At 39.8% G+C, this 144,179-nt stretch overlaps 4 protein-coding genes across 5 annotated transcripts in view; 3 read left to right on the plus strand and 1 right to left on the minus strand.

Moving 5' to 3' along the window:
* Positions 1 to 1,869, plus strand: part of CHGB (chromogranin B) — a 16,727-nt gene extending 14,858 nt beyond the window's left edge. Inside the window, exons 4-5 of the mRNA XM_052651264.1 lie at positions 1 to 896; positions 1,786 to 1,869. The exon at positions 1 to 896 is cut by the window's left edge and continues 771 nt beyond it. Coding sequence (XP_052507224.1) covers positions 1 to 896; positions 1,786 to 1,869 — 980 coding nt within the window. The remainder of the gene's footprint in view (positions 897 to 1,785) is intronic.
* Positions 1,870 to 31,178: 29,309 nt separating this feature from the next.
* TRMT6 (tRNA methyltransferase 6 non-catalytic subunit) lies at positions 31,179 to 42,053 on the minus strand. Its single transcript, XM_052651043.1, has 11 exons — positions 41,814 to 42,053; positions 38,966 to 39,093; positions 36,992 to 37,101; positions 36,348 to 36,439; positions 36,137 to 36,220; positions 35,746 to 35,870; positions 34,619 to 34,977; positions 34,151 to 34,236; positions 33,393 to 33,495; positions 33,213 to 33,299; positions 31,179 to 31,896 (listed from the first exon to the last, which is right to left on the minus strand). Exons 1-11 carry the CDS (start codon positions 41,939 to 41,941, stop codon positions 31,705 to 31,707), a joined length of 1,494 nt encoding a protein of 497 aa, XP_052507003.1. The 5' UTR covers positions 41,942 to 42,053; the 3' UTR covers positions 31,179 to 31,704.
* Positions 42,054 to 45,081: 3,028 nt separating this feature from the next.
* Positions 45,082 to 99,896, plus strand: MCM8 (minichromosome maintenance 8 homologous recombination repair factor). The gene is made up of 18 exons (XM_052651060.1): positions 45,082 to 45,226; positions 45,499 to 45,582; positions 46,993 to 47,075; positions 47,477 to 47,626; positions 48,910 to 49,013; positions 49,778 to 49,976; positions 55,357 to 55,442; positions 60,866 to 61,017; positions 61,272 to 61,467; positions 65,090 to 65,120; positions 65,648 to 65,788; positions 68,481 to 68,622; positions 75,272 to 75,467; positions 77,187 to 77,406; positions 77,742 to 77,951; positions 83,888 to 83,964; positions 98,879 to 99,068; positions 99,804 to 99,896. The coding sequence occupies exons 1-18, from the start codon at positions 45,082 to 45,084 to the stop codon at positions 99,894 to 99,896; spliced, it is 2,499 nt and encodes an 832-aa protein (XP_052507020.1).
* Positions 99,897 to 130,256: 30,360 nt separating this feature from the next.
* Positions 130,257 to 144,179, plus strand: part of CRLS1 (cardiolipin synthase 1) — a 22,587-nt gene continuing 8,664 nt past the window's right edge. For both annotated transcript variants that reach the window (XM_052650946.1, XM_052650947.1), the window contains exons 1-3: positions 130,257 to 130,718; positions 133,307 to 133,444; positions 137,897 to 138,026. In XM_052650946.1, the coding sequence (XP_052506906.1) occupies positions 130,413 to 130,718; positions 133,307 to 133,444; positions 137,897 to 138,026 (574 nt within the window). In that variant the 5' untranslated portion in view covers positions 130,257 to 130,412. The remainder of the gene's footprint in view (positions 130,719 to 133,306; positions 133,445 to 137,896; positions 138,027 to 144,179) is intronic.

The following is a 144,179-nucleotide window of genomic DNA, read 5'->3' on the forward strand; positions in this document are numbered from 1 at the left end:
GACACTCAGCTGCCCAGGCTCCTGGAGACTTGCAGGAGGCACGATTCGGGGGCAGAGGCCGTGGAGAGCACCAGGCTCTAAGGCTTCCCAGCGAGGAGAGCCTAGAGCAGGAAAACAAGAGACATGGCCTCAGCCCGGATCTAAACATGGCGCAGGGATACAGCGAGGAAAGCGAGGAAGAGAGGGGTCCGGCCCGCGGACCCAGCTACAGAGCCCGGGGAGGGGAGGCGGCGGGCTTCTCCACGCTAGGCCAAACAGAAGAGAAACGGTTCTTGGGTGAAACGCACCACCGTGTTCAGGAAAGCCAGAGGGACAAGGCGAGGCGCCGCCTATCAGGCGAGCTGAGAAATTACCTCGACTATGGTGAGGAAAAGGGTGAGGAAGCAGCCAGAGGGAAGTGGCAGCCGCAGGGAGACCTGCGAGACGCTGACGAGAACAGGGAAGAGGCTAGGCTTCGAGGCAAACAGTATGCTCCCCGTCACATCATTGAAAAGAGATTAGGGGAGCTACTCAATCCATTCTACGACACTCCCCAGTGGAAGAGCAGCCGTTTTGAGAGAAAAGGCCACATGGATGACAGTTTTCTTGAGGGTGAAGAGGAAAATGGGCTGACCTTGAATGAGAGAAATTTCCTCCCAGAATACAACTATGACTGGTGGGAGAAAAAGCCCTTTGAAGAGGATGTAAACTGGGGGTATGAGAAGAGAAACCTGGACCCCACACTGGATCTAAAAAGGCAGTATGACCGAGTGGCCGAACTGGACCAACTCCTTCACTACAGGAAGAAGTCAGCTGAGTTCCCAGACTTCTATGACTCCGAGGAGCAGATGAGCCCACAACACACAGCAGAAAATGAAGAGGAGAGGGCTGGCCAAGGAGTTCTGACGGAGGAAGAGGTATAGTGTGGGGCTTCTGTTTAAAACTAACTTCAGATAGTTAATGTTAGTATGTTATGTACAAGATTATCTAATGTTACGGGGAAAATGATGGGAATTAATCACCATGAGACTGTAGACCTAGTAAGGGAATGGAGACAACATCTAGGTTTGACTTCTACCTGGCATCTAGCCTTTGTCCACATCCCTGTCACCTTCCTCCCACTGCAGTGCTTCTCAACCTCAGCTACACATTGTCATCACCTGGAGAGCTTGAAAAGTTACTGACATTCTGGGACCCACCCCCAGAGATTCTGTCTGGTCCTGGGTGCTGCCTGGGCATCAGGATGTTTTAAAGCTCCCAGGTGGTTTCAATATTCAGCCAAGGTTGAAAACCACTGGCCTAGTGTATTCTTGATCATTTGACTTTTCATCACCATTTCCCAGGGTAGGAAAGAACAGACGATACAGAAATTAGTTACTTTGTTCTCTCTTTATTATCTCCTAGCCTACGTCAGACATCTACCTCTGGGAGAAGTAACATTCCTGGAGCATTACCTTCCTTAACAGTGTTTTGTGTTTTTTTTTTCTGCCACTATTGATTATGTATGTTGGTGCTTCTCAAAGTTGAATGTGTATCAGAATCATATGGTGTTTCTAGCCTTAGAGTGTCAGGTTTGGTAGGTAGGCCCCAGGTAGGGCCCAAGAACCTGTATTTCTGATAAGTTCCCTAGTGGTGCTGATGCTGCTGGTCAAGGAACTGCATTTTGAAAACCACTGATATAGAGTATCTTCTATAGCCTCTAACATATCAAAAACTCCCTTTTCTGTTCATACTCCCTCAAACTACAAAAAAGTAGGTTGTTTTTTGATCTGGGACCTCATGCCTCCACTTTTCTGTATTTTCTAGGAAAAAGAACTTGAAAACTTGGCTGCGATGGATTTGGAACTACAGAAAATAGCTGAGAAGTTCAGTGGTAACCGAAGGGGCTAATGGTCATTAGAGTAAAGGGCAGATTTTAAGAGACCCTTCACATGATCTGTTATCCACCACTTCACAGTATGACCCCATTTATTTACCCAAAGGCAGAAAGTAGAATTTACTCATCCAGTGTTTGACACAATTGGAAATGTCTTTGATTTTTGCCAGAATGCTATTGAAAATATGAATAGCATGACTTGTAGTATACTCTTTATCAAAAAGTAGATATATTAACATGCTTGTGACAATGACTGTGCTACTGTCCTTGAAAAAATGTCTTAGTTTGAAGTAATAAAAGATTCACCTGAGGCCAAAAGTGTCATGTTCTCAGCTTCCTTTGGGCTAATAGAAAGGAGTCTGACTTTCAGATCCATTCTTCAAAGTAAATTCTAAAATACAGCACTAAGATTTGTTGGTTTGGTGGTCTTTGGATGCAGAATAGAAAAAAAAAAAAGAAAAGAGCAAACATCTGTAATAAAAGCATCCTGTGGAGGATATAAAGAGAAAGAGATCAGGAAAAGGCATCTATTCCCCTGGGCTGGAGAAAGGATAAAGAGGCTTAAAGAACCTGTTCCAAAAATGATTATAAGACATTAATTTTAAAATCCTATTACCTGGAGAGCTCTGGGAATAGCCAGCCCAGAGTCATTTTTCAGGGCTGAGGAGAAAGTTTGGATAGTGGGAAGAACTCCCGACTGGGAATCATATCTGGGATAGGCCAGACAGATCCTTGGAACTTCAGGGCCTGTTTGATTTCTGACTCTTTAGCTGTGTGACTTTGGGGAAGTTACTTTCCCTCTCTGGAGCTCAGGTACATCAGTCAAACAAGGATATCTGTTCATTGGCTTGTTATGAGGATGACTGAGTTTATGCAAAATACTCAGTGTAGTGCCTGGTGTAGGCAATGGTGTAGGAAACACTGGCTGCTAGCATTTCTATGGCTGCAGCTTCTCCCAGCAAGACTGACAGACAAGATCTCTTCTTCCTTTTACTTGTCATCTCATTCCTCACATATGGTGGCTTCTGCTTGGTTTATTACTACTGTTTGGCGGTTTAGGGAAAGAGTTGTTTTCTGGGCATCAATCATGACTTTTGTTCATCTGGAAGGCCTGGTTCTCTTCCTCTTGACTAAGTCAAGAATGGCCTGTGATTCAGCCAGATTATTCTGAGGTTAACTCTCAGTGACACTTTTGTCATGCAGAGAGCAAGCCAATCTTTGTGAGGAAACTGACAGCAAATTGTTCTAAATCTGGGCACACACTTGTCAAAGGCTGCTTATTATCTCTTTAGGGTCCTTTTTTCTCACCATGGGATCATGATAGGCTTCTTGCAGAGGCAAGTGAGAGTGCTAGGTGGCTGCTGAAGGCAGTCGCCATGAGGCAAGGAGTAGATATATAAATGTACCAGTTTCCTAGGGCTGCCATAACAAAGCATCACAAACTGGGTAGTTTAAAACAACAGAAATTTCTTCTCTTTTAGCCAGAAGTTCAAAATTAAGGGCCTGGCAGGGCCACACTCCTCCCAATCATTAGAAGAACATCTTTCCTTGCCTATTCCAGCTTCTGGTGATTTCATGCATTTTGTGACTTGTGGCAGCATCACTTCAATCTCTGCCCCCATCTTAACATAACCATCATCTTTCTATGAATCTCTCCTGTTCACACAATGTTCTTTTTATAAGGATGTGAGTCATACTGGATTAAGAGCCCATCCTACTCCACTATGACCTCATCTTAACTGATTATATCTGCATCAATCCTATTTCCAAATAAAGTCACATTTGGAGGAACTAGGGCTTGGAACATCAGCATATCTTTTTCCGGGGGCAAAATCTAACCCATTTAAATGATTTAACAAGTGAGCCGCATGTTCTCCCAGAACTCCCCGGGGGATTGAGCCCCAGGTGCCACAGGTAACCTCACTAATGCACCCATTATAGGCTGTGTTTACTCTCTGTCCTTCTCCTACTAGTGACCCTACTGGTGTTTCCTGGGGTCACCTCCTAGATAAACTGATTGTCCTCAACTTTTTAGTTCAGGGATTGCTCCTGGGAAACCCTAACATAAGAAAACTCAAAGGCAAGCTTATTTTATGGCAAATAATGTAACCATAGTTGTAATACATTGCAGTTATAACCACCTGTCTCAATGCATCTTGATAGAAGATACTAGGAAATGCTTAACATATTGCAATATATAAAATGCAATATGTCTCTCCCTTTCTTCAGTGCAGTCCAATAAAAAAATAAAATAACTTCCTAAATAAAGAGAACTCATGGGCCCAAAATGAATAGGTGTTTACTTACTGGATGAGAGAAACACTGCAGTGCATCAAATTCCAGCCTGGCAAGTCTCTCGCACACATGCAGTGGGCACTGCTCATGAGGGGAAGCTGCTGGTAAATGGAGCACAGCACTGCATGATGCCTCAGGCTTGGAGATGGTTCACACAGCTTCCTTCTGGATCACTGCCTGGTGAGGTCCTGTGCACAGCCTTTCATTTTAGTTTGCAGACACTTCAGGGCAGGGGAATGTGCAGGCATGAATGCCCTATCAAGGATGCAAGAGATATCCAGAGAGTCCCACCTGAGCTGTGGTGCCCAGCAGAGGGCAATTAGGACCTCTGTGGGGCCACTATTTCTTCAAGAAGAAGTCCAGGGCCACCCAGGTCATGTTTTCACCTCCTTTAATCAAAATAATATATGTTGATGGTAAATCATCAAGTAGTCCTAAAAGGCTTATAGTGAGTGTTACGAGTTGATCGTGTGCCTCAGAATGCTATGTGTGTTTAATGACTCAGTCATGTCTGACTCTTTGCAATGTCATAGGCTGTATGTATGTAGCCTGCCAGGCTCCTCTGTCCATAGAATTCTCCAGGCAAGAGTACTAGAGTGGGTAGCTATTCCCTTCTGTGGGGATCTTCCCTACCCAGGGATCAAACCTGGGTCTCCCACATTGCAGGCAGATTTTTTACCATCTGAGCCACCAGAGAAGCCCAAAATGCTATGTTGAAGACCTAACCCTTGGCACCTGTGAATGTGACCTTATTTGGAAATAAGAGTTTCTACAGATGCAATCTAGTTATACTGGGGTCATAGGGGCCCCATATCCAATATGAAGAGGGAAATTTAAATACAGACACAGAGGAGAATGAATGCCATATGAAAACAGACATAGAGGGAAGATGGCCATGTGAAGACAGTGGCAGAGACTGTAGTTATGCTGACACCAGCCATGAAACGCCTGGGGTTACCAGAAGAGGCAAGTAAAGATTATCACCTAGAAGTCTCAGGAGGAGAGTGGCCCTGCTGACATCTTCCTTTGGAATTTCTGGCCTCTAGAATTGTGAGAGTCTGCATTTCTGTTTTAAGACACCCAGGTGTGGTACTTTGTTAGGGTACCATAGGTACCTGATACAATGAGAAACAGATGGCCTCTGCCCCTCCTCCCAAATCCTTCTGCAGATGCAGCCACCTGTAGTTACTTTAGTTTTTTTTTTCTTAGTTGAGTATTCTAATTGTCACAGTTTCTAATATTTTATCAAGTGATGGGTCAGGAGGGGAGAAAGGATCCTCTCATTACAAAATGAAAATATACAATGTACTATATTATTATAACATATAATTGTGAGATCTCAGGTGCTAAATAACTAACTAAATACAATAATTACTATTTTTCGCTCAGGAATTAGTCACTTGGACACATAACAGGCCTCACTGAGAAAGTGAAGACCAAAAGGAAGCAGGATGAGCCACGTGGACATCTGAGAAAAGACATATCAGGCAGAGGGAACAGCAGGTACAAAGGCCCTGAGACAGGAATATGTTTAGAACACTTGGAGAACAAGGAGGCAGCTTGGGGACAGCCATGGAGGATGAGCGTAGAGAGGTGGCAGGGTCCAGATCATGGAGGGTTTTGTAGGTCCTGGTAAGGACATTTGCTTTAGCTATTGGAGAGTTCTCCAGAAGACTGACATGGTTTGGTATACACTGTGATAGTTTACAGCAGGGTGGTGGCACTGGGGATGGGGAAAAGTAGTCAAACTCAGGATCTATTTTGGAGGCAGATAACAGGGAGGGCCGATGGCTTTGGTGTGGCAGGATGGAAAAAGAGGAGTCAAGGATGATTCCAAGGTTTCAGGCCTTAGCAATTGGGCTTAGAATGGAGGCGGGGGAGGCTGCAGGAGGGACTGGTTTGGAAGGGAGGTGTGTGGAACTCAGGTTGGGATTTGTTAAGTTTGAGATTGGACGAGACACCAAGTAGGACGTGTTGAGTTGGGTTTATGGGCCTGGGCCTCAAGGAAAAGGTCTGTTAAAGATACAGTGTGGGAGTCACCATCACAGAGATGGTATATAAAGCCTCCAAAGTGAGTGAGATCACCAAGTATTATAAAAATGAGCCAAAGATGCCCTCTGTATATCATCCCCAGAGTTGTTTATTTCTTCAGTATAGGTTGAGAACTGTTAGCTCAAAAACTTGTCAGTGGCAGACTCAAATTTTACACATCCGTTCATTTTATCACCACGGAATCTGACTTTGAAGGTCAGCAGGATTTAATTACAGAACTTCCACAGAACTGGGGAAAATGAGACTCTCAGAGGGCACAAACAAAACATTGTGCACACCAGGACCCAGGGGAAAGCAGCAGTGACCCAACAAGAGACTGAGCCAGAGTTGCCTGTGTGTGCTTGGGAGTCTTGGTGGAGGTGTGAGTCAACAGAGGCCTGCCGCAGGGTCAGAGACACTGACTACAACAGTCTGGGGAGGCCCAGCATGCTGGTATAAGTCCTTTTGAAGGAGGTCGCCATTACTGCCATTACCCCTACCATAGTTTTGCCTCAGGCCAAACTCAGGGAGGAAGCATTATCCCATCCATCAGCAGAATATTGGATTAAAGACTTACTGAGCATGGCCTTGACAACCAGAACAAGACCCAGTTTTCCCCACAGCCAGTCCCTCCAGGAAGTTTCCACTAGCCTCTTATCCTCATCCATCAGAGGGCAGACAGAATGAAAACCACAATCACAGAAAACTAACCAAGCTGATCACATGGATCACAGCTTTGTATAACTCAATGAAACTATGAGCCATGGCACGTAGGGCCACCCGAGACAGACAGGTCATGGTAGAGAGTTCTGACAAAACATGGTCCACTAGAGAAGGGAATGGAAAATCACTTCACTCTTGCCTTGAGAACCCCCTGAATAATATGAAAAGGCAAAAAGATATGAAACTGAAAGATGAACCCCCAGGTCAGTAGGTGTCCAATATGCTACTGGAGAAGAGCGGAGAAACAGTTCCAGATGGAATGAAGAGGGGGAGCCAAAGTGGAAACAACACCCAGTTGTGGATGTATCTGGTGGTGAATGTAAAGTCCAGTGCTGTAAAGAACGATATTGCATAGGAACCTGGAATGTTAGGCCCACGAATCAAGGTAAATTGGACACAGTCAAACAGGAGATAGCAAGAGTGAACATTGATATTTTAGGAATCAGTGAACTAAAATGGACAGGAATGGGCGAATTTAGTTCAGATGACCATTATATCTACTACTGTGGGCAAGAATCCATTAGAAGAAATGGAGTAGCCCTCACAGTCAATAAAAGAGTCTAAATGCTGTACTTGGGTGCAATTTAAAAAATGAAAGAATGATCTCTGTTTGTTTCCAAGGCAAACCATTCAATATCACAGTAATCCAAGTCTATGCCCCAACCACTAATGTTGAAGAAGCTGAAGTTGAATGGTTCTATGAAGACTTACAAGACCTTCTAGAACTAACACCAAAAAAAAAAAAAAAAGTCCTTTTAATCACAGGGGACTACAATGCAAAAGTAGGAAGTCAAGAGATACTTGGAGTAACAGGCAAATTTGGCCTTGGAGTACAAAATGAAGCCAGGCAAAGGTCAACAGAGTTTTGCCAAGAGAACACACTGGTCATAGCCAAGAGAACACACTGGTCATAGCCAAGAGAACACACTGGTCATAGCATACACACTCTTCCAACAACACAAGAGACGACTCTACTTGTGGGCATTACCAGATGGTCAATATGGAAATCAGACTGATTATATTTTTGTAGCCAAAGATGAGGAAACTCTATACACTCTGCAAAAATGAGACTGGGAGCTGACTGTGGCTCAGATCATGAACTCCTTATTGCAAGATCCAGACTTAAACTGAAGAAAGGAGGGAAAATTACTAGGCTATTTAGGTAAGACCTAAATCAAATCCCTTATGATAATACAGTGGAAGTGACAAGTAGATTCAAGGGATTAGAACTGATAGACAGAATGCTTGAAGAACTATGGATGGAGGTTTGTAACATTGTACAGGAGGCAGTGATCAAAACCATCACCATGTCTGAGGAGGCCTTACAAATAGCTGAGAAAAAAAGAGATGCAAAAGGCAAAGAAGAAAAAGAAAGATATACCCATCTGAATGCAGAGTTCCAAAGAATAGCAAGTAGAGATAAGAAAGCCCAAGCGAACAATGCAAAGAAATAGAGGAAAACAATAGAATGGGAAAGACTAGAGATCTCTTAAAGAAAATTAGAGATACCTAGAGTATATGTCATGCAAAGATAGGCACAATAAAGAACAGAAACGGTTTGGACCTAACAGAAGCAGAAGATATTAAGAAGAACCGGGAAGAATACACAGAAGAATTGTACAAAAAAGGTCTTAATGACTCAGATCATCATGATTCTGTGAGACACTCTGGGGCCAGACATCCTGGAATGTGAAGTCAACTGGGCCTTAGGAAGCATCACTAAGAATAAAGCTAGTGGTGGTGACTGAATTCTAGCTGAGCTATTTCAAATCCTAAAAGATGACACTGTTAAAGTGCTGCACTCAATATGACATCAAATTTGGAAAACTCAGCAGTGGCCACAGGACTGGAAAATGTCAGTTTTCATTCCAATGCCAAAGAAAGACAGTGCCAAAGAATGATCAAACTACTGCACAATTGCACTCATTTCACATGCTAGCAAAGTAATGCTCAAAATCTCTCAAGATAAGGTTCAATAGTATGTGAAATGAAAACTTCCAGAGTTACAAGCTGGATTTAGAAAAGACAGAGGAACCAGAGATCAAATTGCCAGCATCCATTGGACCATATAAAAAGCTAGAGAATTTCATAAAAACACATACTTCTGTTTCATTGACTAAAGTCTTTGACTGTGTAGATTACAAAAAACTGGAAATTCTTTAAGAGATGAGAATACCAGACCACCTCATCTGCCTCCTGAGAAACCTGTATGCAGGTCAAGAAGCAACAGTTAAAACTAGACATGGAAAAACAGACTGATTCCAAATTGGGAAAGGAGTATGTCAAGGCTGTATGTTGTCACCCTGCTTATTTAACTTATATGCAGAGTGTATCATGGGAAATGCTAGGTTCGATGAAGCCCAAGCTGTAATCCAAGTTGAGGTGAGGAATATCAATAACTGCAGATATGCCAATGACACCACCCTTATGGCACAAATCGAAGAGGAATTAGAGCGTCTTGGGAAAACCGCTAGACCATTCAGGTATGACCTAAATCAAATCCCTTATGATTATACAGTGGAAGTGAGAAATAGATTTAAGGGTCTAGATCTGATAGATAGAGTGCCTGATGAACTATGGAATGAGGTTTGTGACATTGTACAGGAGACAGGGATCAAGACCATCCCCATGGAAAAGAAATGCAAAAAAGCAAAATGGCTGTCTGGGAGGCCTTACAAATAGCTATAAAAAGAAGAGAGGCGAAAAGCAAATGAGGAAAGGAAAGATATAAGCATCTAAATGCAGAGTTCCAAAGAATAGCAAGAAGAGATAAGAAAGCCTTCTTCAGCGATCAGTGCAAAGAAATAGAGGAAAACAACAGAATGGGAAAGACTAGAGATCTCTTCAAGAAAATTAGAGATACCAAGGGAACATTTCATGCAATGATGGGCTCGATAAAGGACAGAAATGGTCTGGACCTAACAGAAGTAGAAAATATTAAGAAGAGGTGGCAAGAATACACGGAAGAACTGTACAAAAAAGATCTTCATGACCAAGATAATCATGAAGGTGTGATCACTAATCTAGAGCCAGACATCTTGGAATGTGAAGTCAAGTGGGCCTTAGAAAGCATCACTACGAACAAAGTTAGTGGAGGTGATGGAATTCCAATTGAGCTGTTTCAAATCCTGAAAGATGATGGTGTGAAAGTGCTGCACTCAATATGCCAGCAAATTTGGAAAACTCAGCAGTGGCCACAGGACTGGAAAAGGTCAGTTTTCATTCCAATTCCAAAGAAAGGCAATGCCAAAGAATGCTCAAACTACCACACAATTGCACTCATCTCACATGCTAGTAAAGTAATGCTCAAAATTCTCCAAGCCAGGCTTCAGCAATACGTGAACCATGAACTCCCTGATGTTCAAGCTGGTTTTAGAAAAGGCAGAGGAACCAGAGATCAAACTGCCAACATCTGCTGGATCATCAAAAAAGCAAGAGAGTTCCAGAAAAACATCAATTTCTGCTTTATTGACTATGCCAAAGCCTTTGACTGTGTGGATCACAATAAACTGTGGAAAATTCTGAAAGAGATGGGAATACCAGACCACGTAACCTGCCTCTTGAGAAATCTGTATGCAGGCCAGGAAGCAACAGTTAGAACTGGACATGGAACAACAGACTGGTTCCAAATAGGAAAAGGAGTACGTCAAGGCTGTATATTGTCACTCTGCTTATTTAACTTCTATGCAGAGTACATCATGAGAAATGCTGGACTGCAAGAAACACAAGCTGGAATCAAGATTGCCGGGAGAAATATCAATAACCTCAGATATGCAGATGACACCACCCTTATGGCAGAAAGTGAAGAGGAGCTAAAAAGCCTCTTGATGAAAGTGAAAGAGGAGAGCGAAAAAGTTAGCTTAAAGCTCAACATTCAGAAAACGAAGATCATGGCATCCGGTCCCATTGCTTCATGGGAAATAGATGGGGAAACAGGGGAAACAGTGTCAGAGTTTATTTTTTCGGGCTCCAAGATCACTGCAGATGGTGACAGCAGCCATGAAATTAAAAGACGCTTACTCTTTGGAAGAAAAGCTATGACCAACCTAGATAGTATATTCAAAAGCAGAGACATTATTTTGCCTACTAACGTCCGTCTAGTCAAGGCTATGGTTTTTCCTGTGGTCATGTATGGATGTGAGAGTTGGACTGTGAAGAAGGCTGAGCGCCAAAGAATTGATGCTTTTGAACTGTGGTGTTGGAGAAGACTCTTGAGAGTCCCTTGGACTGCAAGGAGATCCAACCAGTCCTTTCTGAAGGAGATCAGCCCTGGGATTTCTTTGGATGGAATGATGCTGAAGCTGAAACTCCAGTACTCTGGCCACCTCATGTGAAGAGTTGACTCATTGGAAAAGACTCTGATGCTGGGAGGGATTGGGGGCAGGAGGAGAAGGGGACCACCGAGGATGAGATGGCTGGATGGCATCACGGACTCGATGGACTTGAGTCTGAGTGAACTCCAGGAGATGGTGATGGACAGGAAGGCCTGGCGTGCTGCCATTCATGGGGTCGCAAAGAGTCAGACATGACTGAGCTACTGAACTGAACTGTTGAAAATGAAAGGAGTGAAAAAGTTTGGTTAATACTCAACATTCAAAAAATAAAGATCTTTGGCATTGGTCCCATCTTTTCATGGCAAACAGATGGGGAAACAATGGAAACAGTGACAGACTTTATATGCTTGGGCTCCAAAATCACTGCAGACGATGACTGCAGCCATGAAATTGTTCCTTGGAAGAAAAGCAGTGACAAAACTAGACAGCATTTTAAAAAGCAGAGACATTACTTTGCCTACAGTCTGCATAGTCAAAGCTATGGGTTTTCCAGTAGTTGTGTATGAATTTCAGAGCTGGACAATAAAAAAGGCTGAGCACCATAGAACTGATGCATTCAAACTGTGGTGCTGGAGAATACTCTTGAGTGTCCCTTGGACTACAAGAAGATTAAATCAGTCAATCCTAAAGGAAATCAACCTTAAATATTCATTGGAAGGACTGATGCTGAAGTCCAATACTTTGGCCACATGATGTCTAGGGCCGACTCATTGGAGAAGACCCTGATGCTGGGAAAGATTGAATGCAGGAGGAGCACGGGATGACAGAGCATGAGATGGGTGGATGGCATCACCAACTCAGTGGATATGAGCTTGAGCAAGCTCCGGAAGTTGTGATGGTCAGGGAAGCCTGGCATGCTGCAGTCCATGGGGTTGCAAAGAGTTGGACATGACTGAGTGACTGAACATCAAAGTTCATTTTAAACATAGCCCACGGAAGTACATTTTTGCACATTCAGGGCCCATCTGCTTCACATACCTCCATCAAACTATACCCAGCATCTGCTGGCAATTGATAAGATAGAACCATGTGACTACAAGACAGATCTCAGTCCTTACAAACTATGAGACTCCTGTCCCTTGGAGCTCTCTGAACCAGGGACTTCCTACTACGCTGCTGAATGGCATTATCTAGACACCAGAGGCACCACTCTGATTCCCCTCTCCCTGGAATTTTCCTTGGCCCTCCTCCCCTCCAGTAGCAACCCCCTTGGTGTAGCTTCTGGAGAGATTCCTGCTGTGAGGGACACCTCTCCCTCCCTGCCTTTGCAAACCCATCAGAGTATCATTATCATCCAGTAAGTGTGTGCTCCTGCCACCTCATGGTTCTTTTTCTTACATCCAATCCCTTGAACTTTCTACAACCAAGGAGCAAGTGTAGACAAAAAAGGGAAAAGGTGCAGTTCTTTGCCTTGGGGCACATTAATGTTCTCCTAAACATTCATCACAGAGATGAAGAAAAACCAGCAACAGAGATGGAGGAAGAAAGGCTAAAAAGGAAGCAGGGAACCAGGAGAGGAAAACTGTCACAGTTCAGTTCAGTTCAGTTGCTCAGTCATGTCCGACTCTTTGTGACCCCATGAATCGCACCACGCCAGGCCTCCCTGTCCATCACCAACTCCCAAAGTTCACTCAAACTCCCGTCCATCGAGTCAGTGATGCCATCCAGCCATCTCATCCTCTGTTGTCCCCTTCTCCTCCTGCCCACAATCCCTCCCAGCATCAGAGTCTTTTCCAATGAGTCAACTCTTCACATGAGGTGGCCAGAGTACTGGAGTTTCAGCTTTAGCGTCATTCCTTCCAAAGAAATTCCAGGGCTGATCTGCTTCAGAATGGACTGGTTGGATCTCCTTGCAGTCCAAGGGACTCTCAAGAGTCTTCTCCAACACCACAGTTCAAAAGCATCAATTCTTTGGCGCTCAGCCTTCTTCACAGTCCAACTCTCACATCCATACATGACTACTGGAAAAACCATAGCCTTGACTAGACGGACGTTAGTAGGCAAAATAATGTCTCTGCTTTTGAATATACTATCTAGGTTGGTCATAGCTTTTCTTCCAAGGAGTAAGCGTCTTTTAATTTCATGGCTGCAATCACCATCTGTGGTGATTTTGTCACAGAGGGGAGGTCAAATGCTGCCAATAGGTTTAGAGGACTGAGAAAAAGCTTGGGATTTCACTTTATACCTCCTCCCGCCCCCATACATTCACTTACTGCTTTAAAGTTTTAAACTATTTCAATAGTTACAGGAATTACTTTTTACTCAGAAAGAAAAATATTTACATTTTAAATACAAAAGAAAAATTTAAATTATTCTTGGTTTATTTCTAAAACCCAACCACTTACATGCTCATGATTTTTTTTTTTACCAACCCATTCTATCTATTCAACGTGTACATCTTGTGTGCTTACTAAGCATTTATTTGCACTTGGATTTTGTGTCAGGCTTACTTTGATGTAAGAGCTTCTTTTAAAAAGTTATCTGAATTTGTCCAATAAAAAGTCTAATATATTTTAGAAAACCAGTGCTACAACAGTTTCCAGATCTGCCTCCAAAGCTGAATTTGGCTGTCAGTAGTCTTTTGAAAGTTCCATTCCTTCACTGAATTCATTTAGCAACAATTCCTTGGTTAAATTATATGAGGTTATTAGGAAAAAAGTCAATCACTTTTCAACATTCTGGAAAGATTATGCTTCATCTTCTCAGTTGCACTGTCAGGACTAAGTTTTATGGCATCAATATCCCTCTGGCAATACTAATATGAAACTGAGACAGCTTTGTAAAAAGATTCAAAAAGTCTTTTGCCTCTGGGATTTCCCTGGCTGTCCAGTGGTTAAGCCTCTGGGCTTCCAAGGCAGGGGGGTGCAGGTTCAATCCCTGGTCAGGGAACTAAGATCCCACATGGCGTATGGCATGGCCAAACAAAAGTCTACTTTCAACTTAATGTTAGATAAACCTTCTTTCTCTAAGAACTGGATTCTGCCATTTCCAGTTTCACTATCAAGTACTGAAGCATCCAGGGACTTCCTGGTAGTCCAGTGGTCAAGTCTTCACCTTCCAATGCAGGGGGTGCAGGTTTGATCCCTGGTTGGGGAGATAGGATCCCACATGTTTCACAGCCAAAAATCCAAGATATGAAACAAGCAAAATCCTCATCCCCAGAGGCAGAGAGGCAAACATGTGACGGCCAGAACCAGAAGGCAAGGGGCTGCTATAATCTTGGCCCCAGAGACCACATCTTCCATCAGACTGTAAGCAGACTCCTAGTTGCTAACCATGTCTTCCTGGGATCCTGGATGGTTGACATCTGCCAGCAGTGTCACAGCCTGAGATCAGCTCCCCAGAAGAGACACACAGCATGCCTGGGACTGTGCTGTCGTGGCATACCCGGGAAAGTGAGTGGCTGTGACTGGGCAGGTGAATAAGATGCACGGCCCACCTGGGACAGTGAGCTCGCCAAGCACCTGGTGGCCTGAGTGGTTGGACCTGGGAAGGATGCAAAATGCACAGCCCATCTGGGTCTGTGCTCTTGTGGAGCACCCGAGAAACTGAGCGGCTTAGATGTGGGAGGTGCACAAAATACAGAGCTCACCTGGGACAGTGCCCTTGCAGATCACCCTAGAACCTAAGTAGTGTGGACCTGGGAAGTATGCGCTACCTTTGGCTGTGGCAAACCCAGTATGGTTCATTCACTGCGAGCACTCCCCAATATGTCAGCAATATTTCTTTGCACAGCATTACTGAACAAGTGAACCTGAGTAAGTGGCCACCTTGGCCCCCTCGTGTCAGGGTGGAAATTAGACACTGAAGAGACTTGCAAACAGAGGAAGCCAAAATAAACAAAGAAGGGGGAACCACCTGGGGAAGTGACGCAACAGGTTAAAACCCTGCAGTAAATGCTGAGACTGTGCATTTGAGGGGCAACTATAGAACTTGGGAACAATTACAAGCCAGAACAAGGGACTATCTGACACTGAACTGACCCCACACTGTCCACAACAGCTCCAGAGAAATTCTCAGATATATTTTTACTATTATCAGTTTTAAAAAAAAATTTAGTTCTTTATTATTCCTTTAACTTTCATTTTTCTAGCCTACTATTACCTTTCCAAAAAAACCCTCCTATTTTTAAAAACAAATTCCATATATTTCTTTCTAATTTTTGTGGGTTTTTTTATATTGTATTTTTGAGTCTAACCTCTCTTCTAGGTTTTTAATCTTTGCTTTTTGATATTTGTTATCAATTTTATATGTCTAAGAATCTAATCTTCAGTGTCCATTTTCACTTAGGGATTTGGTTTTCAGCTTTATTGCTCTCTCCCCTTTTGACTCTCTCTTTTCTCCCCCAGGTTATCTCTATCTCCTTCCTCCCTCTTCTCTTCCCTGCATAATACTGTGAATTTCTCTGGGTGTTCCAGGCTGTGGAGAGCACTTAGAGATTTGATTACTGGATAGATTGCTCTCTCTCCTTTTGACACCCCTTTACTTCTCCTGGTCACATCTATCTTCCTCCTCCATCTTCTCTTCTCTATATAATTCTGTGAATCTCTCTGAATATTTCTGGCTGTGGAGAATTGCTTCACAAATAACCTAGGGGCCTTATCTTCTATGCTGTATGGATGGAGAAGTCTTGAGGCTACTGTAAAAGAAAGACCAAATGCCAGAGGCAGGAGGCTTAACTCCAAAACTTTAGAACATCAGAGAACTCCTGACTACAGGGAACATTAATAGACAAGAGTTCACCCAAAAGTCTCCACATCTACACTGAAACTAAGCTCCATCCAAGAGCCAACAAGATCCAGTGCAAGACACAACACACTAATTCTCCAACAAAACAGGAACACAACTCTGAACATTAAAAGACGGGCTGCCCAAAGTCATGCCAAACCCATAAACATCCCAAAACTCACCACTGGACACTTCATTGCACTCCAGAGAGGAGAGATCCAGCTCCACCCACTAGAACACAGACATAAGCTCCCCCAATGAGGAAACCTTGACAAGCCACTAGTACAATCCCACTCACAGGGAGCAGACTCAACAATTAAGAGGAACCATGATCTGCCAGCCTGCAGAAAGGGCACCCCATACACAGCAATTTAAACAAAATGAAAAGGCAGAGAAATATTCAGCAGGTGAAGGAACATGATAAATGCCCACCAAGTCAAACAAAAGAGGAGGAGATAGGAAGTCTACCTGAAAAAGAATTCAGAATAATGATAGTAAAGATGACCCCCAAATCTTAAAAACAAATGGAATTACAGATAAATAGAATAGAGAGAAGGATTGAGAAGATGCAAGAAATGTTTAACAAGGACCTAGAAGAAATAAAGAAGAATCAATCAATAATGAGTAACGCAACAACTGAGATCCAAAGCACTCTGGAGGGAACCAACAGTAGAATAACAGGCAATAGAGAGGATAAGTGAGGTAGAAGATATAATGGTAGAAATAAATGAAGCAGAGAGGAAAAAAGAAAAAAAGAATAAAAGAAATGAGGACAACCTCAGAGATATCTGGGACAATGTCAAATGCCCCAACATTTGAATCACAGGTGTCCCAGAAGAAGACATAAAGAAAGGGCAGGAGAAAATATTTGAGGAGATAATAATTGAAAACTTTCCTAATATGGGGAAGGAAATAGCCACACAAGTCCAAGAAAGCCAGAGAGTCCCAAACAGGATAAACCCAACACAAAACACTCCAAGACACATATTAACAAACTAACAAAGATCAAACACAAAGAACACATATTAAAAGGGAAAAGCAACAAATAATACACAAGGGGAATCCCCATAAGATAACATCTGATCTTTCAATAGCAACTCTTCAGGCCAGAAGGGAATGGCAGGACATAAAGTTGAAGAAAGAGAAAAACCTACAACAAATATTACTCTACCCAGCAAGGATCACATTCAGAAATGAAGGAGAAATCAAAAGCTTTACAGACAAGTAAAAGCTGAGAGAATTCAGCACCACCAAACCAGCTTTTCAACAAATGCTAAAGGATCTTCTCTAGACAGGAAACACAGTAAAGGTTTATAAAAATGAACCCAGACCCCATGGACTGTATCCTGCCAGGCTCCTCTGTCCATGGAATTCTCAAGGCAAGAATACTGGAGTGGGTTGTATAATTGACATATAACATTATATTAGTTTCAGGTGTACAACATAATGATGTGATATTTGTGTATACTGAAAAATGATCACTACAATAAGTCTAGTTAACATCTGTCACTATATATACTTACTAAATTTTTTTATTGTTATTTGTCCAATTTTTAATTGAATTATTTGCTTCTTTACTATTGAATTGTATGATTCTTTATATATTTTGGATATTAACTTTTTGTTAAATGCATAGTTTGCATATATTTTTATCTGTCTCTGTAGGTTAGCTTTTCAACATATTGTTTTTTTGCGCCCCCCCCCCCCCCCCATTAGTTCATTTTAGTTTTTGTTACTTTGCTTTTGGTTTCATTTACAACCTATTTAATTTTATGGACCATTCTAAGAAGTCAGCAAAATAATGGACATGAATGTGAAACTGAAAAAGTAGTTTATACAACTGAAAAGTAGTCTACTGAAGTGCCACATGATTTCTCACTTTTCCTATTCAGTCAGTAAGTATAAAGTGGTCTGCAGAGAACAGAGAATTTTGTATGAAAAAAAATTCCCTTAAATCTGTTCAAGCTGTTATTAAAATTGTAATAAAAAGTTAACAGTATTAAAATAAAGGCAAGACTAAAACACCTTAAAAAAATAAATAAGATAAAATAAAATAAAAATGAACCCAAAGCAACAAAGTAAATGGTAACAGGATCATACTTATCAATAATTACCTTAAATGTAAAGGGGTTAAATGCTCCAACCAAAAGACAAAGACTGACCAAATGCATACAAAAGTAAGACCCCTGTGTATGCTGTCTACAAGAGACCCACTTCAAACCGAGGGACACATACAGACTGAAAGTGAAGGGCTTGAAAAAGATATTTCATGCAAATAGCGACCAAAAGAAAGCAGTGGTAGCATTACTCATATCAGATAAAATAGACTTTGAAATAAAGATCATGATAAGTGACAAAGGACACTACATAATGATCAAAGAATCAATCCAAGAACAAGATATAGCCATTATAAATATATACGCACCCAACATAGGAGCACCTCAGTACATAAGGCAAATGTTAACAAGTATGAAATGGGAAATTAACAGTAACACAATAATAGTGGGGGACTTTAACACCCCACTCACACCTATGGATAGATCAACCAAATAGAAAATTAGCAAGGAAACACAAGCTTTTAATGATACAATGGACCAGTTAGACCTAATTGATATCTAGAGGGCATTTCACCCCAATACAATGGAATTCACCCTTTTTTCAAGTGCACATGGTACATTCTTCAGGATAGATCACATTCTGGGCCATAAATCTAGCCTTGGTAAATTTTTAAAAATTGAAATTATTTCAAGCATCTTTTCTGATTACAATGAGGTAAGATTAGATGTCAACTACAGGAAAAAAAACTATTAAAAATACAAACATATGGAGGCTAAATAACACACGTCTGAATAACCAACAGATCATGGAAGAAATCAGAAAGGAAATCAAAACATGCATAGAAACAAATGAAAATGAAAACATGATAACCCCAAACCTATGGGATTCAGTAAAAGCAGTGCTAACAGGGAGATTCATAGCAATACAGGCTGACCTCAAGAATCAAGAGAAACATGAAATAAATAACCTAACTTTACACCTAAAGCAACTAGAAAAAGAAAAGAAGAATCCCAAAGTTAGTAGAAGGAATGAAATCATAAAAATCAGAGCAGATATAAATGAAAAAGAAATGAAGCAGACTATAGCAAAAATCAACAAAACTAAAAACTGGTTATTTGAGAAGATAAATAAAATAGACAAACCATTAGCCAGACTCATCAAGAAAAAAAGGGAGAAGAAGCAAATCAATAAAATTAGAAATGAAAATGGAGAAATCACAACAGACAACACAGAAATACAAAAGATCATGAGACTTCTGTGAGCAATTATATGCCAATAAAATGGACAATCTGGAAGAAATGGACAAATTCTTAGAAAACTATAACCTTCCAAAACTGAACCAAGAAGAAACAGAAAATCTTAACAGACCCATCATGAGTGTGGAAATTGAAGCTATAATCAAGAATCTTCCAAAAATCAAAAGCCCAGAAGCAGATAGCTTTATAGGTGAATTCTACCAAAAATTCAGAGAAGAGCTAACACCTATCCTACTCAAACTCTTCCAGAAAATTGCAGAGGAAGGTAAACTCCCAAGCTCATTCTGTGAGGCCACCATCACCCTAATACCAAAACCAGACAAAGATGCCACAAAAAAAGAAAACTACAACCCAATATCACTGATGAACATAGATGCAAAAATCCTTAACAAAATCCTAGCAAACAGAATCCAACAACATATTAAAAAGATCATGCACCATGACCAAGAGGGCTTTATCCCAGGGATGCAAGGATTCTTCAATATTTGCAAATCAATCAATGTGATACACCATATTAACAAATTGAAAGATAAAAATCATATGACTGTCTCAATAGATGCAGAGAAAGCCTTTGACAAAATTCAACACCCATTTACAATAAAAAACTCTCCAGAAAGCAAGCATAGAAAAACATACCTCAACATAATAAAAGTCATATATGACAAACCCCCAGCAAACATTACCCTCAATGGCAAAAAATTGAAAGTATTTCCTCTGAAATCAGGAACAAGACAAGGGTGCCCACTCTCATCACTACTATTCAACATAGTTCTGGAAGTCCTAACCACAGTAATCAGAGAAGAAAAAGAAATAAAAGGAATCCAGATAGGAAAAGAAGTAAAACTCTCACTGTTTGCAGATGATGTGGCCCTCTACATAGAAAATCCTACAGACACCTCCAGAAAATTACTAAGGCTAATCGACGGATATAGTAAAGTTTCAGGATATAAAATTAATACACAGAAATTCCTTTCATTCCTATATACAAATAATGAGAAAATAGAGAAATTAAGTAATTAATTCCATTCACCATTGCAATGAAAAGAATAAAATACTTAGGAATAGATTTACCTAAAGAAACAAAAGACCTGTATATAGAAAACTATAAAACACTGATGAAAGAAATCAATGAGGACACAAATAGATGGAGAAATATACCATGTTCATGGGTTGGAAAAATCAATTTAGTGAAAATGAGTATACTACCCAAAGTAATCTATAGATTCAGTGTAATTCCTATCAAGCTACCAATGGTATTTTTCACAGACCTGGAACAAATAATTTCACAATTTGTATGGAAATACAAAAAATCTCAAAATAGAGTTATCTTGAGAAAGAAGAATGGAACTGGAGGAATCAACCTTCTTTACTTCAGACTATACTACAAAGCTGCAGTCATCAAGACAATATGGTTCTGGCACAAAGACAGAAATACAGATCAATGGAACAAGATGGAAAGCCCAGAGATAAATCAGGCACCTATAGGCACCTTAGCTTTGACAAAGGAGGCAAAAATATACAATGGAGAAAAGACAATCTCTTTAATAAGTGGTGCTGGGAAAACTGGTCAACCACTTGTAAAAGAATGAAACTAGAACACTTTCTAACATCATACACAAAAATAAACTCAAAATGGATTAAAGATCTAAATGTAAGATCAAAACCCATAAAACTCTTTAGAGGAAAACATAGGCAGAACACTCTCTGACATAAATCACAGCAAGATCCTCTATGACCCACCTCCCAGAGTAATGGAAATAAAAACAAAAAAAACCCCGAATGATACCTAATTAAACTTCAAAGCTTTTGCCCAACAAAGGAAACTATAAGCAAGGTGAAAAGGCATCCTTCAGAATGGGAGAAAATAATAGCAAATGAAGCAACTGACAATCTCCAGAACATACAAGCAGCTCATGCAGTTCAATAGCAGAAAAATAAAGGAACCAATCAAAAAATGGGCAAAGAACTAAACAAGAAGTTTCTTCAAAGAAGACATGCAGATGGCTAACACATGAAAAGATGCTCAACACCACTCATTATCAGAGAAATGCAAATCAAAACCAAAATGTACTATCTCATGCCGGTCAGAATGGCTGCCATTAAAAAGTCTGTAAACAATAGATCCTGGAGAGGATGTGCAGTAAAAAGAAACCTCTTATACTGTTGGTGTGAATGCAAACTGGTATAGCCACTATGGAGAACAGTGTGGATATCCCTTAGAAAACTGGAAATAGAACTGCTTTATGACTCAGCAATCCCATTGCTGGGCATACACACTGAGGAAACCAGAACTGAAAGAGACACATGTACCCCAATGTTCACTGCAGCACTGTTTACAATAGCTAGGACATGGAAGCAACCTAGATGTTCATTGACAGATGAATCAATAAGGAAATTGTGGTACATATACACAATGGAATATTACTCAGCTATAAAAAACAATGCATTTGAGTCAGGCCTTTTATTTTTAAAAAATTAATTTATTTTAATTGGAGCGTAATTACTTTACAATATTGCAGTGGTTTTTGCCATATATTGACAAGAATCAGCCATGGGTATACATGAGTCAGTTCTAATGAGGTGGATGAAACTGGAGCCTATTATACAGAGTGAATTAAGTCAGAAAGAGAAACACCAATACAGTGTATTAACACATAGACGACCCTATATGCAAGACAGCAAAAGAGACACAGATGTAAATAACAGACTTTTGGACTATGTGGGAGAAGGTAAGGGTGGGACAATATGAGAGAATAGCATTGAAACATGTATTTACCATATGTAAAATAGATGACCAGTGCAAGTTTGATGCATGAAGCAGGGCACTCAAAGCTGTGGTGGTCTGGGACAACTCAGAGGGAGGGAGTGGGGAGGGAGGTGAAAGTGGTGTTCAGGATGGAGGACACAAGTACCCCTGTGACTGATTCATGTCAATGTATGGCAAAAACATCACAATATTGTAAAGTAATTAGCCTCCAATTAAGATAAATTAATTTTTAAAAAGCACTGAAGCATCCAATGGAATCTTATTTTTGCATCTACATTAGTTGAGTCATACCCTCTTCTCCAAACCAGATTAATGCTGTATCTCCATATTCTTGGAATCTTTGCAGTTCCCCAGTTGTTGGGGCAAAGCTATCACCTCTTGACTGCCCCATCAGACCATGTCTGGGGCCCTAGCACCACTTCTTTGCTTGCTCCAAACCAGTTCCCACCACACTCTGAAATGCTGTTCTCCTGTTGTATTAATCACTTCACTTAAATCTGTGGTCTCCACACTCTTCCTGAAAAGGACAGATGGCACATATTTTAGGCTTCAAGGACCATATGGTCTCTGTCACAACTATTCAACTTGGTCATAGCATGGAAGCAGCCATGGACAGATAATACTTGGGCAAATTAGCCTAGTTGTGTTCTAATAAAACTTCATTTATGGGTGCCACAATTTGAATTTCATGTAATTTTCACGTATCACAAAATTATTCCTTTTTTGCTCCCCCCAACTTTAAAAAACTTTTTTAGCAAAAAAAAAAAAAAAAAAAAAAAAAAAATTGGCATGCACCAGACTGGGTGCGATTTGTTAGTTTAAAGCAATCATATACTTTCTTATCTCCTTTCTGCCTTAGTCTGTCACTCACAGGTGATGAAAAAGAACTAAGGACACATTACTTATACTTATTTCTTTGGGGAAAGCACTCCCAGAAGGTAAAAGACTCTCACTTCCACCCTCTGGATTAATTTCTCTACTTTTCTAAGTGTGCTGCTTTAGAGTAATAACACAAAGCAGACCAAACAAAGAACACATTGAGCCCACCCACATTTTGAAACAGTTTCTTTAGTGCCTTGTTAACTTTCTGGCAGTTTGAAAATGAAATGTCCCAATCACTAGCCCAGAGGCAACATTCTATTTCAAGTAAAAAACATCAGATGCAATCGGATCCCTTCTATAGAGTCCAAAATCAGGAACAGTAGAACAAGGTGAGGCTTGGTAATCAGACTTTTAGGACATGCTTCAGTACTTTATGGACTTCCCTGGTGGCTCAGAGGTTAAAGCGTCTGCCTGCAATGTGGGAGACCTGGGTTGGGAAGATCCCCTGGAGAAGGAAATGGCAACCCACTCCAGTATTCTTGCCTGGAGAATCCCATGGATGGAGGAGCTTGGTGGGCTACAGTCCACGGGGTCGCAAAGAGTCGGACACGACTGAGTGACTTCACTTCACTTTCAGTACTTGAAAGTGAAACTGGAAATGGCACATGAAAAAGACAAACTATCAAAAATACAAAATGTAGGAGTGTAAAAATGTATAGACTTTTTGTAGTTGAATATGTTTCTGAAGAAAATGAAATTAGTATCTCAAAGAGGTATTTGCACTCCCATGTTCATTGCAGCATTATTTGCAATAGACAAGATAACGGAAACAACCTAAATGTCTGCCAACAGATGAATGGGTAGATGTGGTATGTATATACAGTGGTATATCATTCAGCAATGAGGAGAGAAATCCTGCTATTTGTGACAACATGGATAGATCTCGAGGGCATTATGCTAACTGAAATAAGCTGAAGGTGAATACTGTGTCACTTTTATGTGGAATCTAAAAATATAAAACTCATAGAAACAAAGTAAAATGGTGGTTTCTGGGGACCTTGGTGATGCAGTGGTTAAGACTTCACCTTCCAATGCAGACGGTGTGGGTTCAAACTCTGGTGGAGGAGCTAAGATCCTATGCCTAGTGGACAAAAAAAAAAAAAAAAAAGAACCAAAAAAACAAAACCCAGAACATAAAAACAACAGAAGCAATAATGTAACAAATTCAATAAACTTCCCTTAAAAACAGGTGGTTTCCAGGAGCTGGTGGGTGCAGGAGATACTGGTCAAAAGGTACAAACTTTTAATTCTAAGATGAATATATTCTGGGGAATTAATGTAGAGCATGGTGATGCTTACTCCTTGGAAGAAAAGTTATGACCAACCTAGACAGCATATTTAAAAGCAGAGACGTTACTTTGCCAACAAAGTTCTGTCTAGTCAAGGTTTTTCCAGTGGTCATGTATGCATGTGAGAGTTGGACTGTGAAGAAAGCTGAGCGCTGGAGAATTGATGCTTTTGAACTGTGGTGTTGGAGAAGACTCTTGAGAGTCCCTTGGACTGCAAGGAGATCCAACCAGTCCATTCTGAAGGAGATCAACCCTGGAATTTCTTTGGAATGATGCTAAAGCTGAAACTCCAGTACTTTGGCCACCTCATGCGAAGAGTTGACTCATTGGAAAAGACTCTGATGCTGGGAGGGATTGGGGGCAGGAGGAAGAGGGGACGACAGAGGATGAGATGGCTGGATGGCATCACTGACTTGATGGATGTGAGTCTGAGTGAACTCTGGGAGTTGGTGATGGACAGGGAGGCCTGGCATGCTGAGATTCATGGGTCGCAAAGAGTCGGACATGACTGAGCGACTGAACTGAACTGAACTGATGGTGACTGTCAAGATCACTGGGAGAAATAGCAACAACCTCAGATACGAAGACCATACCACTCTAATGGCAAAAAGTGAAGAAGAATTAAACAGCCTCTTGATGAGGGTGAAAGAAGCGAGTGAAAAAGCTGGCTTAAAACTCAAGATTCAGAAAACTAAGATCATGGCATCTGGTCCCATCACTTCATAGCAAATAGAAGGAGAAAAAGTGGAAGCAGTGACAGATTTTATTTTCTTGGGGTCCAAAATCACTTTACACAGTGGCTGCAGTCATAAAATTAAGACACTTGCTCCTTGGAAGGAAGGCTTTGATAAATCTAGATAGCATATTAGAAAGCAAAGACATCACTTTGCTGACAAAGATATGTATAGTCAAAGCTATGGTTTTTCCAGTAGTCATGTACAAATGTGAGAGGTGGACCATAAGGAAGACTAAATAATTGATGCTTTAGAATTGTGCTGCTGGAGAAGATTCTTGAGAGTCCCTTGGACTGCAAGATCAAATCAGTCAATCCTAAAGGAAATCAACCCTGAATATTCATTGGAAAGACTGATGCTGAAGCTGAAGCTCCAATGCTTTGGCCACCTGATGCGAACAGCCGACTCGCTGGAAAAGACCCTGATGCTGGAAAAGAATGAGGGCAAAAGGAACAGAGGGCAGCAGAGGATAAGATGGTTAGACAGTATGCACTGACTCAACAGATGTGGATGCAAACTCTGGGAGATAGTGGGGGACAGGGAAGCCTGGCATGCTGCAGTACATGGATGGGGTTGAAAAAAGTTGGACATGACTTAGCGACTGGACAACAACAAAATGGTGATTATAGTTAATCATAATTATATACCTAAAAGTTGTTGAGAGTAAAATTTTTAACCCATTACAAAGAATTTTTACTGTCTGCTTATAAAAAAAGTTTAGACTTAGACATAGATCTTTATCATCTGGCTTGCTCTGTGCCTCTATTTATACACAGTAACTTTATTTCAATAACAAATTACAGCAGACTGTTGGGAGACATTTTAAATAGCAGTTAAACTCAACAGCATGTTGTGCCAACAATGTACATAACCCAGTGACATAAGGAGCAATATAAATGTGACCAAGCTGACATACACATGCAGGCAGTGACTACCATCATGACAGCCATCTGGCTGACAGCACAGGTAAGAGACCAAGTCTGAGAAAACATCCTAAATGATAAGGAGACAGATTCCAGGACCCATTTCAGCAGATCCCCATACATGCCCATCATGACATACATACAACCATGGCTTGCCCAATGGTAATGATTGTGCCAAATTTCTGAGCTCCACTGAACAAGGTTCTGTCTTGTGTACTCCAATGTCAACGATTTTGGTTCCAGCTAACAACTACATGATCAAACAGATGTAACAACTGGGGAGATACCCAATTCCACAGAGTTCCTCTTTGGATGCAAGAATAACTCTCATACAGTAGAAAGGATCTACAGAATCTGATGACATGATTCCAAAGAGTGGTATCTGACAACATACTAAGAATATGAAGAGAGTTATAGCAATCCTTCGAACCTTCTCTCTAAACTGGATTTTCCTTTCAGGTTTCTGAATTTCTGGTAGAACCACACAGAAAAGTTTGATAACTTCTAAAAATTTAATGTCCAAGGTGGCAGCTGGGGCCCAGCGGCCTCAGAGCATGCTCCTGAGGTACTTTGGCCAGACCTGTACAGGCTCTTTCAGAGAAAAATTTTAATGTTCTTCCCCCACCCCCCAAAAATGGTAATTATGTCACAGGTAGAAGTGTTAGTTAATGCTATGGTGATAATAATACTGCAATATATGTGTATTAAATCAATACACTAACACCTTAAGCTTACAAAATATCATGTCAGTTATAACTCACTAAAGCTGAAAAAAATTGCTTCATACAATTTTCAGTTCAGTTCAGTTCAGTCGCTCAGTCGTGTCCAACACTTTGTGACCCCATGAATTGCAGCACGCCAGGCCTCCCTGTCCATCACCATCTCCCAAAGTTCACTCAAACTCATGTCCATTGAGTCGGTGATGCCATCCAGCCATCTCATCCTCTGTTCTCCCCTCTTCCTCCTGCCCCCAATCCCTCCCAGCATCAGAGTCTTTTCCAATGAGTCAACTCTTCGCATGAGGTGGCCAAAGTACTGGAGTTTCAGCTTTAGCATCATTCCTTCCAAAGAACATCCAGGGCTGATCTCCTTTAGAATGGACTGGTTGGAGCTCCTTGCAGTCCAAGGGACTCTCAAGAGTCTTCTCCAACACCACAGTTCAAAAGCATCAATTCTTCGGCGCTCAGCCTTCTTCACAGTCCAACTCTCACATGCATACATGACTACTGGAAAAACCATAGCCTTGACTAGACGGACCTTTGTTGGCAAAGCAATGTCTCTGCTTTTCAACATGCTATCTAGGTTGGTCATAACTTTTCTTTCAAGGAGTAAGCATCTTTTAATTTCATGGCTGCAGTCATCATCTGCAGTGATTTTGGAGCCCCAAAAAATAAAGTCTGACACTGTTTCCACATCTATTTCCCATGAAGTGATGGGACCAGATGCCATGATCTTCGTTTTCTGAATGTTGAGCTTTAACCCAATTTTTTCACTCTCCTCTTTCACTTTCATCAAGAGGCTTTTTAGCTCCTCTTCACTTTCTGCCATAAGGGTGGTATCATCTGCATATCTGAGGTTATTGATACTTCACCCGACAATCTTGATTCCAGCTTCTGCTTCTTCCATTCCAGTGTTTCTCATGATGCACACTGCACAGAAGTTAAATAAGCAGGGTAACAATATACAGCCTTGACGTACTCTGTTTCCTATTTGGAACCAGTCTGTTGTTCCATGTCCAGTTCTAACTGTTGCTTTCTGGCCTGCATACAGATTTCTCAAGAGGCAGGTCAGGTGGTCTGGTATTCCCATCTTTTTCAGAATTTTCCACAGTTTATTGTGATCCACACAGTCAAAGGCTTTGGCATAGTCAATAAAGCAGAAGTTGATGTTTTTCTGGAACTCTCGTTTTTTTGATGACCCAGCAGATGTTGGCAGTTTGATCTCTGGTTCCTCTGCCTTTTCTAAAACCAGCTTGAACATCTGGAAGTTCACGGTTCACATATTGTTGAAGCCTGGCTTGAAGAACTTTGAGCATTATTTTACTAGCATATGAGATGAGTGCAATTGTGTAATAGTTTGAGCATTCTTTTGTATTGCCTTTCTTTGGGATTGGAATGAAACTGATCTTTTCTAGTCCTGTGGCCACTGCTGAGTTTTCCAAATTTGCTGGCATATTGAGTGCAGCACTTTCATACCATCATCTTTCAGGATTTGAAAGAACTCAATTGGAATTCCATCACCTCCACTAGCTTTGTTCGTAGGGATGCTTTCTAAGGCCCACTTGACCCCACATTCCAGGATGTCTGGCTCTAGGTGAGTGATCACACCTTCGTGATTATCTTGGTTGTGAAGATCTTTTTTGTACAGTTCTCCTGTGTATTCTTGCCACCTCTTCTTAATATCTTCTGCTTCTGTTAGATCAATACCATTTCTGTCCTTTATCGAGCCCATCTTTGCATGAAATGTTCCCTTGGTGTCTCTAATTTTCTTGAAGAGATCTCTAGTCTTCCCCATTCTGTTGTTTTCCTCTATTTCTTTGTACTGATCACTGAGGAAGGCTTTCTCTCTCCTCGGTTTTCTTTGGAACTCTGCATTCAGATGCTTATATCTTTCCTTTTCTCCTTTGCTTTTTGCTTCTCTTCTTTTCATAGCTATTTGTAAGGCTTCCCCAGACAGCCATTTTGCTGTTTTGCATTTTTTTTCCATGGGGATGGTCTTGATCCCTGTCTCCTGTACAATGTCACGAACCTCATTCCATAGTTCATCAGGCACTCTATCTATCAGATCTAGTCCCTTAAATCTATTTCTCATTTCCACTGTATAATCATAAGGGATTTGATTTAGGTCATACCTGAATGGTCTAGTGGTTTTTCCTACTTTCTTCAATTTGAGCCTGAATTTGGCGATAAGGAGTTCATGATCTGAGCCACAGTCAGCTCCCGGTCTTGCTTTTGCTGACTGTATAGAGCTTCTCCATCTTCGTCTGATAAGAATATAATCAATCTGATTTCGGTGTTCACCATCTGGTGATGTCCATGTGTAGAGTCTTCTCTTGTGTTGTTGGAAGAGGGTGTTTGCTATGACCAGTGCATTCTCTTGGCAAAACTCTATTAGCCTTTGCCCTGCTTCATTCTGCATTCCAAGGTCAAATTTGCCCATTACTCCAGGTGTTTCTTGACTTCCTACTTTTGCATTCCAGTCCCCTATAATGAAAGGACATCTTTTTTGGGTGTTAGTTCTAAAAGGTCTTGTCTTTACAGAACTGTTCAATTTCAGCTTCTTTGGCATTACTGGTTGGGGCACAGACTTGGATTACTGTGATACTGTCGGAATGAACAGAGATCACTCTGTTGTTTTTGAGATTGCATCCAAGTATTGCATTTTGGACTCTTTTGTTGACCATGATGGCTACTCCATTTCTTCTAAGGGATTCCTGCCCACAGTAGTAGATATAATGGTCATCTGAGTTAAATTCACCCATTCCAGTCCATTTTAGTTCACTGATTCCTAGAATGTCAACATTCACTCTTGCCATCTCCTGTTTGACCACTTCCAATTTGCCTTGATTCATGGACCTAACATTCCAGGTTCCTACGCAATACTACTCTTTACAGCATCGGACCTTGCTTCTGTCACCAGTCACATCCACAACTGGGATGTGTTTTTACAATACAGTTTTAGTATACCTTTAAGCTAAAAAAAAAGAAAAAAATCTAATTAACACATTATATTTCCAAGTACCCTAATCAAATGGAGTATGATGGACATTATTAATGATTGTCTTTACTTTTTGATGGCCACTCATTAAAGTGCTATTTCACATAACTCTCCTGGTGACTGGATGTCCAGTAGCCATAGAATTACCCACTTATCTGCTCCAAAGGTGATGTCCATTTTACAAACAAGACACATATTTGGGTGTCCACACATAAATGCTTCTCAAGTAGTTGGTTATGGTCCAGCAGCACCAGTGTCACCTGGAAACTTAGAAATGTGAATTTTCTGCCCCATTCCAAACTTACTTAGAAATTTAGTGGAGCTCAGCAATCTGTGTTTTAATAAGCCCACGAGGGGATTCTGGTGCACACTATATCTTCGAACCACTGAATTAAATCATTAGTACTCAAAGATTAAGTAAATTACATGAATGAGAAAAAGTAATAGGTAAAAGTTAACTTTTAACCTGGTGCGTGAAGTTCACAAGTCAACTCCAGGGTAGCTATATGGGGACACAGGGCCTTGGCAGTGCAGACCCCTAGACTGAATGAAATGGGACTTGAAAACTGGTTGAGTTTCAAATAGGATATGGTTCTAACAGCAGTGACCAGTGGAGACCAGCCAGTATTGAATCTGTCTGTGCATATATTGTGTTCTCTTTAACCAGACTTGACAGGATGCATGCCAGTGACAACTGTTTTCATGGACATGTTCAGTGAGATGCCAATCCAGGCATGTTTTCTTACATAGACCATGTGTCACAATCGGCTGAAAGCAAATGAAGGCGGCATCACTAACTGCATCATTAATATAAGTCAGACAGATCATAGTACAAAATGCTTTTATTCCTTAAAAGCAATTGTTTTAAGAAAGAGGAATCAGAACTGTACTTGTTGGTAATCACAACTGGCCATTTTTAGAATAGTACATTAGGAAAGAGCAATCTTTTTTTCTTTTGAGATGCTCCTTGCTGGATGATTCACATCTATTCTATAATGACATTAACAGCATACATGATGAACATGTTTAATGAGCAAGACTCAGATTATCAATGGACAAGAGCCTTGACTTCCTCTAAACATTTTTTCTTGGCTGCAGCAGATGACCAAAATAATTTGATTACATTTTTTTTCAGAGCTTAGAAAGGCTAACCCCAGTCATGCCAGAGCTCAACAAACCAGCATTAATAATCACCAAAAAAGGCACTTTAAAATACATTTGACAAGGAGTGACACTAATGCAATGAGGACTGGTCTAAGCCCTGCACTAAACTTTGCTATAGTTCATATATACAGTGCATTCTCTCTGTCTCCATGTGCATGTGGGTGTACATAAATATATATATGTGCATATACCAACATTCACATATATATAACTATCTATCTCCATAAGTCTCTGGGGAGAGAAAAAAACCATTTGCTTCCTTTAATAGTACATAAAAATTCTAGTCACTTTATTTTGAACAAAAGAATGAGAGGTTTGGCAAATTAATGCAAAGAAGTACCCTACTACACCTACTCACAAAAACAGCAATAAAATAAATACTCAAGAGTTTTTCCAGGTCATCAACTATTAAAATAGTAAAATATTTTTTAAAAGTTTATTCCATTGAAAGGAAAAGGATGGACATTTTTGGTACTGTAAATCTCACACACATTCATATTGCTTAGGTTGAAGAGAACATAATGAAGAGAGGAAATTTCTTGCACAAACTCCTTCTTTATAGTACCCAAGTTTCACTGATGGTGTGTTATTCCACTTAGCTTAACCTATAAACAAAATTTTGTATAAATATATTTCTTTTATCTCTAAATTCTCAAGAAATTTGCACAGAGTACTGAAAGTACTTAAAGGATTTTTGTGAAATAAACAGAATTGGCCATATACCAGACCACTGCTTACCCCAGGTTTAGGTATTTTGGCTCAAGGTTTTGACAGTCCAAACCTAGCTATGTCAGAGGTGGACAAAAGGCTTACTTGTCCTTCCTGGGAACAGGTGTATAAACACGTTCTTATTCTTAGGATATGAAAACACAATTAGTAATGGCATTTAAGGTTTACTTACTAACTGTATAATGTCTGAGAACAAAAATCAAAGCAATTTTTAAAAGGTTAAGAGTCAGATTCTGGGCATTTCCGTTTTTTAGCTGCTGGCTCTTCAGTCTTGTGAGATTCTAAAGTGCTGGTGCTAGATTTGAGACTGGGGTCTGCTTTAAGGTTGTCCATGGCAACAGTGAAGCCTGAGAGAAGGTACCCTCCACCTCCGCTCATCAGTAGTTTGGGATGACTTCGATCTGGCAAAACCTAATCAAGACAGAAAGACATTCATGTTTCTCTAAGCAGATAAGGCCATGCTAACAATACACATGCCAGAAATCAGAATTTAAATGACATAGATTCTCTTGAAGAGAGAACAATTTAATTAGACCTATGCCTAAGGAGGTCCTTCTTTCACATAATAATGCAGATAAAAGTACAGAAATTGATTTGAGTGATTTTCTTTGAAAAATATAAGTGAAATAATTTCTCTTAAACCTGAAGCAAGTTTCTGGAGGTAAAAGGGCAACTGGTTTGTGCAGTGCTCTGGGCCTGGCTTTCTCCCTCTTGGCTCCAGAAAGCCTTATGGTCAACAGCAGAGCTGGGTCCTTGGAGAAGTAGCTATAGACATATAGCCAGAGCCTTCCTTCGCCAACACCCTGTTAACTCTTGTCAAAAATTCTTTTCTCCTGTTTCTAGAACTAAATAAGATCATTACTATGACGTGCAGGGTTTTCCAGGTCTGCAGAGTATCCTGGATTAACGAAGATGTCCAGGAAGCGAAGCAGAGCCTATGACAGTCGTGGAGGTGTCCCCCCTCCCTCACCCCAGGTCTCTAAGAGGGAACTGGCTGTGAGGTGAAGCAACAGAAAGCTTCTAGCTGCTGCTCCTTTAAGATGTGTGCATTTGAGAGTCACACATATGGAGGCTATGGGTTATTCCAAGTTGATAGTTGAGCACGGGTACTACAACTGTCCAATACTGCACTCCTCTAGCGGGCAATCTCTGCTCTGGGGTTCCTCATCATCCTGAGACTTTCTCAGAGCAGCATGCAAGCCCTTCCTCCCCCTTTGTCCTCCAACTCTGTTATAGGCATCAGACCTGCATGATGGTCTAGCAATGCTCCCTGCCTAATCCTGCTCCCTCTCTCTTTATCTTTCAAAGGTGTTTCTCCAATAAATCTCTTACACTTCTACCTTTCAGAGAACCTGAACTTATAGACTGCACCAGGAAATCCTGAACACTTGCTGCAAAGACATCCCAGCAAAGAGGAAAGGGTCACCTTCTTGTTAGCTGAGGAATTTTGCTATTATCAGTTATTCACTGTACAGTGCCCTTAAAACCTTGGGGAAACATAAGCACAGCTGTCTGCATTTTAAGTGTCTCTGGACTTCAGTTACTGACTATGACATGATAAAAGAAAAAAGGGTCAGGAAAGATCAGAGCACTTTGAGTTACAGACATAAGACTCTTTCATCTCTGTAGACAGAAACAGGGAGATCCCCAGTTTTCGGCACTACTGTGCAGAGCTGGCAACCCAGAAGAGTAGCTCCCAGGGACTGGCTGTAAGAACATGTACATACCTGGTAATTTCTGAGCCAAGTTTCAGACAGCCTGAGGTTGATGACCCCTCCTCTTTCCCGAAGTTTTGTGTAGCACTCCAACAGAGGCTATTAAGGCATAAACAGAGTTCTATTAATAACTATTTTGAGGGCTACAATGTTTAGATGTAAGAATTCCAGTCCATTCCATTTCAGTATTACCTCTTTATACTGACAGTAGACCACAAATGGCCTTGAAGGAGCCACAAAGTCCAGCAAAGACAGCAGCAGTGGAGTGGGATGGAAACGACTAGCTACAATTAACCTGCAAGAAAACGTGAGACAAATTATTTCTCTATGTTCCAAGGTAGAGCACAGGTTTTAAAATGCATCTAAAATATTCAGATATTTATTTGCATGACTCACACAAGGAAGAGTTTTAAATATAATATTCTATAGATCCCAAACAGTAAAATCATGAACTATTACTTTCTAAGAAACACAAATTGGATTATAAACTCTCATGGTGCTTGGCAACTCAAAGTGGAATTTAATGACATTCTTGATTAAAAAAAAAAGAAATCTGGAAACAAATCCAACAAAGAAATCTGGAAACAAATCCAACATTGTAATACTGGCTTTGTAGATACCCAAATCTACCTCTCCCATCAGGCTTTCCTTAGCCCTTGCCTTTAGCCAGTATCACATCAACTGGAATGCCCCACCAACCTGCAGCTAGTGGGACTACAAAGCCCCATCTGATCATGTGTTATCAATGGAGAAATTTCTTTTAAAACTCTGAAATCAGCATAATCAATTTCCCACCCCTGCCAGATGCAGTCTCCTTTCTTTACAAATCCAAGACAGAATCATCATGCTTGTTCCCACTACAACCAAAGCAGATAAGCAGAGAGTGCTAATCTGCCTGAAGCAGAGCCCTTGAACACCAAGACATCGCCTGTGATCTTTCATCAACGCACCCATCTGCATTTCTTTCACTCAGCAGAGCAGCAGCCTCTAAATGTCTTTTCTTCTGCTCTTCTTGCCTCCTCTGCTTTTCCTGAATCTTCAAGAAGAAAAACAAGAAACCAACATACTGAGTCAGGTTTTTGGAAATACTGGTCTATCCAAACATTTTAACAATAATTATCAACTTGAACTAAAGCAAGAGAGGGAGATCACTTATAGGGAAGTTGAAAATACATAAGAGCCCTGCTGTTATAAAACCACCATGGAGCTACCTATATAATGCTTCTGTATCCTAAAGTTCCATCCCAAAGATGAAATCACACATGGATATACTCACATACACTCTTTCTCTGTTTTGATATTTATTATCTTGGGAGCTGATGCTCTTAAAGTCAAATCAAATCTCAAGGCTTACAAGAAGTTAACTGAAGCCTTGGGGAAAGCATTATGAGGGTAGGGGGAACTCTTAACATTCTTACATAATCCTTTTTACTTCCACTGTCTTTAGGCTCCTTATAGTCTGGATCTTGAGAGACAATTTCCATTCTTTCTTGTTCTTCTGGGTGATTGCTCTCTGGGGCCTCTGCTACGCTATCTTCATTCTCTTGTTCAGAAGTCTGTTTTTCCTCCAGCGTGCCGTTACTTTCTTCAACTGAAGCATTGTCTTTCGGCTCTGAAGACAACATCTCAGCAGAAAATGTTCCATTTAAGAGACTGTCCACTTTGTTGAGGGGGAATTCATAAAGACCACTGAGGAAAGATTTTGGAAAACCAAAACATGCTGTTGCTGCCCGAACAGGTCCACCTCCAGGGTACAGCTGAATAATGGAGCCAAAACCTGAAAAGATAAAAGAAACAGACATCTGCTTAATGGAGGAGACTTGACTATGCAACCCTCAGGGTATGTCATGTTATGGAGAGTGAAAGTTTCTCTGCTTTATGCTGTTCAGAGGTTGAAGATGATGCAGCTCCTCAGGGAGGTTCATCTGGACTCTATGTATCTTCCCAATGGAGGTAACACAATTCCTAATAGGTACACAGGAAGTCTTAAAGAAGCATACCCCCATTGACACTACAGTAAAACCCTGTGAGCCTACAAATTTGTATGTCACATGATTGGTGACTGGCTCTCAGCTTCCCTCTGGGCCAATCTTTAAACAGGCAGTTAAAAGTTCTTATCTTCAACAGGGTCAGAGAAAGGATAGGCAATTCAGGCTGTGTTCTTTTCTTCTAGGATAGAATACATACCTAGTATTCTTCCCACCCTATCCCCTCCCCTCAATTCAGGGCAATAAAATGAGCACCAGCTACCCAAGAGTTTACTGAAGTCACTGTCCTGAAGTCCTAGCCAGTCACAGGCTTCAGAACCACCCGCACTGACATGGAAGCTGGAAAGGACACTGCCACTGGGGATGCCAACACAGCTCAGGCTGGGAGATGAGGACTGTGGAGGAAGCTCCCAGAGAATGGAGCTGTGCAGGCACACCCAAGTCATTTCATTAACTTCCAGTAACTCAACCTCACTTTCCATGAGTTTGAATTTTTTTAGACCCCTCTACTCAAATCATGGTAGGGTTTTAATGAACATGAAAACATTAAATTTTACCTCCCATTCGTTCCATCATTGCACCCAGCACCAAGCCGGCACACGTCTCCATCACAATCATTTTATTGCCAGCACGGATATTTCCCAATGTCAACATCTGGGCAAGTGTATCATATCTCATGTGGCTAAGGAAAAAAGAATAATGTATTCATTTTTCGCTAAGCAAAGTGTTCTATTTTAACCATCATTTTTCAAGTTTTGTTTGTTTCATAAAAATGATGTTGATAAGATTATTGATTGCTTTGGAGGCAATAGTAAAAAAGGACTTACAATTTATGAAGTAGGAGGATACTTTATGCGGATGAGCAAGATTTTCATTTTATTTAAAATCATGACTTTCTTAAAGATATATTTTCCCCCAATTATACTTTTGAAAGGAAACAAAGCGTACTTAATTTTTCCAGGTTCTCTTGCATAATACATAACTGAAAGAATACGGGTGGACGGCTTCACAACAGTAATCATGGCTTCATATCTAGGGGAAGAAAAACAGAACATCAGTTTTAAAAAGCTAGTTTAAAAATATTTTATTTAAATAATACATTTTATAAATCTATAAAAATATTTTGTATTTCCATCCTTTTAAAAGCATAATTACTTACTTCTTTTTCTTCTTTTTTATATATTTATCTTGAGCAAATTCTGTCTTGTCTCGAAATGTTGTACTATTTTCAATTAACTGCTGAACTATTTCCTATAAGAAAAGGAGCAAGCAGATTTCCTGAAACTTTATTTTCACAGCACAGATAACATCAAAGGTTTCTTACCACAGAATGTATCCAAAAGTCTGATTCTCCAGGCCCTTTTCCACAGAAGTCCAAATGGATGAACTTAGTATTTTTATACTCTATCCAGAATTTGTATTAAAATATTAGTACCTTATAATTCCATTTAAATCAAAGTAAAAGAACAGACATATACAATTTAGGGAGGAAAGAGGTAAAGTACACTGTCAGTCCTGAAGACACTGGCTGAAAACATTATTGAAAATGAACAAAGTCAAGCTCTAAGGTGCAGTAAGTTATCAAATTTCCTTTTGCTAACAATATTAGTAATGTCATTCACTTGCATTCCTGCCTATAAGAAACAAAATCTTTGATATACTGAATTGCATAAACACTTCAAGCTATTTTTAATAGAAATGTACTGTATTTTTACATCTTACCTTAGGAAAAGTCTGCTTTAAAAAGCAAGCAATTTCCTAAATAACAAATGAAAACAAAACAAAAAATCCTTTGAATTTTACCTCGCCTTTAATGCCTTTATCCTTTAAAGCTTTTATGTCATCTTGAGTAAGTTTCTGAGATTTTCCATCATCAATTATATTTCGATTATCAGTGCCCGCTTCTTTGGTTTCTAAGGAAGAAAATTGCTCTATGACATATATGATCTGAAATTATTTAAAAATCTTTCTTCTTCTAAGTTTATATCTATATCCAGCCCATCAGCCACTTAAATTTGGCCTTTCAGTTCTACTTCTTGTTGTTGTTCAGTTGCTAAGTCATGTCAGACTCTTTGTGACCCCATGGACTGTACTCACCAGGTTCCTCTGTCCTCTACTATCTCCCAGAGTTTGCTCAAATTCATGTCCATTAAGTCAGTGATGCTATCTAACCATCTCACCCTGTGCTGCCCTCTTCTTCTTTAGCCTTCAATCTTTCTCAGCCTCAGGGTCTTTTCCAATGAATTCCACTGCCCCATCCCAATCTGCTATCCTTTCTTGTCACAACTAGCCCAAGCCTTTCACTCATATTCTTGCTTCCACTCTTGCCCCCTAACAGTCCACCTGGACAGCAGAGTTCTTTTTAAAATGCAAACTGGCTCATCTATTCCAACACACAAAACCACACAGTGACTTCCTGTAGCAATTTAAAGGTGACCCGCAAGGTTATACATGATTTGGTACCTGGCTACCTTTTCAGGTCTCATTTCTCAAGCCCTGTACTCAGTCACTCCACTTCCTCGTGTTCCTCAGACCCAGCAGCGTGGTCACCATGCCGGAATTTGGCATTTGCTGCTCCTTCCACCTGGAATGCTCTTGCAATGTTTCCAAGTGGGTGGATCCTCCTTATATTCCTCAGAGCTGGGCTCACCATCTTAGCCAAGTCTTACCTCATTCAATCAGCCTTCTGTACATCTCCCTGCTCCATCATCTGCGTAGCACACATCACCACCTGAAATTATGCTGTTTGCCTGTCTATTTTTTTTGGCATTTCCCACTGCTAAGTGGGCATCCCTGGTGGCTCAGATGGTAAGGAATCTGCCCTCAATGTGGGAGACCCAGGTTCAATCCCTGGGTTGGGAAGGTCCTCTGGAGGAAGAAATGGCAACCCACTATAGTATTCTTACCTGGAGAATTCCACAGTCCACAGGGTTGCAAAGAGTCAGACACGACTGAGTGACTGACACTTTCACTGCTAAATAAATTTTATGGGATGGTCTATCTAACAAACTGCTGTAACTGCAGTGCTTAATCATGCCTGGAATGTATTTGATGGTTAATAAAAATATGAATATTTATAAGTTATATTTAACAAATATTTAATAAAGTGGTTTGAACCAGAATTTCAATAGTATTTTAATTATACAATTTTAATAATAATTTTATTAACAAAATATTTTAAGTATACTTATTTTAATAAAAATTTAAGCATTCAATTTAATACTACTACTAAACCCATGGGGCTGTTACTTTAACAGGCAAGGCATTGTTAAGAACTTTCTATATGTCATATGATTGAATACTCACTATAGCTTGGTCATTAAGCATGTGTTATGGTCCTATTTTACAGATAAAACTTAAGAGAAACCAAATAACTAGCTCAAGGTTACAAGGTAAGTGATGAAGCTGGAACTTAAACCTAGTCAGTTGAATTAAAAACCTGACATCTTATCCTCTTCCCTATATGCTAACTACCTCAAAAGACACCAACAGGGCTCTACACCTGCTCTTACACTGAAGTTGGAAGGATTCATAGGATTAAATATCTGGCCCAAGGTTAGAGGGCTGGTTAATGATGGGCTGGAGTCAGAACCCAGGATATCTCAAAGCCAAAAGCAGACCCTAATTCATTCTACTGAGCTACAGTTCTCAGATTGTGAGTTCAGATTCTTTTGGGAAAAGCCTGGGCTAGCATTTCAGAATTAATTCAGGTTGACAGGTTTCTGACTGGACAGCTCAAGAGCATCTGTTTCACTCATCCTAAGTAGTATAGTGCACCTGAAGTAGGCTCTTCTTTCTTCTTCTTAGGCTGAAGACTTCCTCCATTGGTCACTTCAAATGTGGTTCCATAACTATGGCCAATGACGTTATCCAGATAGAACCACTGTTTTTCAAAAGTTACTTTCCTGGGGGGAAAAATGCAATCAATAAGCTGAATCTCATCTGCACTTAATTTAGGAAAGATATATTTGACCTAGTTTACTTCATAATCACTCTCCCTAAAGGATAATCGGCAGCATTATCTTTGACCATGAACTGACAAATGAACGAAAGAGAACTGGGCTACGGGCAGACAGATAAAATTAACAAACAAGGCACAAAAACAAAGAATTTGGAATGAGAAACAGGGACAAAAGACATTATTTTTCTGAGGCACTGGTCTGGCTCCAATTTGCACTGTTTGACAGGATGTCCAAATTTGCATATTTCAGATTTCCTGAGTAGCATAAAGTGTTGCCAAGATTGCCGTGCCACTACCACACATTCTGTGACACCTCTTGAACACAAGAAAACGTCAAAACTGAACAATCATGGAGATGACACGGATTTAACAAATTCTCTGGCCTAAATGGCCATTTTCTTTAAAAATTATCCAGTAAAACGAAATGATATTTGCCTGTAAACATTACTGACAATTTATACACTTGTAAGGGATGCCTAACACTGACAATGCTCTACTGAGGCCCAGGCAATTTTAGCTTTTCCCACTACCCAGATTTTGCTTCCCAGGTGGCAGTAGTGGTAAACCCACCCTGCCAATGCAGGAGACTTAAGAGACACTGGTTTGATCCCTAGGTGGGGAAGATCCCCTGGAGAAGGAAATGGCACCCTACTCCAGTATTCCTGCCTGGAGAATCCCATCGACAGAGGAGCCCGGCAGGCTACAGTCCATAGGGTTGCAAAGAGTCGGACATGACTGAAGCCCAGCACAATTTAAAAAGGAAATCCCTCAAAAGCCAAAAAAAATTTCCTTTCAAAAGAAGAGAAATAACACCTGCTGAGTATTGATCAGAGGTTAGGTAGTATGTGCCAGATGGTTCACACTTTTGGATTTAATTCTCAATTCAGTCACCCTGGACATAGCTCTTTCCAGATGGGCAATCTTGAAGCTCAGGAAAAGTGTCTTGCCCAAGATGCAGTTACATAGGAGCTGGGATTTAAATCCAAGTCTGCCTGAACCCAAAGCCTGGTTCTTTCCACTACATGACACAGTCTACCCAACAAAGAACAAATGGATCTCAGGAAGTCTGTTTAGCTTCAGGACCCGGCCCACTGAAGTCTGAAAGACGTGTACTGACTAGTTTTTGTGCCCCATCCCACACCTTCTCTCTCTGTGTGCCCTGAGAGGCTGACTACGACAGAATCAGACGGCATCACATCACCCTGGCCAAAGGCTTCATCACTCTAGACCCCTGGAAGCATCACAAGTCTCTACTGGTGCTCTAAAACTTTCCATAACTCTCTATGTGTACGTGTCACATTTTCATTAAGTCTCCTCACTAGAATCATCTCAGTGAATTTCTCCAAGATCCTAAGTATTCAGACAAGGCCAATTCATGTTCTTTGCTGGGTCCTCAGTGACTGACACATAACAGACACTCAAAATATTTGTGGACATGAATCCCCTCAGAGAAGCTGAAACTCAGCTTCAGACTAGATTGTGCACCATCCCCTCCCTCATCCTTTGAGTAGTCCAGTGCTAGTGAAACACTGGGTCTGAGCTGGGCTGGGTTTACCCTCTGGCAGCCGATCTGATATGCAAAGAAGGGTACATCACTCAAACTGACTGGCCTGACAGGAGGTTGCTGTCAGGAAAGCGGGACCTAGTCAGAAGGACACGGGCAAGAGTGAGATGTGCAGAGTCTGCTCACAGAGCCAGGATTGCTTCTGCCCAACCAGATGAGTGCAGCCCTGTGGAAAGAGTGAAGGGAGAGACTGCCCTGGTATGCAGTTGAACTCAGAATCATTTTTCTAAATAAAATGGAAACTAATGCTATGCTTCTGCCAAGAAAACTGATAAAAAGTGTTTCAAAATGTGTCTTAAGAATACTTCTTAGAAATAAAGATGTTGCTGTCTCCTTGGGAATGAAAAGCCTAGTCTAAAAGAGTATGTTTTTAAGACCCACATTCAAACAACCATATCTGGTGATAAAGCAACTTAAAAGAACAATACAAGAAAGAAAAACCAAAAGTTCACCTGTATAGTCATTATACAGCTGTGTAACTGTGGAATCATTCATCGAACTTATAACCTAAGGACTTTGCTGTACTGCTATACTTAAATTTAGAAGTTTAACTAGTATAAGCATTTTACAAAAATTATGTACTTGGAAGCAAGCACACATTTCTAATCAGAAATTCTGGGAGGGGAAAAGGTATTGGTTTCAAGAACACAAAATAGTGATGAGGGGGTTCTGGGAGGCAAGGATGAGATTAGAGGGTGAAGGGTGGGTTCTGTGAGAAGGCAAGGGAGAAGAACCCAACACTTGAGGAAAGAACCCCAGGACGTGGGAAATGGGGCGGAGGGGCGGGGCGGCTTGCTGAAAGGGGGCGGGGAACCCGAGCGAGGGCCTAGAATGGGGAAAGGACTCTGGAAAGATTGAGTAAGATACTTAAGATAGAGGACCAGGAATAAGGTCACGGCTCTGCTGGAAGACAGGAGGCGTGAGGGTGATGCCGAGGGCCAAGGATGGGATCCTGGGGGCTAAGTCCTCAGTGAAAAGATCCAAGAGGAGATAACGAGGGAGAAGATTGAGAAGCCAGAGAACCAAGAATGGGACCCCGGTGAGAGAGTATGTCTAGAAGGTGGGGCCGGAGAACTCCTAAGGCCAGAGACCTGACTTACTTTCTCCGCTGGACTTGCACTGCTTTAAACACATCTTCCCGTTTCAGCACCACGAAGTCGCCGTCGCGGATGCAGTGATTCCCGGGATACTGTGGCTGTGGGCCTGGTTGCTCCTCAGAGCTCTCCATGATGCTCAGCGGGTCTCAGAGCTCCGCAGCGTCCCTCCAGTTCCTCGCGCTCCGCCCCTGGCGCTAGGCCGTTGCCGCCGGCAGGCTCACCTCCAAAAACCTAAAGGGACGCAAAGCCCTCGGACCGGCAACGCCCCCACGTGCTGCGTGCCGCTTCCGCTTTCCGGTCAGAACCTCCGGAGGGCTTCCGGGAGCCTCGCGGCTTCCGTCTGGCTAATCTCCTTGATTGGCTGTCCTCCATCCCGCCTCTCACATCTCTGCGCGGCTTCAGGTGGAAGTTGCGTCACAGAAGCGCCAGAAAAGAACTAGGAAAACTAGAGTGTGGTTTGCCTCCCTGTTGTGGCTGCCTGCTCTAGATGTTTTCCGGCTAACCTATGCGGCCTAGGTAGAGAAGTTGAGGTCCCCGAGCCGCTCCAACAGACAAGCCTCGGTCTTGCGCCGGAACGTCAGGAGAGCTAAGGGTGAAAAGTCTGCGAGGCTTGGGTAGAGTCGCCTGAGGAGCTCGGACCGCGGAGTCTCTTCTCACCCCGCCTTGCCTTCCCCCTAGAGGAGGGGAGAGTCAGCCGAGCAGTGAACTGTTTTGGGACCTCTGTCTTTGCAAGTAAGAGCTTAGTCTTGAGGAGACGTAAATGAAGTGGCGTATATAACCAAGCATAGCAGTCCGACGGTGGGTTTTACTCATTCTCCAGTCCTACCTCTTGGATTTGTGTTGGAATTTTTACTAGTTATTCTCACCATATTACCTCATTTGTAAAAGACGCTGCAGGTAGCGTTTGGAAGCAGCGCTTCAGCTTAAAAATGGCAGAGACGAAGTTTCAGCCCAGTACTGTCACCAAATTTGATCTCAATCAGTTCTCTTATTTCCTCTGGTCTTCAGTTTCTTAACATATGACGTGGTCTGTATATTATCAATGCCCTATTAGTTCCTTAACATCATGAATTTATTAACTTATTTATTAATTAAACGCTTCAAATAAAGATGCTGATAGGCTGTCTTGGGATGCAGTCTGCTGCTGCTGCCAAGTCGCTTCAGGCATGTCCGACTCTGTGCGACCCCATAGACGGGCAGCCCACCAGGCTCCCCCGTCCCTGGGACTCTCCAGACAACAACACTGGAGTGGGTTGCCATTTCTTTCTTCAATGCATGACAGTGAAAAGTGAAAATGAAGTCGTTCAGTCGTGTCGGACTCTTCGAGACCACATGGACTGCAGCCCACCAGGCTCCTCCGCCCATGGGATTTTCCAGGCAAGAGCACTGGAGTGGGGTGCCATTGCCTTCTCCGGCCCTACAGTCTATGTTACAATAAATTCTTATTTTTATTCTTAGGATAGGAACTTTTAAAAATTGAAGTGTAGTTGATTTTAATGTTATGTTAGATTCACGTGTACAATATAATGTTTAAATTTTTATAGATCAGACTTCACTTAAAGTTATACTTCAGGGAATACCTTGGGCTAAGTGCTTCCACCGCAGCACCGGTGCCCTGGCTTCTCAATGAAGTGACTTCTCTTGTTACAAAGCACAGGCTCTAGGGCTCCTGCACCTCAGTATTTGCCTGGCTGGAGCTCAGTAATTTGTGGCACATGGGCTTAGTTGCCCCAAAGGCATGTGGAGGCAAATTCCTAACCACTGAATCACCAGGGAAGACTTTGTTTTATTTTTTAGACTCCACTTATAAGTGAAAATATACAGTACCTGTCTCTGACTTCACTAAGCATAAAACTGTCCAGGTCTATCTATTTTGTTGCACATGGCAGAGTTTAATTGTTTTTCATAGTTGAGTAATGTTTCATTGTGTGTGTACATACCACATCTTTATCCATTCAGTTTAGGTTGTTCCATATCTTAGCTGTTGTAAATAATGTGTCTGTGAATGTTGGGGTGTATTTACCTTTTTAAATTAGTGTTTTTGTTTTCTTCCTGTACTCTGGAGTGAAATTGTTGAATCATATGGTAGTTCTATTTTTAATTTCTTGAGGAAGCTCCACACTATTTTCCATAGTTGCTACCACCAATTTACATGCCTACCAACAGTGTACTAAGATCCCCTTTTCTTCACATCCTGCCCAACATAAATTTGCTGTGTTTTTGACAATAGCCATTCTGACAGGTGTTAAGTGATAGCTCATTGTAGTTTTTGATTTGTGGTGTGGCAAAGCTGTGACAAACCTAGATGGCATATTATAAAGCAGAGACATTACTTTGCTGAAAAAGGTCCGTAGTCAAAGCTATGATTTTTTTCCAGTGGATGGATGTGAGAGTTGGACCATAAAGAAGGCTTAGCAGTCGAAGAGTTGATGCTTTTGAACTGTGGTGATGGAGAAGACTCTTGAAAGTCCCTTGAACAGCAGGGAGATCAAATCAGTTAATCCTAAAGGAAACCAGTCCTGAATATTCATTGGAAGGACTGATGCTAAAGCTGAAGCTCTAATACTTTGGCTACCTGATGCGAAGAACTGAATCACTGAAAAAGACCCTGATGCTGGGAAAGATTGAGATGGTTGGATGGCATCACCAACTCAATGAGCATGAATTTGAGCAAGCTCCGGGAGTTGGTGAAGGATGGGGAAGCCTGGTGTGCTACAGTTCATGGGGTCGCAAAGAGTCGGACACACTGAGTGACTGAACAACAACAAATGACCAAAATAAAAATTAATTAAAGAATATCCATGTGTCTCTTATAAAAGTAGATAGAACACTGCTGGACTGACTGTAAGGAGCTATGATGATGTATTCCTAAAGTCACAGTTCAAGATAATGTTCAGCCAGTGCTGTCCTGTAATAAGTCTCACAACACTACAAAGTTATCTTACAGTTAATTACCTCTTATTTTCACTTCTACTGTAGGAATTCCTTGAAAACAAGTATGGTAATCCCATGATAAAAATAAAAGGTTTAAGCATTCAGTATACTTGTTTAAACATCTGTGGTATACCTCAAAAAAGGTGAGGATTAGAAGAGTAACTGCAGAGTGTTTTGGAGTTTGTACCATTCTGTGCAACATCGCAAGCCTGTTTGCTGGTCTCAAACTAGAATATATATTAATTTTTGCTTATTTACTGTGTTAATACATTTTTAGGAGCACAGTTTCCCCTACAGTTTTGATGAGGACTTTCCTATTCTCTATCTTTTAAAAGACATGAATGGAAAGTACAGAGGCAGAGGATTTAGACAAGGAAGATTTCAAAGCTGGAAAAGTGGAAGAGGTGGTGGGGGCTTCTCAGGAAAATGGAGAGGAAGAGAGCACAGACCTGACCTGAATAAAGCCACAGGAAAACATCCTGGTAAGAGAGGCCAACAGTTCAATTTTTTTTTCTCCTCCATGAAGGAATCTGTTCATGCCTGTTGTGAAAAGCAGTTTAATTCAAATTTGTCTTTTATTTGATGTTACCCTTAAAGGTAACATTTGGAAGTTAATATACAAAATTACTGAAACCTGTAATTTAGGTATTTGTTAATAACATGTCAGTGTCTTATTAAAAGGGGAAGCAAATTAGAAAAAAATGTTTCTGTTAACCCAGTATTCTGTTTTTGTGGATTTTTTTTGCTTTTTCAGAACAAACCCCACAGTCTTTGCAACTGCAGTCAACATTGGATCAGTTCATACCATATAAAGGGTGGAAGCTTTATTTCTCTGAAGGTAGAGTTTAAAGTGCTGAAGTACTATAAGTCTTATTTTCTCAACTTTCTTTAGATGCTACATCTCAGATTACTATAATTTATTCTGCTTACATATATATGTGTGTGTATGTGTGTGTATATATATATATTTATATATACACTTAATCTTGATTTACCCAAACAAATTGTTTCAGGAGCATTATTTTTCATTTTTGTATCAGAAAAACAAACCCACACTAGTTATTTCAAGAAGAGGATTTAATGCAGGGAATTGGGTATACAGAGAGAGGATTAAAAGAACAAAAAGGGAACATTAAGGTAAACTCCTGGATAGTATTAACTCTGGAAAACAGCAACCAACCTTTTGACTGAGGAAACAAAAGATAAATAATGCTGGGGTTGGACTTCCTGGTTGGCTTAGTGGTAAAGAATCCACCTGCTGATGGATGAGATGTGGGTTTGATCCCTGAGTGGGGAAGATCCCCTGGAGAAGGAAATGGCAACCCACTCCAGTATTCTTGACAGGATAATCCCACGGACAGAGGAATATTATGGGCTGCAGTCCACGGGGTTGCAAAAAGTTGGACGCAACTGAGCATGCGTGCATACTGAGGTTCCAGAACCTAAGAATTCAAAGGAGGAGCCACAGCATAGCTGTGGTTTCAGCCTTAGAGGGACACCCTACAAAGCTGTATTTGGACCTCTGCGAAATATCTTTCAGAGCTGTGCTCAGACTCTGAGGTGAATTAAGCTGGTTGCTGCTGGTAATTCTAGCAGGAAGAATTGCTTGGAGTTGGGGGCTAGAACTGTAGCTATCCTCTACATCTGGAGAAACGCTGAAAAGAATTGGAAACAATAAATTCCTTTCATCCTATCCTTCCTCCTGCCAATATCTAAAGTTGCCTTTAATTGGCAGAACTTTACAGAAATCTGGGAAATGTATTGTGCAGATCTTGATAATAGAATCACAGCAGAAAATAGAAAGATAGGCTTGGAACCAAGAGACAACAACCAACAAAGTCAACCTACCTACCCTGATCTCAGGAAGGGATTTGACAAGTGGCTATTTGGACTAGTAGGATTTTCTTTGCAAAGAAATAAGAGTTTAGTCTGTGTGCTAAACTTTGGTTCTATCAGCTAAACTATTTGTACTAGTAGGTCTTACTAGGTGTCACATTTCATTGTAAAGATTTTCAGATATTGGTGGTTTTAGAGCTACTTCCTGTCTGCATTTCAGATTATGCAGACCTGAACTTGTTTTAGAATCTTAAGTTTACATTTTATACCAGTTCTAACCTAAATGTAATCAGAATGCACAGTGATTATAAGCCATCTACCATGTATATAAATAGTATTTCTTCTGTTTCATGAAAAATATGCTTGTACATTTGTGATTACTATTAGTCTGATGTCATATTTGTTGGATTAGTTTACAGTGACAGCATTCCTTTTATTGAGAAGATTGAAGCATTTGAAAGTTTTTTCACTGAGCGTATTGAGTTATATGATAAGGTAAGGTTCTTGTACAACAGAGCTACTAGTCCACCTTTATGTGTCATCTTATTGAGCAGTGTATTTGAGGTGCTAGTAATATAGACAGTGGACTGCCTTGGCCCAGCTACCAGCTTCCTACTTATCAGCAGTGTGGACATTGGTGAATTACTTACTTCCTTTGTGCCTTAGTTTTCTCATCTATTATTAGAGTATAATAGTATTAATACCTACCTCAAAGGGTTGTTAAGTGGCATAAGTAAGTTAATATATTTTAAATACTAAAACTGTGCTTGGCACAAAACAGAATACTTATTATCACCATATTAACATCATATGCTTTCTCATAGTGTGTGATTGAATGCTCATGATAATTCACTTTGAAAAAGCAATCATTATTTTCATATCTTAATATTTTATAGGATGAAATAGAAAGAAAGGGAAGTATTTTGGTGGATTTTAAAGAACTGACAAATGATGATGAAATAACTAAACTGATACCAAATATAGCAAATGAATTAAGGGATACACCTGAAAAAATCCTGGCTTGCATGGGTCTGGCAATACATCAGGTAAATGTTTATTTTGTGACTTTTGTTAAACTTTCAAAGGAAGATTTCACAGTAACAGTACCTTCTCATATACTATTAATTTTTACCAACAGACTTTTGCTAGAACTGAAAGGTTGCAGTCTGGTTAGAGGCAGACTTCATATGTGTGGGGGTGCTTTATAATGGGTCTTAAAGTGTTATTGAGGACTGGGCGTAGAGCAGAGGAGGTCAGGGTATCTGAATGAGGGTTCATTACGAAGGTTCATCACAAAATGTGTACACTGATAGTGACCTAAGACTGGGAACCTTGACTGTCTCAGACTCCTCTTGTTCATTAGTTCATATCTAAATTACCACATCCTTTCACCTTTATTTCTAAAGTGTCTCTTAAATCCACCTCTTTTCCATCTTTACAGTCTCTTTCATCTTTCCTTAACGGTTGCCATACATGGTAAAACATGGTTTGTCCTTGGAAACCATGGTGACTGTTTCCTGCCAAATGACACCCAAACCTTTTATGTGGCATTGAAAGCCTTCCATAACGTAGTTCAACTTCTCTTCCCACTCTCCATTTACTACCATCCAGCTAAACTGAGCTCCCCCTAGGATTCTCTGAGTCCTTCACTTCTTACACGTGCTGTCCATTTGGCATAGAATGCCCCTTGCCTCACATATCCAAATGTCTTGGGTCTAACTTAGTTGTGACTCTGTGAAACCTTTTCATGACTCCTTTTCAAAACTCATATAGTTTTTTGGTCTGTATACCTTTATGGTAACAATTACAGCTGCGTATTCACATCTCATTTTTTTCAGAGATGAGCCATTTTTTTTCAGAGATGAACCATTTTTTTCATGGCAGCATGCTGCTTTGTACACAAGTATGTGGTAAATTTTTATTTTACTTAATGTCAAATGCCAAGAAAGTAAGTATTGGTTATTTCAGAAGTCATCTTTATTTCTTTATCTTAACATTGAATTTGAAGAAGTAGAAAATATTTTTTCACCAGAATACATCTAGAATGTATAGCTTTGGGGGCTACTGTAAGGACTTTTAATAGTAGGTTGAGTTGAGACAGAAAGTAGCAGACTTTCTGTCAGTCCAGGGACAACAAAACCCCAGGTAAAACATAATCCACTATAAAATAATTGATCTTAATTAAATATCATAATTTTAAAGGGCAGTTAGAGTTCTGTTAATCTCTCTGAACTGTTTATATTCTAAACTTCATATTCTCTGTGAAAGAGTTCTGCTTCAAGAGGATATCTTGTTAAGTAACTCTTAAGTAAATGTCTATCTTGTTTAGGTATTAACTAAGGACCTCGAAAGGCATGCAGCTGAGTTACAAGCCCAAGAAGGATTGTCTCGAAATGGGGAAACAGTGGTTAATGTGCCACACATTCACGCAAGGTGAAGAATTTGCTGGTATTAAAGTATTATAACAATCAGGCACTGAAGCCTATTTAAGAATGAGAACCTCATTTTATAAAGTCAAAGAAATTAGTAAAAAGGATATATGACTTTATTGCTAACTCAGTGTTTATCATACCCAAGTGAACATGCTGAATTTAAAGAGACCATGATAGAAATAAACCTTTTCTCCCCAAATAAGTTGATATGTGAGCCTGCAAATTTTTGTGTTAACTTTGGATAAGACTGTGCTGTTTACATTTAATAATCCCTATAATACACTAAGTGGTGTAATTAAATTTTGTTCAAGTTATTAGATTTCTATTAAACACAGAACAAATGGACTTTTTTCTTGAATTTATCTGTATTGTATTACCAGATTTTAAATTCACATTAGAAGAGGTGAATAAGGTGATCATCAGGTATTTTTGTTTTGTTTTTCCCCAGAATTTAAAAAAGACATTTGCTAATACTGCTTGAAAAAGAAATTAGAAACTCAAAAATTGCTGAATCTGAGACTTCCCCTTTGGCATTATGTTTTCCTTTTCCCATAGAGAACAGCCAGTGGGACAAGAGTAAAAGGGAAGATTTAACTTCTTTTATTTTTAAGAATGATTTAATACTTGTAAAATTCCTGATATATGGGGTGATATGGTTTGGTAATTTCATAATTGCTTCTAAAAGGAACTTGTGAAAATACAGACAACCTCAACTTTCTGCTCACTGTAAGTTCATAGTAAATACGTTCCTATTTTTGTTTTTAGGGTGTATAATTATGAGCCGCTGACACAGCTGAAGAATGTCCGAGCAAATTACTATGGAAAATACATTGCTCTGAGAGGAACAGTGGTTCGAGTCAGTAATACAAAGCCTCTTTGTACCAAGATGGCTTTTCTTTGCGCTGCATGTGGAGAAATTCAGAGTTTTTCTCTTCCAGATGGAAAATATAATCTTCCCACAAAGGTGATATCATGTTCTTTAACTACTTCATTATTTTTAAAAATATTATTTATTCATTTATTTGGCTGTATCAGTTAGCTGCAGCAGTTGCAGCATGCCAGATCTTTATTGCATCATGAATTGCATGGCAGTGCGTCATGAAGTGCAAGCTCCAGATCACGGCAGGCTCAGTAGTTGCAGAGCATGGGCTTATTAGTTGCCAAGCATGGGCTTATTAGTTGCCCTGCGGCACGTGGGAGCTTAGTTCCCTGACTAGGAATCAAACCCACATCCTGTGCATTGCAAGGCGAATTCTTAACCATTGACCACCAGGGGAGTCCCGACTACTTCCTTCTTTATCTTGATAAAGAAGACAAATCAGTTTATGGAAACCATTTCCCAGTGTTTCTAAATACGGAGCTTACTTTTGTTATTTTTGGTTTTTAAATTATAAAATACTTCAGGGTACAGAAAATAAAGAAATGGAACATCTCTACCTATCACTTTTTACATTTTGCCAGCACCAGCTATATCTTGAAAGATACATAAAGCGTTACTGGTGTAACTTTAGTCTGTTTTTCACCCCTTGCTTGTCCCGTTCCCACAGACAGTGACTATCTTGAAGTTAACATGTATTCTTTCTGTTCATTTTTTTATATTTTGACTTAATAGGTACATGTATTGTTTTCTTCCCTTTATTTTGCTGTTTGAAAGCGATGTGTTCTTTTTGTTAAACTATAGATTTTTAAAACTACAGAAAAATGTATAGAACAATGTAACTAATATCTGTATAGCACCATTATGAGCTGGCAAATATTTAGCTAATATTTTTAACAAAAAATGTTAAGTATTATAAAGTCTCTTTGTTTCTCTCTGCAGTTCCATTAAACTTGTTCTACCCCTGGAGCCACTATTCTGAAATCAGCATGTATTCTTCAAATCTACATTTTCATATTTGATTATATATGTATATGTATAGGATTTGTTTTGTTTACATAAGTGATATTTTGAAGGTAGCAAATTGCTACCTTTTTTTCACTTGGTTATTTTGGAGTTCTACCTGTTTTTTTTTTATTATTATTATTGGAGTACAGTTGCTCTATAGGGTTGTGTTTCTGCTGTACAACATCATGCATCAGCTATTTGTATACATAGATCCCTCCCACTCCTCATACCTGTCTTGATACATATCTAATTCTTTTCATTTACAGAGTGGAGTAAATGAATAGTCACTGTTTATCCATTCTCCTGGCAGACATGGTGCTGTTTCCAGTTTTTCACAGTTACAAATGATGCTGCTGAGAACGTTCTTATACATGTCTCCTTGGCAGAGGAATTCCTCAGTTATATGATATGCTTAATTTTAACTTTTTAGGCTGTAGCCAAAGTACTTTCTTTCCAGAACGTTGGTCCCAACTTAAACCCCTTCTAGTAGTATTCAGTTCAGTTCAGTTTAGTCGCTCAGTCGTGTCTGACTCTTTGCGACCCCATGAATCGCAGCACGCCAGGCCTCCCTGTCCATCACCAACTCCCGGAGTTCACTCAGACTCATGTCCATCCAGTCATTGATGCCATCCAGCCATCTCATCCTCGGTCGTCCCTTTCTCCTCCTGCCCCCAATCCCTCCTAGCATCAGGGTCTTTTCCAATGAGTCAACTCTTCGCATGAGGTAGCCAAAGTACTGGAGTTTCAGCTTTAGCATCATTCCTTCCAAAGAACACCTAGGACTGATCTCCTTCAGAATGGACTGGTTGGATCTCCTTGCAGTCCAAGGGACTCTCAAGAGTCTTCTCCAACACCACACTTCAAAAGCATCAATTCTTCGGTGCTCAGCTTTCTTCACAGTCCAACTCTCACATCCATACATGACCACAGGAAAAACCATAGCCTTGACTAGACGGACCTTAGTCGGCAAAGTAATAGTCTCTGCTTTTCAATATGCTATCTAGGTTGGTCACAACTTTTCTTCCAAGGAGTAAGTGTCTTTTAATTTCATGGCTGCGGTCACCATCTACAGTGATTTTGGAGCCCCAAAAAATAAAAATCTGACACTGTTTCCACTGTTTCCCCATCTATTTCCCATGAAGTGATGGGACCAGATGCCATGATCTTCCTTTTCTCAATGTTGAGCTTTAAGCCAACTTTTTCACTCTCCACTTTCACTTTCATCAAGAGGCTTTTTAGTTCCTCTTCACTTTCTGCCATAAGGGTGGTGTCATAGGCTGTTATAATTTCCCCATATTTCCATTAACACTTAGTATTGTTGTTTATTTTAATTTTTGCCAGACTGATGGGTATAAAATGGTATTTCATTTTTAATGTGAATGTCTATGATTTCTGTTACATTTGAGCATCTTTTCACATGTTTATTGGCCATTTGGTTACTTTATTGAATTTTGTTTTAATTTCTGTTCATTTTTCAGTTTATGTTATTGATAAAAGTTTTTTTGAATTTTAGATATTGAACAGGGTCCCCTCATAGTTCAGTTGGTAGAGAATCTGTCTGCAATGCAGGAGATCCTGGTTTGCTTGCTGGGTCAGGAAGATCCACTGGAGAAAGGATAGGCTACCCATTCCAGTATTTTTGGGCTTCCTTGTGACTCAGCTGGTAAAGAATCACCTGCAATATGGGAGACCTGGGTTCGCTCCCTGGGTTGGGAAGATGCCCTTTGATTTCTACATTATAGATATTTTCTCCCAGTCTTTAGTTTAACTTTGTGGTACATTTTTTGTTTTAGAGTTTTACATTTTGACATGGTTAAATTGATCAGTCTTTTTCCTTTGTTACATTTTATGCATGGTTTAAGAAGGGCCCCTCACTCAAGCATTATAAGCGTCGTTCTTACGTTTTCTTCCAATACATTTAAAATTTAATTTTATTCTTTTTTTAACACCAAAAACATTTTGTATTGGCATATAGCCAATTCACAATGTTGTGATAGTTTCAGGTGAACAGCAAAGGGACTCCTCCATACACACACACACATCTCCATTCTCCTCCAAACCCTCCTTCCATCCAGGCTGCCACATAACATTGAGCAGAGTTCCATGTGCTATATAATAGGTCTTTCTTGGTTATTCATTTTAAATACAGCAGTGCGTACATGACCTTCCCAAAGTCCCTAACTGTCCCTTCCACCTGGCAACCATAAGTTTGTTTTCTAAGTCTGTGAGTCTCTTTTTCTGTTTTGTAAGTAAATTCATTTGTATCATTTCTTTTTAGATTCCATGTGTAAGGAGTATCATATGATATTTCTCCTTTTCTGTCTGACTTACTTCACTCAGTATGACACTCTTTAGGGCTCTTTATGTTGCTACAAATGGCCTTATTTCATTCTTTTTAATGGCTGAGTACTACTCCATTGTATGTATGTACCACATTTTCATCCATTCCTCTGTCAATGGACGTTTGGGTTGCTTCCATGTTTTAGCTATTGTAAACAGTGCTGCAATGAACCTTGAAGTGCATGTATGTTTTCAGGCCATGTTTTTCTACTTCCAGTACTTCTAAGTCTTGTATTTTCTATTTAGATCTTTCGTCCATCTGAAATTTAACTTTGTGAATGGCATTAAGCTAAGGATCTAATTTTATTCTTTTAGGTGAAAACCCAATTGTCACCATTTCTACATTAATCCTTCTGTTTCTACTGATGTGTAATATGTCATCTGTAGTACACTGTACTCCTGTAGACACATGAATCTGTTTTGTATTTCTGTTCCTATACCAGATCTACATGGTCCTATTTACATGACCTTTTCAAAACTTTTAATAAGGTAGGGAGACTTGCCATACCTATTTTTCTTTTCCAGAGTTGCCTGTACCATCCTTAGACTTTAATAAGTTTAGCATTAATTACATTTTTACTCAAATTGAAATTCCTAAGGCTTCCTTCTCTTGTAGGAAGAACAGAATGTGTTCAGCTGTTGGTTCTGAATAATCAGTAGTGTTGATAAATGTGTGGCATCTACTATTTGGGCTTAAGATTCAGGACTGCCTTTAGGTCAGAGAGGTCAGGTTTTTCTTAAATTTTCTTTTTGGGGCCATGCCATGCAGCTTGTAGAATCTTAATTTCCCGAACAGGGATTGGACCCAAGACCTCGGAGTGAAAGTACAGAGTCTTAACTGCTAGATCACCAGAGAATTCCATGGCAAGGCCAGAATTTAAATCCTAATTTAAATCAGATATTTTCTGTAAATATTATTTGACCAAGGTATTTCCATGCCCTATAATATAGTAGGTAGAAATGCTAACTTGTTATTCATGTGTCTGAACTTAAGTGAATCAAAGTGATGCAAAAGATGGTTGTTCCAGGTGGTCTCTGTTTTAGTCACTATTGCTGCATAACTAATCACCATAGTGACTCAAAATAACAATCATTTTATTATTTCACATGGTTTCTGTAGGTTGAGTTTGGAAGAACTGGTTATCTTGATATTTGTAAGTCCTGATCTCTTATGAAGCTGGATGGAACAGCAAGGGACTGGAGTGGCTGGGTGCTGGCCAGCATCTCTTCTCTATATCATCTTTCTGTGTGGGCTGGTGTTGGCTTCTCACACTCAGTATAGTTGCACAGGACACTCATTCTGCTCACATGACTACTGATAGCTTCAAGAGGCAGAGTTCCAGCTGACTGCAGGAATGGCTTTGCCTCTTTTGAGGCAGCCTCAGAAGTCAAGCAGCATCACTTCTGTCACATTCAGTTGGTTTCAAAGTGAGTCACAAGCCTGTCCACATTCCAGGAGAGGGAAATTAGACTCCAACTCTTAACAGGGGAGTGGCAAGGTTCTGGAAAGGTTTGAGGGGAGATATTACAACCATATTTGGAAAACACAGTTTGCCACAGTCTCTGTATTTATAAATGCATCTTGAGGTACTTAAGTGATTTATGAAAATAAATGATTCATGGAAACTTGAACGCTGACTTACATGTTGAGGACTGCCTGTGTGGTACAATAAAAATATTATATTTAATACTATACAAATAGTGCAGAAAAAGATTAGATAGGAGAACTGGGGATTAAAGAAGACCAAGAAAGGCTTTTGAAAAAGAGAAGATTGGGGCTGGGTATGTGGGACTGGATATAAGGGAATGTTCAAGGATTGGGACACTACTTGAATACAAAGGAAGGAATAAGTGCTTGGTGTGAGAGGCATGTAAGAAGCCTTGCATACCCACAGCAGAAAAAATAAGAGCAGTAATCAAGAGAGACCAGGTGAAAAAGTGCCTCAAAAACAGAATCAGTAATAGAAGGAAATAGATCATTGCAGCTTTTAGCTCATCTTACTTTAATACTGTTCTGGAATCAACTTTTAAACATACTAAATGAAGCATTTTAACTTGAATTTTCCTGAGATATGATTATAATTTAGCAAAATTTAAGTGTGAATTAATCTTGTTGCAGTGTCCTGTGCCAGCATGTCGAGGGAAGTCATTTACGGCTCTTCCTAGCTCTCCTCTCACAGTTACGATGGACTGGCAGTCAATCAAGTAAGCAATCAGACTGTTAAATAAAAGGCAGGTTTTAGAGCTCTCATACTGCCAAGTAAATTTACAGTATTTCTGTATTATACTTTGATTCTTATGTGTAGATAGTAATAAAGTATAAAACGCTTATTTGGTGAAGAGTTATGTGTTGAAGTGATAATTATCTTTATTTGAGATTTGTTTTCTATCAGATTCCAGAAAGGATTTGATGTGCAAATATTTTGTCATTTTGCTACTGAGAAATTATTTTATATCTCATTTATGTGACTCATTGAACTGGATTTACATACAAGCAAAGCTGTATGACAGACTGCAGTCCGTGGGGTCACAAAAGTCAGACATGACTTGGCAAGTAAACAACAACAGTGTTTCATTCCATAATGAAGATATTCTAGAAATAATATTGTTTTCAAGTTTTAAAATAGAGACTCCCTTAGAAATAAATATTTCATTTTATGTTCACACCATTCATGAGACATTTTACTGTATAGGTATTTTAAAAAACTTGGTTTTTTTTTTTTGAAAGTCAGATTTTTCTCTATGTGTGTATATTTTTAGTCTAACAGTTTATCCCATTTTTTGGCTATAGTCCCGTAACTCATCCCTAAATACAATGTAATGGATAGCTTTGAAGTCAGAGTGCTATCCAGGAAACTTCTAAGAACATGGGGGAAAAGTGAAATAAATTGCTACTAAGCCCTGTCCTAGCTTGACCTCCTGCCCTGTAAAAACCAAGACCAAGATATATAGTAATCAGTTGTGCACTATGCTGAGATCTTTACAAACACAGCATTTTATAGAAGACGAAATGTTTAAAACTCTTTAGTGTGACCATGTACCTTGTGAATGGGGAAGCCTGGTTTCCAGCCTGTGTCTATAGTACTTTCACCACTGAAGAGGGTAGTGAGGGCCTCAAAGGTGCTATGAGGTCCACATAGATCCATGGAAGATCCAGTGATTTAATTATATTATTATGGCTTTTAAGTGATTTTAAAGTCTCTTTGTTTTCAGGTAAAAATAGCAGACTAAAAATAGGCTTAAGTATTTTAACTGAATTTGAATGATCATCTCCTAATATTAGGAAATCAAACTTAGGGGTAGACGATTGAGAAAAAGAGGACATTTAAATCCTTTTTGTGGGTTTTTAAAAGGTATTACTCAAGTTCATTTTAAATGAGTCAGTTATAGTAAAACTTTGTTAATGGAATATTAGCTTACATGATAGTTGTTTTAGTCTATTGATAAAATGATTTTTTGCCCTAGAAGAAAGCCTGCCTTCCTGCCATATATAGTAAATTCGGTTTCATTTTTTTCTGAGCCTTAGTTTGGATGTCCATAAGGAATTAAATTATAGTTTTCCAGCTAGCATTGAAACATTTGGATGCATCAGGGTGACAGTTTTATAGTGTATATCAGAATCAGAAGCAGTCCCAGTTCTAGGAGTTCATCTGATGAAGACAGTCACAACACTTGCAGAAATTACTTGCCGAAGGTACGTTTTCACAGTGTTGATGACCAAAAATGGAGAATAGCCTAAATATCTCAAGAAAATATTATAAGAAGGATGGTACAGTGAATTATTGTATAGCCACTAATTATGATGATGTAGGCGAGTGTTTCGAAATGACATCCAGAAATGTTTACACTAAATTTAGTGATAAAGCAGGTCACAGAATGTTTTCTACTATTAACATATAATACTGACTTTATTTATGTTTAAACAACACTGGTAAATAAGACATGTTGAGAGTATACTGTTTGGGAAGTGAGACCAGGGTGATTGTTATTTTCTTCTTTTGTTTATCTGTGTTTTTAAGTTTTTCCAAAGGTGACATAGAAGTAAGTGTTCTTTTAATAAGAAAAATCTAAAATACTTTTTTTAAAGCAAGGTGATCTTAGCATGTTTGTGTCATTCTGATACTTCTCATTGCAGTTCACCAGGATTTTTTTAAAATTAATTAATTTAGTTTTGGCTGTGCTCGGGCTTTCTCTAGTTGTGACTAGTGAAGGCTACTCTCTAGTTGTACTGTACGGGCTTTTCATTTCGGTGGCTTCTCGTATTGCAGAGCATGGACTCTAGGCATGCAGGCTTCAGTAGTTGTGGCACGTGGGCTTAGTAGTTGTGGCTCATGGGCTCTAGAGCATGGGCTCCGTAGTTGTGGTCCACAGGCTGAGTTGCCCTGTGGCATGAGGGATCTTCCTGGACCAGGGATTAAACCCGTGTACCCTGCATTGGCAGGTGAATTCTTAACCACCGGACCACCAGGGGAGTCCCAGTTTGGCAGTTTTTAAATGTGCTTTGAGAGTGAAGGTAGTGGGTAACTGTGCAGTAGGGTTTGTGCTTACATTCATCATGTAAGTGATTAAAAGGTTTTAAAATAATGCATATTAAATGTTTTAAAAAACTTAATCAACATAAAAGGTCATAGTTCCTACAACTTCTTGTTGCCTTATACATAATTCTAGATAGCATTATCATATCTCTCTTTTCACGTTACTCATCCACTCTGTGGGCCAGGGACATTAGAGACATGGTGAGAGGGTAACAGGCAGGAAGGCCAGGGGTCTCCAAATGGAGGAAATAGGCTGCAAGGGTCAGACATTTTTATCTCTCTTAAGTGGCAGGAGGAAACAAACTAGCAATATTTTTTTCCTTCTCTATACAAATTTAAAAGGAGGTTTCTCTTATAGTACTGTGTTGCCATAATGACACCTGGTTTCACCTGAAGTTAACTATACTCAAACCTTGAGTTAACTAATGCATTTTTCTTATGGAAATGTTTGTCTTAAGCTATGTTAATGTACTATGCATTTATCCCAAACTCTGTCTTCAAGTTCTGCCTAATAGCTCAGAACCTACTTGACAAACCAGTATGTTATACTCAGACATTGTTCCCCTAATCTATGTAAATGAAACTATTTGTATGGTAATCTGCCCTTCTACAAGATTCAAGTCAATCGTTTTATGGCCCTGGATGAATCGTCTGGTGCCAAGATTATCCCAAAATACATTTTATGAATGAGGGGCCTGGTGCCATTCTCAGTTTTAAGACATTCCTTTCTTTCATTAACAAGACTGCTAGTGACTATATAACATCCAGCTGAAGACTAGCTTTCTGCCTCCTTCTGATGCCTATGTCAGAAGCTTTCTCTATCTTCTTTATACTGTAATAAAACTTTATTACACAAAAGCTCTGAGCGATCAAGCCTCGTCTCTGGCCCCTAATTGAATTCTTCTCCGGAGGCCAAGAATCCCGGCATCTTTTCGTGGGTCAACAACAACCTTTTGATGCTGCTTTCCTTTCTTCCCCTCTACCTTTGGACTTTTTTCAGCTAAAATGTTACTTTTAAATTGTCCAGGTTTGCTTCTGTTTCCTAATCAGAATTATCTGTCATGTTTTATTTATAGGTCATATCTGTACAGCACTTATATTTTTAATGATAATGTAAATATTGTTCAACAAAGAATCAACTCAGGTGATCAGATGCCAAGAGAAGGAAATGTAATTTGTGTGATTGGGTTGAGTTGTTTTGTTGGTTTTTTTCCCCCCTTAAAGGAACATGACCCAAGCATCAAAATCAAAATGGATTATTTTTGGGACTTCCCTGCTGGTCCAGTGGTTAAGAATCTGCCTTCCAATGCAGGGAGTGTGGGTTTGATCCCTAGTCAGAGAACTAAGATCCCACATGCTATGGGACAGCTAAGCCCGTGGGCCACCACTACTGAGCCCATGTGCCACAACTAAGATACAGCCAAACAAATTTTTTTTTAAAGAGAGAATGTTTTTTAAAAATGGATTATCTTTTCTTGTGCTTCACTGAATTATCCCATATTTTAACATGCTTCATATTTGGACTTTAACCTTGTTGCTTAGCACTTTTCCAACTCTTTGTAATCTTTTTATCTATAGTGTTCTGGAAAAGTTTGAGTCTATCTGATCACGTCTTCATCCTGCTTGACACTCTCTTCCACTCTAGAATATCTCCTTTCTGTTTTCTCTCTTTGTTCTTCCTGTCAGGTTCATCCATTCAGTTGCTTGTCCTTCACCCTTGCTTTTTTTTTTTTTTTAATATTTGTTTATTTAACTGCACTGGGTCTTATTTGTGGCACATAGGATCTTTGTTGTGGTGCCCAGGGTTCTCGAGGCACCAGGGCTTCTCTCTAGTTGTGGCACTTGAGCTGTAGAACACAGAGGCTCAGCAGTTGCAGCAGGCAAGTTCTCTAGTTTTGCATGTGGGCTTAGTTGCTCTGAGGCCTGGGATCGAACCCACATCCCCCGAATTGCAAGACGGGTTCTTAACCACTGGACCACCTGGGAATCCCCCCACCCTTTGTTTTCTTTATGCTCTTCTCTAGATTTCTTTGTTTTTTTGCTTGTATCCCTTCTGTAAATGTTTGCTTTTTATATACGTCTTTAACTTTCCTGATTTCACAGTTGTGTTTTCCAATAGTTTCTTTTTTATAGCAGCTTATTCTTGTTTTATGAAGTTAATGTTTTCTCAGAAACTATTAGCTTATTTTTTTTAATGCTCTTCTCCTTTTTGAATTGTTGCCATTTTATCCTCAAATATCTGATGAGGAATGAGAAATTTGAAGTAGGTAGGGTAGGTTCCCTTTGCTATTTCTTAGGTAGGAGTTTTTCGTCAAAAAGCCTCATCACTGGTTTTGACTATCAGATTTTGCTTTATGAATGTGTTTTTTAATTTGATTTGGGCTCCTCAGGTGCCAGAATGAGAAGCCTTATGTCGGAGCTCTGACTCCCCTCTGGACACTGTAGCTACCTTCACAGAGTAGATGGTCTGTTTCCTTGGAACAGTGCTCTGGTTTTGTTGGGTGGGGAAGCCTGATGGCTTTGGTTGGGTGCCCTCATTCTTCTACCTTCCTGTCTACCCACCTTCCAAATAATTTCTGAATAGCTATTCAGTGGCTTGCTTTCAGTTGATTATCCTGTTTTGTTTCGACCATCCACTCCCAGTTTTCATTCTTGCCAGCTCCAACTTAGAAGGCTCTCTGGGGCTGAGAACATTGGCTCCTACTTCTCATATACCTGTGTAAATTTTTCCTGTGTGTGTTCTGGAATTCATCATATCTTATCCATAAATACTTTCCCATTTTCTATTTTCTAAAATTTCATATCTCTTACCTGTTGATGGCACCTCTGCACAACCCCAAATTTCCCTTCACTGTTTTAGTGACTGTCATCTTAGTGCACATTTTGATGGGAAGGTAGGCTAATGCATGTGCCTATTCTGCTTTCTTTAATTGGAAATTGCCGAAGTAGTTTTAGATATACTGTTGAACCTTTTTAAACTAAAGAAATGCCCTTTATCTAGCTTGGCACCATGTGGACCCTGAATAATTAATATGTTGAAGAAGTAACCTAGAGTCAGTATAAGTACTGACTGAAAACTGTTTAACTTTTTAGAATACAGGAGTTCATGTCTGATGATCAGCGAGAAGCAGGTCGGATTCCACGAACAATAGAGTGTGAGCTTGTTCATGATCTCGTGGATAGCTGTGTCCCAGGAGACACAGTGACTATCACTGGAGTTGTCAAAGTCTCCAATGCTGAGGAAGGTGTGGTATAATTTTCCTCAATTTGACTGTCTCTCAGTAGTTTGTCAGCATTCATCTTTTCCCTTTTAAAGATATTTCTGAATTTCCAGTAATTTAAAGAACTCCTTGATTCTTATATAGGTGAAACTTTTCCTCTAAAATCAAGGTTTATTTAGTAATATAACTTACCATGCCTTTCTTTTACATTCTACTTGAATCTCTGTAGGGAAAATGAAAATACCAATTACTGTTTTTTTGTACTTTGAAATTTATAGGTTCTCGAAATAAGAATGACAAATGCATGTTCCTTTTGTACATTGAAGCAAATTCTGTTAGCAATAACAAAGGACAGAAAACAAAGGCTTCTGAGGATGGATGTAAGCATGGAGCATTGATGGAGTTCTCACTTAAAGACCTTTATGCCATCCAGGAGATTCAGTCTGAAGAAAACCTGTTTAAACTCATTGTCAAGTATGTATGAGATTATCTCAAGTTCTATTTTATCATTTACATGTTGGGGGTGCTTTTGACTACCAGTAATTGAAAACCAGTCAAAATGGTTGCAAATTACAATTCATTGGACATCTTTAGTGGAGAAGGCAATGGCACCCCACTCCAGTACTCTTGCCTGGAGTATCCCATGGACGGAGGAGCCTGGTAGGCTGCAGTCCATGAGGTCGCTAAGAGTTGGACACGACTGAGCGACTTCACTTTGACTTTTCACTTTCATGCATTGGAGAAGGAAATGGCAACCCACTCCAGTATTATTGCCTGGAGAATCCCAGGGACAGGGGAGCCTGGTGGGCTGCCATCTATGGAGTCGCACAGAGTCGGACACAACTGAAGCAACTTAGCAACAGCAGCAGCAGACATCTTTAGACCTGTGCAGCCAAGTCACTGAAAGAAGGAGACTAAAGGGTGAACTGTATACATAATATTTCAAGAAGGGACAAAATTTCATATTCATATTTGAACTGAAATTTCATATTCAGTTCAAAGAATTAGAATACATAAGGCCATATATGAATATATGAAGTATTAGGTTGAATATAAAGAAGTATTTTCCATTCATCAATTGTATAATCCTATTCAAACAAAAAGGGCAAGGTGGAAGAGATAGAATTCAGCTATTTACTCATTTTTGTATAGCCTGTGAGCTAAGATTGGTTTTTATGTTTTTTCATGACTGAAGAAAATCAAAAGAATATTTCATGACACAAAATTACACGAAAGTCAGATTTTGCTGTCCACAAATTAACTTTTATTGGAACATAGCCACACTCGTTCATTTACATAGTATCTGACTGCTTTTGAGCTACAGTGACAGAGTTGAGTAGATGTGATAGAGACAGGTCACAGATATTTTCTGTTTGTACCTTTACAAATAAGATTGCTGATCTCTAGTTGAAACAATAAGGAAAATTTACTATCTCACATTAACTGGTTACTCAACAGAAGAGTCATGAATTCCAAAGTAATTTCAATTAATGTATGTAGAGGGTTGTTTGTTTACTTTTAGAAAGCAAGAAAGAGAGTCACATAGAAGTCACTTACTACTGAGAAGTATTTCAGAATAGTTTTTATTTCTGTTACTGTCCTACAATAGAGAAGAAACAATGTAGAGGTACTTTTGCTTTAGTGGTTACAGACTTTTTTAGGGAGATAGAAACCGAAGTTAGAGTCTTGCTTCAGCCACTTCCGGTTGTAATCTGGGGCATTTAATTTCTGCTTCATTTTTATCTTCTAAAGTAGAAATAATAATACCTGCCTCAGAATGTTGTTCTAAAGGTTAAATGAGATTTCATTATATACTTAACATGATTAACACAATGTGCTGTTATTTTGGCAGTTTTTTGGATAATTTTGAAGAAATAGAAAATGAGAGACTGAATAGTAGATGTACCAAACAGAGGTAAAGACCTGAGATTTTGAAGTGCATTGTATTAGAAAAATTGATCTTGTCGTTTAGCCTCTGGACTCTAGGAGAATTTGACACTTTTTTCTGCCTTTAATATGTTAATTAGCAAGCTGGGAAAAGTATAGTTTCCTTGAGGGTTGTTTGTTCTTAAACCCTCAAAGATATCCTTTGAATAGATAGCTATCCAAACCCATCCTGGTAGATAGGGTTCCCTGAGCTAGGGAGACTGATGATCTGGTGGTAAGTGGTGGAGTGATGAGTGGTCTGTAGCAGGTGGCCACGGAACTCCCTGGTTGAGGACCAAAACACCTCTTTGGCATCTGTTACCAATTAAAATAACAGTGAACATGTGCAGTGGTCCTTTTTCTGCCATACTTAATGAAGTACATATGTTAGTATAAAAAACTTGGATTTCTTCCTACAGTTTGCTTTTACCTTTTAGTTCTAAATTTAGAATTTTTCATGGCTCTCCATTTGTTCATCTTGCAGGGATTGGCAAACTAGGAAAGCTGCCTATTTTGGTAAATAAGGTTTTATTAGAACACAGCCCTACCCATTAATTTGCAAATTATTGATTGTTGCTTTGATGAAAGTTGGGTAGTTATGACCCAGATAGTAAAAGTGAAACTATTTATTTTCTGGCCCTTTATGAAAAATGTTGTCAACCCTTCAGTTCAGTTCAGTTCAGTCCAGTCGCTCAGTCATGTCTGACTCTTTGTGACCCCATGAACCACAGCATGGCAGGCCTCCCTGTCCATCACCAAACCCGGAGTCCACCCAAACCCATGTCCATTGAGTTGGTGATACCATCCAACCATCTCATCCTCTGTCGTCCCCTTCTCCTCCTGCCCTCAATCTTTCCCAGCATCAAAGTCTTTTCCAATGAGTCAGCTCTTCGCATCAGGTGGCCAAAGTATTAGAGTTTCAGCTTCAACATCAGTCCTTTCAATGAACACTCAGGACTGATCTCCTTTAGGATGGACTGGTTGGATCCCCTTGTCAACCCTTGCTAGATTAACGAATGGAAGCCTTTGAGAAGAGAATGGAGAAGACAAATAGAAGGCTGTTTTAGTTTAGGTTCCTTCAGAAACAATGATTTGCATAAGTGTGGTTTATCTGGGAGATTACCCCCAGAAATACTGAAAGGGGAATGAGAAAGTGAGAGAGAGAAGGGAGGCAATCAGTGTCTGGTGCCTTAATGAAGGCTTAATCTTTTCTGAGGCCTCTGGGACACTTGGTTTAAGACCTAGCCTCAGTAATTTTCCATTTAAGGGTCTAGATTTGGAGCTGCTCCTGAGAATATTAGACATGCCAGGACTTCTGTTCTGCCCAGCCTGCCTGCTGCTAATCCTTCTGCAGCCATAGAAAGCCTTTTGGCACACAGATGCAGTTAGTTGCTTGTTAGGAGGTGAGCAGTGATCTGCAGGAGGGTGCTGAACAATGATTGCCAAGGGGGAATGGCAGGATACCAACTTTGTGTTTACATATATTAACAGAGATAAAATGTTTCAGAATTTATTCCTGATTGATTTATCCCTGTCCTTTTTGTTCCTGTTTATACAACTGACAGATGTGAGATACTTCTTTATATTAAATATAATACTTCATATGTTCATATATGACCTTATTTATTCTGATTCTTTGAACTGAAAAAATGAAATTTTATTGTTTCTTTAAATATTGTGTACTCAGTTCACCCTTTAGTCTCCTTTCAATGACTTGGCTATACAAGTCTATAGAGATGTCTATTCATATAAAAGATAATTCTTTACCCTAAAGTATTAGTGTGCAGAATAACCCATACTCATGATTATGATTTTTTTCTTTTTTTTTTTTTGGCCGTGCTACACGGCATGCAGAATCTTAGTTCCCCAACCAGGGATCAGACCCCTGATGTGGTATCTTAACCACTGAACTGCCAGGGAAGTCCCTATGATGCATTTTATAGGCTAGTAATGGAAATGCTTTATAAGTATCCTGTCTCCCTTACACAGACACAATTTCTAAAGTATTCTTCTCTTTATAGATTGATCAAGAATTTTGATAAATTTATTGTTAGAATAAAGTTTCTTGAGCTGTTTGGTACTAAGTAAAGTAACTTAAGTAGATTGTAAAGTAGATCTTCATCACCTGAAAATGTGAGTTAGCATTTATAAATCGTATTCTGTTTTTCAGCTCGCTTTGCCCTGTCATTTTTGGTCATGAAGTAAGTATTTTACTTCAGTTTACTCAAAAATACATAAATTTAGCAAAAACAGAATATAAAGATTTTGCAAAAATAGTAATTTCTGTTGGCCCGTTATTCATAGTTTAATATGAATCATTATTCTCCATAAATGATGTGAGAGAGAAACCACAGTCCCTTGTAAGACAGAGCTTCCTACCAATTAGAGTTAATAGGAATGGACTTCTTTTAAAGTGACTCTGGACACAGTAGATGGTAAAGCAGGAGCTAACAAATACTTCTTGGGTTTGTGGAATAGATTCAATGCCTGGCAAGGTAGGTCTTCACTCGGTGACTTTTACGATACCTTATTTTATATGCTTTCTAATCATTTACATTAAAGAAGTGTATTTTTAGCGTTTTCGTAGGAAAATAGAAAAGCAAAATGCAGTCATTTTTTTTTTTTTTAAATCCCCACACGAATGTTGTAAATACAGGAGGAGCACCCCTTTTGCTAGTCATCTTTGTTTTTCTTTCTTGTTTTCCCTCTCTCTTCTTTCACATTTGAGCTTGTTAAAGCAGGTTTGGCATTAGCACTCTTTGGAGGAAGCCAGAAATATGCAGATGACAAAAACAGAATTCCAATTCGAGGAGACCCCCATGTCCTTGTTGTTGGAGACCCAGGCTTGGGAAAAAGTCAGATGCTACAGGTAGGAAATCAAGTATTTAGGATCTGACCTTTTGCTTTCAAAATAGTCTCCTGTCACACAGGCTGTACAAGCATACTGCTCTGTTAAGATGTCAGCTATTGTAAAATATTAACCATTTCCCTAACCCCTACTTCTCTTCAATTAAAAAAAATATGATTTCTTTCTTTTCTTTTTTAAAATATTTATCTATTTAATTTATTTGGCTGCACTGGGTCTTAGTTATGACATTGGGTATGTGGGATCTTTAGATGTAGCATGCAGGATCCAGTTCCTTGACCAAGTATTTAACTCGGGCCCCCCCCCCCCTCCGCTGCATTGGAAGGATGAAGTCTTAGCCACTGGACCACCAGAGAAGTCCCTCTAACCTTTTTTTGTGTCCAGCATTGCTTTACCAGTCTTTATTGTTGTGACCTCACCTATGAATAGAATAGTTCAAGAAAGTAAAGCAGGCTCACCCAATATCTCTTTATACAACCATATAAACACTGAATTAGGCTTTAAGAATAGTCTGATAAATATGATATGTCAATCCTGTCCATCTCCACTGCTTCTCTCTGAGTCTAAAATAAGGAAATTCCCATGACCAATATGTTGTTCATCCCCACGATTTTAGCTGTGCCTATCAGAGCCTAGTAGTTCTCCCTGTGCTGCCCTAGAAGGTGCAGCCTTTGGAATGCTTGTGCTTGGAGTGACACCTGCCAAACCAATGTAAGAATGGTTAGGAACCCTATCACTATCAGCTTTGGAGCTTTTTGAAAATACTGTGGCCTTCCCCAGTATTAAGAATTAAGAATCTCTTGAATAAGGGTCTTAGCATCTACATGTTTATAACCACAGGTGATTCTGAAGTGCAGCCAGAATTGAAAACTCTGGTCTTCTCATTGTATTATAAACCTACTGTCCATCAGAATCATTATTCCCTATGGCTGGGTGTTAGTTATTTATTTTTGTTCTATTCATTTAAAGTTTCATATAAATCACAACTAGTTTATTGTGTTACAAGCTACCTGGGTGGTACCTGGAAAGGGACTTCGGGAACGCTAGTTATGTTGTTTCTTGATATGGATGTCAGTTGCATGGAAATTTGTTGAACTGTACAGTTATATGTACTATAATTATGTACATTATATTTAAATAAGAAGTATACTTCAAAAAATCACTCAGTTATCATTTTAATTTCTAATCAGATATTTTTAAAATCCTGTGTTTTCATATTTTGTTTGTTTTGGCCAATTGGGCCAACTTGTTTTTATTCTGTTCTGAACCCTTGCGCAGGCCTGATAACTGAGACACAGAGTATCCAGTTATAGGTGAAACAGAGTAGATGGTAAAAATGAAAACAGTATACTTAGGTAAGGTATGCAGGTAAAAGTGTGTGTGGGAATCTGAATTTCATGTAAGTCTGCAGCCCCACTAAGCCAAGGGTTTTAAAAATTAGGCTAATACTAACAGTTATGATGGAGAAGACTCTTGAGAGCCCCTTGGACTGTAAGGAGATCCAGCCAGTCCATCCTAAAGTAGATCAATCATGGGTGTTCATTGGAAGGACTGATGTTGAAGCTGAGACTCCAATACTTGGCCACCTGATACAAAGAGCTGACTTATTGGAAAAGACCCTGATGCTGGGAAAGATTGAAGGCGGGAGGAGAAGGGGACGACAGAGGATGAGATGGTTGGATGGCATCACCGACTCAATGGACATGAGTTTGGGTGAACTCTGGGAGTTGGTGATGGACAGGGAGGCCTGGCATGCTGTGGTTCATGGGGTCGCAAAAGAGTCGGACATGACTGAGTGACTGAACTGAGCAGTTATGAGTTGTTTATATTTTTAAAATATTTTCCTCTGACCATTTAGTAAGCCAGCATATTCTCAAACTAACAACTAAGGAATTACAAGTAACAAAAATAATGATAGCTACCATTTATTTAGCTAGGCACCAAAGCTTCACTTAGGTTGTGTGCTTTATCAGTCCAGAGCACACTGTTGACATAGTAGGGTAAGCACTGCCTGCTAGGGCTATGACGTGCACAGAGGTGTACAGTGGCCTTGCACGAGGCACATATTATATGCCATGTACCGGGTTAAGTGCCTTGCATATATGATCTCATTTAACCCTCAAGACAGTATGTAATAAAACATAAGGAAGCTGAGGTTTCAAGAGAGGTTCAAGAGCAGCACCACCAGTAGGTACATGATAGAGCCAAGACCTGTTTAAACAGGTCTGCCTGACTCCAGAGGTCCATGCTTTTAGCTGTTGCACTACTTAACTACTTTTCTGTGTACTGTTACCTTGTTTGAAGGTGAACACTATTAAGCCATTTTATTACCTGGTATTTAAAGAAGCACTGGGGTTTCTGAAACTAAAATTAGTACTTACATATTTGCTATTATAACTTGAAATGAAGCATAAGTTACAATTGTGTATTCATATGAACATAGACTTTAGAATCAGGCTGCTTGGGTTTGATTTAATCCTAACCTCACACCTTCATAGCTGTGTGAGTTACTCTCTTCAAACCTTAGTTCTACATCAGTAGCAGGTGTATAATACTGAATAATACTCTTACTGTGGTGGTGAAGATTGTATGGGAAAGCTTTTAGAAGAATGACTGGCATATAGCTAATGCTTGTGAGCCACTACTGTATTATTTCCCTTTTACTTTGATTCTTTTAAACTCTCCATTTCTTTAGGCAGTATGCAGTGTTGCTCCACGTGGTGTGTATGTTTGTGGTAATACCACAACCACTTCTGGTTTGACTGTAACTCTTTCAAAAGATAGTTCCTCTGGAGATTTTGCTTTGGAAGCTGGTGCCCTGGTACTTGGTGATCAAGGTAAGAGGCCAAAGCAGATACTAATAATAATTCTGGGGTTTTTTTTAAAGTCTTTTCTTTTTCAGTTACTTTCTTTACATTCTGTTCCAAGAGTCATTTGGACAGCACTTTCCCAACCAGTGAGTTGAGAATGAGTGCCAAAAAAACTAGAAATACCCATCTCATTGTTTTGTGTTTTCAGGATATGACAAATAGTTTTTATAAGAAATCTAGTTGGAAGGCTCAGCAGGAAGAGATTGACAGTTGGGCTTTGCTGCCTGTTTCTCTTTGTGATGTTTTAACCCTATTGGGAAAACATATACCTATGTATGTGTCAGGCAGTGTGTACCCAGATTCTAGTCCAGCTGAGATCATTCCTTCCAGTTTGCCAGCAATGTCACATTTCTAAATCCAGTGACTGTCAGCCATGTTTGGCACAGCTGATCACTGCATCAATGGAATACTTTATCTCCTTGGTTTCTAGGACACTGCACTCTGCTGATTTTCTTCTTACTTTACTCACTGTTCAGTCTGTCTTTACTTGTTCTTCATCGTCCCAACCTCTTAACTGGCTGGCTCCTCAGAGTACTTAGTTTTTGTAGTATTTCCTTGTCAGCCTGTACTCTTCTGCTTGGTTATTTTATCTAGTTTCATGGCTCTTCACCTACCTATATGCTGAAGTTTTCCTGATTTATGTTTCTTCTCCCTTGAACTCCAGGCATATATATCCCTTTGCCTATGCAGTGTCTCTGCAACTTTCTCAAACCTAGCATGTCCAAAGCCAAAATCTTGATCTTTCCCTCTCAGTAAATGACAGTTCCATCCTTCTATTTGGTTATATCAGGAAACATGAAGACATTCTTGATTTTTTTCTCATACCTCACATCCAGGCTGTCAGCAGACTTCGTTTGCTCTATCTTCTAGATACCACTTAACCACTGCTGCTGCACCATCATCTCTCGCATGGCTTATTACTGTGATCTCCTGATTGGCATGCCAGTGACCACCCTTGCTCTTTCTATTGTTTGTAACAAGGCAGAGCAATCCCATTAAAACTTAGATCACATTGTTCTTCCATTCAAAACCCTCCAGTGCCTTCCCATCTCACTTGGTGAAAGCCAGGTTTGATAGTGACACAGATGCCCTTTAATCACCATTTCATATTCTGGCCTTAAATCACCTCTCTTGCCTCATTATCTACCCTTTTCTTCACTCTTATTACATCTTCTCCAGCTACATAGGCCTCCTTGCTATACCTTGAAGTATAGCACCAGCACTCCAGGCATGTCATGTTCCCACATCACAGTCTTTGTACTTTGGAACCTTCTTACTTCAGATAGTCTGCAGGGCTCTTTCAGTTTTTTGCTAGAAAGACCCCAGTGTGACCTTCTTAACAACACATTTTACACAGTAATCCCCACCCTCACTGACCCTGTTCTCCTTATCCTACTCTACGTCTCTTGCGAGAGCACTTTTTACCTGCTCATATACCATATGGTTTACTTTTTTTTATTATCTGCCTCCAACACTGAGCAGAATGTAACCTTCACAGCAAGGACAGAGAATTTTGTCTTTGCAGTATTATATCCACATGCCTAGAATATAGTGTTGTTTAGTCGATAAGTCATGTCCAATTATTTTCTACCCCATGGACTGCAGCACGCCAGGCTCTTCTGTCTTCCACTGTCTCCAGGAGTTTGCTTAAATTCATGTCCACTGAATTGGTTATGCTATCTAACCACCTTGTCCTCTGCCGCCCACTTCTCCTGCCTTCAATCCCAGCATCAGCTCTTTGCATTAGATGGCCAGAGTATTGGAGCTTCAGCAACAGTCCTTCCAGTGAATATTCAGGACTGATTTCCTTTAGGATTGGCTGGTTTGATCTCCTTGCAGTCCAAGAGACTCTCAAGAATCTTCTCTAGCACCACAGTTTGAAAGTATCAGTTCTTTGGCATTCAGCTTTCTCTGTGTTCCAGCTCTCACATCTGTACATGACTACTGGAAAAACAATAGCTTTGACTATACAGACCTTTGTTGGCAAAGTGATGTCTTTGCTTTTTAATACACTGTCTAGGTTTGTCATAGCTTTCCTTCTAAGGAGCAAGCATCTTTTAATTTCATGGCTGCAGTTACAGTCTGCAGTGACTTTGGAGCCCAAGAAAATAAAATCTGTCAGTGTGTGTGTGTGTGTGTGTGTGTGTTAGTTGCTCATTTGGGTCTGACTATTAGGGACCCCATGGACTGTAGCCTGCGTGTGTGTGTGTGTGTGTGTGTGTGTGCCTGCCAGTGTGTGTGTGTGTGTGTGTGTGTGTGTGTGTATATGTTAGTTGCTCATTTGGGTCTGACTATTAGGGTCCCCATGGACTGTAGCCTGCCTCTGTGTGTGTGTGTGTGTGTGTGTGTGTGTGTGTGTGTGTGTGTGTGTATGTGTATGTTAGTTGCTCATTTGGGTCTGACTATTAGGGACCCCATGGACTGTAGCCTGCCTCTGTGTGTGTGTGTGTGTGTGTGTGTGTGTGTGTGTGTGTGTGTGTGTGTATGTTAGTTGCTCATTTGGGTCTGACTATTAGGGACCCCATGGACTGTAGCCTGCGTGTGTGTGTGTGTGTGTGTGTGTGTGTGTGTGTGTGTTAGTTGCTCATTTGGGTCTGACTATTAGGGACCCCATGGACTGTAGCCTGCCTCTGTGTGTGTGTGTGTGTGTGTGTGTGTGTGTGTGTATGTTAGTTGCTCATTTGGGTCTGACTATTAGGGTCCCCATGGACTGTAGCCTGCCTGTGTGTGTGTGTGTGTGTGTGTGTGTGTGTGTGTATGTATGTGTGTGTGTATGTTAGTTGCTCATTTGGGTCTGACTATTAGGGTCCCCATGGACTGTAGCCTGCCTGTGTGTGTGTGTGTGTGTGTGTGTGTGTATGTTGCTCATTTGGGTCTATTAGGGACCCCATGGACTGTAGCCTGCCTCTGTGTGTGTGTGTGTGTGTGTGTGTGTGTGTGTGTGTGTGTGTGTATGTTAGTTGCTCATTTGGGTCTGACTATTAGGGACCCCATGGACTGTAGCCTGCGTGTGTGTGTGTGTGTGTGTGTGTGTGCCTGCCAGTGTGTGTGTGTGTGTGTGTGTGTTAGTTGCTCATTTGGGTCTGACTATTAGGGACCCCATGGACTGTAGCCTGCCAGTGTGTGTGTGTGTGTGTGTGTGTGTGTGTGTGTGTGTGTGTGTGCCTGCCAGTGTGTATGTGTGTGTGTGTGTTAGTTGCTCATTTGGGTCTGACTATTAGGGACCCCATGGACTGTAGCCTGCCAGTGTGTGTGTGTGTGTGTGTGTGTGTGTGTGCCTGCCAGTGTGTGTGTGTGTGTGTGTGTGAGTTGCTCATTTGGGTCTGACTATTAGGGACCCCATGGACTGTAGCCTGCCAGGCTCCTCTGTCCATGGGATTCTCCATGCAAGAGTACTAGAGTGGGTTGCCATTTCCTCCTCCAGGGATCTTCCAGACCCAGAGATTGAACCCATGTCTCTTAGGTCTCCTGCATTGGCAAGCAGGTTCTTTATTATCTGAGCCACCAGGGAAGCCCTAAAATCTGTCACTGCTTCTAATTTTTCTCCATTTGCCATGAAGTGATGGGACCAGATGCCTTGATCTTTGTTTTTTGAATCTTGAGTTTTAAGCTGGCTTTTTCACTCTCCTCTTTCACCCTCATCAGGAAGCTCTTTAGTTCCTTTCCACTTTCTGTCACTGGAGTGGTATCATCCACGTATCTTGAGGTTGTTGATATTTCTCCCAGTAATCTTGATTCCAGCTTGTGAATCATCCAGCCTGGCATTTCACATTCTTTACTCTGCATATAAGTTAAATAAGCAGGGTGATAGTGTACTGTCTTGTTGTACTCCTTTCCCAGTTTTGAACCAGTTTTTTGTTCTGTGTTTGGTTCTAACTGTTGCTTCTTGACGTGCATACCGGTTTCTTAGGAGACAGGTAATTTGGTCTGATATTCCCATCTCTTTAAGAATTTTCCACATTTTGTTGTAATCCACACAATCAAAGGCTTTAGCTAAGTCAATTAAGCAGAAATAAATGTTTTTCTGGAACTCTCTTGCTTTTTCCATGGTCCAAGAATATTGACAATTTGATCTCTGGTTCCTCTGCCTTTTCTAAATCCATCTTGTACATCTGGAAGTTCTCAGTTTATGTACTGCTGAAGGCTAGTTTGAAGGATTTTGAGCATAACCTTACTAGCAAGTGAAATGAAGGCAATTGTACGATAGTTTGAACATTCTTTGGCATTGACCTTCTTTGGGGTTGGAATGAAAACTGACCTTTTCCAGCCCTGTGGCCACTGATGAGATTTCCAAATTTGCTGACATATTGAGTGTAGCACTTTAACAGCATCATCTTTTAGGCTTTGAAACAGCTCAGCTGGAATTCCACCAACTCCACTAGCTTTGTTTTTAGTAATTCTTTCTCAGGGCTGCTTGACTTCACACTCCAGGATGTCTGGCTCTAGGTGAGTGATAATACCATCATGGTTATCCAGGTGATTAAGACCTTTATTGTATAATTCTTTTGTGTATTCTTGCCACCTCTTCTTATAAAAAGCATTTAGTAAATATTTGATGAATTCATAAATTCTAAAACATTTCCCTGGTTATTGTATAGCTCATTAGAAGTGACAGTATTTTTACTAAGTTAGCAGGTGAAGAAAATAGAAACAGGAAGAGGCTACTCAGATGGTAAAGAATGTATCTGCAATGCAGGATACCTAGGTTTGATCCCTGGATCAGGAAGACCTCCTGGAGAAGGAAATAGCAACCCACTCCGGTATTTTTCCTGGAAATTCCATGGACAGAAGAGCATGGTGGGCTACAGTCTACAGGGTTGCAAAGAGTCAGACAACTGAGCAACTAACACTTTCACACTTTGTTAAACTGTCAGATCTTCCCATTAAAAAGAAGTTGAGGGTGGTACAGTGTTTAGCTGTGCAGATCGCTAATGGCATTTAAGATGCAGTGTTAAAATTCCGTGGCCATCTCTTTCAAATCTATGTAGATAAGTCAAGCATTATGATGGTAAAACTATCATGGTTAACTATATATATATATAACTGTTAAAATACAAAAGAATATTAGTCAACAGAGACCAGATTCTAGAAACAAATATAATCCTACCAAATAATAAATAGGACCCTATTAAATCTTTACTGAAGACTTTCAGGGGAAAAAATGAGAAATAGAGCTGTTTTATATTTCCCTTCTTCAATATCTGATGAAATGACCAAAAAATTGTTTGAAAACAAGCAACAAGATATGTCAACTGTAGACAAACTAGCAACAGCTTAAAACGTTCATAATTTAAACTTTATGCTTTAAAACCAGGGACTGGCAAACTTTAGTCCACAGATCAACCCACCCTTCAGCCTGTTTTAGTGTAGTCCATAAGCTATTTTATTTTTTTTTTAATCTTTTTTTACTTTTTGTTTTTTTTTTTGTTTGACTGCATTGGGTCTTCATTGCCTCCTGAGGGCTTTCTCTAGTTGCCGCAAGCAGGGGCTACATTTTAGTTGTGGTGTGAGGGCTTCTCATTGCGGTGGCTTCTCTTGTTGCAGAGTACAGGGTATGTGGGTTTCAGTAGTTGTGGTGTGTCGGCACAAGCTATTTTAAAGGACTGTAAAGAACAAACAAAAAACCCAAGAATATGTGACAAGACTGTATGTGGCCCACAAAAACATCAAAATTTCATCTGCCTGTTCATAGGAAAAGTTTGCCAACTCCTGCTTTAAACTTTGAAAGTGGCAAAGAGGTAGTTTGACTTTTTCCTACCCTGTCCCCACCTCTGAGGAACTATACTAGTAATCTCGAGAATTTCCAGTAATACCATCAGTTCCAGAGAGGTCTGCACTGACTCATCATAGAGTAGGTATACAGAGGTTTAACCATAGCAAAGCCCTTGGGGCATGACCACCAATTTATCATGGTATGAAGAGGAGGAGAGGAAAAATATTACAAGATAATGTTAGAGGGCCTCCAATAGCCTGTGGATTAGATGTAAAATACATCTGGCACATAAAATGGCTTCATTCAGTGGTGGGTCTTCATATTTAAAGAGTTTGAGTGTACAATTAACTGTACGGTTTTATAGTCAACACCTGGTATTGCTGAGACCTGCACTCTAGTCTTCTGACTTTAGACCCATGTGTTCCTTCCCAAATCATGCTGCCCACTGTTCCCAAAAGACCCAGCTCATATAGCACCTTTTTCTTGAAACCTTTCCAGATTCCCCTTGCTCTTTTAATCCCACCTCACCCCCAGAAAATTCATATGATGATGCATATCTATTACAGTTGTTAAATACACTATCTTGAATGTGTATATACTTAACCTCATCTGTTCAGATTTAACTCTTGAAGCTTTTTGAGGGTTATTCTCATATCTTCATTTTTGTAACCCTCACATGTAGTGCTTTGCCTGTGGAAAATGCTAATTAAATAACAGTTAAATAAGACCGATATTTTATTTGCTGTAAATCAAGTACAAATTTTGTACTGTTTGACACTTCATAATTTTACCTGTTGGAAACTTTTGGAAATATGCTTTATTGTGGAATAATTTCTTTCCTGTTGGGTTTGAAACTTGACCAAAGGAAAAATTTTTGTCTGAATTATTTTACTGTGGTTGCAGGTATCTGTGGAATAGATGAATTTGATAAAATGGGGAATCAACATCAAGCCTTGTTAGAAGCCATGGAACAGCAAAGTATTAGTCTTGCTAAGGCTGGCATGGTTTGTAGCCTCCCTGCAAGAACTTCCATCATTGCTGCTGCAAATCCAGTTGGAGGACACTACAATAAAGCCAAAACAGTTTCTGAGAATTTAAAGTAAGTCTCTTCAAATATTTATACTTTAATATATTGAATCCCTATAGATATACAAAAGATAAAGATAACTGTGGACATATATATGGATATTTTACAGAAGTTGCAACTTTCCAATAAATGTACACAAATGTGTTAGAACACTCCATTAAAGCAATGAAGTGCTATTGACATCTACTAGATTGACAGACATTTTAAATATTAATCATTATTGTCAATGGGGTGGGGAAATGGGGTCTCACATCCATAGTTGAGATTTTGAAGGACAGCTTGGCATGTTTATCACTATTTTAAATGTACTTTGTTTGTTCCAGCATTTCTTTTAGGAGTTATATTCACAGAAACAGGCACAAGAATACACACAGATATGTTGACAGGGTGGATTTTACAGCATTGTTTATCACCATCAAAAACTGGAAATGAAATGCTCATTGATAGGGAAGTGGTTGAACTATATAGTAAGACTATACTGTGGAAAGCAGCAATTAGAAGAATGAAAGTAGCTTTGCATATACTCTGATAAGGAATATGTCTGTGCTTTACTGTTAAGTGACAAGAGCATGTTATCTGCTTATTTGTATATGTGATGTGATCCTACTTTTTTCCAAAACCAGTGTTTATATCTTTATGTGAGTATGCTTCTAATTTGTATGTATGCTTCTAATTTGCTTCTTCTGATTTGTTCTGTACGGGTTGGACAAAATGTTTGGGAAGGGGAAAATAGACTCAAGTGATACATGAGTGAAAAAAGACAAAAAGGATGCCTCAGATGAAAATTTAGAACTTTAAAAATTCTAGTGAGAAACAAAATGCTAATTTCCTAATATTTATTAATAGCTACTTTTTTTTCTTTTTTAAAAAATCTTTTGGCTACATGTTGGATCTTACTAGATCCCTGACCAGAGATCGAACCCTCACCCCTGCATTGGCAGGGTGGAGTCTTAACCACTGGACTGCCTGGGAATTGTAGAAATGGTACATAGTAAAATACACAATTTTACTTTGAGATTCTGGGTATTTCTGTACTACCAGCACCAAAAAAAGCCATCTTACTAGTGTTTCTTAGTAAAATGACAAAGTCCTAGATTGGAAAGATCAGAAAGATCCTATTGAACAAGGATCCAGGAGACTTAGATTCTGGTTTTAGAATGGTAGTCAGAGTCTAGTCTACCACTAGAATGTTGAGTTGTTGGTCTCAAATAAAGGAGTTATGTGATTGGTAGATTCAAAAATGATTAAGTAGAACACAGCACTTTTACTATAATGACTAATAGGCATATTTAATAAAAAGTGATATTTTTGCTTCTAAATGGGCATGGGTGCTTTGAGAGACTCAGTGTTTTGGTGAGACAAAAATGTAAAAGATTAAGAATTTCTCAACCAGATAATCTTCAGTGTATCACAAAGCATTCTAGCTTGTAATTTCAATGATCCTAAATCATCAGAAGTCATATAGAACATAGAGAAGAATTTAGTGGTTTTGATGGTGTGAGAAAAGGCATCCTCAACATATGGGTGCATATAAGCCTGTGTACATGTGACCTGGTATGTCTCTGGAATTGGTGGGCACATTGAATCCAGAAGCTATTGCTTGTTTCCTTAACCTAAAGCTTCATTTTTTAAGTTCTACATGGAACTTGATTAGTAAAGAAGTGAATAAACAGCTTTCTAGGTTTTCTGTTTAATTCCAATCACTGTTGCTTCTTTCTTTCATACCTTTAGAATGGGGAGTGCCCTACTATCCAGATTTGACCTGGTCTTTATCCTGTTAGACACTCCAAATGAAGATCATGATCATTTACTCTCTGAACATGTGATTGCAATAAGGGCTGGAAAACAGAGAGCTGTTAGCAGTGCCACAGTAGCTCGTATGAATAGTCAGGATTCAAATACTTCTATACTTGAAGTGGTTTCTGATAAGCCACTATCAGAAAGACTAAAGGTAAGTTTCTTCTCTTTAATAATTTGGTTCAGTTTTGTTTGAAAGTCAGAGTTCAGTGTGTTGCTTGATGTAAAGCAGCAGTATGTAAACTTTCTTAGCAAACACCTTTTATATTATAATACTAGAGTTTGTATAACGTTCAGTTGAGATAATCTAAGTCAGCTAGACCAAGAGCTAGAACTGCAGAGTTTGGTTTATTTGGAGAATATAATATTTATCTAAGTATTAGAATGTTTTAGAATATTATATTTATATAAACAAGTTATTTTAGCAGAAAGATTTTATTTGCTACATATCCTTGTAATCTTGGGCCTTTTTAAAAAATCATGTTTTAGGTGGTTCCTGGAGAAACAATAGATCCAATTCCCCACCAGTTATTGAGAAAGTACATTGGCTACTCTCGGCAGTATGTCTATCCAAGGCTATCCACAGAAGCTGCTCAAATTCTCCAGGATTTTTACCTTGAGCTCCGGAAACAGAGCCAGCGGTTAAGTAGCTCACCAATCACTACTAGGCAGCTGGAATCTTTGATTCGTCTAACAGAGGTTCATTTATTTTAAGTTCTTGCTCTTTTGGCTTAAAAAGGGGGTAGAGGGTTAAAAGATTTCTCTTAAATTTTCTGTGTAATTATTTGCTTTTCTTCCTACTGGGTAACATTAGAAGTGGGTAGATAAAAATTTTAAAGGTCATGGAACTCAAAACCTATGAGATGCAGCAAAGGCAATTCTAAGAGGGAAGTTTATAGCAATACAATCCTCCCCCAAGAAACAAGAAAAATAGACAACCTAACTTCACACCTAAAACAATTGGAAAAAGAAGAACAAAAAAGCCCTCAAAATTAGTAGAAGAAATCATAAAGATCAGAGCAGAAATAAATGAAAAAGAAATGAAAGAAACAATAGTAAAGATTAATAAAACTAAAAGCTAGTTCTTTGTGAAGATATACAAAATTGACAAGCCTTTAGTGAGCCGCATCAAGAAAAAATAAAGAATCAAATCAACAAAATTAGAAATGAAAAAGGAGAGGTTAGAACAGACAATGCAGAAATACAAAGGATTATAAGAGACTATTATGAACAACTACATGGCAATAAAATGGATAACCTGGAAGAAATGGACAGATTCTTAGAAAAGTTCAGTCTTCCAAGACTGAACAAGGAAGAAATAGAAATTATGAATAACCCAGTTACAAGCACTGAAAATTGAAGCTGTGATCAAATATCTCCCAAAAAACAAAAGCCAAGGATGAGATGGCTTCACAGGAGAATTCTATCAAATACTTAGAGAAGAGCTAATGCCTATTCTTCTAAAATTCTTTCAAAAAAATTGCAGAGGAAGGAACACTTCCAAACTCATTCCATAAGGCCGCCATCATTCTGATACCAAAACCAGACAAAGACAACACCAAAAAAGAAATATACAGGCCACTATCACTAATGAAAACAGATGTAAAAATCCTTAACAAAATTTTAGCAAACAGAATTCAGCAACACATCAAAACTTATACACTACGATCAAGTTGGGTTTATTGCAGGGATGCAAGGATTCTTCAATCTATGCAAATCAATAAATGCAATAAACCATATGATCATCTCAATAGATGCAGAAAAAGCCTTTGACAAAATTCAGCATCCATTTATGATTAAAACTCTTCAAAAAATGGGCATAGAAGGAACCTACCTCAACACAGTAATGGCCATATATGATAAGCCTACAGCAAACATTATTCTCAATGGTGAAAAACTGAAAGCATTAGCCCTAAGATCAAGAACAAGAAAAGGGTGTCCACTTTCACCACTGTTATTCAACATAGTTCTGGAAGTCCTAGCTACAGCAATCAGAGAAGAAAAAGAAATAAAAGGAATCCAGATCAGAACAGAAGTAAAGCTCTCACTGTTTGCAGATGACATGACACTGTACTTAGAAAACCCTAAAAATAGTATCAGAAAATTACTAGAGCTAATCAGTGAATTTAGCAAAGTTGCAGGATACTAAATCAGTACACAGAAATCACTTGCATTTCTATATACCAGCAATGAAAAATCAGAGCAATTAAGGAATCAATCCCATTCACCATTGCAACAAAAAGAATTAAATATCTAGGGATAAACTTACTAAGGAGACAACTGTACACAGAAAGTTATAAGACACTAATGAAAGAAATCAAAGATGACATAGACAGATGTAGAGGTATTCCATGTTCCTGGGTAGGAAGAACCAATATTGTGAAAATGACTGTACTGCCAAACACAATCTATAGATGCAGTGCCATCCCTATCAAATTACCAATGGCATTTTTCACAGAACTTGAACAAAAAATTTCCCAATTCATATGGAAACACAAAAGACCCCAAATAGCCAGGGCAGTCTTGAGAAAGAAGAATGGAACAAGAGGAATCAACCTTCCTGACTTCAGATTATACTACAAACCTACAGTCATCAAGACAGGATTGTACTGGCACAAAAACAGAAATATAGACCAACGGAAGAAGATAGAAAGCCCAGAAATAAACCCATGCACCTATGGGTACCTTATTTTTAACAATGGAGGCAAAGACAGCATCTTCAGTAAATAATGCTGGGAAAACTGGACAGCTACATGTAAAAGAATGAAATGAAAACACTTCCTAACACCATAAACAAAGATAAACTCAAAATGGATTAAAGACCTAAATGTAAGGCCAGAAACTACAAAACTCTTAGAGGAAAACATAGAACACTTGATGACATAAAGCAAGAACCTCCATGACCCACCTCTGAGAGTACTGAAAATAAAAACAAAGGTAACAAAGTAGGACCCAATTAAACTTAAAAGCTTTTGCATAGCAAAGGAAACTATAAACAGGGTGAAAAGACAAGCCTCAGAATGGGAGAAAAATCACGGCAAATGAAACAACTGACAAAGGATTAATTTCCAAAATATACAAGCAGCTCATACAACTCAATACCAGAAAAACGAACAACCCAATCAAAAAGTGGGAAAAAGACCTAAACAGACATTTCTCCAAAGAAGACATACAGATGGCTAACAAACACATGAAAAGATGCCCAACATCGCTCATTATTAGAAAAATGCAAATCAAAACTACAATGTGATATCACCTCACACTGGTCAGAATGGCCATCATCAAAAAAGTCTAAAAACAATAAATGCTGGAGAAGGTGTGGAGAAAAATTAACGTTCTTGCACTGTTGTTAGGAATATAAATTGATATAGCCACTATGGAAGATGGTATGGAGATTCCTTAAAGAACTATGGATAAAACCACCATATGACCCAGCAATCCCACGCCTAGGCATATACCCTGCTGCTGCTACTGCTGCTAAGTTGCTTCAGTCATGTCCGACCCCGTGCAACCCCATAGATGGCAGCCCACCAGGCTCCTTCATCCCTGGGATTCTCCAGGCAACAACACTGGAGTGGGTTGCCATTTCCTTCTCCAATGCATGAAAGTGAAAAGTGAAAGTGAAGTCGCTCAGTCATGTCCAACTCTTTGAGACCCCATGGACTGCAGCTTACTAGGCTCCTCTGTCCATGGGATTTTCCAGGCAAGAGTACTGGAGTGGGGTGCCATTGCCCTCTCTCGTATACTCTGAGGAAACCAATATTGAAAAATACACATGTATCCCATTACTCATTGCAGCACTGTTTACAATAGCTAGATCATGGAAGCAACCTAGATGTCCATCAACAGATGAATGGATTAAGAAGTTTGGGTACATATACACAATGGAATATTACTCACCCATAAAAAGGAACACATCTGAATCAGTTCTAATGAGGTGGATGAACTTAGAACCTATTATACAGAGTGAAGTAAGTCAGAAAGAGAAGGATAAATATTGTATTTTAAACTGGAAGATTCTGAAAGAGATGGGAATACCAGACCACCTGACCTGCCTTTGTGAAATCTGTATGCTGGTCAGGAAGCAATAGTTAGAATTGGGCATGGAACAGACTGGTTCCAAATAGGAAAAGGAGTGTTTCAAGGCTGTATATTGCCATCCTGCTTGTTTAACTTATATGCAGAGTACATCATGAGAAATGCTGGACTGGATGAAGCACAAGCTGGATTCAAGATTGCTGGGAGAAATATCAATAACCTCAGATATGCAGATGACACCACCCTTGTGGCAGAAAGTGAAGAAGAACTAAAGAGCCTCTTGATGAAAGTGAACAAGGAAAGTGAAAAAGACGTCTTAAAGCTCAGCATTCAGAAAACTAAGGTCATGGCATCTGGTCCCATCACTTCATGGCAAATAGATGGATAAACAGTGGCTGACTTTATTTTGGGGGCTCCAAAATCACTGTAGATGGTGACTGCAACCATGAAATTAAAAGACGTTTACTCCTTGGAAATTCCGAGACTGCATATTAAAAAGCAGAGACGTTACTTTGCCAACTGGACAAAAAGAAAGCTAGGCGCTGAAGAATTGATGCTTTTGAACTGTGGTGTTGGAGAAGACTCTTGAGAGTCCCTTGGACTGCAAGGATATCCAACCAGTCCATTCTAAAAGAGATCAATCCTGAGTGTTCATTGGAAGGAGTGATGTTGAAGCTGAAACTCCAATACTTTGGCCACCTGATGCGAAGAGCTGAGTCAATTGAAAAGACCCCCAAAGTCAATTGAAAAGATTGAAGGCAGGAGAAGGGGATGACAGAAGATGAGATGTTTGATGGCATCTCTGACTCAATGGACATGAGTTTGGGTGAACTCTGGGAGTTGGTGATGGACAGGGTGGCCTGGCATGCTGTGGTCCATGGGGTTGCAAAGAGTTGGACACAACTGAATGACTGAACAGAACGCATATATACGGAATCTAGATAAATGGTACTAAAGAGTTTATTTACAGGGCAGCAGTGGAAAAACAGACATAGAAAATATACTTATGGACATGAGAAGGGAGGAGGGGTTGAGATCAATGGAAAGAGTAACATGGAAACTTACCATATGTAAAGTAGGTAGCCAATGGGAGTTTGCTGTATGGCTCAGGAAACTCAAACATGGGCTCTGTATCAACCTAGAGGGGTAGGATGGGGAGGGAGATGGGAGGGAGTTGCAAAAGGGAGGGGATATATGTATACCTAAGGCTGATTCATTTTGAGGTTTGACAGAAAGCAACAAAATTCCAGAAAGCAGTTATCCTTCAGTTCAGTTCAGTTCCGTCGCTCAGTTGTGTCTTTGACTCTTTGTGACCCCATGGACTGCAGCACACCAGACCTCCCTGTCCATCACCAACTCTTGGAGTTTACTCAAACTCATGCCCATTGAGTCGGTGATGCCATCCAACCATCTCATCCTCTGTCATCCCCTTCTCCTCCCGCCTTCAATCTTTCCCAGCATGAGGGTCTTTTCAGATGACTCAGCTCTTTGCATCAGGTGGCCAAAGTGTTGGAGTTTCAGCTTCAACATCAGTCCTTCCAATGAATATTCACAACTGATCTCCTTTAGGATGGACTGGTTGGATATCCTTGCAGTCCAAGGGACTCTCAAGAGTCTTCTCCAATACCACAGTTCAAAAGCATGAATTCTTTGGTGCTCAGCTTTCTTTATAGTCAAACTCTTACATCCATACATGACTACTGGAAAAACCATAGCCTTGATTAGATGGACCTTTGTTGGCAAAGTAATGTCTCTGCTTTTTTGAATTATCCTTCAATAAAATATAAATAAAAAAAAAAAGGTTGTCATGGGACTTCCCTGGCAGTCCAGTGGTTAAAGCTCCCTGCTCCCAATGCAGGGGGCACTGGTTTGATCCCTGGTTGGGGAACTAAGATCCTGCATGCCCCAAGGCAAGGTCTGAAAAGAAGGTTGTGGTACATTTAACATATCAAGCAATGTTTAGCCATTTTTTAAAAGCAGGACCAGTTACATACCATGTAGTGTTTTTTTGTTTGTTTGTTTGGTTTGGTTTTTTTCTTTAATGACACTTAGGGAACTCTTTGAAGATTCCTTAGGTTAAATAAGAATTTAGGTATTCAAAAATGAGCATATGGTAAGATGGAAATGTGTCAAATATCTTAGCAGTGTTTGATTTGATACATGACGGGTCTGTAAGTGCCTATTTTTCTAACAGCATTATATCTCTTCACAAGTATGGAATGCTAAGAGAACTCTGGCAGTTAAAGTTAGCTGGGTTACAGTTTGAGCTTTTTGCTTCTAGAATCTGATTAACTCATCTTTGTTGTTTTAACAAATTAATAGTTAGGCATGATTTCCTGAAAGGCATAATCAAATCTTCTGGAATGAACATTCAGAAAGGTGTGTTAGTAGATAAAAATGGATTTAAAAATTAGTGATAATTGTCATATTCAAGCTGTTGATAATATTTTAAAATTCTGACTTTTTATATTGTAGTCTCTCTCTACAGAAGTTTTTGTGTAAAATTAATAAATGAAATAAGCTTAGATATACTCGAGCTGCTCAACGTTAAATATATTTATCTTTTGTTATCTGAAGATGGTTGTTTTCTTTTAAAGGCACGAGCAAGGTTGGAATTGAGAGAGGAAGCAACTAAAGAAGATGCTGAGGACATAGTTGAAATTATGAAATACAGGTAAGAATACATTTTTAAATGCTATTTTAAATGAAATAAAACATTCATGAAATGAAATAAAATGGTCATCATTCTGTCTCAATTTATATATTTAATTAGGCCAAGCAAAATTAGTTTTAGTTAATGCATTTGATCACTTATTTTCCTCGGAACAAATTATACTTTCCTGGCTTGAAATATTCCTATGTAAATAATCTTTATGTGTTAAAAAAATTGTTTTTTGAATGAGTAATTTTAAAATTGGGTCATTTTTAAATATTTATTTGGCTGCCTTGGGTCTTAGTTGTAGCATGTGGGATCTTTGTTGCAGCCTGCAGACTCTCTATAGGCTTGGTTACCCTGAGGCATGTGGGATCTCAGTTCCCAGACCAGGTATTGAACCTGCGTCCCCTGCATTGCATAGCGGATTCTTAAGCACTGGACTACCAGGGAAGTCCCTGAATGATTATTGATACATTCACATAGTTCTAAAATCAATTAAAAAAAAGAAGTACTTTGAGAAGGCTTGCCTCATCCTGTTTACTCTCCGCCCTTCCTCTTTACCAGGACACCCATTCAGTTCAGTTCAGTTCAGTTCATTTCAGTTGCTCAGTCGTGTCCGACTCTTTGCAACCCCATGAATCGCAGCATGCCAGGCCTCCCTGTCCATCACCAACTCCTGGAGTTCACTCAGACTCACGTCCATCGAGTCCGTGATGCCATCCAGCCATCTCATCCTCGGTTGTCCCCTTCTCCTCCTGCCAGCATGAGAGTCTTTTCCAATGCGTCAACTCTTCGCATGAGGTGGCCAAAGTACTGGAGTTTCAGCTTCAGCATTATTCCTTCCAAAGAAATCCCAGGGCTGATCTCCTTCAGAATGGACTGGTTGGATCTCCTTGCAGTCCAAGGGACTCTCAAGAGTCTTCTCCAACACCACAGTTCAAAAGCATTAATTCTTCGGTGCTCAGCTTTCTTCACAGTCCAACTCTCACATCCATACATGACCACAGGAAAAACCATAGCCTTGACTAGACGGACCTTAGTCGGCAAAGTAATGTCTCTGCTTTTGAATATGCTATCTAGGTTGGTCGTAACTTTTCTTCCAAGGAGTAAGCGTCTGTTAAATTCATGGCTGCAGTCACCATCTGCAGTGAGTTTGGAGCCCAAAAAAATAAAGTCTGACACTGTTTCCACTGTTTCCCCATCTATTTCCCATGGAGTGATGGGACCGGATGCCATGATCTTCGTTTTCGGAATGTTGAGCTTTAAGCCAACTTTTTCACTCTCCTCTTTTACTTTCACCAAGAGGCTTTTGAGTTCCTCTTCACTTTCTGCCATAAGGGTGATGTCATCTGCATATCTGAGGTTATTGATATTTTCCCTGGCAATCTTGATTCCAGCTTGTGTTTCTTCCAGTCCAGAGTTTCTCATGATGTACTCTGCATAGAAGTTAAATAAGCAGGGTGACAATATACAGCCTTGACATACTCCGTTTCCTATTTGGAACCAGTCTGTTGTTCCATGGCCAATTCTAACTGTTGCTTCCTGGCCTGCATACAGATTTCTCAAGAGGCAGGTTAGGTGGTCTGGTATTCCCATCTCTTTCAGAATTTTCCAGTTTCTTGTGATCCACACAGTCAAAGGCTTTGGCATAGTCAATAAAGCAGAAGTAGATGTTTTTCTGGAACTCTCTTGCTTTTTCGATGATCCAGCGGATGTTGGCAATTTGATCTCTGGTTCCTCTCCCTTTTCTAAAACCAGCTTGAACATCAGGAAGTTTACAGTTCATGTATTGCTGAAGCCTGGCTTGGAGAATTTTGAGCATTGCTTTACTAGCATGTGAGATGAGTGCAATTGTGCGGTAGTTTGAGCATTCTTTGGCATTGCCTTTCTTTCATTACTTTCTTATAAATAGCATATGACTTACACTGTTGTTCTGTACTTTATATATCAAAATGATTATCACACTGCACGTCCATCACCAACCACACAGTTAAAATTTATTTTCTTGTGAGGAGAACTTTAAAGATCTCCTCTCTAGCAACTTTCAAATATACAATACAGTATTACTAACTAGTCACCATGCTTATATTACTTAAATTTATAACTGGAAACTTGTACCTTTTGACCTCCTTCACCCATTTCACCCACCCCACCCCTTACCATCCCCTGTTCCTCCCCACCACCACCCCCCAGCCTCTAGCAACTGCCAGTCCATTTTCTTATATCTTCATAAGAAAGATATAAGTTTTTTTTTTAATTTGACAGTATATCTAGGGATCTTTCCTTATTAGGACATAGAAAGTTTTTTTTTACAGCTACATAGTATTCTATTGTTTAGATATACTGTGATATACCATAGTTTATTTAATCAGTCACCCATTGCTAGACACATGAACATTTTCCATTCTTTTGCTATTGCAAACAGTGCTACAATGAGTAATCTCTGTGAGATACTTCATGTGTGGTAAGTGTATTCTAAGAAATGATATTTCTGGGTTCAGGGATCAATAAATGCATTAGGATTTGACAAACATTGCTAGTATGTGACTTTTGCATTTTATATCATTTGGTAGATCATATTTCTTAGAAGACAGAAAAGAAAAAAATTTGTATTTTAATTGATAATATATGACTACCTTAGACATGCGGTTTTTTAAAAAATCAATTAACCTAGAAGAACACATCAGATGGTAAACTGCTTGTGGTCAAGGACAACAAACAAAGACACAGACAAAGACACATGTTTTCTTGTTTTTGTGCTTCTTGTGCTTTTTGGTTTCCTATTATGCACGTTAACTTTTAAGAAGTGGCATATGAGAAAACATCTTATTCTGATTATTTTAGATAGCCATTTCAGTTAAAAATTTTTTAATAGGTTTACACATTCATATACCTCAAAATTCCAAAGTTCAAACAGTATTTAATGGCAAAAGTTTCTTCATATACTGTTAACTAGCTACCTAGTTCTTCCTCTTCCCTAGTGACAACAAATCAATTTTTGTGTGATTTCAGATAAAAAAATATACATTACAACTCCATATCTGTATATTCTTTTCCCCCTTTTATAGACAAAAGGTAGCATACACATTCTGTACCTCAGTTTTTTCACTAAGAAAATGATCTTGAAATCATTCCATGTCAATGCCTAAAGAGTGTCCGCTTATTTTTCACAACTGCAGTGTTTCATTGTGTGGCTTTATCATAATTTAGAAATTAGTTCTTTTTAATATGCTCTCACAGTACTTAAAATATAAATCTGTTAGGAATCTGAGGCTGCAAAAATACTAATTTAAAGATGAAATTATTTTGTTAAGTAATTTTTTTTTCCCTAAGAGCTACTGTTCTGGGCTTGCTTGGAGTCAGGACCAATTATTTCTCTTTAGCTCTGAGTAAAAGTGGTACAGCACTGCTGCTGGAGTGTGGGCTTTAAAATCTGTCCTGGAGCTGCCATGGACACGGATGGACAGGGAAGGATGCCATGGATGGACAGAGAAGCCTGGCGGGCCACAGTCCATGGGGTTGCAAAGAGTCAGACATGACTGAGCAACTGAACTGGAGCTGCATTGGCAAGTTACACTCTGCTTTTCAGTCTCTTTTTGTGTAGAACTCAGCACAAAGAATTGTGTTCTGAGATCTTGGATGTGGGGTATCTCTTCATGGCTGCTCCAGCAAAGCGCAGCCGCTGCTCCTTACCTTGGATGAGGGGTATCTCCTCACCGCTGCCCCTCCTGACCTTGAACGTGGAATAGGCCCTCCTGCGCCGCACAGCCACCGCTCCTTGGACATGGGGTGGCTCCTCCCAGCTGCCGCCCCTGGCCTCGGACGTGGGGTAGCTCCTCTCGGCTGCTCTTGCGCTGTGGTAGCCTGGCACTCTGAACTGCAGCCCCGACCTTGGATGTGGGGTAGCTCCTCTTGACCGTTCCTGTGCCATCTCAGCCTGGCACTGTTGGCCGCTGCCCCTGACCTCGGACATGGGGTAACTCCTCTTGGCCGCCACCCCTCGGCCATGGGGTCCTCTGCCCCTGACCTCGGAGGTGGGGTAGCTCCAGTCAGCCGCACTATGTGCTCTGGTTGCAGCTGCCCGCGCTGTGTGTGCCGGTCGCAGATAGCAAAAAACATGTCCTTTTCATTATAGGGGACTGGAATGCAAAAGTAGGAAGTCAAGAAACACCTGGAGTAACAGGCAAATTTGGCCTTGCAATACGGAATGAAGCAGGGCAAAGATTATTATAATAGAGTTTTGCCAAGAAAATGCACTGGTCATAGCAAACACTGTCTGCCAACAACACAAAAGACTCTACACATGGACATCACCAGATGGTCAACACCAAAATCAGATTGATTATATTCTTTGCAGCCAAAGATGGAGAAGCTCTATACAGTCAACAAAAACAAGACCAGGAGCTGACTGTGACTCACATCCTGAACTCCTTATTGCCAAATTCAGACTCAAATTGAAGAAAGTAGGGAAAACCAATAGACCATTCAAGTATGACCTAAATCAAATCCCTTATGATTATACAGTGGAAGTGAGAAATAGATTTAAGGGTCTAGATCTGATAGAGTGCCTGATGAACTATGGACTGATGCTCGGGACACTGTACAGGAGACAAGGATCAACACCATCCCCATGGAAAAGAAATGCAAAGCAGCAAAATGGCTGTCTGGGGAAGCCTTACAAATAGCTGTGAAAAGAAGAGAAGCAAAAAGCAAAGGAGAAAAGGAAAGATATTAGCATCTGAATGCAGAGTTCCAAACAATAGCAAGAAGAGATAAGAAAGCCTTCCTCAGTGATCAATGCAAAGAAACAGAGGAAAACAACAGAATGGGAAAGACTAGAGATCTCTTCAAGAAAATAGGAGATACCAAAGAACATTTCATGCAAAGGAGGGCTCGATAAAGGACAGAAATGGTATGGACCTAACAGAAGCAGAAGATGTTAAGAAGAGGTGGCAAGAATACACGGAAGAACTGTACAAAAAATATCTTCATGACCAAGATAATCACAATGTTGTGATCACTCACCTAGAGCCAAACATCCTGGAATGTGGGTTCTTGTGGTCCTTAGAAAGCATCACTATGAACAAAGCTAGTGGAGGTGATGGAATTCCAGTTGAGCTATTTCAAATCCTGAAAGATGATGGTGTGAAAGTGCTGCACTCAATATGCCAGCAAATGTGGAAAACTCAGCAGTGGCCACAGGACTGGAAAAGGTCAGTTTTCATTCCAATTCCAAAGAAAGGCAATACCAAAGAATGCTCAAACTACCGCACAATTGCACTCATCTCACATGCTAGTAAAGTAATGCTCAAAATTCTCCAAGCCAGGCTTCAGCAATACCTGAACCGTGAATTCCCTGATGTTCAAGCTGGTTTTAGAAAAGGCAGAGGAACCAGAGATCAAATTGCCAACATCTGCTGGAACATCAAAAAAGCAAGAGAGTTCCAGAAAAACATCTACTTCTGCTTTATTGACTATGCCAAAGCCTTTGACTGTGTGGATCACAAGAAACTGTGGAAAATTCTGAAAGAGATAGGAATACCAAACCAACTGACCTGCCTCTTGAGAAACCTATATGCAGGTCAGGAAGCAACAGTTAGAACTGGACATGGAACAACAGACTGGTTCCAAATAGGAAACGGAGTATGTCAAGGCTGTATATTGTCACCCTGCTTATTTAACTTCTATGCAGAGTACATCACGAGAAACTCTGGACTGGAAGAAGCACAAGCTGGCATCAAGATGGCCAGAAATATCAGAAATATTGGGAGAAATATCAATAACCTCAGATATGCAGATGACACCACCCTTATGGCAGAAAGTGAAGAGGAACTCAAAAGCCTCTTGATGAAAGTGAAAGTGGAGAGTGAAAAAGTTGGCTTAAAGCTCAACATTCAGAAAACAAAGATCATGGCATCTGGTCCCATCACTTCATGGGAAATAGATGGGGAAACAGTGGAAACAGTGTCAGACTTTATTTTTGGGGGCTCCAAACTCACTGCAGATGGTGACTGCAGCCATGAACTTAATAGACACTTACTCCTTGGAAGGAAAGTTATGACCAACCTAGATAGCATGTTGAAAAGCAGAGACATTACTTTGCCAACCAAGGTCCGTCTAGTCAACGCTATGGTTTTGAACTGTTGTGTTGGAGAAGACTCTTGAGAGTCCCTTGGACTGCAAGGAGATCCAACCAGTCCATTCTGAAGGAGATCAGCCCTGGGATTTCTTTGGAAGGAATAATGCTGAAGCTGAAACTCCAGTACTTTGGCCTCCTCATGGGAAGAGTTGACTCATTGGAAAAGACTCTCATGCTGGGAGGGATTAGGGGCAGGAGGAGAAGGGGACGACAGAGGATGAGATGGCTGGATGGCATCACTGACTCAATGGACGTGAGTCTGAGTGAACTCCAGGAGTTGGTGATGGATAGGGAGGCCTGGTGTGCTGCGATTCATGGGGTCGCAAGAGTCGGACAGGACTGAGTAACTGAACTGAACTGAAGGCTAAATAAAGTGACAGATGTGATTCTGACACTTTAGTGGACACTCAGTAAACACTATCAATATTGCCAGCTTTGGTGATATGATGATGAGATTGTGCAGATAACTTTTACTGTGACTAATTGCACACACTGAAGCTTTCAAAAACTGGCAGATCTCCTGTCACAGATCAGAAGTTTCCAAAATTGCCCCTTTCAAAGAATTTCTTGATTCTGACCTTTAGAGCTCTCCGTATACATTGTCCAGTAGCTCTGAGCTTCAGATCCTTTTCTTCTGTCTTTACAGAGAGAGATTTACCTAGCTGTTTCTTCACCCCCTAACTTGTCCCCAGAGGATACCCTGTTCCCTCTAGTGCCTCTGGAAGCATGCTGTATGGGTAGAAGGGCACCCATGCTATTGCCCAAAGGTCTAAGCATTAAGTTGCAAGTTGTTTCTTGCCCTTTTAGGTAATCTGTACAAGAAGCAGAACTTTTCTTCTTAAATCAACATGTCAGAATTTGTCAGCAACAGTGAGGTTACGCTTACCGTTTTTGAAGCTTTAAACACTCTTGAATTGATAGCTCTTAATTTTTTATTGCTAGCACAAGAGCAGCTGTCTCATAATGAGTAAAATTACTAACAATAATGACTACCAATTTTTCATCCATGACCCAGGGCAAAAGGAGCAGTGATCCCCACACAAGACTGGGCCAGACCTGCCTCTGAGTGTTTGAGGGTCTCTGTGGAGGCATGGGTCAACAGTGGCCTGCCATGGGGACAGGGGCACTGGCAGCAGTAGTCCTGGGAGGCATGACATGTGTCGTAAGTCCTCTTGGAGGAGGTAGTTGCCATTAGCCCCACCATACAACCTCTGGGTGGGTGATCAACAAACTGGAGAACAATTATACTGAAGAACTCGCACTGTTGTGAAAGTTCTAGGCTCCACAACAGACTTCCCAACCTGAGGATACAGCAAAGGGACTGAGAATCCCCAGGGAATCTGACTTTGAAGGTCAGCGGGATTTGATTACAGAACTTCCACAGGACTGGAGAAACAGAGTCTGGGAGAGCACAAACAAAATATTGTGCAAACCAGGTTCCAAGAGAAAGGAGCAGAGACCCCACAAGAGACTGAGCCAGAGTTGCCTGTGAGTGTTTGGGAGTGTCAGGCAGAGGTGTGGGTTGACAGTGGCCTGCTGCAGGGTCAGGGACACTGGCAGCAGCAGTTCTGGGTGGTGCAACATGCTGGCATAAATCCTGTTGGAGGAGTTCTGCCATTACCCCTACCATAGTTTGCCTTCAGGCCAAACTATAGGGAGGGAGCACAGTCCCACCCATCAGCAGAAAACTGATTAAAGATTTACTGAGCATGGCCATGACCACCAGAAGAAGACTCAGTTTTCCCCACAGTCAGCCCCTCTTATCAGGAAGCTTGCACAAGCCTCTTATTCATTAGAGAGCAGACAGAATGAACACCACAGTCACAGAAAAATTACCAAAATGATTACATGGATCACAGCTTTGTGTAAGTCAATGAAGCTATGAGCCATGCCATGTAGGGACACCCAAGATGGATGGGTCATGGTGGAGACTTCTGATGAAATTTGGTCCACCGGAGAAAGGAATGACAAACCACTTCAGCATTCTTGCCTTGAGAACCCCGTGAACATTATGAAAAGGCAAAAAGATATGATACAGAAAGATGAATCCCCCAGGTAATTCTATGCATGCAAGTCTCTTCAATCCTGTTAGACTCTTTGCAGCCCTATGTACTGTAGCCCAACAGGCACCTCTATCCATGGGACTCTCCATGCAAGAATACTGGAGTGGGTTGCCATTTCCTGCTGCAGGGGATTTTCCTGATCCATGGATCAAACCCACCTCGTCTCCTGCACTGGCGGGTGGGTGTTTTGCCAGTAGTGCAACCTGGGAAGCCCAAGTGGTTAGGTATCCAATATGCTACTGGAGAATAGTGGAGAAACAGCTCCAGAAGGAATGAAGAGGCTGAGCCAAAGTGGAAACAACGTCCAGTTGTGGATGTGTCTGGTGGTGAAAGTAAAGTCCAGGGCTGTAAAGAACAGTATTGCATAAGAACCTGGAATGTTAGGTCATGATCAAGGTAAATTGAAAGCGGTCAAACAGGAGATGGCAAGAATGAGTATCAACATCTTAGGAATTGGTGAACTAAAAAGATGGGAATGGGTGAATTTAGATGACCAATATATCTACTACTATGGGCAAGAATCCCTTAGAAGAACGGGAGTAGCTCTCACAGTCAAAAAAAGAATCTGAAATGCAGTACTTGGGAGTGCAGTCTCAAAAACAATAGAATGATCTCGGTTCTTTTCCAGGGCAAACCATTCAGCATCACAGGAATCCAAGTCTATGCACCACCCAACAGTTAATGCCAAAGAAGTTGAACAGTTCTATGAAGACCTTCTAGAATGAACACCAAAAAAAGGATGTACTTTTCATCATAGGGAGTTAGAATGCAAAAGTGGGAAGTCAATAGATATGTGGATAATAGGCAAGTTTGGCCTTGGAGTACAGAAATGAAGCAAGGCAAAGACTAACGAGTTTTGCCAAGAGAATGTGCTGCACTGGGCATAGCAAACACCCTTTTGCAACAACACAAGAGACCACTCTACACGTGGATATCACCAGATGGTCAATACTGAAATCCAGTTGATTATATTCTTTGCAGCCAAAGATGGAGAAGCTCTATACAGTCAGCAAAAACAAGACCTGGAGCTGACTGTGGCTCAGATCATGAACTCCTTATTGCCAAATTCAGACTTAAATTGAAGAAAATAGGGAAAAACACTAGACCACTCAGGTATAACCTAAATCAAATCCCTCATGATTATAAGTGGAAGTGACAAATAGATTCCAGGGATTAGATTTGACAGATAGAGTTCCTGAAGATCTATGGACAGAGGTTCGTAACATTGTACAGGAGGCAGTGATCAAAACCATCCCCAAGAAGAAAAATTGCAAAAAGGCAAAATGGTTGTCTGAGGGAGGCTTACAAATAGCTGAGAAAAGAAGAGACAGGAAAGGCAAAGGAGAATGGCTGCGATCCAAAAATCTGCAAGCAATAAATGCTGGAGAGGGTGTGGAGAAAAGGGAACCCTCCTACACTGTTGGTGGGAATGCAAACTAGTACAGCCACTATGGAGAACAGTGTGGAGATTCCTTAAAAAATTGCAAATAGAACTACCTTATGACCCAGCAATCCCACTCCTGGGCATACACACCGAGGAAACCAGAATTGAAAGAGACACATGTACCCCAATGTTCATCGCAGCACTGTTTATAATAGCCAGGACATGGAAACAACCTAGATGTCCATCAGCAGATGAATGGATAAGAAAGCTGTGGTACATATACACAATGGAGTATTACTCAGCCGTTAAAAAGAATTCATTTGAATCAGTTCTGATGAGATGGATGAAACTGGAGCCGATTATACAGAGTGAAGTAAGCCAGAGAGAAAAACACCAATACAGTATACTAACACATATATATGGAATTTAGAAAGATGGCAATGACGACCCTGTATGCAAGACAGCAAAAAAGACACAGCTGTGTATAACGGACTTTTGGACTCAGAGGGAGAGGGAGAGGGTGGGATGATTTGGGAGAATGGCATTCTAACATGTATACTATCATGTAAGAATCAAATCGCCAGTCTATGTCTGACGCAGGATACAGCATGCTTGGGGCTGGTGCATGGGGATGAGCCAGAGAGATGTTATGGGGAGGGAGGTGGGAGGGGGGTTCATGTTTGGGAACGCATGTAAGAATTAAAGATTTTAAAATTAAAAATAAATTTAAAAAAATTAAAAAAGCAAAGGAGAAAAGGAAAGATATATCCATCTGAATGCAGAATTCCAAAGAATACCAAGGAGAGATAAGCAAGCCTTCCTCAGTAATCAGTACAAAGAAATAAGAGGAAAACAAAAGAATGAGAAAGATTAGAGATCTCTTCAAGAAAATTAGAGATACCAAGGGAACATTTCATGTAAAGCTGGGCACAATAAAGGACAGAAATGGTATGGACCTACCAGAGCAGAAGATATTAAGAAGAGGCAGCAAGAATACACAGAAAACTATACAAAAAAAAATCTTAATGGCCCAGAAAGACACAATGGTGTGATCACTCAACCAAAGCCAGACATCCTGGAGTGCGAAGTCAAATGGGACTTAGGAAGCATCACTACGAACAAAGCTAGTGGAGATGATCGAATTCCAGCTGAGCTATTTCAAATCCTGAAAGATGATGTTGTGAAAGTGCTGCACTCCATATGCCAGCAAAATTGGAAGACTCAGCAGTGGCCACAGGACTGAGTGGCTAAACAACAAAAAACCCTTTCAACCAGTTGCTAACTTTTACCCTCTATATCTTAGTATCTTACTTGTTGAGCATCACACTGTGCTTGAACTATCAATTTTCTCTTTTACATGCCTCAGTACTAGGGTTTAACGGGTCTTGTGGAACAGGTCAGTTTTCATTCCAGTCTCAAAGAAAGGCAATGCCAAAGAATGCTCAAACTACCGCACAATTGCACTCATTGGCCCCATGTAGAGAAGGAAATTGCAATCCACTCCAGTACTCTTGCCTGGAAAATTCCACAGACAGAGGAGCCTGGTGGGCTACATGGGGCCGCAGAGTCAGACACAACTGAGCGACTTCACTTTCTTCTTTCTTCTTTGATTCCAAATGATTGGAATTACCTAGCATTATTTCCATGGTAGAGATCAAGACCCAATTAAACACAACTGAAACTAGATTGTGAATTATCTGTTTTGTTATAATTAACATGCTTTCTGTCCTTAGTCTAAACTCTGTGAGAGAAGAGAGTTATCTGTCACATTTAACTGCTGTACTCCCGGGGCCCAGACTCATGCCTTGCACACAGTAGGCTCTCAGTAAATATACTACATTGATTTTTAGGTTGATTTTAGTAATCACTTTTCATTCATTAAGTCTTCATTTCAGGGTTTCTATCTCTTTAGCTTTGAATATTTGTCTTTAACGTGGTTTTGAACCTGTAAAATTACATTTTAACTGGGAAGCAGAAGCCTAAATAATAAAAATCTAAACTGGTGACAGTACATCATAGAGCACATAGCTATAAAAACCCCATGTTTATGGGCAACAGTTCATATAAGCTTTCTCTGTAAATATACTAGGAAGTAGAAGAGAATAGAGCCACTTTCAGAGGTTGAGAGATCATTGTGAGCTATTTCTGTGTAAGGAAAGTAACTCAAACATTTTACATACTTTTCTTCAAATCTGAAGCAGTGTAGCTCAGACTCAGATCCCAGATATGACACTTAATTAGCTTTGTAACCTTTGGCAAGTCACTTAACCTTAGAAGATGTTGTATCTTCATCTGTAAAACGGAAATAATAATAATCCTCAAGTAACTGGAAAAGGTCAGTTTTTATTCCAATCTCAAAGAAAGGCAATGCCAAAGAATGTTCAAACTACCACACAATTGCACTCATCTCACATGCTAGTAAACTAATGCTCAAAATTCTCCAAGCCAGGCTTCAGCAATATGTGAACCGTGAACTCCCTGATGTTCAAGTTGGTTTTAGAAAAGGCAGAGGAACCAGAGATCAAATTGCCAACATCCGCTGGATCATCGAAAAAGCAAGAGAGTTCCAGAAAAACATCTACTTCTGCTTTATTGACTATGCCAAAGCCTTTGACTGTGTGGATCACAATAAACTGTGGAAAATTCTTCAAGAGATGGGAATATCAGACCAACTGACCTGCCTCTTGAGAAACCTATATGCAGGTCAGGAAGCAACAGTTAGAACTGGACATGGAACAACAGACTGGTTCCAAATAGGAAAAGGAGTACGTCAAGACTGTATATTGTCACCCTGCTTATTTAACTTCTATGCAGAGTACATCATGAGAAACCCTGGACTAGAAGAAGCACAAGCTGGAATCAAGATTGCCAGGAGAAATATCAATAACCTCAGATATGCAGATGACACCACCCTTATGGCAGAAAGTGAAGAGGAACTCAAAAGCCTCTTGATGAAAGTGAAAGTGGAGAGTGAAAAAGTTGGCTTAAAGCTCAACATTCAGAAAACGAAGATCATGGCATCTGGTCCCATCACTTCGTGGGAAAATACATGGGGAAACAGTGGAATCAGTGTCAGACTGTAGTTTTTTGGACTCCAATTGAATCACTGCAGATGGTGACCGCAGCCATGAACTTAATAGACACTTACTCCTTGGAAGGAAAGTTGTGACCAACCTAGATAGCATGTTGAAAAGCAGAGACATTACTTTGCCAACAAAGGTCCGTCTAGTCAAGGCTATGGTTTTTCCAGTGGTCATGTATGGATGTGACAGTTGGACTGTGAAGAAAGCTAAGTGCTGAAGAATTGATGCTTTTGAAATGTGGTGTTGGAGAAGACTCTTGAGAGTCCCTTGGACTGCAAGATCCAACCAGTCTATTCTAAAGGAGATCAGTCCTGGGTATTCTTTGGAAGGACTGATGATAAAGCTGAAACTCCAATACTTTGGCTACCTCATGGGAAGAGTTGACTCATTGGAAAAGACTCTGATGCTGGGAGGGATTGGGGGCAGGAGGAGAAAGGGACGACCGAGGATGAGATGGCTGGATGGCGTCACCGACTCAATGGAGGTGAGTTTGAGTGAACTCTGGGAGTTGGTGATGGACGGGGAGGCCTGGCATGCTGCGATTCATGGGGTCCCAAAGAGTCGGACATGACTGAGTGACTGAACTGAATAGGATTGCTGGAAGGGCTAAATCGGACACATGGTTCAGTTCAGGTCATTTGCTCAGTCATGTCCAACTGTGTGACCCTATGGACTGCAGCACACCAGGGTTCCCTCTCCTTCACCTTCTCCCGGAGCTTGTTCAAACTCAATGTCCACTGAGTCAGTGATACCATCCAACCATCTTGCTCTCTGTTGTCGCTTTCTCCTCCTGCCTTCAGTCTTTCCCAGTATCAGGGTCTTTTCCAATGAGTTGGCTCTTCTCATCAGGTGGTCGAAGTATTGGAGCTTTAGCTTCAGCATCAGTCCTTCCAATGAATATTCAGGGTTGATTTCCTTTAGGATTGACTGGTTTGATGCAAGGAGAGCAAACCAGTGCTTGGTAAATATATATAATTAAGGTATACTAGCTATTATAATTGACATAGTCGCCTAAAGCATTTGTGACGACTGTTCTATAAGAAATAAGAATATGGTAAATTATATGGTATGGTCTTCCCTGGTGGCTCAGTGGTAAAGAATCCACCTGCCAATGAAAGGAAGATCTCTTGGAGAAGGAAATGCCAACTCCAGTATTCTTTCCTGGGAAATCTCATGTACAGAGGAGCCTGTACACGAGGCTCCCCTGGCGGGCTGCAGTCCATGCGCTTGCAAAAGAGTGTGACACAACTTAGTGATTAAACAACAAATAATATAGGAAAGTAGTTAATTATAAAAAAAAATTATGCTGTATTTCTAGGGAATACACATATTCATCTAATTGTTTTATTAGTTACTACAGTCTTATTTGGATGACTCATTCCTGTATGTACAGCTTATTCTCTTTCATGTGGGCTCTTATCTATTCAGGGAACAAAATGAAGCTGTGTTTTTAATAACCCTTTAAATTCATAACTATAAGCTCCTTAAGGGCAGGAATTGCATCTGTTTAGTTCTACCATGGGAAGCCTACTGTCTAGTGACCAATTTATATTTGATTAAGTAACTCATTAAATACCATCTTTGCCTCTGAGCCTGGCTGTGAGATTATATATAAGCCGAGAATTAAGGGCAGGCAATCAGCAACAGGGCTGGACTAGAGAGGATGACTAAGCTCTAACTGGTACTTTCAGACTTCTGGCTAAAATTCACTGTGAATTATGTATTTCTTTCCCTGATGATATTGTGAAAATAAGAAGAAAGCAGCAAGAGCTGGAGAAATAGGTGTATCCTTTAATATCTAACCATCATTACTGCAACTCAGCAGAACCTTTCTACTTCATCCCCAGAGTATTTTCCAACACATTTTATTTGCCAGATGCTGCTCTAGGAGCTGAGAAGACATCTTTACCAAGGAAAGCCTAAATTTAGCATGTTTAGTTTTGTTTTTTTTTTCATGAATCAAAGAGAATGTTCCAAGTATTTATATTGTAGCCTGTCAACTTTGTATTTTTATGCAAAAATTCATTTGTATTTCTCTTTCTAAATATAGGGAGTTTCTTAAAAAGTGCTAGCTATGTCCAAAATATTGTTATCCCCGACCAGTCCATACATAGTTAATTCACAATCACCACTCAGTAAATACATGTTTAAATCTTTGTTACCTGAGCCTCAGGGCTATTTCCACATTTTTCTTTTTATAACTTGGACAAAAATTTCTATAGCTGAAACACACTGGGTAACTGTTTTTCTTTCCTTCCATAAGCATGTTAGGAACTTACTCTGATGAATTTGGGAACCTAGATTTTGAACGATCCCAGCATGGTTCTGGAATGAGCAACAGGTCAGCAGCAAAAAGATTTATTTCTGCTCTCAACAGTATTGCCGAAAGAACTTACAATAATTTATTTCAGTTTCATCAACTTCAACAGATTGCCAAAGAGTTAAACATTCAGGTATGATAAAAGAAATAATTAGTAAATCTTTTTATAATAATTTCAGGAGGGCTTTATTAGTATAGAAGAACTTTTAAACGTCAAAAGATTTAGACTAAAGTCATGGAATAGGCTGTTTTGGAGTATTTAAAACACACGCTTGTTTTATTTAAAATATAAAATTAGTTGCTCAGAGCTTTAAAAAAACAATTTTTATCTAAAATTCAAACTTCTTTTCAAAAGAGCTTTCAACATCTTGATAGGAGAAACATAGCAAGTTTCCATGTTATTCTGACAGTCTGTGTGGGCAAGTCATGTTACACATCATTGAACCTCAGTTGTCTCATTTGTTACATGGACATGATTCCACTTGATCTAACTACTTAAGTCTTAGTGAAAATGGGTATAATAGCACTTTATAGGTTTTTTTTCTTTCCAGGATTCATAATAGCACTTTAAACATGTAAAACAGTTTGTATGGAAAATTGCTCATTCAATTTTAAAAGTTAGTCTAATTTTTATTTTGAAGCTAAGCTAAAACAAATATAAAAGATTCTATGCATACTGGAGTTATTTTTGATTAGCTAGGTGTTATAGAATCCAAGTTTTGTATGTAAGCAGCTTTCTCTGTAAGAAGTGCAAATGATTTTATTTGCCCAAAAAACTTGACAATTGTATATTATTGTTTGAGAGATTAATTTTAAAAATCACATTTTTTGCATATATTTAACAGGCTCTTTTATTATTTTCTACTAGGTTGCTGATTTTGAAAATTTTATTGGATCACTAAATGACCAAGGTTATCTCTTGAAAAAAGGCCCAAAGGTTTACCAACTTCAAACTATGTAATAGGACTACCAAGCCAGGCTGTCCTGGGTTTGTTGTGAAGAATATGCAAAAAAAAACTGTTCTCTGAAAATGACATCCCACATGTAACAGGAAAAGAGAGTTGAACCAATTTAAGAAGTGATAAAATCATGTGTTAATTTTTTACTTCTCCAGAAGACTAAAAATATTTTACATTTTATCCAAATGATGTAATTAGAAGTTATAGTTTTGTTTTTGACCTTTCTTTTATCCTTATAAATATTTTATGGTTGTGCATATCAAATGTTCATCTGCGTAAACAGTCACAAGGTTACATTTAAATATTTAAATAGTTCTGACACACAAAATTGAGCATCTCATAGAAATAAATTGATGCCAACTTTCAATTCCCCAAAATCTTGGAAATATTGTATATTGACTTTTTTTAATTTAATTTTTTTCTTTATTCTATTTTATTAGCTGCGCTGTGCAGCTTATAGGATCTTAGTTCACTGACCAGGGATTGAACCTGGACCCTTAGCAGTGGAAGCATGGAGTCCTAACTATTTGGACGGCCAGGGAATTCCCTTAGCTTTATTTACCGACTTTGATTTATAACATGATATAAGCTTCATGTGTAATTAGACTTCTGTATATACTATTTCCTCCTCACCTAAAGTCTAGTGTCCATCCATATACTGACATATTAAGCTTAACATCGTAGCTAATGAAAAACATTTAAACAGCTGTGCAAGACTGTAGCAGCCTCTGTTCCACTCATCCACATGCCCCAGTTTTCTGTTCAGTTGCAACTGTTCTCCCATTTACCTCCATTTTTCTAAAGGACATGCTACTAATGCTAATTCTTTTCTTTTTTTTCCTTAAAGTATACTTGATACTGTGTTAGTTCCAGGTGTACAGCAAAGTGATTTGGTTATGCATATACATGTGTATATTATATTCTTTTTTCTATTTTCCATTATAGTGTATTATAACATACTGAATATAGTTCCCTATGCTATACAGTAAATTCTTGTTATCTATCTATAGTAATGCTCATTCTTGAGTTTTCAGTTTCAAAAATTAAACTGACGTTTTACCTACCTCAGAATATAGTTTTTAAACCCTTCTATGTATTTACATACATATACACTTCCCATTTCTTTCCAGTTTAGTTATATATCATAATTTTTAGTTAAATCTAGTGAAAAGGCTGGCTTGAAACTCAACATTCAAAAAACTAAGATCATGGCATCTGGTCCTGTCACTTCATGGCAAATAGATGGGGAAACAATGGAAACAGTGACAGACTTATATTTTCTTGGGCTCCAAGATCACTACAGATGGTGACTGCAGCCATGAAATTAAAAGACGCTTGCTCCTTGAAAGAAAAGCTGTGACCAACCTAGACAGCATATTAAAAAGCATTGACATTACTTTGCCAACAAAGGTCCATCTAGGGAAGGCTGTGGTTTTTCCAGTAGTCATGTATGGATGTGAGAGTTGGACTATAAAGAAAGCTGAGTGCTGAAGAATTGATGCTTTTGAACTGTGGTGTTGGAGGAGACTCTTGAGAGTCCCTTGGACTCCAAGGAGATCCAACCAGTCCATCTGAAAGGAAATCAGTCCTGAATATTCATTGGAAGGTCTGATGCTGAAGCTGAAACTCCAATATTTTGGCCACCTGATGCGAAGAACTGATTCATTGGAAAAGACCTTGATGTTGGGAAAGATTGAAAGCAGGAGAAGACAGGGACAACAGAGGATGAGATGGTTAGATGGCATCACCAAATCGATGGACGAGTTTGAGCAAGCTCCAGGAGCTGGTGATGGACAGGGAAGCCTGGCATGCTGCAGTCCATGGGGTTGTAAAGAGTTGGACACAACTGAACATAGTCTTAATGTCACTGTGTCTATTGAATATTATTCATCTCCTTCCTTGTATACTACTTTTTTCCCCTTAAAATTAATAATTTGTTTTTCAACTACTTAGCTTTCTATGTACCGACCACTAATTTGAACCCAAGGCTCCACTACAAGTCTAAGTCTCCTCCCAGAATATGCAGATAAACCAAAAAACCTATTTTAACTGAAGACCTCTCCTGGAATTCTCTGGCTCTTTCCAATCTGAACTACACATCTGTCTGGGACTTCTCATTTTCTCTCCCATTTCCTGGCCCCTCTTTCTCATTTTACTCCCTCATTTTGGTGGAATCCATTTTCTAATAGCTTCCTGAGGAAGAGTTTATGAGATATATTCTACCCTTATTCCTGGACTGACATTTTGGGCATAGAATTTTAGTTTGGAAATCATCTTCACTCAGAATTTTAGATATTGCTCTATTGCTTTTACTTTTCAGTGTTGCTGTTTGGAAATCCAAAGCCATTTTTATTTTTGGCATGTGACCTTTATTTCCTCTTGACAAGCTATTTGTATCTTCCCTTTTGCTATGGTGTTCTGAAATTTTTTATAGTGTTTAGTAGCTATCCTGCTGGTTTCTCATGCCAAAAATGTTGGCGTTATCTTAATTTTCTCTTATCCCCTAATCAGTCCATCAACAAATCCTCTTAGTACTATCTTTAGAACATCTGAAACCTGATTACTTTTCATTACTTCCAGTTCCATATTCTGGCTCAATTAATCATCTTTTCTCCAGCTTCACAAGGACAAAGACTGCTTTATTCACCACTATGGCCCTAGCATGTAAAACAGATTTTGACTACATACCCCTGTGAGGTGAACACACATAAAGTGGGTTCAGTTCAGTTCAGTTCAGTCGCTCAGTTGTGTCTGACTCTGCAACCCCGTGGACTGCATCACACCAGGTTTCCTTGTCCATCACCGACTCCCAGAGCTTGCTCAAACTCAAGTCCATTGAGTCAGTGATGCCATCCAACCATCTCATCTTCTGTTGTCCCCTTCTCCTGCCTTCTATCTTTCCCAGTATCAAGGTCTTTTCCAGTGAGTCAGTTCTTTGCATCAGGTGGCCAGAGTATTGGAGATTGAGCTTCAGCCTGAGTCCTTCCAATGAATATAAAGTGGGTGATTATACCATTTATAATGGGTTCAATCCCTGATCTGGGAAGATCTCACATGCTGCAGAACAGCTAAGTCCAAGTGTCACAATTATTGAAACTGCTGTAGAGCCAGGGTGCCACAGCTACTGAAGCCTGTAGGCCCTAGAGCCCATGCTCTGCAACAAGAGAAGCCACCTCAATTAGAAGCCCACACACCACAACTAGAAAGTAGCCTCTGCTTGCAGCAACCCACGCAACAATGAAGACCCAGCACAGCCAAAAATATTTTTAAAAAGAATATAGAAAAAGAACAAGAGAATAAAATGTTTTTCTAGTAACAAGAAGGAGGCATTCTCCTTCATTTCTCCCTGGGAAGTTGCTCAAAAGCAATGAGGAAACTGAAGAACAAAAGTATATAGTCCATCTTCTGTGAACTAGGAAACAACTGAGACCCCCAAACCCCAACACTAGGAAGATCCACCAAAAGTTTCCAGGCAGCCTTGCATGAGGGAGGCAGAGAGAATGCCTATGACTGAAGATTTCTGAAGGAAGCAATAAAGTATCTCTCAAAGTATACTTTGCACTCCTATTGGGGCAAAAAGTAAAACTACCATTGCAATAGTGTGAATAGAGTGTACCGATGACAGCAGCAGCTTCTCTGGACCTAGCTGAAGTATAAGAAGTAAAAGGAGAGGTTAAATGAGAAGTCGTTTGGATAAGCCACTTTGAAGGAGAAAACAAATCTGGCTGTCCTCAAATTTCTCCAAAGCAACACTCATCACTGAAGTATACAGAGTAATACCTAGAAATCTCTTTGACAAGAATTTTATACCCAGATATTTTGGTCAAGTTTCTTAGTTGGAAATCTGGAGTCAATTTTTTTTCTGTAAAAGACCAGATAGGAAAAATTTTAGGCTTTCTGGGCCATATAAACCCTGTCACAACTATTCAACTCTGCCATTGTAACACTCGAGTGTAGCTGTGTGCAAAAAAAACTTTACTAATAGACACTGAAATTTGAATTTCATAAAACTTTCATGTGTCTAGAATGCTAAATACTCTACTTTTTTTCATCCATTAAACAGTAACAGGTAGTGGGTCAGATTTGGCACTACTACTACACTACTACAGGTTTGCACACTATCGAATAGAAAAAGAAACTGACACTTGCTTAAGCAGAAAAAGGAGGGTTTTGAAAGAATTTTGGTTAGCTGTCAGAACTGTTGAAAGGCTGAAGGATAAGCTTCAAAGAGCAATTTCTAAAATTGTTCTGAAGAGGAAGCTGCTACCACCCCACTGCCACACAAGGCACGAGAGGAATGTGCTGTTGCTCCATGTCTCATGGATGCCACTTCTGTACCAGGAACACAAGGAACCCACTGCCTCTGCAGAAAGTTGGAAGAATGTCCCCACTCACACCAAAACAGCAAGAAAGGATTCTTCATGGGGCCTCCTTAAATTGCCAAACCCAAAAAAACAAATTTCATCTAGAAATGCCTGACTGAAGAAGCCTAGGTTATATGCCCCTTACCTAGAATGCTGAGGAGTTTTCTGGGTTCTAGGTGAGAAGGCAGCACCAGTAAAGCCAGCCTTTTTCCTATATGTTGAGAGTTCAAATGGTACTGGGTTGCCAGACAATTATCATTCATGTATAAATGCTAGTGATAATCCACCTGCCAATGCAGGAGACACAAGACACTTGGGTTTGATCCCTGGATTGGGAAGATCCCGTGGAGTAGGAAATGGCACCCCACTCCAGTATTCTTGCCTGGAAAATTCCATAGGCAGAGGAGCCTGGTGGGCTACAGTCTATGGGGCCACAAAGTCAGCCACTACTGATGTTATTTGCCCCTCAAAAAACTTCTAACTAAAGCCAACAAATACTTCCTAAGAATTTAAAGTGTGAACAATTGTTGGAGACTCTTTTAAAATACAACTTACAATAGATTAAATGAATGGAAATTTAAAACAAACAGAAAAAGGCAACTAAGTTCTGACTTTAAGAAAGGAAGGTAGATAGTGATGTAAATATGTATGTGTAGGATAGAGGGTTAAAAGGTATTAGTAGTATAAAAGCACATTTTACAAAAGTTAGCACAGATAACATCAAATGAAATAAAGTGATAGATATGAGATGGAAGAGGAAATATATTACATACATAGTACACACATACACCATGCTGCTGCTGCTAAGTCACTTCAGTCATGTTTGACTCTGTGTGACCCCATAGACGGCAGCCCACCAGGCTCCCTCATCCCTGGGATTCTCCAGGCAACAACACTGGAGTGGGTTGCCATTTCCTTCTCCAGTGCATGAAAGTGAAAAGTGAAAGTGAAGTCACTCAGTCATGTCAGACTCTTAGCAACCCCATGGACTGCAGCCTACCAGGCTCCTCCATCCATGGGGTTTTCCAGGCAAGATTACTGGAAAGAGTTCTCTTCAGACTGTATAAATCTTACATACACTATATGTTTCTATAATATATACTTGGATGAAGCACAAGCTGGAATCAAGATTGCTGGGAGAAATATCAACCTCAGCTGTGCAGGTTACACCACCCTTATGGAAGAAAGTGAAGAATTAAAGGGCCTCTTGATGAAAGTCAAAGACGAGAGTGAAAAAGTTGGCTTAAAGCTCAACATTCAAGAAACTAAGATCATGGCATTTGGTCCCATCACTTCATGGCAAATAGATGGGGAAACAGTGAAAATAGTGTCAGACTTTAGTTTGGGGGGCTCCAAAATCACTGCAGATGATGACTGCAACCATGAAATTAAAAGACACTTAGGAAGGAAAGTTATGACCAAACTAGACAGCATATTAAAAAGCATTGACATTACTTTGCCAACAAAGTTCCATCTAGTGAGGGCTATGGTTTTTCCAGTGGTCATGTATGGGTGTGAGAGTTGGACTATAAAGAAAGCTGAATGCTGAAGAATTGATGCTTTTGAACTATGGTGTTGGAGAAGACTCTTGAGAGTCCCTTGGACTGCAAGGAGATCCAACCAGTCCATCCTAAAGGAGATCAATCCGGAGTGTTCATTGGAGCGACTGATGTTGAAGCTGAAACTCCAGTACTTTGGCCACTGGATGCAAAGAGCTGACTCATTTGAAAAGACTCTGATGCTGGGAAAGATTGAAGGCAGGAGAAGGGTACAACAGAGGATGAGATGGTTGGATGGCATCACTGACTCAATGGACATGAGTTTTGGTAAACTCCAGGAGTTGGTGATGGACAGGGAGGCCTGGTGTGCTGCGGTCCATGGAGTTGCAAAGAGTCGGACACAACAGCAACTGAACTGAACTGATGTAGTGTAAATATACCATGTTAATATACATTGTTCAAAGGGGAAAACAATAGATGCTGTTTTAAAAGTCAAATGATAAAATTATTTTAGATGATTTTTCATGTGATTTTTCATAATTAGATGAAATTATAGAAAAAAGGTGATATAAATCTAAATTATCAGAAAACACTCTTCTGTGTTTCTTAGATCCTCTGTTGTCTATTTGGCATCCATTAATCACAAGGCCAAACTAATGTCCAAAGCTGTTTACATCTCTCCTGGGATCTGGCCTTCTCTGATTATGAATCCTCCAACCGCAAATACCAATAACTGTGTTTCACTTCCTGCTCAATATGGGATGTCCTCACCTAACCACTTCCCACCACCACAGCAATAAACACCTAGGACTTCCCTTTGTTCCCGCCCCCTGACCAGCCTTGGTGATTCACTCTGTGGCCCTTTGTGGTATGGTATTGCCCTTTTCTCTTGGGGAATATAAGTAATAAATTCTCTCAAAGGCAGTTGTCTCATGTCTGTCAACTTATTCCTGTTTAAAATAAATCCCAGGCACAAATTTTAGAACAGAAACATACAAAGCAAAACAAGAAAACATTATATTTGTGGATTTTAGGACTAAGAAAAAAGCCTATCATATTCATGACAGAAGTAAACCTAAACCCAAATATGTCAAATCAATAAATGCAAATGGGCTAAACTCACCTATTGAAACAAAAGTCTTTCAGATGGAATAACAAGCTCTTGGATGCAAGTTATACCTAAAAGTCAATTACACAAAGTCAAAAATAAAACTATGGACAAAGATATGGCAGAAAAATACAAAAAGAAAGCAAGGGTGTCATCTTACTATAAAAGGAGATGAAAAGGCAAAGCTTTATTAAAGGAAAATATAAGTCTAGGCAGAGCAATTCATAATAATAATTATTATGGATATGTGCCAAATAGCAATAGGAAGCCGAAACTATAAGAGATACTAGGAAATGAAGAAACTCATTAGTAAGAGATTCTGGTTTGCTTCTCTCAGTTCATGGTAGTCAAGTGGACAAAAATTAAGAATAAGCAGACAAACTCTAATAATATCACATACAAAAATAAACTCAAAAGGGATTAAAGATGTAAAGATAAGACCAGAAACCTCCTAGAAGGAAACACAGGCAGTTCATTTTGACATAAATCATAGCAGTATTATTTTTCTGACATGTTTCCTAAAGCAAAGGAGATAAAAACCCAAATGATTGGGTTGGCCAAAAAATTCCTTTGGTTTTTTAAAAGAATAAAAGACACATTTTTCATTTTCACCAAGAACTTTATTGAACAAAATATTCACTTTTTTAAACTTAAATTTCTTTTTTTCTTGTTGTTATTTTAAACTTCTTATTTTTATTGGGGTATAGGCAATTAACAAACAATGTTGTGATAGTTTCAGGTGAACAGTGAACGAACTTAGCCATACTTCATTTTTTCAACTTAAATTTTTACTTTTCTGTGTATTCACAATTTTGTTCCACTACCTTCTGCCATTTTTCATAGAAGACTCCTTTCCAATAGCACTGTATATATATCACTTTCTTTGGATGAAGACCAACCTTTGGTGTGGTTGGTGGTGGTTCATTTCACTTGCCCCATGATCTCTTCCATTCCACATTATTGTACAGAAACACTTTTCATCACCTGTCACAATTTGTTTTAAAAATGGAATATTTTCGTTATGTTCAGGTAGACAATCACATGCAGAAATACAGTCAAGAAAGGTTTTTTTTTTGTTTTTTTGCTTAACTTCAGTGGAATCCAAATATCAAAGTAATTTAATAACCAAGGTGGTGCAAATGATTTTCCTTGCTTGATCTGGTTATTTTGAGTATGTCACCCATCTCTCACATGGTACGATGCTGACTGTTCTCAACAATGTTAATGTCTCCATTTGATTGCTATCAACTTCAACTAGTCTACCCAACTGTGGCACACATCCAGCAAATCTCCAGCATGAAATTTTGCAAACCACTTTTGACATGTTCAGTCAATCACAACACTTTCTCCATACACTGCAAAGATCTTTTTTGTATTTCATTGCATTTTTATCTTTCTTGAAATAATAAAACATAATATGCTGAAAATGTTGCTTTTTTCTTCCCTCTTCAACATTAAAATGTCTACACAAAAATCCACCATTTTTTAAAAAAGCCCTGCACGCTGATATGGCAGCTGTCACAATACAGTCTAACAAAATTGTTTTGAATGAAGTTAAAGAGAACTAAGCGCTACTAGAGCCATCTTACAGGGAAAAAATGAACAATCCTTTTGGCCAACCCAATATTAAAGGGGACCTAATTAAACTTAAAAGCTTTTGTATAGCAAAGGAAACCATCGACAAAACAGAAAGACAGTGTACTGAATGGAAGAAAGTATTTGCAAATGATATGACTGATAGGGATTAGTGTCCAACATATAGAAACAACACATACAACCCAACAGCACAAATACAATCAGATTAAAAAATGGGAATAAGACATGACAGTTTTCCAAAGAAGACACACATGGCCAACAGGGACACAAAAGAATGTTCAACATTGCTAATGATTAGAGAAATGCAAGATGTAGAATCACAGTGATATATCACCTCACACCTGTCAGAAATGCTACCATCAAAAAACAACAAATGTTGGCAAGGATGTGGAGAAAAGAGAACCCTCATACTCTGTTGTGGGGGAATGTAAGTTGGTGCAGCCACTATGGAAAACAGTATGGAGGTGTCTCAAAAAACTACCACATAACCCAGCAATTTCAATCCTGGGTGTGAGAATTTATACATATATATATATGTGTGTGTGTATATATATATATATATATATATATATATATATATATATATATGCCCCACTAGTTCAAATACACACTAATTCAAATATCTCAATACATACACACACACTGGAATACTTAGCCATAAAAAGAATGAAATTTTGCCATTTGTAACAACATGGATGGATTTCAAGAATATTAAGTAAATCAGAGAAAGTGAAATACTGTATGTCACATATATGTGGAACATAAAAAATGAAATGTGGCCACAACAAAAAAGGAAGATATTAAAAAAACTAATGGTTACCAGTGAGGAGGGGGAAGATAGAGTTAGGGAATTAAGAGGTACAAACTCTCATGCATAAAATAAATAAGCCCCAAGGATGTATGTACAACATAGGGAATATAACCAATATTTTGTAGTACCTGTAAATAGAATATAACCTTTAAAAATTGTAAATCACTATGTTGTACACCTGTAATTCATGTAATATTTATGTCAAGTATACTTCATTTTTTTTAATGAAAAAGAATAAGGAAGAAATGAGTAACATAATTATTGAGGTGAATCCAACTGATAAATATCAAAATCTGCACCCTGGAGATAGAGTATACTTTCTTTTCAAATATGCATAGAAGTTGCAAATAAACCTTAAATTCTAAAAAGTAAAAATATTAGCCGATAATCTCTCATCACAAAGCAATAAAGCCATAAATTTTAAATTAATATGTAAATAGCTCTTATGTCTAGAATCAAAACAAAAACTTTGATATATTACTGATGAGCTTACACTAGTCCTGGGAAATTCAGAACATCATTGTAGATTACAGTTGGATGGAGGGTGGGGTGGAGCTATGGGAATCAGGTAACAAATGAAGTTAGGCCTAAATCCATCTTACAGTGGTGTTGCCAAAATCTTGCCTCTCTGTGCACCAATGCCAAAAAGAAATATGGAGACACAGTTATGGAGGAGAAAGAGCAGCTTTATTACTTTGCCAGGCAAAGGGGGAACAGTAGGCTGGCACCTCAGGAACTGTGCCCCCCTTCCCTGGTGAGTAAAGAGAGGTGATATAGTCAGGCAGGGGTATAGGCTTCCCAGGTGGTTCAGTGGTAAAGAATCCACCTGCCAATGCAGGAGACACAGGAGACATGGGTTTGATCCCTGGGTAGGGAAGATCCCGGAGGAGGAAATGGCATCTCACTCCAGTGTTCTTGCTGGAAAATCCCATGGACAGAGGAACCTGGCGAGCTACAGTCCATGGGGTTGCAAAGAGTCAGACCTGACTTAGCAACTAAAGAACAACAACAATGAAGTCTCCACTAACGACCAAAAGGAGAGGGTTCGGGAGCTTCTGGGCTGGTGAACATGTGGAGATTTTTGGGCAAGGGTGTGGAAGCTCCACATCCTTCCACCGTAACTTCCCCTATGCATCTCATCCACCCGGCTGTCCGTGAGTTACATCCTTTTACAATAAATAACTATTGTAGTGAGTAAAAGGGTTTCTGAAGTTCTGTGAGGTCCTCTAGCAAATTACTGAAATCCACCGAGGGGATTTGTGGGAATCTCTGATGTACAGCCAATTAGAAGCAGAGATAACCTGGGTTTGGGATCTGCATTTGAAGTGGAGGGCAGTTTTACAGGACTGAGCCCTTCACATGTAGAATCTGATACTATCTTCAAGCTGACAGTGTCAGAACTGAGTCAAATTGTAGGACATCCAGCTCGTGTCCAGAGATTTGCTTGGTGGTTTGGGAAAATTCCACCCCACACACTGGAATTGGGTCCAGGACCCAAATAGGCTCAGAGCAAGAGAATGCTCTCTAGTTGGTCCAGGCTGCAGTGCAAACATCTTTGTGATGTTGCTGCCTTAAGTTTCTGTGTCATATTACAGAGGCTGGTCCAGGCAGGTCCTCATAGGCCAATCATGACACAGGCTTCCTGGATTGGCATAAGGCCAGGTACTCTTCAGCAAATAACTATACCTCCTTTTCAGAAACAGCTCCAGGCTTTCTACTGAGCCCTCATCTACTGGCCACAGGACACTAAGAGGTATTCTCTGATCCATAAGTCATAACATTGAGTGGGTGTGGCAGCACCCATCATAAAGTGAAAGTTGTATATGGAAGAACAGGCCCAAGTTGGTCCCAAAGGCTCAGTATATTTCCAGAAATGTGACTTGCACTCCCAGTGTGTCTGATCCTGTCATACTGCCCTCTCCTTCCGTATCTGGGGCCTTATGTAGGAGTTAGCTGACTGAGAGGGAAACAATTTGAGCCTGGCTTACAGATGGCTCTGCATTAAGTCTGGCACTAGCCAAAAGTGATCTGCTGGCATATTAGGGAATCTAAGGAGAATGCAGTGCTCTGAAGAACACTGAGAAAAGGATTTTTCCCCAGTGGGTACAACTGCAAGCATACATCATATGGATTAGCCAGTCAGGACAGATAACAAACAAGCTGGTCGTACCTGCACTTAACTCATACTCTAATTTCAACTACTGTTCTCACCTCCCTCACGCTCTCTGCTTCAGTCACACTGGTCTTCTTGCTGGTCCTTGTACAAACCAGGCACATTCTTACCCAAGAGCCTTTGCATATGCTGTTTCTTCAATCTGATATGCTTTTCAACCAGAGGGCCACATGGGTCATCCCCTCAATTCCTTTGGGTCATTATTCAAATATTACCTTCTTAGTGACATCTTCCCTGGACATTCTGTTTAGAATTGCACTCCCCTCAACCCTTTCTTTCTTCTGTGTTGACAATCTAATATACTACATAGTTTATTCATCTTGTTTATGTCTGTTTCTTTATCCCACGAGAATGTAAGTCCCATGGGGACAGGGACTTTAAACTATTATCTTCACTTTAAAGCTCTCTGTTCCTATAACAGTATCTTGCATTCACAGGCACTCAATAAATACTTGCTGAATGCATGAAAGTCAATCTGGGGAAGAGGCTTGTGAAAAAGCTTCTCAGAATGTACTCCTGAGTTTGAGAACACCTGTATCCTCCTGAATGTGCACCAACAGAGCTTCACAGCTAAATGGATGTCAGCTAGTCTCTTCCTCTAGCCATATGTGACCAGGGGTTGCAGTTAGGCATCTGCTCAACAACATGAGTATCCCTTTAACAAAACTGACCTAGACTTCACCATTGCTGAGGGTCTAACTTGACAACAGAGCTGCTCATCTGAGACAACACAGCACCAAACTTCAGGGGGATGAGTTTACCACTCGGTGACAGATCAGTTACACTGGACCCCAAAAGGGTAGCAATTTGTTCTCTCTGGAAGTAGGATGAGCTTATTTTGGATAGGTCTCTTCTTGCTGCCTTACTTCTTTCAGCAATGCCATATGTGACGTTACTGAACTTATTTACCACCAGGATATCCCACATATTATTTCTCACTAAGGAAGTCATTTTACAACTGAAAAAGTAAGGCAATGGGTTGAAGTTCATAGGTACTGTTTTTACCATGTACCCCACCATCTAAGAGCACCTGGTCTTAGCAAACACTGGAATGAAAAATGGAACATCTGCTATGCTGCCAGCTAGTTGATCATATCTAGCAAGTCTGGGTACTGTCCTACAGGATGAATTATCTTCTCCAGGCCAGTGGCTTCTTTATGGTGCAGTTCCTCCCACATCTAGAATGCATGCATTTAGGAACCAAGGTTAATCTAGAAAGATGAACCCCCCAGGTAGGTAGATGTCCAATATGCTACTGGGGAAGAGTGGAGAAACAGCTCCAGAAAGAGAGGTGGGCTGAAGCAGAAACAATATTCTGTGTCTGGTGGTGAAAATAAAGTCCAGTGATATAAAGATTACTGTGTAGGAATCTGGAATGTTAGGTCCATAAGTCAAGGTAAATTGGAGGTGGTCAAGCGGGAGATGGCAAGAGTGAACATTGACATCTTAGGAATCAGTGAACTAAAATGGACAAGAATGAGCGAACTTAATTCAGACGACCATTATATCTACTACTGTGGGCAAGAATCCCTTAGAAGAAATGGAGTAGCCCTCATGTCAATAAAAGAATCTGAAATGCAGTCATGGGGTATAATCTCAAAAACTAAGAAAGATCTCAGTTTGTTTCCATGGCAAATCATTCAGTATCAATGTAATTTAAGTCTCTACCCCAACCACTAATGCCAAAGAACCTGAATGGTTCTATGAAGACCTACAAGACCTTGTGGAACTAACACCAAAAAAGGATGTCCTTTTCATCATAGGGGAATGGAATGTAGAAGTGGGAAGTCAAGAGATGCCTGGAGTAACAGGCAAGTTTGGCCTTGGAGTACAAAATGAAGCAGGGCAAAGGCTAACAGTTTTGCCAAGAGAACATACTGGTCACAGCAAACACCCTCTTGCAACAACAAAAGAGATGACTCTACACGTGGACATCACCAGATGGTCAACACTGAAATCAGATTGGTTATATTCTTTGCAGCCAAAGATGCAGAAGCTCTATACAGTCAGCAAAAACATGATTTGAGCTGACTGTGGCTCAAAGCATGAACTCCTTCTTGAAAAATTCAGACTTAAATTGAAGAAGGTAAGGAAACCCACTAGGCCATTCAGGTCTGACCTAAATCAAATCCCTTATGATTCTACAGTGGAGGTGACAAATTCAAGGGATTAGATCTGGTAGACAAAGTGCCTGAAGAACTATGCACAGAGGTTCATAACATTGTGCAGGAGGTGGTGACCAGAACTATCCAAAGAAAAAGAAATGCAAAAAGGCAAAGTAGTAGTCTTACAAAGAGGCCTTACAAATAGCTGACAAAAGAAGAGAGGCCAAAGGCAAAGGAGAAAGGCAAAAATATATCCAACTGAATGCAGAGTTCCAGAGACTAGCAAGGAGACATAAGAAGGCCTTCTTAAATGAACAATGAAAAGAAATAGAGAAAAATAACAGAATGGGAAAGACTGGAGATCTTTCCAAGAAAATTGGAGATTCCAAGGGAATATTTCATGTAAATATGTGCACAGTAAAGGACAGACATGGTAAGGACCTAACAGAAGCAGAAGAGATTAAGAACACATGGGAAGAATACACAGAAGAACTATATAAAAAAGGTCTTAATGACATGGATAACTACGATGGTTTGGTCACTTAACTAGAGTCAGAGATCCTGGAGTGTGAAGGCAAATGGGCCTTGTGGTCAGTCACTTCAGTCATGTCTGACTCTCTGTGACCCCATGGACTATGGCCCACCAGGCTCCTCTGTCCATGGGATTCTCCAGGCAAGAGTACTGGAGTGGGCTGCCATTTCCTTCTCCAGTGATAAAGTATGAAGTGAGTGAAGTTGCTCAGTAGTGTCCAACTCTTTGCGACCTCATGGACTGTAGCCTACCAGGCTCCTCCGTCCATGGGATTTTCCAGGCAAGAGTACTGGAGTGGGTTGCCATTTCCTTCTCCAAAGTGGGTGTTAGGAAGCATTACTATGAACAAAGCTAGTGGAGGTGATGAAATTCTAGCTGAGTTATTTCAAATCCTAAATGATGATGCTGGTAAAGTATAGCACTCAATATGTCAGCAAATTTGGAAAACTCAGCAGTGGCCACATGACTGGAAAAGGTCAGTTTTCATTCCAATCCCAAAGAAGGGCAATACCGAAGAATGTTCACACTAGTGTACATCTGTAGTCATTTCACATGTTAGTAAGGTGATGCTCAAGATCCCTCAAGCTAGGCTTCAGCAGTATGTGGACCAAGAACTTACAGGCATACAAGCTGGGTTTCAAAGAGGCAGAGGAACCAGAGATCAATTTGCCAACATTCATAGGATCATGGAAAAAGCAAGGGAATTCCAGAAAAATACCTACTTTTCATTCATTGTGCTAAAGCCTTTGACTGTGTGGATCACAACAAACTGTTGAACATTCTTAAAGAGATGGAATACCAGACCACCTTACCTGTCTCCTGAGAAACCTGTATGCAGGTCAAGAAGCAACAGTTACAACCAGTCATGGAACAATAAACTGGTTCAAAATTGGGAAAGGAGTATGTTAAGGTTATACTTGCAGAATACATCATGTGAAATGCTGGGCTGGATGAAGCTCAAGCTGGAATCAAGATTGCTGGGAGAAATATCAACAACCTCAGATATGCCCAGATGATACTGCTCTAATGGCAGAAAGTGAAGAGGACCTAAAAAGCCTCTCAATGAGGGTGAAATAGCAGAGTGAAAAAGCTGGCTTAAAATTCAACATTCAGACAACTAAGATCATGGCATCTGGTCCCATCACTTCATGGAAAATAGAAGGGGAAAAAGTAGAAGCAGAGATAGATTTTATTTCCTTGGGCTCCAAAATCACTGCAGATGGTGACTGCAGCCATGAAATTCAAAGATGCTTACTTCTTGGAAGGAAAGCTATGACCAATCTAGACAGCATATAAAAAAGCAGAGACACCACTTTGCCTACAAAGGTCCATATACTCTAAGCTATGGTTTTTCCACTAGTCATGTATGGATGTGAGATTTGGACCATAAAGAAGGCTGAGCACCCAAGAACTGACACTTTTGAATTGTGAATTGTGGTGCTAGAAAAGATTCTTGAGAGTCTGTTGGACTGCAAAGAGATCAAACCAGTCAATCCTAAAGGAAATCAACCCTGAATATTCATTGGAAGGTCTGATGCTGAATCTGCAATACTTGGCCACTGATGGGAAGAGCCAACTCATTGGAAAAGACCCTGATTCTGGGAAGGATTGAGGGCAGAAGGAGAAGGGGGCAACAGAGGATGAAATGGATGGATAGCATCACACAATGGACATGATTTTAAGCAAACTCCAAGAAATAATGAAGGACAAGGGAAGCCTGGCATAATGGAGTCCATGGGGTTGCAGAGAGTCAGACACGGCTTAGTGACTGCACAGCAACAACAATTTTACAAATGGGCCTCCCCAATGGCTCAGTAGTAAAGAATCCACCTGTCAATGCAGGAGACTCGGATTCCATCCCTGGGTCAGGAAGATCCCCTGGAAAGGGAAACCCACTCCAGTATTGTTGCCTGGAAAATCCCATGGATAGAGGAGCCTGACAGGATATAGTCCATGGGGTCAAAAAAGAGTTGGACATAACTTAGCAAGTAAACAACAACAACAAATCTTACAATATCTCCTGGAATGGCTAGCCTCGGGGAGGGTATGTATTAATTTCTTCTCTTCTGTAGCCATTCACATGTGAACAAGGTCCTGAATAAGGCATTTTGGTTTAACATTCAAGCAGAGGGCAGGGTTCCCCAAGTTGACCATTATGTGTGGACAGTATCCTTTCAGTAAACAAAAGCAATGAGGAGGAAAGGTTAAAGTAAAAAAACAGATCCAACATAGAGTCAGTTCTTCTCTGTAACCATTTCCCACTGTCAACGACCATTTCACAATCTTGTGGAGAAAGAAGCAATGACCGTTCTAATTGTTTCCTGTTGTGTCTTGTCATATGGATCTCTCTGGGCATGTCTGCCATCAGTGCCAATGTTCCAAATATTGCTTCTTGGACTACCCTGGTGGTGCAGTGGAGAGTAATCTGTCTGCCGGTACAGGGGGCATGGGTTCAATCCCTAGTCCAGGAAGACTCCATATGCTGTGAAGCAGTAAGCCTGTGTGCCACAACTACTGAGCCTTTGTGCCACAAGAGAAACCTCCATGATGAGAAGCTCTTGCACTGCAATGAAGACCCAGTGCAGCCGAAAAAAAAAAATGTTGCTTGCTTTATTTGTATATCGGAAGTGTCTCATTTACACCTGCAGAATTAAAAAATATTTACAACTTTAAAGTTAAGAGTTATATTTTATTTGGCAGGAATTTTGAGGACTTCAAACTTGGGAGGCAGCACATCAATTTAAGCAATTTAGCACTTTTCTGTGTATGGGAAGATGCAAGAATCTGGGCTCACAGAAATCATTTCCTCAATATGTACCCCAGCTTTGTGGGAGCCTGTATCCCATATCTCAAGTGTCCTCAGGGCTCACCACAGGATGTGGCTGCAGTCTGATGGCTGCTAGATGTCAGGTATTTTTCTCCTGGAGTTTCCTCAGGACTCACCAGCTTACACTGGAGGGCTATAAACACTGATTACATTTTTAAGGTCCTCCACGCTTGGTAAGGAATTTGACTAATATTTGGGAGACATTTCATGATCAAAGCTTTTCCCAAAGAGCTGGAAGGTTCATCCCAGATTCTTGATATGTCACTCTAGGTCCTAAATTTTGGACTGGAACCCATTAATAGAGATTCTCTGGATTTTGTCATGTCCCACTCATTGCGACCCCAAGGACTGGATCCAGGAGACACCTAGAATCACACTATTATGACGACTTTATATTATAAATGTGATCTATTTTCTAAAGATGTTTAGCCATGTAAGTTTTATTGCAGGCCTGGTTACACACTGAGTACTGTAAAAGATAACACTCTTATAAATTAGACAGGATATAAGTAATACAGCCAGTTACACTGACCATGACTCAGTGCAGCAAGGAGACGCAAAGCACAAACAATCTGAAAACAAAAAACAAATTAAAAGAATGATTAGTATAATGAGTTCTATTAATTATTATTATAATCTAGTTTCAAAAACAGCGACAAAGGAGCCATCACTGATTTGATGAGCTATCTGCAGTTTCACCCTATCAGTTGTATATCTCAAAGGTCTTTGAGACAAGCATATGCTACTGGCAGGATCAACCAGGTAGAGACAAAAAGTTAAATGTTTCTATTCTGCTTTCCCAAATTACTGTAAGTCATAATTGGTTTAAGGAGAAGGTTTTCTTTACACCTGCAAAACACAGATTTAAATCAGTAATTTTTTTTAGATAGAAACCATAAAAATTATAACCATATTTACCAGTTCACTTGAGTTCAGTTCAGTTCATTTACTCAGTCGTGTCCGACTCTTTGCGACCCCATGAATCACAGCACACCAAGCTTCCCTGTCCATCACCAACTCCCGGAGTTCACTCAGACTCACGTCCATCGAGTCAGTGATGCCATCCAGCCATCTCATCCTCTGTCGTCCCCTTCTCCTCCTGCCCCCCAATCCCTCCCAGCATCAGAGTCTTTTCCAATGAGTCAACTCTTCCCATGAGGTGGCCAAAGTACTGGAGTTTCAGCTTCAGCATCATTCCCTCCAAAGAAATCCCAAGGCTGATCTCCTTCAGAATGGACTGTTGGATCTCCTTGCAGTCCAAGGGACTCTCAAGAGTCTTCTCCAACACCACAGTTCAAAAGCAACAATTCTTCGGTGCTCAGCTTTCTTCACAGTCCAACTGTCACATCCATACATGACCACAGGAAAAACCATAGCCTTGACTAGACGGACATCTATTTCTGCTTTATTGACTATGCCAAAGCCTTTAACTGTGTGGATCACAATAAACTGTCAAAAATTCTTCAAGAGATGGGAATACCAGAGTACCTGACCTGCCTCTTGAGAAACCTATATGCAGGTCAGGAAGCAACAGTTAGAACTGGACATGGAACAACAGACTGGTTCCAAATAGGAAAAGGAGTACGTCAAGACTGTATATTGTCACCCTGCTTATTTAACTTCTATGCAGAGTACATCATGAGAAATGCTGGGCTGGAAGAAGCACAAGCTGGAATCAAGATTGCCAGGAGAAATATCAATAACCTCAGATATGCAGATGACACCACCCTTATGGCAGAAAGTGAAGGGGAACTCAAAAGCCTCTTGATGAAAGTGAAAGTGGAGAGTGAAAAAGTTGTCTTAAAGCTCAACATACAGAAAACGAAGATCATGGCATCTGGTCCCATCACTTCATGGGAAATAGATGGGGAAACAGTGGAAACAGTGTCAGACTTTATTTTTTTGGGCTTCAAAATCACTGCAGATGGTGACTGCAGCCATGAAATTAAAAGATGCTTACTCCTTGAAAGAAAAGTTATGACCAACCTAGATAGCATATTGAAAAGCAGAGACATTACTCTGCCAACCAGTTCACTTAGTGCCACGTAAAACTAATTCTTTCTGTTAACAGTTTTATGAAGCCTTCAGGTTTCCCATTAAAATTCTTCAATTTCTTACCCAGTACAGCATCATAGTTGGAAAGTCAGAAACTTGCATTTATCCAACAGTCCTTTTTACAAATCTTCTTGAAGAGGAGGCATTTTTGCAAAAGCATGGGAGTGAAACCATAACTGTCTGATAAAAGACTTAACGCCGTTTAAATCTGATTAAAATGCAGCTAACAAAGTAGCTTTGTTACTGCTATGACATACAACAAATTCAAGCTATTTTTGAAGCCACACTTCTGGTCCTGTAAAGACTAGAACAGTAAAACAAGTACAGTTTTTTCTTTTTTCAAAAATTGGGTGGCTATCTCAATGATACTGAGGGACTGAGATATCCATTTACCTATGTTGGAAAGTTTTACTCATTTAGCTTAGAGGAGAAGGCCTCTTCCAAAATTTTTATCAGGCTCTGAATGTTGCAGTGAAGAAGCAATTCTGATTCCAGCAAGTCTTTTTAACTTGCTCTTTTTGCTGGCTTTGTTATTATAATCATACATTGTGGCCTGCCTCAGAGGACCCTGCCCCTCTGCCAGACCCTTAAACTAAAGTGCCTTTGTTCTGTTGAGAGACAGTCTGACCCTGCCCACCTGTGAATGACTGCAAGCAAGAAGAGATTAACACATCCTTTTCCTGATTCTGGCCATTCCCAGACACGCTTTGTAAGACTGAAGGCCCTTTTTACTTTACTTTCTCATTGCCTCTCTCTAATATTCCCTGATTGGCTGGCTAGCCAGGAGCACCAAGGCTCCTGGCTGGCTGAGCCAAATGTATTACTGAGTCCAAGCTTTCTTTGCTCACCACACGACAGGCCAATTAACCAAGAGATGAGACGCTGAGGCAAGGAATACGACTTTATTTGGAAAGCCAGCAGATACAGAAGATATTAGGCTAACAATCTCAAAGTGAGTGAGTATAGTTGCTCAGTCTGTTCAACTCTTTGCGACCCCATGGACTATAGCTTGCCAGGTTCCTCTGTCCATGGGATTCTCTAGGCAAGAATACTGGACTGAGTTGCCATTTCCTTCTCAAAAGAATTATCTTATCAGAGTCTGGATGCCAGGCTCTTTTATGGAACGAGGTGGAAGTGGGGAGGAAAAGAAAAAGAGGCCATTAATCTCACAAATATCTCTGGGAATGGGTAGCTTTGGGGAGGGAATGTCTTAATTTCTTCCCTCCTGTAGCCATACATAGGTGACAGAGTCCTGAACAAAGGCATTTTGGTTTACCATTCAAGCAGAAGGGCAGCATTCCCAGGGGAAGACCATCATGTATGGATAGTATCCTTTTAGTAAACAAAAGCAGCAGGGAAGGAAAGGTTAAAGTAAAAGAATCAGATCCAGTTAAAGGTTAAAGAAACAACATAGAGTCAGTTCTTCCCTCTAACAGAGACATAGTTTCTAAAAACATGAGGACTAACAAACCATTAAGTTTTTAAGGAAATGAAGTACGTATGTTGTTTAGTTTCTAAGTCATGTCTGACTCTTCTGTGACCCCACAGAATGTAGTCTGCCAGGCTCCTCTGTCCACTGGATTTCTCAGGCAAGAATACTGGAATGACTTGCCATTTCCTTCTTCAGGGAATCTTCCTGACCCAGGGATCGAACTCATCTCCTGCACTGCAGACAGATTCTTTATCACTGAGACACCTGGGAAGCCCCATGAGGTATAAAATTAGATGCTAAAGAATATTTACCACCTTCAAAACACTTTAAAAAACAAAATTCTCATACTGTATTCAATTTGAAGGTATTATACAACCCTTTTAATATTAACTGAAGTGCTGAGTATTCATTGTGGAGGAAAAATTATCCTGTGCTCACATTTGAAGATTTCTCTCAGAAGTAAACCACTGAAGGAGCCTATAGTATTGGTTTAAATTTTTTCCACTGGAGAAGGGAGTATGAAGAAGGTGTTTACCACCTTTCAAAGTTCAGTCATGGGCTTCCCTGGTGTGTGTGCTCAGTTGCTTAGTCATGTCCCACTCATTGCGACCCCAGGGACTGTGGCCCACCAGTCTCCTCTGTCCATGGAATTTTCCATGCAAGAACACTGGAAAGGGTATTCCCTTCTCCAGGAGATCTTCCTGACTTAGGGATAGAACCGAGGTCCCCTGAATTGCAGCCAGATTCTCTACTGTCCAGAGGGGCTCTGGTGACTCAGTCGTAAAGAATCTGCCTGCTAACGCAGGAGACCTAGGTTTGATCCCTGGTCTAGCAAGATCTCACATACTGTGGAGCAGCTAAGCCTGTGTTCACAACTATTGAGCCTATGCTTTAGAGCCTGGAACCTGCAACTACTAAGCACGTGTGCCACAACTACTGAAGCTAGCACACCATGGAGCCCATGCTCCACAGCAAGACAAGCTACCACAATGAGAAGCCCATGCACCACAAGTAGAGAGTAGCCCCAGGTTACCACAACTAAAGAAAAGAGCACATAGCAACAAAGACCCAGCACAGCCAAACATAAATAAGTAAATAAAATTATTAAAAAAAAATTCAGTCACTTGTCCTGAAATGGACTGAATAGATGATAACATTAAAACAGGTCTTTCTATTCTATAGAAAAGAAAAACAAGATTCTTAAATATTTGACAAGGGGAAATGGAACAACAACAACAACAAAAAGCAAGTCATACGTTAATGTTAAAAAATCTCGCTATTACTTTAAAGGTGTTTTACTACTGGGAGTTCCCAGGCAGTCCAGTGGTTAGGATTAGTGCATGTATGTAGTGAGAATACTTAAGATCTACTCTCCAAGCAACTCTGAAGTATATAATATAGTATTGCTTACTACAGTCACATGTTGCACTTAAGAGTCCCAGAATTTACTCATCTTATAATTGGAAACTCGCCAGGTTGGTAGGTACATAGCCCCTGGAGAAAAGTGGAGAAATAACTCCAAGAAGAATGAAGAGGCTGAACCAAAGAGAAAACAATGCCCAGCTATGGATGTGACTGGTGATGGAAGTAAAATCAGATGCTGTAAAGAACAATATTGCATAGGAACCTGAAATGAATTGAGGTAAATTGGAAGTAATCAAACAGGAGATGGCAAGAATGAACAAACATTTTAGGAATCAGTGAAATAAAACGGACCAGAATGGGTGACTTTAATTCAGACACTGTGGGCAAGAGTCCCTTAGAAGAAATGGAGTAGCCCTCATAGTCAACAAAAGAATCTGAAATGCAGTACTTGCGTGCAATTTCAAAAATGACAGAATGATCTCTGTTCGTTTCCAAGGCAAATTATTCAACATCACAGTAATCGAAGCCTAATGCCCCAACCACTAAGGCTGAAGAAGCTGCAGTTGAGTGGTTCTATGAGGACCTACAAGACCTTCTAGAACGAACACCAAAAAAAAAAGATGTCCTTTGCATTAAAGGCGACTGGAATGCAAAAGTGGGAAGTCAACAGATACCCAGAGTAACAGGCACGTTTGGCCTTGGGAGTACAAAATGAAGCAGGGCAAAGGCTAACAGAATTTTCTCAAGAGAACACATTGGTCATAGCAAACACCCTCCTGCCACAACACAAGAGACGACTCTACACACAGACATCACCAGATGATCAATAGTGAAATCAGATGGATTATCTTCTTTGCAGCTGAAGATGGAGAAGTTCTATACAGTCAGCAAAAACAAGACAGGGAGCTCATCATGGCTCAGATCGTGAATTCCTTCTTGCAAAATTCAGACTTAAATTGAAGAAAGTAGGGAAAATCACTAGACCATTCAGATATGACCTAAATCAAATCCCTTATGATTCTACAGTAGAAATGGCAAACAGATTCAAGGGATTAGATCTGATATAGTACCTGAAGAACTATGGACAGAGTTTCATAACACTGTACAGGAGGCAGTGATCAAAACCATCCCCAAGAAGGAAAAATGCAAAAAGGCAATATGGTTGTCTGAGGAGGCCTTACAGATAGCTGAGAAAAGAAGAGACGTGAAAGGCAAAGGAGAAAAGGAAAGATATATCCATCTGAATGCAGAGTTCCAAAGAATACCAGGGAGAGATAAGAAAGCCTGCCTCAGTGATCAATGCAAAGAAATAGAGGAAAACAACAGAATGGGAAAGACTAGAGATCTCTTCAAGAAAATCAGAGATACCAAAGGAATATTTCATGCAAAGATGGGTACAATAAAGGACAGAAATGGTATGGACCTAACAGAAGCAGAAGATATTAAGAAGAGGTGGCAAGAATACACAGAAGAACTGTACAAAAAAAATCTTAATGACTAGATAACCACGATGGTGTCATCACTCACCTACAGCCAGACATCCTGGAGTGTGAAGTCAAGTGGGCTTTAGGAATCATCACTATGAACAAAACTAGTGGAGCTGATGGAATTCCAGCTATTTCAAATCCTAGAAGATGATGCTGGTAAAGTGTAGCACTCAATATGTCAGTAAATTTGGAAAACTCAGCAGTAGCCACAGGACTGGAAAAAGGTCAGTTTTCATTCCAATCCCAAAGAAACGCAATGCCAAAGAATGTTCAAACTACTGCACAATTGCACTCATCTCACATGCTAGCAAAGTAATGCTCAAAGTTCTCCAAGCTGGGCTTCAACAGTATGTGAACTGAAAACTTCTAGATGTTCAAGCTGGATTTAGAAAAGGCAGATCAAATTGTCAACATTCGTTGGATCGTAGGAAAAGCAAGTGAATTCCAGAAAAACATCTACTTCTGCTTCATTGACTACGCGAAAGCCTTTGACTGTATGGATCACAACAAACTGTGGAAAATTCTTAGAGGTGGGACTACCATACCACCTCACCTGCATCTTGAGAAATCTGTATGCAGGTGAAGAAGCAACAGTTAGAACTGGACATGGAAAACGGACTGGTTCCAAACTGGGAAAGGAGTACGTCAAGGCTATATATTATCATCTTGCTTATTTAACTTATATGCAGAGTACATCATGTGAAATGCTGGACTAGATGAACCATAAGCTGGAATCGCAATTGCTGGGAGAAATATCAATAACCTCAGATATGCAGATAAAACCACCCTTATGGCAGAAAGCAAAGAGGAACTAAAGAGCCTCTTGATGAATGTGAAAGAGTAGAGTGAAAAAGCTGGCTTAAAACTCAACATTCAAAAACTAAGATCATGGCATCCAGTTCCATCACTTCATGGCAAATAGATGGGGAAACAATGGAAACAGTGAGACACTTATTTTCTTGGGCTCCAAAGTCACTGCAGATGGTGACTGCAGCCATGTTATTAAAAGATGCTTGCTCCTTGGAAGAAAAGCTATGACCAACCTAGACAGCATATTAAAAAGCAGAGCTATTACTTTACTGACAAATATCCATATAGTCAAAGCCATGGATTTCCAGTAGTCATGTATGGATGTGAGATTTGGACCAAAAAGAAAGCTGAGCACCGAAAAATTGATACTTTTGAATTGTGGTGATGGAGAAGACTCTTGAGAGTCCCTTGGATAGCAAGGAGATCAAATCAGTTAATCCTAAAGGAAATCAATTCTGAATATTAATTGGAAGAACTGATCTGAAGCTCCAATACTTTGGCCACCTGATGGGAAGAACTGACTCACTGAAAAAGACCCCAGTACTGGGAAAGATAGAAGGCAGGAGAAGAGGATGACAAAGGATGAGATGGTTGGATGACATCACCAACCTGATGGACATGAGTTTGAGCAACCTCCGGGAGTTGGTTGAAGCCTGGCATGCTGCAGTCCATGTAGTTGCAAAGAGTCGGATAGGGCCGAGCAACTGAAGTGAACTGAACTGTACCCTTTGACTGACACTTCCCCATTTCCTAGTCCATTATATTTAATGTGTTAGTTTTATTTTATTTGGAGTTTTATTTCATTTGTTAACTTTTTCTCTAATTTTATACTGTAGTGAAAAACAGAAGAACAATGAAATTATAGGGTTTCTGGTTGCTCACAACTTAGTGGCTAAACAACAGATGAAATCACTACACAGACAGTAGACAAAAGTTCTATTTTAAAAACTTACAATTCAGTATAAAGTGATTCCATACATGGAACTATACAAGAACACATATAAAGAAATTGTATTTTAACAGAATACAATAAAAAAGAAAATACAAAACACAAGAAATTGGATTTTAAAGAAAACCATGAATTATTTCACAGTTTAATTTTTGTGACTATTTTTGCCTATTAACCAAAAGGCTATATTTCCAAACAATAAGGCAACTAAATGAAGAGCTCAGGTGTTATTCTTGATGGTATCATTCTTGATGGCCTGGGATAAAACCAGATAGCATAAATTGATAGTATTGTATTAAAGTGGAATAAATAAAATTAAACTAGAATTTAGAAAAATGAAGAAAAGATTAGAGAAATAATGAAGATCAGAAAGATGTCTAAGGTTAGATGGGGCTTCTCTAGTGGCTCAGACAGTAAAGAATCTGCCTGCAATGCAGGAGATGCAAGAGACCTAGGTTCAATCCCTGGTTTGGGAAGATCCCCTGGAAGAGGCAATGCAACCCACTCCAGTATTCTTGCCTGGAGAACTCCATGGACAGAGGAGCCAGGTGAGCTACAGTTCATGGGGTAGCAAAGAGTGGGACATGACTGAGCAACTAACACTTTCACTTTAAGATTAGATATGGAAAAGGAAATGGCAACCCACTCCAGTATTCTTGCCTGGGAAATCCCATGGATAGAGGAGCCTAGTGGGGTTGCAAAGAGTTGGACATGACTCAGGGACTAACTGGAAAAGGAAATGGCAACCCACTCCAGTATTCTTGCCTGGAGAATCCCATGGGTGGAGGAGCCTAGTAGGCTACAGTTCATGGGGTCGCAAAGAGTCAGACCATGACTAAGCGACTTCACTTCACTTCACTTCAGGGACTAAACAACAACAAACAAGATTAGATAAGAAAAGGACTAGATAAGATCAGATAGACTGATAGCACTGTACAGAGGTTACCTGGTGGCTCAGAGGTTAAAGTGTCTACCTGGAATGTGGGAGACCAGGGTTCGATCCTTGGGTCGGGAATATCCCCTGAAGAAGGAAATGGCAACCCACTCCAGTACTCTTGCCTGGAGAATCCCGTGGAGGGAGGAGCCTGGTAGGCTACAGTCCATGGGGTCACAAAGAGTTGGACACGACTGAGCGACTTCACTTCACTGTATAGAGGCTGAATAGTGAAGTTTTTCGATCCCATGGACTGTAGCCAGGCAAGAGTACTGGAGTGGGTTGCCATTTCCTTCTCCAAGAGGTTGAATAATTAAACATTAAACTAGAATTCAGAAAAGTGAGATGAGATAAACACCAAAAGGAGTAGAAATAAAACCTATCCGAGCAAGAAAGGGAAAAATATATAGAGAGAGAAAAGCAAGTAAAATCATGTTTGGGACTTCCTTGATGGTCTGGTTAAGAATCCACCTTGCAAAGCAGGGGGTATGAATGGGTTAGAACCCTGGTAGGGGAACCACGATCCCACATGTCACAGAGCAACTAACTCCGAGCCTTCTGGAGTCTGTCACAGGACACAACTGGAGTCGCTGGGTGGCAAAGATCCCACAAAACCAAAGAAGATCCCACGTGCCATAATTAAGACTCAACACACAGACACACACACAAAAAGATCATGTTCTCATGGCAACTACTAGAGGTAGAAACTGTGGGACTGAACTTCATGGAGCACAGAGAAGAAAAAAATCTCCAGACAACTAGAAAGTCTCCTAAACAAGGACAAGATGTAAAAAGTAAAGGCAATTCACCCAGTGGAAAGGATAGGAGACTGAAATACTGCCCACTCCCCCTTGAGAGGATTATCCAGAAAGTCTATATATGGTATTTGATTCTAATTCCATTGTTTTTTAATGATCCTTTTTACATTTCTAGTAGGTACATTTTCATTTTTTCTCTCAATATCAGTATTTCAATACCTGCGTAAGAAGCTTAAGATTTCTTTTGATAAATACTCAGATCTACAATGACGTTCAAATTCCTAGAAGTGTTAATTGCTCAGTCGTGCCCAACTCTTTTCGACCCCGTGGACTGCATGCAGCCACCAGGCTCCTCTGTCCATAGGATTTTCCAGGCAAGGATACTGTAGTGGGTTGCCATTTCCTTCTCCAGCGGATCTTCCCCACCCAGGGATCGAACCCAGGTCTCCTGCACTGCAGGCAGATTCTTTACCGACTAAGCTATGAGTGAAGCCCCTCAAATTCCTAAGCCACTCTGAACTAAGTTTAAGATGAACTTCAATGTGGGTCTGTCATCACAGAGCAGAAGGGAATGGTTCAGAAGCCACAACAACCATTCAAATTCACTTTGACATAGAACTCAACAAGACAGTCCTGTAACATTGCAATATTAATAAATACCAATAATGTAATAATATATCAATAATCAGTATGCACTGGTCATAGCAAACACCCTCTTCCAACAACATAAGAGAAGACTCTACACGTGGACATCACCAGATGGTCAACACCAAAATCAGATTGATTATATTCTTTGCAGCCAAAGATGGAGAAGCTCTATACAGTCAACAAAAACAAGACCAGGAGATGACTGTGGCTCAGATCATGAACTCCTTATTACCAAATTCAGACTCAAATTGAAGAAAATAGGGAAAACTGCTAGACCATTCAGGTATGACCTAAATCAAATCTCTTATAATTATACAGTGGAAGTGAGAAATAGATTTAAGGGCCTAGATCTGACAGAGTGCCTGATGAACTATAGAATGAGGTTGGTGACATTGTACAGGAGACAGGGATCAAGACCATCCCCATGGAAAAGAAATGCAAAAAAGCAAAATGGCTGTCTGGGGAGGCCTTACAAATAGCTGTGAAAAGAAGAGAGGCAAAAAGCAAAGGAGAAAGGGAAAGATATAAGCATCTGAAGCAGAGTTCCAAAGAATAGCAAGAAGAGATAAGAAAGCCTTCTTTAGCAATCAATGCAAAGAAATAGAGGAAAACAACAGAATGGGAAAGACTAGAGATCTCTTCAAGAAAATTAGAGATACCAAGGGAACATTTCATGCAAAGATGGGCTCGATAAAGGACAGAAATGGTATGGACCTAACAGAAGCAGAAGATATTAAGAAGAGGTGGCAAGAATACACAGAAGAACTGTACAAAAAAGATCTTCACGATCCAGGTAATCATGACGATGTGATCACTAATCTAGAGCCAGACATCTTGGAATGTGAAGTCAAGTGGGCCTTAGAAAGCATCACTACGAACAAAGCTAGTGGAGGTGATGGAATTCCAGTTGAGCTGTTTCAAATCCTGAAAGATGATGCTGTGAAAGTGCTGCACTCAATATGCCAGCAAATTTGGAAAACTTAGCAGTGGCCACAGGACTGGAAAAGGTCAGTTTTCATCCTAATTTCAAAGAAAGGCAATGCAAAAGAATGCTCAAACTACTGCACAATTGCACTCATCTCACATGCTAGTAAAGTAATGCTCAAAATTCTCCAAGCCAGACTTCAGCAATACGTGAACCGTGAACTCCCTGATGTTCAAGCTGGTTTTAGAAAAGGCAGAGGAACCAGAGATCAAATTGCCAACATCCGCTGGATCATCGAAAAAGCAAGAGAGTTCCAGAAAAACATCTATTTCTGCTTTATTGACTATGCCAAAGCCTTTGACTGTGTGGATCACAATAAACTGTAGAAAATTCTGAAAGAGATGGGAATACCAGACCACCTGACCTGCCTCTTGAGAAATCTGTATGCAGGTCAGGAAGCCACAGTTAGAACTGGACATGGAACAACAGACTGGTTCCAAATAGGAAAAGGAGTACATCAAGGCTGTATATTGTCACCTGCTTATTTAACTTATATGCAGAGTACATCATGAGAAACACTGGACTGGAAGAAACACAAGCTGGAATCAAGATTGCCGGGAGAAATATCAATAACCTCAGATATGCAGATGACACCACCTTTATGGCAGAAAGTGAAGAGGAGCTAAAAAGCCTCTTGAGGAAAGTGAAAGAGGAGAGCGAAAAAGTTGGCTTAAAGCTCAACATTCAGAAAACGAAGATCATGGCATCTGGTCCAATCACTTCATGGGAAATAGATGGGGAAACAGTGGAAACAGTGTCAGACTTTATTTTTTTGGGCTCCAAAATCACTGCAGATGGTGACTGCAGCCATGAAATTAAAAGACGCTTACTCCTTGGAAGAAAAGTTATGACCAACCTAGATAGTATATTCAAAAGCAGAGACATTACTTTGCCAACTAAGGTCCATCTAGTCAAGGCTATGATTTTTCCAGTGGTCATGTATGGATGTGAGAGTTGGACTGTGAAGAAGGCTGAGCGCCGAAGAATTGATGCTTTTGAACTGTGGTGTTGGAGAAGACTCTTGAGAGTCCCTTGGACTGCAAGGAGATCCAACCAGTCCATTCTGGAGGAGATCAACCCTGGGATTTCTTGTTAAGGAATGATGCTAAAGCTGAAGCTCCAGTACTTTGGCCAACTCATGTGAAGAGTTGACTCATTGGAAAAAACTGATGCTGGGAGGGATTGGGGGCAGGAGGAGAAGGGGACGACCGAGGATGAGATGGCTGGATGGCATCACGGACTCGATGGCCGTGAGTCTGAGTGAACTCCGGGAGATGGTGATGGACAGGGAGGCCTGGCGTGCTGCGATTCATGGGGTCGCGAAGAGTCGGACACGACTGAGCGACTGAACTGAACTGAACTGAATCAGTTTAATGTATAATTTCTATATTAACTAGTAATTCGTGCCATCTTAAAGTTGTTGAATTAAACAGGATGATGCACTCTAGCTTGGCTACTTTTTTTCAGGAAACGATTAATAATTGCTATTATTCACAGATTCTAATACCCATATCTTTGGCATATGGACAGCTCAAAAGAGGGAAAAGAACAGAGAGCTAGTATTAATCCCTCCGTACTAGGTATTTCAGTAATATTTATACCTCTCACGAAGCGCCCCACCCCCCAACGCCTCCTTCCAGAGCCGCGCACACCTTTGGTTTCGGGGCAGGACCGGAGACGACTTCTGCCCTATACCAGCCACAACTGCCGCGCCGTCGTCGGGTTTGCGCGCTCCTCCCCTCGCCTTACCACCGACCCCGAAGCCGGTGGGCGGGCTGACAGTGGCTGCACGAAAAACCTCCTTCTCAGCCCGCGAGGCCTAACGGCGCGCGAGTGTCGCCGCCGCCGCCGGGGGCGCTGGTAAGCCCAGCGGCGACGGTGTCGCAAAAGCGTCGCGAAGACTTCCGTCCTTGGCGATCCGAGGCCACCTGTATAAGATAGCGTGTTGGGGTTTGAGAACCAGGATGGAGGCCGTCGATCTTCTCCGATATTGCGGGGAGTTGATGAGGAAGCGGTTCGCCAGTGCCCTAGATTGCTGAGCTCTCGCCGACTGCATCCCCGCTCGAGCGCCAGCAGGGTCATGCTGGCTTCGCGGATGGCGCGCGCCTCTTGGGGGGCCCTGCGCGTCGCCGCGTGGGCACCGGGAGCGCGGCCGGGAAAGGGGCGCGCCCGCGGGGCTCTGCTGCCGCCCGCGTCCGGCTGCCTGGGTTTCCTGGCTGAGCGCTGGTGGCTGCGCCCGGCTGCGCTCGGCTTGCGGCTGCCTGGGGCTAGCCCGCGAGCCCACTGCTCGGGCACGGAGAAGGCAGCCCCCGGGCCCGCGACCGGAGAGGACGCTGCTGTTGAGGCCCGACGTGGCCAGTGGGGCCCGACGAGCGCCTCCAACCTGGTACGTACCAAGGAGGAGACGGAGAGGCGACGGCTCCGGCGGGTTCGGTCCCGGACACGAATAACGTGCCCTGGCTGGTCAGGTCCGATGCTTCCATTTCAGAACTTTTAAACCGTTCCCTGAAGAGAAGTTACGGGTAGGTCATTTGGTCGGGACGAATATCAGCGGTACCAGCCTGATCCTCTTTGCGTCTCAGTGGTCAAGTTAGAATCCTCTCCTCCCCCTCTATCCTCACCTGTAGCTGGACGCTCCTCTGGATATTGCATTGGTAAAAATAGCCTTCACTTATCTTTTTAAAAGCCCATTTTAAATTTTATGAAGCGAATCCCCACTGTTTAAGGCAAGTCTGTGAGCGTCTTCAGAAATATATACAGGCCTTTGTTTGCTTGTGCAGGTTTGGTTAACTACCATTTGACCTTTGGTAACTTTAAACATTGTATAGAATGAAGGATAACTAACTTATATCGTTATTAAAAGATCTTTTAACCTCTAATTATAGAAAAAGATTAAGACTTTCTGAGGTAAAGGAGGAAAATATTTGTTGAAATACTGACCAAACAGAAGACATTAGAGCATGAGTGTGGGAGAGCTTTTGATGTCATGTAGCAAGACTCATGCAATTATTACATCTTCAATTGTTATGTCTTCAGTGGGCCCCTGTGCTGCTTTCATCAGTTGTACAGCATGGGTTGGGTTGGCCACATCCTGGCAGGGGTCTCAGCTCCATTAATAGCTAAAGCATGTTGGGGTTTGAATGCTGGATGCTTTGAGGTTGCCATATCCTGGCTGAAGTCCTTCCCAGAACGGCAGTAGTTGGTCGAGTATGCCACAGGTTATCTGGTTGGGTAATCTGAGATTAGCTCTCTTAATTTTAGTTTAGAAATGTTTGCAAATTTAATAATTAGAAATTAATGAGGTATTTTAACTGAAATATTTTGTGTGGAGCTAAAAAGAATCCTTTTCATAGTTCCAGGAACATTCAGTCTGGTTTATTAATTCACCAAATGAAATGATGTGGTTGTTTGCAGCTGTGTCTTTAATTTTGTCCCATGGTCATCTCTGTTATGAATTTTGGCCCTCTGTATTCTGACCTTTTGCTTTGTGTTTCCCTTTTCTCAGTCATGAACTGTACCCTCCCCTTCCCTCCTCAGTGAGTTGCTGTTATACTGGATCAGTGTTTGATTTATCTGTACTGCAGTATCGTCAACAGACTTATCTTTTTTTTCTGGACTCTGAACGCTTGGACCTTTGAACTTGAGTTGGGAATGTTTCAAGAATAAGTCCATTTAATTAATATTGTTTACCTTCAATAAAAGGTCCTCCAGGAGAGGTTTGTAGTGCTGATTGTTTCCCAGAAAATTTGAATTTTTCTGTAGCTTTAGTGACAGTATTCTGCTCCCTGACCCCCAAAACCCCATTATCCTTCCAGGCTGAGGTGAACATTTCTTGCCAGGTTCTGTTTATAAACACAAGCTTAGTATCTTTAGAGAATTGCCTTTTCTTACAGAATGGTTCAAGGTATTTTAAAACAGGTCTTTAGAAGTGGATGCTGTTATTTTCTAAAAGATTAAGATTCAGACAAATTGGTTACTGATTGAGAAAGAGGTTAAATAGGGTTATCTTGTGAGGAGATAGTCCCATGAGATAAAACTGGCAGTCTTGACTCAGTGGAGAAACTAACCTTTAGGAAATGACATTTTCTCTGTATTATTTCTGTACCCAGTTTTGTGCAATGTGTCTTAGTTCTTTAAAGTTGAAGTACCCTTTCGTGAAACAGATTTTGTTTTGGCAAGGAAGTAATGTTCTTCAGAGCAGCTGCCACGGTGCCCTTTTGTTGGTGCCAACTTCAGACACCTTGCTTCCCAATGAAGTTTCAAGGAATCATAAAGCTCCCATAGGGAAGCTGTGAAAGCCCTCAGCTTCTGGTTGGAGATCTTAACATTGCTGTGGCTATTTTGAACAGATTTCCCAAGGATTTCAATCACTATTCCTTGTTCCATTTTCTTCCAGCAACTCTCCAGTTTAGTGATGATGTTATGGAGTTAGGTGTTTTTAACCCCTCTTCATTCATATCTCCCAACACTGTGTATGGCATTTAGCAGTCTTTTGATGGGTATGTATAGAAGAATGAGGAGAGGTTATTTGCAATAAATGTTTTTTAGCCAGAATGCCCATGGTCGATAATTTGGCTTTTTTCTGACACTTTCTAGACTGTTTGTCTACTTGAAGTATAAGATTTTCCTGAAGTTTCACTTCTAAAAATTTTTTATTTTGTATAAAGGGAAAGTAAGTCTTTTAAAAAAATTTTATTGGATATAGTTGATTTGCAGTGTTGAAGTTTCATTTTTAAAAGCAGTATGTTTTTAGTGTTGAATTCTAATTGTGAAGTCGTGTATTACAATCTTGACTTATATGATATTTTTATACCTTCTCTCTAGTAAGAAAATCTATATATAGTCAGTACTTCAGTCTGTTGTTGGGTACATGACATACCTATAAGTTGCTGGTGTGTATTTTCCAGTGTATATAGTTATTTAAAGTATGAATTTATAGTATTTAATTTAAATTTTGTTGTCTTTATGTTTCAGTATGAAAACCCATGGACAATCCCAAATATGTTGTCAATGACGAGGATTGGCTTGGCCCCAGTTTTGGGCTATTTGATTATTGAAGAAGATTTTAATATTGCATTAGGAGTTTTTGCTTTAGCTGGGCTAACTGACTTGGTAAGTTGTAAAGGCTCTCCCCTTGTTCTGCTCCCCTTCTAAATCCCAGTCTCCAGTACACTGAAATAATGCAGCTTCAGTTTGCTTTTCCTTGGAAGAAAATCCTCAAAGATGCATTTCACCTAGTACTTTTATAAAGGCTTGTCATTAGCATCTATGTGGGACTCTGTTATTCTTTGTATTATCTAAGGAAGGAAGTAAAGGTTGTAGGGAGGCATTGGAGAACTTCTTCATGAAAGAAAAAAGCCTTAGAAATTCTCAAAGGGCCAACTACTTGCTTTAGGGATATAAATAAAGGAGAGAAGCTGAGACTGTTTTTTTTCTGCTTATGTAGCAGAAGAGAAATATCTGATCTGCAACAACAGTTGGTTTTACTGATGGAGAGGGAAGTAGTGGGCCAGTTGTTGTGACCAGAGCTTGTAGAGGCCAGATCTCTGCTCAGGTTTATGCTGGCAGGAGGCCATAGGCACCCCACAGGTTTGGTCCTTGATTCCTGCTCCATACCCCTCTGACTATCTTCCAGAAGACCCTGCCCTAGGTGGACATTAGGCATGCTTCCTTCCTTCCACTCTCCCGGTAGATGGACAGAGGAGAAGAGAATACTTTGACACCACTGTGTCAGCTTAGAGGGAGGGAAAGATTAGTTCAGGTTATTTCAAGTTAGAACTTGGAAAATAATTTTAATAACAGAAAGCTGCACTATGTGTTATATAGGCTTTTGTGGACCAGCCAGTCATTGTCATGTATGACGTTATTTGTATTTATCACCCACCTGTTGCATAAAAAATTGAAATAGCTTATAAAACATGTCCTGCAAAAACAAAATTGAAGGAAGTGGGGAAATGGTAGAGGAAAAATTTTAAATCAGGACAAAAGCATGTAGAAACAGATGTTGTGTATATATATTATATATTCTTGTACAAGGCTGGTCTGAGATCCAAGTAAGCACCCAGACAAGCAATAGTAATTTGGTGCCTCTTTAAACTGATGTATGTTTGAAAAGTTATGCTCAGTATTTAGTGAGAATAAAGAGAAACTTATTTTCTGTTAATGCAGTTTGTATAACATCTTCCTTTGTAACATCATCTATTCCCTTTGAGATTCATGGAAACAAAAGTCCACCTGCCCAGTACCATTGTTGAGCGGTATAGAATTAGCTGAAGGTTTTGCAGGATAAACAAAGGAGGATGTTTGCATTGTTATATGACATTTCCAAATGTGCATCGAATACAGTCTCTCAAAGTGGCTACCTCCTCTCTTTTTCGAGAATTTAGCTGCTGTTTGTCACAATTTCTCCCCATTCACACAACCTCTTCGTTTGTCCCTACTTTTATCTCTGAAGTGTGAAGGCCTCTACTTATTAAAATGGTCTCCAGGTCTGTCAAAGACCATTATACTGACAATGGAATTTTTTTTTTTTCTGGTAATAGACAAGATCTTTTTTGGTTACTGAATTTGCTTTTTGTTTTTTTTGGTTTATACGTTTTCTTTAGTTGCCACATAAGATTGAAATGTTCATTAAGTGGAAGAGGCTTCATTTACAGTTTTCTAAATATAGAAGACAACTGGCATGGTTTTACACTTATACTCCATGGAGGTTTTGATGCTTCTAGAATGGCCACTGGGCAGATGGTTAGACTCATGGAGAGTTTAAGCAGGGGAATCACAAAGCCTGATTTCTGTTGTGTATGGGAAGGGAATTATAGGAATGCAAGAGTAGAACAGAGAAGCTGGTTAGAGGGCATACAGTAATCTAGGGTAGTGGGTTGAGAGTATGTTTTGAAGACAGAATTGATAGGTTAATGGATTGGATATGTGGGATGAAAGAAAGGAATTAAATATGAGTGCTAGGCAGTTTCTTTTTTCTTTTCAACAAGCAGATGCATGGAGGTTTACATTTTCTATGATGGTTAACACTCAGTAGGACAGAGTTTGTGGGGAAGGAGTTGTTATGCCTGTTCAGATGGAGGTAACAATTGGGTATTTGAATACAGTAGTTTGAAGTTGGAGGAAGTCATGGTTAGAGACAGATTTTAGAGTTATTATGTAGATTGTCAAGTCTGGATGAAATCATCTAAGCTGTGGTAAAAGAAGAGAATGGGTCAGAGAAGAGTAGTAAGTGGAGAAATGGAGAAGGAGCTGGTAAAGGACACTGAAAAGGAAAAACTGGTTAGAAAGGAAGAAAATTGAGCAGTAAGTTGTCTTGGATATTAAGAAGGTGCTTCAGTTGCGTTGAGGATAGGTTGGTGACCTTTATGAGTACCATCTCTAGAGGATGGGGCAGTCAGAGTGAGTTGGTGAGCATATGTGAGGTAGTGATAGCAATAGATGTCACTTTGAGGAAGCTTTGCTTCACAGGGGAATAAAGTCAAGGAAGCGTAGTTTATAAAGAAATATATACTGGGGAAATTTTTGTTATTAATTAACTAATTAATTAAATGACTGACTAAGAAGAGAGAGATTATGATGCTCAGGAGGTGGGGGAAACTCATAGAAGGTAAGAGGACCTGGGGTCAGGGATCAGGATAATAGAGATAAATGTGCCTAGATACTGGTGGGTGGTGGGATTCAGAGGTGGGAATATGAGGGAGTGCTGACAATCTGCTTTTACTTTTTGAGGAAATATGGACATGATCATGAGCTAGAGAGAGGCTTTGGGAGGGATGGAGTCAGTTTGTGGCAAGGGCAGGCTGAAAGGAGAAGGTCAACATAATAAGCAGGTGTAGGTTTACCAGGCAGTATTGAGTGCCCACAGATTTGTGGTCATGTAAAAGTGAGACTGATCAGCTCATTTAGGTGTTTTTGGGTGTTCAGCTGTTTGGGTATCAGCTTAGAGTACATGATAGATGTATTTAAGTAGTATTGAGAGAGAGTGGAATAGGGAGTTACAGAGATTTACAAAGAAAAGGTGGTGTTGATGACCTTGGAATCCAGTGTGGGTAGAGGAGCAATGAGAGTGAGAAGACGACGGTGAAAAAATGGGAGATTGAGATCAGAAACTGAACTGGCACCTGAATCTTCCGAGGCCCTAACTCCCAGGCCTAGGCTCTTTCTGTTAGTGTTACCTCTAGTATACTTAGGAAAATAGATTTTTTTCAGTTGAGGTAGTAATAGTTGATAACTGATGTTTTTGAGGATTTACTGAGTGCTGAGTGCTAAACAGATTTTAATCATGTTATGTACTGAGACATCCTACCCTTTGAGGTAGGTAGCATTATCTCTGTTTTACAGGAAGGAAAGGAAAGGAAAGGAAAGGAAAGGCCTAAGCCTCAGTTTCGGCTTAGGCCAAATGTTGTGCCCAGAGTTACACAGTTAAGTGAGTAGGAGAGCAAGTGCTTACATTCTGCTGTGAAGACTAAGTTCTTAACCGTTAATCCTGTATGACAACTGTCTCTAAGTTATTGGAATACTTGAGATATGGAGGACTTATCCTTTAAAATGTACCATGTTAAATTGTGTCTAAAGTAATTTGATGTTTTTCCTTGGAAATAGGACTAGAAAATTCAAACATTTGTTGAAGCTTGAAGTTAAATAAAATGAATAAAAGCCAGGTAGGGACTTGGAGAATCAGAAAGTACTTACGTTGTTTACTGAAAATAGGCAGTACTTGGTTTCAGTCAGTTTTCTTCCCATTCCTCAAGTGAGCTTGAGATGTGGATTTTTTGAGGTAAGACTTTGAATATTTAAATATTGGCAACTAATTTATATTTTGAAAACCCCTGGGCAGTTCAAACAAAACCAGCCTGCAGGCCCCTTGGCTCCCAGGAAACCAAGTATGACCTCTGCTGTAAAATATAATTTGTTTCCAAGAGTAGTGAAAATCAAATTTTAAGTAGGCCAAATACAAAGGATTGAATATTTTATTCAGGTACAAGTCATGCAAATCTAGTCAGCCATGGAATTAACAGTGGCACTAGACAAAAAATATTGATGATAACAGTTTAAAATAATAACAGCTAAAACTTAGAGAATTGGATGCTGTTATGGAAAAGTAGGTAGGAGTGGGAGTTAGGAGATTTTGCTGTTAAAGAGTAGCCCTTGCAAGTAAAAGCAGCTATTTTGGGTGTAGTGAAATAGCCGAGGATTTGAGAGTAGGGGGTGCCTAGTCTATGCTTTGTCAGTCATGCTTTCTTTGAGTTTTATTTGGGTTCTTTACATCTCTAAATTTGTGTCTGGGTTCATCCCTCAAAGGGGCATTGTGGAAACATTGAGAAATAGCTGAAGGCCTTGAAAAAGAAAAGTACTGTAGGAAAGTAAAATTATTTTCTAACCAATTGGTAATTTAAAAGTTAAATGTATACCAGTAAAACAGGAGATTTGGGAGTAAGAAACAGGAGAGGTTTTATCTACATTTTATGAAAGTATAGTTATTCTGGTACCTTTTAATCTTCAAGATACCTACTCTGTACCCATTATGACATTTATTAAAAAAAAAAACACTTCTATTTTCAGTTGGATGGATTTATTGCTCGAAACTGGGCCAGTCAGAAATCAGCTTTGGGAAGTGCTCTTGATCCACTTGCTGATAAAATACTTATCAGTATCTTATATATTAGCTTGACCTATGCAGATCTTATTCCAGGTAAGAGCGCCGTCACGTGTGCTTTTAAATAGTACAGGGAAGAGTGACATTAGTCAGCTTAGGATTTCTCTTGATTGACAGACAAATAATTTTTGTTCCAAAAATATGTTTTCCAACTTTAAAGTGTTCCCCTAATTTTATTTTTTTGTTTCCCTAATTTTAAACTATTGAACTGTTTTGCTTGCCATGCTGTATGTTTTACTTTCAAATTTATGACTTTGTATATGCTAGTAGAATCTGTTTTCTTAGTAAAATTGTTTAAAATTAAAATTGAGCACATATTTCACAGTGCCAATTTACATTATCCTAGAATCTTTTGAAACTATTATATTTTCTCAGTGTGTAGCTGAGAATTTAAAGTTTTCCTGAGTCGTCTTATTTACTAAGTACAGTTTAATAAATGAGAGTTCTGAAGGCCTAGAGATGTCTATAAAATTTCACTTTGTTATTATTATTACTAGACACTATTATGCACTTTCAATTATCAAGTAGTTTGTACATTGTCTGAATACTCTTTGTAACAAAATTTTATGATCTTTTGTATTTTGTACTGCTTTTTGGGTTGTCCATTTTCTACTTCAGCTGTGTTTCTGTTTTTATCCTTTGGTGCAGATTAAACTGTTTATTTCTGAGTTAGAAATAGGATTGAAAACAAAGAAACTGCCACTTGCTCCTTCAGTACCATGCTGTTACTGACATTTGATAGGAAGAGGTGTAGTGGTGTTTCAGTCTAGTACATTCTTCTCAATCTAGAGATTCTTTTTCTCCTCCATCATTAGGCTTTTAAATCTGCATGACCAGATTTAAAAATGAATTAAACTACTGTTTGTATGCTTCTTTGAAAGTCATGATTATGGTGTGTATATGGTTGGGAGTATTGAATGGGCAGGAGTATGCTATACATAATATAGATAATTTGTAGGAAAAAAGATCCTAAGGAGCATTCTGTTAACATTCATAATTAAGATTATTGTGTGGTGTGTGTATTTTCATGCTTCCCATGAAGCTTTTTCAGAGTTACTTTGTATTTTGTTGTATTGTTTTACACAAAGGTTAGCCAGGTATTTTCCTGTTGAAAGTAGAAACTGTTTCTAGGTTTTGGCATTATGGATAATGTTGGTGTAATTGGTGTAGGTTGCTTTTCAAGCCTTCACTGTCACTGATTATCATTCTGGGCGCTTCCATTCTCTGTCTCCTGTGTCGGGTCTGTGTTTCCCATGGCTCCCGTGGCTCCCGTGTGGAGTGCAGTCTCCAGTTGTTTCTTGTGCTCGGATGCAGCATGGCAGCAAACTTTTAGAGGCATACAGTGGCTTTATTCTGCAGATGTCTAAAATGTCCTTATTCTACCCTCCATACTTGATTGAAATTCAAAAGGGGTATAATTTTCAGTTGCAGATTGTTTTCGCTCAGAATTTTGAAGACCTTGTTCTATAGGTTTCCAGATTTCATCTTGCTGTTGAGAAGTCTCATGCCATTCTGATACCTTTTCCTTTATATGTGATTATGTTTTGAATTAGAAACTTTTAAGATTCTTTTTTTAACATTATTCTTAGTTGATGGTTTAAAAAAATTATCTCAGATTAATTTTCTAACTGCTTCTTTGGACACTCAATTATCCATCCCAGCACTTTTTATTAAAAAACCATTTACATATATACATGAATCCTTTTCTGGGTTGTTTAGTTTATTCCCCATTGATTTGTCTGTCTTTGTTTCAGGACTGTCCCTAATTACTACTACTTTGCTAAAAGTCTTCATATATGATAGAACAAGTTTTTCTATCTTGATATTCTTACCTCTTGGCATTTTGATTTAGAATCAGCTTTCAAGTTTCCCAGAAAAAACTTGTTGGGATTTTATTGGGATACATTGAATTTACAGATTTATTTAGAAGAATTGACGTTTTTATAATACTGTCTTCTAGTCCACAAACATGTTGTATATACTCTATTTAGGTTGTTAATATGTCAAAATGTTAGGTATTTCTTGAGAAGTAATCAGTAATTATTAGATTTATTCCTAGGTAACTGATAATTCTTGGTTCTTTTGTAAATGTAGCTCTGTTAATATTTCATTTTGTCATAGCTGCTTATTTATAAGATCCATTTCTAATGTTAATTTTTTTTGTCTAGCAAAAGCTGAACTCTTATTCTAATAATATAAATGTATGTTCTCTTGGAGTTTCTGCATCCTCAATTATGTATTGTCTATAATTGATGACAGTGTGTTTCTTCATCAGCACTTTTATCTTTTTAAAATTTTGCCTCACTATAGTACACAGTGCAGTGTTGACTAAGAGTGGTGTCTATGTCTTATTTTCAGTCTCAGAAGGAAAGATTTCAATATTTCAGTATTAAATATGACATTTCCTGTAGAGTTTTGTAGAACCCCTTCGTAAGGGTAAACTTCACTTCTACAGGGAGTTTGCTCAGAAGTTTGTTTTATGTTGGATATTGAATTTTATGAAATTTCTTTTTCTTCATGTATTATGGTAGTTATATTTTTTCCCTTTTAGCTTAATGTATGGTGAATTACATTTTTGATTTTCTAAATTAAATCAACCTGATGACATTCCTGTTATAAATCCAACTTGATCATGATATATTTTGAAGATATTGCTGTATTTGGTTTACTACTAATATTTTGTCAGTTCATATCTAGATTCATAAAATTGGCTTAAAATTCTTTCCTAAAAATGCCCTTGTTAGGTTTTAATGTCAAGTTTTATACTAATCTCATAAAATGAATTTTAGGGAGTGTACTTCCTCCCCAACCCCCCATTCTTGGGAAATGTTTGTGTGAGATTTCAGTTATTCCTTTGAATGTTGGTAGAACTTGTTGAAGCCATTGATTCCTGGAGTTTTCTTTGGGAAAACGTTTTAAAATAATTGATTCACTTTTAAAAATATATATATGTTCAGTTTTTTCTGGTTCATCTTTTGTTTGTTTTGTTAGTTATGATGTTTTTCTAGGAACTTGATTCAGTTCAGCGACATTAAAAAAAATTACCATAAGCTATTTATAAGTTAAAATTATCCACATTAACTTTTTGATGTCTGTAGGGTATGTAGTGTCCCCCCTTTCATTCTAATTATTAGTTATTTGCCCTATTTTTCTTTGACTTGTCTTGCCAGAGGTTTGTCAGTTTTGTGAATCTTTACAAAGAACCAACTTTGAGCTTTGTCAAATTTCTCTGATTTATTTCTGTGTCATCCTTTGGCTTTTCTCCGATGTTCTTTTCTAAATCCTTTAGATCAGTCCTATCTCGTAGAGATATAATGGGAACCATAGATTTAATTAAAATTTTTTTAGTAGTTATATTCATAGCGAAGGGAAACAGGTGAAATGTGTGTGTGTGTGTGTGAGAGAGATTGTTCTGCTGCAGTGGAGACAGCATGTTCTGAGCATGCATTGCTGCCTGTGCTACCCCCTCCCCTTAATAACATTTTATTCAATCCACTAGATCAAAAATAGTCATTTCTTTGTATAAATGATAAAAATCATTCATGAGATTTTTTTTTTTTTGATACCCTGTCTTCAAAAGCCAGCGTGTGGTTTGTGCTTACAGCATCTCAGTTCAGACTAGCCACATTTCAAATGCTTTATATATGTAGCTGGTGGCTATTGTATTGAACAGTGCAGCTGTAGATGAATGTTTAACTCATTCCGTTTTTTGACCATGCTGTATGGCTGGTGGGATCTTTGTTCCCTGCTTAGGAATCGAAACTGTGCCCCCTAAGTGGAATCGTGCAGTGTTAACCACTGGACTACCAGGGAATTCTCTCAGCTTTACTTTTTTAATGTTTGCATTTAAGGCATTTTGCATTTTCCTTTTCACTGTTTCTCATATGTTGATATTTGTGTTCTTATCATTATCTGAATTCAGAGTAATCTGTTTCTATTATGATTTTTCTTTGGCCTGTGGAGTTAATAAAAATTTATTTCTCAATTTGTGGGATTCTCTAACAATTTTTGTTGTTACTGATTTTGGGCATAATTACCTGTATTCAAAGAACATGCTCTGTGATTTTCAGCCCCTCAGTCCAGTATGCAGTCAAATTTTATAAACAAAATTTTTAGGCACTTTTTGAGTGAATGTATATTCTGTGATCATTGGGTGTGATGGTCTATGTGTGTCCATTTCATCAAATTTTTAGTCCTAATAAATTACTTTTATTTACTTTTATTTCTTTTTTTTTACTTTTATTTCTTTTCTTTAAATTTTACTTTTATTTCTTTACTGACTTATTTTTTACATTTAGTCTGCTTTTCTGTCAGTTACTGAGAGAGTGAAGTTTCCTGCTGTGTCTAGTTTTCCATTAGTTTTTCTTTTGAGCTCTGGTTTTTGCTTTGTGTCTCTTGAAGTTATGCTGTTAAGTACATATAAAGTAAAATTGTTATGTCTTCTTGGTGAATTGAATATTTTATTTTGAAGTGACCTTCTGTATCTTTAGAAATGATTTTTGCTTTTGTCTGTTTTTTTTGAATATTACCTTAGCTACACTAGCTTATCTCTGGCCAGTGTTTGCATGATAAATAAATCTTTCACTTTCAACTTGTCTACGTCTATTTTAGGTATTGGTTGTAAATAACATATAATAGGTTTTTAACATAGCCAGTCTAAAAATATTTTCTCTCTCAACTGGAACATTTAATCCATTTACTGTGATTACTGCTATTTGTGTAGCAGTCTTCCATTTTACTCTGTGTTTTATTTGACCCATATGTTCGGTCCTACTTTTGTCTATATACAGTTTGAATATTTGTTTGGCTGTGTCACGTTAGTTGCGTCATGCGGGATCTTAGGTTGCGGCACGTGGACTCTCTAGTTCTGGCGTATGGGCTTAGTTGCTCCATGGCGTGTGGGATCTTACTTTCCCCACAAGAATACCGTGCAATTGTCTACTCATTTCTGTTGTTGGTAATAAGAAATCAATTGTTAACTCATTTCATTTTCCAAAGTATTTTTTAACTCTGGCTGCTTTTAAGATTTCTTCTTTCTCTTTGGTTTTTCATAGTTTCAAAGTATTTGGTGTGATTTTTCTTTTTTATTTATCCTGCTTGTGATTTGTTGGGCTTTTTAATGTATAGATTGATATCTTTAATCAGTTATAAAAAATTCTGAGGCCCAGTCTTCAGGTATTGTTGCCTGTTTTTCTCCTTTTGGGACTGCAGTGTATCTATGTTAGATCTCACTGTATTCTTTAAGTGTCTGAGCCTCTTTTCTGCATGTTACCTACTCATTTTATTTTTCTAAACTCCATTCTAGGTGATGACTAATGAAGCTGAAGCACACTCTTTCATTGCACTGCTTCTCTTGTCAGCTGAGCCAAATTCATTTAACTCTTCTATTGTATTTTTTTGTTATAGACTTTCTATTTTATTCTTCTTCAAACTTAGCAAATCATCTTTTATAGTTTCCAGTTTCCTGCTGAAATTTTCATGTATATCCCTTTAATTTTTATATATAGCCCTCTGAACATAGTAAGCTTTAGTTTTATAATATCTTTTGAGGGTCTCTTTTGTGTGTCTGTTTCTATTGATTTTTACTCATGGTATCTTACGTCTTTGGCATTTTTAAACTGTTAGACACTGTATTAATATTTTAAAATAATTCGGAGAAATATTTTGATGTATAGGATGATGGCATCACTCTCTGGAAGAAATTTTTTGTTCAGTTCTGCCAGGTGTCTAGGAATGCTGATAGTCTGGGACTACCTAGATGGCCAGATAAAACATTCTTTTAAGGTTTAGTTTACTTAGGGCCAACTCCTCTCTCAACTCTGGGAATATTTGTTCAGATCCTAGCTTAAAGCTAGGAAGTGGTTTGTCACTGCCCAACCTGAGGACTCTGGGCTTTGACTACGGTTCTGCCATCACATAAAGCTGCCAAAAACCCTTTGTTTTATTTGGTTTTGTTGCTTACTTCTCTAGGGTCACAGACAGTGGCTCTGAGTGCCTAGGCTTATTTTCTCAAGTTCTCATTGTGATACTTTCTTAGCATCCTATAAGCTTTTCACTTTCAAGTTTTTTTTTAAAATGGTCTTTAATTGTGTTAGCAGGAGAATTACTACCTGCTCAGATATTAACAGAAGCTGAACCTGAGGATCTTTCTTTTTTTAACCTTGTTGGCCTGAGAGTTTACAGTAGTCT

The sequence above is a fragment of the Budorcas taxicolor genome, chromosome 13 (genome assembly GCF_023091745.1).
Source record: "Budorcas taxicolor isolate Tak-1 chromosome 13, Takin1.1, whole genome shotgun sequence".
Taxonomy (NCBI): domain Eukaryota; kingdom Metazoa; phylum Chordata; class Mammalia; order Artiodactyla; family Bovidae; genus Budorcas; species Budorcas taxicolor.

Bases quoted from the DNA above. Each gene is read 5' to 3' on its own strand.
- MCM8 (XM_052651060.1), top strand. From the start codon at position 45,082: ATGAATGGAAAGTACAGAGGCAGAGGATTTAGACAAGGAAGATTTCAA. The intron at 61,468-65,089 runs GTATGTATGAGA...TCTGTTTTTCAG, and splicing joins CTGTTTAAACTCATTGTCAA to CTCGCTTTGCCCTGTCATTT. The intron at 99,069-99,803 runs GTATGATAAAAG...ATTTTCTACTAG, and splicing joins CCAAAGAGTTAAACATTCAG to GTTGCTGATTTTGAAAATTT.
- TRMT6 (XM_052651043.1), bottom strand. From the start codon at position 41,941: ATGGAGAGCTCTGAGGAGCAACCAGGCCCACAGCCACAGTATCCCGGG. The intron at 36,221-36,347 runs GTAAGTAATTAT...TTCTTCCCCTAG, and splicing joins ATAAAAAAGAAGAAAAAGAA to ATATGAAGCCATGATTACTG. The intron at 31,897-33,212 runs GTATGTACATGT...TGTCTTGATTAG, and splicing joins CTTGGCTCAGAAATTACCAG to GTTTTGCCAGATCGAAGTCA.